Here is a 136935-nt window from a genome sequence, read left to right as displayed (position 1 = left end):
CGCGGAGTCTTCACCAAGTCAATAGCAAAGTCACGTTCCCAACTGACTGTCTTCTCAGCTTTCAGATAGGGAGGTGCCTCGGAGCTGTTGGTGCCTCCAATGAGCTTTAAAAGAAGTGTTCGAGCAGCCCATCATGTACGACTTCCATACGACATCAAACAATTGTTCTGCTTCTTCATCTTCGCGTTGCGGCTACACTTTTGCTCTACTACGTCTGACTATTGCTGGAAGACTGACACCAACACACGAAAGCATATGAGCTTCCATTCTTGTTGGTAATGATATTTTTTTGCATACTTATTACATCTGCAAAAGGAAGTTTAGGTTTATTACACTGTCCTTAACTTCGTTCTTGTACTCAATTCTCTCTTTCGGAGGTTCTGGAAGAGATTTTTAATGGATTGCCCATTGACACAGTCCAAAAAATTGTGGATCTTGGAGGAGTCGTCGAAGGCTCTGAACCAAGTAATTGCTTATGTTCGTGTTTCCTTCTTTCTTTTTATTTATCTTTTTCATTGCAAATTCATTTTCAACCCCGAAAAGAATAAGTTTTTAAAATCACGTGATTCACCCCTCTCTCACATGCATCGGTCCTACAAGATGAACTGAGTTGATAATCTCAAGCTACTAGCAGGGCTGGTTCGACTGAGCTTCCAGTGGTTTGAGCAGAGTGGGAAGCAGAGTGTCAAGTCCAAGTCTGATTAGCGACTTGTCTGAGTTGCCAAGTGTCAAGTTGGTTGAGTGTTGGGTGGGTCACCGAGTACTCAAGCGGACTGTCGAGTCATTGTGTCATCCGACTACCACGTCGGCTGAGTAGCAAAGTCATCTGACTACAAAGTCAGGCCGAGTAAAAGAGTTCTTAGACAACCAAGTCGGCCAAGTAGCAGAGTGTTGAGTCGGTCGAGTGCTCCAGAGGACAAGCCGAATGCTTTCAAGTAGACGCTGAGTGTTCCCAAGTGGATGCTGAGTCGGAACACAAGTTTCCCAAGCAAGTCGTCGAGTTGGAAGAGCAAAGTCGTCTAACTACCAAGTCTGGCCGAGTAAAAGAGTTCTTAGACTAACAAGTCAGTCGAGTAGCAGAGTGTTGAGTCTGTCGAGTGCTCCAGAGGGCAAGCTGAATGCTTTCAAGTAGACGTTCAGTGCTCCCGAATGGATGCTGAGTCGGAACACAAGTTTCCTGAGCAAGTCAAGAAAGAAAGATGTCGAACACTCGGGAAGTAATCCCAAGTCCAAATGAGTTTCTGAGTGCTCGGAAATAGAGACTTTGAGGCCTCAATCCGGACCTAGATATGCATCCCACAAGCACACACATGAGAAATAGTTTCTCACCATACAATTGATCACAACTACAATGCTTATGATACTATATAAACCAACCAAATTGTCTTATAACTTTCAACGTGGAACTAAAATTTTCATACATCGTGTCCTCTCCATCCATCTCTTCTTTCCCATTCACATTCTTTCCAACAGTTCGATGGGAGTAAAAGGTTCCTAAGTTGTTGGACACCCTATTAGTTTAGTATGTTACTCTATTAGTTTTGTTTTTTTATGGGTGTTTAAAATAATTTGATGGGACTTGATTACTACTTATACAATATGGGGAGACTTTGACTCTTGTAGATGTACAAGGGAGGCGGCGCCTAGATATTTTAGAAGGATACTTCAATAAAGGAATCATAGGGATTGGGTAAATTGGAAGGAGATGATGGCCCTAGACAATAGCCCACCCAGGAGTTCCGCTTGCTCATTAAAATCCCGTGAAGTGGCCCTAGACAACATTAATATATTTTTCCGGACATAAGACAACAGAACATTAAAGCAACATAACTATCACCCAACCAAACACTTTGGACTATTTTGGATGATTATGAAACTCATATAACTATATTGATCACCTGTAAAAATTGAGAACAGAAAAGTTATGTTTATCAAAACAGCAACGATTATAGAGTAATAAAGTGCACAATTTATAAATTTTTTATGTTATTACATTTTCCATAAGATCAATTTCAAAGATGTCCCTCTTTATTAAAGAGAGATGAACCCTCTTTTTCTTTGTTGAACTCGTAATAGTAACCTCAAAAAGCAGGCATCTCGTTAACTTTGCATCTATTCCCGTTCTACCTTAACCATATCATAACATGAAGCAAATCATACATTATAGATCATCGAAGACTTTGATGTTTGCTAAATTCTTTTTTATATATTCTTCTTCGCCATTTTAATATTCTTCTCCCACTTGGTGTTCTACTGTGTCAGAGTCACAAAGGTATAACGTGACGAAGTACCAAAGTCAAAAACATTGACCTACACAAAAACAGAAATTGTCTTCCCCATTCCGTCATCACTCTACTTGCCTGACCTGACCTCCATTAGGTCGAATAGGAAACATATTCTAACTATTTTTAATAATTGGAGTACCACGGACTGTATCTCCATACTTGGAGAAGGAAAAAGACAATTAAAGCAAAGCATAACTAGTAATGCACGTCATCACAGTTTAATTTAAACACATCTTTCGGTCGATCGAGTCAACATGGATCTCTGACCCCCAGCAGATAATATTGACCTCTGAGACAGATCAATCAGGCAACAATTAATTGAGTCAACCACGGAAAACATTTATTTAATAAGAGGTGCATCGCTACTTTTTTAATTAATTATTAAGTATCACAATCCAAGAGAGTCTCCAACTTTGATTTCATCACTGACATTTTTTTAGAGCTGGGATATGCCCTCCTGCATACATCCAGCTGGCAGAATTACCCAGGAACAAATTATAACTTAAGGAAGGTTTTTTTGTTTTAGATGGATGAGGTGACTTGCCTAACAATATCTGTGCAACATTATTAAGCTTTCTTTCTTATCCAATTAGAAAGTAGATGACAAAGGATATCCAATCAAGTTTTCAGAGAAGAGGTTAAAAAAAAAAGCAAGACTAGCTAGTACCTTCTTTACTTGCCCACCTCTTCATCTTCAACCTTAATTAAGATTATTAAGACTGTAATAGTAACTTAGTTTCTTTCCTAATAGCTCTAGCTCTGGGATAGCGGTTTAACAATTAAATTTAACAAAGATGGAAGTTATAAGCCTCTGTTTCACTGAAGCCAGATTCTGAATCTTAAGATCCAGACAATGATTTCTATGTTGACACTTTAGCTCTTATCTATATGGATATAAACGATCGCAACTCAATCATATTATATTGCTTGAAGTATTTCATTCTCCAAAGAGTAATCAAGAAGAAACATGATTCCTTGCTTTGTAAACGAGACTGACAGTGAGTACTATGTTTACATACATAATTGTTTGGCAAAAGCACACTATAATAACCAGCGTATTGAATTGAATATTGAGATCGACTATCATTTTATGGCACCGAGAATGAACCAGATCACCTCAAAAAGGTTCTCAGATTCTCTACTGAACAAATTACTCAAAATCCAGTTGACCTGACGTCTAAGTCCAAGACCACTACTATTCAAGTAGTCAACAACTGGCACTCATTTAAGCAGTTGGTCGGATCTGGTTTTAGCAATTAAATCTTTCATCTATGTTCCATCCATCTCTTCAACTTTAGTGGACCTGGCCTCTTGTTCTAATTTAACTTTTGGTCTGGTTTAGTTTGGAAAGATTGCCAGTATTGAGCTTCACTTTCCATCCATTCTGTTTTGGGGTTTAATTCTCCATCCTTTTCGACATTAACTGCAAGTTTTTCTTCTCTTTGTAAAACTACATATAAAAGCTAAATGAATTGTCTTAGTAGAGGCAGTACCTTGCATCTTCTTTTCTAAAAAATTACCTGTTTATTAGTAAACACTGGGAAAAAAAACACTAAAGAATGATTTCCCTAAAACAATTTTTAATGGAACCAAATCCTATTGAGATTGATAGCCCTAATTTGTCAAATAAATGAAGACCATTAATCTCCATTAATACATGCAAAAGGAATCTCTGCATATTCCGGACCAAGGATCCGGCAAGCATGTAGAAGAGTCCATCACGTATTAATTTCATAATCTAAATTAATCGGCAGGGAAATATTAAACATGGATAAATTGGCCGAATTAAAAAACTAAAACCTAGTGAGAGCTCGAGTGGGCCCCGCCTCACATCCATCCCTTTACGTCGCTTTCCCCACTTATCGCCGTTTGACCGTTGAAAGATGACGTCATTTCACGGGGGGTATCTTTCCTTCTCTCTCCACTCTGTTATAAATATGTCAGTAGCAGAGAAGTCGAAAATATCAAATTAAATTAAATCAAAAATATGGGAAGAAGGAGAGAGAAGGGTGGGAGGGTAGAGGGTCTGGAGGTGAACTTACCGAGCTTCTTCCGATGCCCGATATCGTTGGAGGTGATGCGGTCACCCGTCAGCTTGTCCACCGGCGTCACATACGACCGCTCCTCCATCCAGAGCTGGTTCGACTCCGGCCACCGGACCTGCCCCGCCACCCGCCTCCCCCTCCCCTCCCCCGTCCACCTCGTCCCCAACCTCACCCTCCGACGCCTCATCCGACTCTGGTCCTCCTCCTCTCCGCCCCTCCTTCCCACGACGACGCCCTCGTCGGATCACCCCGCACCCTCCGTCGATGATTTCCTTCTTCAGATCCGATCACTCTCCCCCTTCGACCCCCTCCCCTTCCTTCGCCACCTCTCCGCATTCTTTTCTTCCTCTCACGATTCCGACAAGAACCGCCTCGCCTCCTCCCCCTTTTTCGCCCCCGCCCTAGTCTCCTTCCTCGCCGACCGCGCCGCCGGGCCCGAAGTCTCGCTCTTGGTCATCAAGATCCTCGCCTTGGTCCTGGGAACGGGCCACGTCGGCGATCGCGGCAGGGAGTTCGCTATCGAGGCCCTCCTCGCCGACCTCGAGGGTGTCGTAGCCGCCCTAATAGAAAGCCTCCGGAACAACGAGACGGAAGTAGGATCTGGAATCGATGGCGCGAAGGTTCTCGATTCGATCCTCTCGTCCTCTTCCTGCGACGGGGATAAAAGGAGTTCGATCGTGGAGAACCCAGATTTCTTCCCCGATCTGGTCCGCCTCCTCGTGCCTCGCGACGACGAAGGCTGCGGCGGTGCGGTGAACCCGGAGGCCGCCGACGCCGGGCTGCGGTGCTTACTAGCGGCAGCCAAGGGAAGGCGCGCGCGGGCGCGGATGGCGCGGGCCGGGGCGGTGCCGGCGCTGACGAGGATTCTGGTCGCCGCCGAGGTGCCAGCCGCCACGGCAGAGCGGGCGCTGCTGGCGATGGAAGCGGCAGCGGGGAGCGGGGAGGGTCGTGCGGCGATCTGCGAAGAGGCGGAATCGTGCGTGGGGGCGGTGATGGAGCGGTTGATGAAAGTGGGGAGCGAGGGGAGGGAGGCGGCGGTGGCGGTGCTGTGGACGGCGTGCGTGGCGGAAGGGGACCGGCGGGCGAGGGAGGCGGTGGCGGGGGCGAAGGGAGGCGCGGCGAAGATATTGATGGTGATGCAAGGGGAGTGCTCGCCGGCGACGGCGAGAATGGCCGGCGAACTGCTGAGGATCTTTAAGGTGGACGCCAAGGGTTGCTGCGTGGGCTACGACACCAAGACCACTCACATAATGCCTTACTAATGACGCTCTAATTTAATCTTAAGCAAATGCTTTTGCAGATAATTAGCACATTAAAAAAAAATTATTTGTAAATCGCCCCCAAAAATTGTTATTTGTAGATGCGCATACATTAATCTAATTTTGGGATTATGGAAATGGCATAATTAAAAAGGTAAATTATTGCTAAAATGCCCAACATTTAATTGTTATTGCTATTACTATTACTTGCAACCAATCACAATACTTCACAATTCTCATCTTTGAAATAAAAAGCTAAGGAATTAAAATGAAAAAAATTATAAAATAATTTTCATATAATTGTATTTAAAGGGAAGAGAAAACCAACGAAGTAATTTTAAAATTTTACTTGTTAAATATTGAAAATTTAGCAATCCATTGAGGGACAGATTTAGAGAAAGAGACTATTTATGCCTCATTGCCTGGCATTACCTAATTTTAGTTGGAAAATTTTAAGTGACTAAAAAATTAAAGAGTCACCTTCTAGTGGTTAGTGGATGCTCTCATCATTACATTTAGGATTTAAATTTTTACATAGTCGAGAAATTTTTTTTTTTTTTATACGTCAGTCATTATTATAATGACTATTAATCATTCATAATTTATCTCATCCGTATTAATTTTAAAACAAATTGACAGGAGCAATGAGTATTAGATCGAATAATTCGCTAAAAGAGGGAGAAGGAGAGGAGGAGGTGAATAGCGATTTAAAAATCTATCATAGAAAATCGAGTACGCAACGGAAAGATAAAAACGAGAATAGAACAGTGCTAACCGCACCAACAATAAGGACGAACGTAGTCATCTGTTACCACCATCTTTTTTTAAAATCAAAATCATTTTTTTTAAAAAAAAATATTAACATAACATCTTACTATATTTTCCATTTTCAAAAGATCATTATTTCAATATTATTATAGTAAATTAAAAAAATAAAATTTGGGAATGACTTGATTTAAATATTTTTGATTAAGTTGACTCTATATATATATTAATATTAATAAAATTAAAATAAATTTATTATATAATATTATAGTTATGGTTGTAATTGTTATATAAATATTAAAATAAGAGTACTCTCGAAATAAAAATTACCTTGTAATGTTATTTTGATGTTTTTTTTTAAAAAGTACTTTTTAATGAAAATGACAATAAGAAGCACCTTTAAACTTAGTTGGGTTAATAATATGAATGGCTAACAAATGACTAATTAGTCTCGATCAGATATGGACATTCCCAACTAAAGTTGCTTTCTTCATGTTCATCTTTGTTGAGTACTCCTTTGGAATTCAGAGGAACTTGAAACTTTTAAAATACTTATGCCTCTTCACTTTTTTGATCACTTTGTCCTTTGTCTTTTCTCTCTTGTTCTGGCGATTACTTTTCTTTCTTCTGAGTTTTGGAATTTCCAACTTTACAGTGTATTCTGCCCACCTCCAAAGAAAATTGGAAAAAGATATTCAAAATTGGTTTATATGTTGAACTTTAAGTACTGATCTTAAAATTTCTCAATTATATATCCTGGAGATGGAGGGTCCTTGCTCTTGAATTGTCTAGTAAATAAATCTGGAAGCAGGGGGTGCGATCGCCCCCTTAAAATTTTGGGGGAAAAAATTAATACAGTAATTTTAAAAAACATTTAATTATAAATTCTAAACATTTCAGGATTTTTTTACAAAATGTTCAATTAAAACAAACTAGAGCCCAAATCTTTTTCTTCTCTCTTTCCGCAAACCTTTTTTTTTCTCTCTTGATATTTTTTTCTCTCTCCTATTGCCTGTACTTTTTTTCCCCTCTCCCCTCTTGTGTGTTTCTTCCTCCTCTTAATCTCCTCTCCTTTTTTCTCTCCCGTAGTCTTTTTCCTCTCATAATCCTCTTATTATTCTTTCCCTAATCTTAATTTTACCCTCAAAATCCTTCGTCACACATTGATATCGTTGTCATCCACGTTGCTATCGCCGATATCACCAGCACCGCTGTCATTTGCTGCCAGTGCTGTCGTCGTCGCTTTGCCGACGCTCCACAACAAACACGTTTTGATTGAGGTAAAATTTTCTTGCTTTATCTCTTTCGATTATGAATTTAAGTGTTGGAAAAATAAATAGTGTTAATTTTTCATATATTTATAATTTTTTTGCTAGTTAAGTATGCCAAATATTTATAGATATTGAGATCTTATGCATTTAATATTTGATTTGTTATATGATGGTGATCAATTTCATTAATTTTCGTCACTAATTAACGATCGAAATAAATTATGGTCAGTAATTTAGCGAAAAAAATTAAATTTCGTTATCAATTCCATCTCTATACTTATTTAATCTATTTAATTAGCTACAAAAACTTAATTCCCTCACTATTTTAGCAACAAAATAAGTTTTTGTCTCTATTTTAGTGGCTCGATTAAGTTTCCGTCACTAATTAACTTTCTAATTGAGGTTTTTATTCTCGATTTTTCTTCCCAGCGCCCTAAAATCTTCCTCTCTGATCGACCTTCTCTCCAATCTTTGGCACGCTCCTCTCCTCTCCTCTTTGATCTTCGGCATAAGCACGCATCTCGTCAGTATGCACGATCGTCTCTCGTTCCCTCTCCTCTCGTAGTGACCGCTTGACAGTGGCTTCACAGCGAGGTCTCGCTTTGATTATAACCTCGCAGTGAAGTCTTTCCTTGATTGTGGAATTGCAGTGAGGTGGCGAAGTTAGGCGTGACCTCAGTAGTATGCCGTGATCAACTTAAATTCACCCTCTCTGAATACAAATTCTAACTACGCCACTAAGCAGGAGCATCTTCTTTCTCAATAATTAATGTTTAAAAATTTTCATCTCACTAGAAAAAAAAATACTCCGTAATTCAATTATAATGTTCCAATTAAATGTAGATAAAAATCCAATTGTCCGGCCCATCTCGGCCCAATAACTATGTTAACTGAAACCCCAACGAAAGGCCGCAGCGATTAATGAATGAAAAGTCAATCTGACAATTCTAATTTGTATGGGTCATCAACAACTCCTCACGTGAACTGACCGCGGTCACCCTTCGCTCGCCGCGCTTTTTCGACCCATCTGCCATCTCCTTCGCTATAAAGCCATCACACCGTCCGTCTCTTTCAGCTATCGCGACGATCCTCTGTTATTCTGGGCTTTGCTTTCATGTCGGATAGAAAGAGACAAGACATTTGAACACCACCGTGATCGGGCCTATTGTGTTCGACGGGACGCAGCTGAATTGCTCGGGGACTCCGTCTGCGAGACCTTCCGGAGGGGGAGGAGCTAGCGAGGACATCGACGTCAAATTTCGGACCAAGATGAGGGTCAAATATTGGATCCTTAAGCTCCCGTACAACAATCCGCATATTGACTGCACGCTGAAGCTGCCGGCGCCGGGCACGCCAGCGCCTTCGAGAGCGCCAACTGTCATGTGTACATCTTCAGTATTCATGTGTAGATGACATAAAATGTATGATATATATCTATGATATTAGAGACAGAATTAGTAGTCCATCACTAATTTAATTTGAGATGGAATTAAAGTTCGTCTCAAAATAGAAATGAAATTATATTTCCATTTTAATTTAATTATTAATAATAAATAATAGAATTAATCAAGAATTAATAGTGATGAAAATAAATTATTATATCCGCCGCTATGGATAATTTATTTCCATCGATAATATTATTATTGAATTTAAATATTAACAATGATATAAATCAATCGATCACAATATAGCGACAAAATAAATAATCCGCCGCTAATATCTTAATTTAGGGCATCACACGGATCCAATATCCCAAAGCGCTCTCTCCTCCTGTGATTCTCGATCTCTCCAACGATCGTGCCCTCTAATCTCCATCATCTTCTCCGACTGTTCCCTCCCATCTCCAACATCCTCTCCTCCAGTGACTGCGCTGAAAGCCAACCGTCCATCCCTCTCGGCCTTCAGCGCGACTTCAGCCTCCTTCAAGTTCTGGCCAACACCCAGAACTTTTTATTCTTGATCTTCAATAGCCCGGAGTTTTCTAGTGTTGGCCGAATGGATTTTGGATTCAAAGGTGTTAGCCTATTTATTAAGCTGAGCTATTTGGGTAGCCTGCTCAGCATTTTTTCCTTTCTCCGCCTCCAGCTGCTCGACGCTCTTAGCCAGATTGGCTCTTAGTTGAGTCATCTCGGCGTTAATCTACTCCAGTTGCGCCTGAGAAGCAGATGATTGGCCGCTCAGCGCCCTCAGCTGCTTAACTTCTTGCTCTAAAAAAGTAAGCCTTTGGTACATGGCCAGACTCTCTATCCAATACTGCGAGGACCATGAAATTATAAGTCGATCGGAGATAAATTAAGAACATACAAAAAACTTACCCCCGTGGACATCTAGGCATGACTGTCCGCGAGAGCCCCCGGAGGAATGACCGTTGCACGATCTCGGGCGTCAACCCATATCTGTGTGAGCAACCCCTAAATAATTATCTGGTGCTCAGGGGCTCAGGATTCAGCGTCGTCTGACTCGCACCATTCCTCAATTGGAAGATAGATAACCGCCGTTATGTGGCACCGGCCGCTCGGGGTCGATTGGGCCGAGGTCACTCTGTCGGACGCCCGAGACGTTGACATCGGTAGGATACCAGACTTTTGAACCTTCGCCGATGGCGACATGAAAGCAACTAGAGGCGCGCAAATAGTTCCCTATGGCAGGCCGGATAAGGATGGTATTCAATCAGATGATGTAGAAGGAACGGTCACCGTGGTGGGAGCTGGGGTCAAGGTTTCAACCCACTCGGTGGAAGGAAGGCGTGAGCTAATTCTAGTGGAGGTCCGCACCACGGAGGAAGCGGATCGTGATGTAGCCTCCGCCCGGTGCCTCTTACGACTTATCAGTTGTTCCCTAGAAGAGGCCAAGTCCGATGCCCCCTCAACCGGAATCACCGACAACCAACCGCTCCACCGCTAGGCGTCTGGCTGGCTATCCCTTCACTCACTGGGACTGGCACTCCCTCGCTCTCTCCAAGCGGGTCTTCTTGTAAGCCGATCGGTTGCACACCGCGGCTCTCCAACTCAGCCATAGCCGTTTCATTAATCTCTGCGTCCGCAAGTTTAGCTTTGCCGGCCAGACATGCACGCAACATGACTTGGGTTGCACGAGAAAAGGAAAAATCGGTTAGATTAAAAAATTAGACCAAGAAAGAGCGTACCTAGGCTGGACGAAAGCCATGTGCGGATCGGGCTCAGGCCGAATACGTAGAGGACCCCCTCCAACAGCAGCTTGTGGATATCGTACTTCTGGCCAATCAAGCTGCTAGCCACCTGAAGATTGAAGAGATTTGATGGAAGGGAAGTGGAAGCTTACTAGGAAGATTGCTAAAGATTGTCAGAGAAGACGCAGAGCATAGTGATGTCGCGATGCTCACTGATGAAGACGACAAGTGAGGAAATCAGAGAAGCACACGAGATTATAAACCTCACGGTCGATCGACCTCAACCGTTCGATCTGGCGATACAAAAACCTAGAAGTGGATCCAACCATTCATTTTGAAACGACGCACATCTCGGGATAGGCAGATATCCGCCTGTCACATCGGGCATGTGGCGACAATAGTAGACACGTGTCATTCGGTTATCGGGAGCATTTAATGAGCTTAATTAAAAAAGGTATGATCATGTGCTCGACCATAATTATCAAAGATTTGCACGGTGTTCGATAAATTTGGATGACGTCGGCCTAGACGGTGCTTGCCCGAGGGGAAGAGAATTTTCCAAGTATTGCTGCTTCTATTCTTGATCGGCGTGAAAAACAAGCCATGGGCTAATCAGTTGACCGATTATAGTCCGAGCGGACATTTGGGCCGATCCGGCCTTAGAGTCACCTAAGACATAACTTGTTCAATCAGTCAGACTTGCAGCCTCCTTCGACTAGACTTGAAGGAGAGGCTTGTGATACGATGATAAGGATTCACCTGTCACGAGTCAGTTAGCACGGTGTCAATCAAAGGTCAAGGCAGTCAATGCCTGGGCTTACGGAAAGAATCTCAGCCAAATGTGGCCGACTGTTTATCCCGATCGACAAAGGAGTAGGCCGAGCGGATCACCCAGTTGGTCAGAAGAGCGGATCACTCGGCTGATTAGACGAATGGACATCATGGGTCGGTCGAACGAATAAACAAATCCATAGCCGGTTGTTTGGATCGGCAGGAAAGTGAGCCGCTTGAACTGCCCGTCCGACGCAATAATGACACTACACAGGAGGAGATGAGAAAATAAAAGAGAATACTGTTGGTGCAGTGAGCACCAGATGATCGAACCTGAGTTTTGATTATGGCAAAAGGTTCAAAGTTAAGCTGCGGTGTTATCTAACAAGGTTCATGGAGCTTACAGGAAAGTCCTAAGTGGTACTTAGGCAAAAGTCCTAGCTGCGGTTAGGCAGGTAGAAAACCCTAGAGGGTGGTAACCCTAGGTCATTGGGGGTGGTAACCCTATGCGGAAAGTCTTGGCAGGTCGAGAGCTTCAGGCAAAAGTCCTAGGGGGGTAACCCTAGGTGGAAAGTCCTGGTGTCGCGAACCAGGTGAGAGACTGGATCAGCCGGGAAGCGGAAGTCCAGCAGAAAGACCGGAAGCTTCGAACGCTGAGCAAAAGTCCAGTCGATCTGGAGGATCGGACTGACATCAAGTAAATCTCCTGAGTGGAGTAGGTGAGGACGCATTCCCCGTAGAGGGAACAGTAGGTGTCGGGTCGACTTAGGGTTTTCGGTTGAAAATCCGAAGTCAGACCCGGACAGTCCGACGACTGTCAAATATATCTATCTTATTGTTTCTGTGCTAACTTTGTCTTGCAGAGTTTGTGTTTGGGACTAACACAATTTGCAGGAACAAAGGAGCAACTTAGACCTCGGATGAACAGTGTCTGAGGCGCCTCCTTGGGGCTTGAAGTCGCCTCGGGTGCTAGCCGAAGCCAGCTGTCCAGAGACGCTGGAGGCGCCTCAGAGGTCACTGGAGGCGCCTTGGAGCAGCTTGGAGGCGCCTTCAGTGGAATAAGGTGCGATCAGATCAGAGCTGATCCATGCGTGCGACTCGGCGGCCTGGAGGCGCCTCGGACAGGCTTGGAGGCACCTCCAGCACTGTTTAAAAGGGGACTTCGAGCAGCAGCTTAGAGCAACAATTCACGAGCGATCCTTCTGCGTTCAACTGCTAACGAGGTCATCCCGAAGTGCTGTGACGACATACCGACGACCCGGAACTCCAGATTTCGATATTCTTACTGTCGATATTATTTTATTTCATAGTTCTAATTGTAATAATCTTGTAACAATCTTTTCGAGCTTATAGTTGTTGCCCACCGAAAGCGGTCAACGACCGCGGGCCTTGGAGTAGGAGTCGCCACAAGTTCCGAACCAAGTAAACGACCGTGTTCTTATGTGTTTGCTTTAGCTTTATTTCCTTTCCGCTGCGTGTTTCATACTCCGATAGTTTTACGAATCGAATGAAATAACCACGAGTGCTATTCACCCCCCTCTAGCGCTTTCGATCCAACAATTGGTATCAGAGCCTGGACTGCCAGAAGGTTTAACAGTCGACTGTGCACAAGAGCTATGATCTGATTGAACCATGTGGGTACAATATTGACCTCGAACAAAGAAAGGGGGGCTCCTATGTTCAGATCAAGATGACCAGACACCAGGCAGGAAGTCCTAGTTGTGACTAGGCAAGGAAGTCCTAGTAGGTCGGGTGGATCGAGAGGCAGGAAGACCTGGTGGGTCGAGGATCGGACGTGGGAAGCCTGTGGTCTTTTGTTTGAGGGGGGGGGGATTGTTGGGGTTGTAAGGTTGCAAACATAGTCCCACATTGAAAACACATGGAAAAGATCATGGGTTTATAAGAGAAAAGATATCTCCATTGGAATGAGGCCTTTTAGGGAGAGCCCAAGAGCAAAGCCATGAGGGCCTAGGCCCAAAGTGGACAATATCATACCATTGTGGAGATATCTAAATTCTTTTCGATCCTACAAATACTCCGTCTACCATCAGTAATGATGAGGAAGCCAAGACCAAGAAGAACACTTCATTTATCATTAATGCGGAAAAGTCAAGACAAATAAACCTTCCTCTGACAATTAATATCATTAAATAAGGGCAAATGAACAATCGCAAAGAAAGTTATAAAGGGGCGCGCCAGGTATAAGGAAAGGTAAGATTTATCTATTTTCTCAAATACTCATTCTCTCTTCCTGATTCTTGTTGTTGCAATATCCTTTTGGTCAAGATTGACCTGGTTGACTAAGGTTGAGTTGGCTCAAACTTGAGTCTTGATATTTGAGTTTCGATATTTTACAATACATGGAGATTGCAGAAGCAATCGTTCGTTTGGGAAGATTGTTGATACAATTCCCCTCTGGTCAAGGTTGACCAGTTAGATATGAAGAACAGTCAAGTAGGTCAAAGGGTTGGCTGGATACTTGACCGAAAAAGTCCTAATTGGAGGTTAGGTAGTTGGAAGCAGTTGGAAAATCCTGGTGAGTGAAGCCAGGTGAAAGACCTAGTGAGTAAAACTAGGCAGTTGGAAAATCCAAATGAGTGAAGCTAGGTGAAAGTCCTGGTGAGTGAAGCTAGACAGGTGAAAGTCTCGGTGAGTGAAGCCATGCAGTGAGAAAATCTTGGTGAGTGAAGCCAGGTGAAAATCCTAGTGAGTGAAGCTAGGTGAAAGTCCTGGTGAGTGAAGCCAGACAGATAAGAAGTCCTAGTGAGTGAAACTAGGCAGATGAAAAGACCTAGTGAGTGAAAACCAGGTACGTGGAAATTCAGGTGGGTCAAGGTTGACCGGACACCTGGTATTGAGATGTCCAAGTAGATCAAAGTATTGACTAGATACTTGGCACAAGAAAATTCAGACGGGTCAAGGGTGACCGGACATCTAGTGGAAGGAAGTCCAAGTGGGTCATAGAGGGCCGAACACTTGGCACGAGATAATAAATCCAAGTGGGTCAAGGAGGACCGCACTCGATGATCAGAAGTCTAACGAGAAGTTGGCAAAGAGAAAGTTCTGATAGGTCAAAAGTTGACTGAACACTTAGCGGTTGTAAGTTCAATAGGGAGTTGGCATGGAACTAGAAAGTTCGGGCATAGTAAACTTCCAAAGGTCATAACTTTTGACTCGAATATCGAAATGAGGTGATCTCCAATGCGAAACGAAGCTCGTTTCAAGCTCTATACATTTTTCTACTTGCCAATCGATTGGGGGGGGGGGTGCAATCGATCAGCTAATCGATTGGTTGATGCGATTTTATGCAGAACCCTTCTTGATCGATTGGGTAATCGATCAAAACTTCCCCAATCGATTGGTCAATCGATTAGGAGAGTTTTTGAGCGAACAATGAGCTTCTGAATCGATCAATTGATCGATTGAATCCTCTAATCGATCAGTCAATCGATTGGGAAGCTGGAAATCACGCGATAGAGGCTGAATCGATCAGACAATCGATTCAGACATTTTCCAGAGAGTACAGAGGTGCTCTGAATCGATCAGCCGATCGATTCAAAGTCTCCCCAATCGATTGAGAGTCATTCAATTGATTAGGATCCGACCGTTACACAAGTTATAGTTGTTGGCGAGTATTTTCTTCGGTGATTCCTCTCCAGCGACCACAGACGATCTCAACACCGATTCTCACGAGCTTCTCCACACTTCCACAGCCAGTTCTTGAAGGCACTTGGAGATTAGTGTAGTTACATTTCCAAGGTTCAAGACGCAACAACAAGCAACAAGTAAGTAAGAAGAAAGAGTTTTTCCATGTATCTTTATATTTTTTTCTTGTGTGTGTTGTATTTTTGTTGTGTGGATTTGTACGAGGCTTCTCAGCTTCCGGTTGCGATCGAGAATGAGTATTTGATTAGTGGAGAGTGAGTCATGTGTGGATCTTTGGATTAGTCACCTCTTCTTGAGGTAAATACCAAGTAAATCCTTGGTGTTAACGTTGTGAGTGTGTTTCTTGTTGTTTATTCCGCTGCACATCATCGAAGAAACACATCAACAAGCGCGATGAGCTATTCAACCCCCCCCCCCCTCTAGCATATTTCGACCCTAACAATTCTAACTTGAGTGTCAGAGGCCCAACGCTAGGGATCCCCTCCCTTGTTTGATTTTGTTTTACAAGATTGAGGTTTTCATCCTGTCAGTAGTCACCTCATCCCCGACTTTCCAGCTTCCTTCATTCAGACAGGATCACCTAATACTGTCATGTTTGATTTAAGTTCATGCAGCTTTATTTCAGTAGCTTCCAATTTTGAGCTTTATTAACATTACCATGGCCTTCCTGTTGGTGTAGCGGAGACTGATAAGAGGGAGGTGAATTGCCTACAAAATAAAATTCAACCCTTTCTCGATCTTTGACTTGATTAGATTAGCATGATTAAATTAAACAATGATAAAACTGAACAATTAAAGAAATAAAAGTAAGAGAACAGTCTATTTACTTCGTTACAATTTAGGTGATTGTTAATCCAAGATGTTGAAAAAAGCTCCACTAGAAAGCACTCCATTGCTGAAGGCGGATTAGCCTCTTATACACTTTTAAGCTTACAAAAGACTAAGAAAATGAATACAAGATTTGTAGTTTAGTTATACTGTAATTTATAGCTCTAGGAGTCTTTTTATAGCTCTTGGAAAAACCTACCCATTGTTCAAAGGCTCCTCCAAGTAGGTCCAAGGCACATTCGATAAGACAAATTTTATATGTCAAAGATAAAACTTTATCTTCGGTTAACGGATATTAAAGGCGCCTTCAACAGACTTGAAGGCGCCTTCCATGAGGCATTGAAGGCGCCTTCCACAAGGTAAATCGGCCTCTAACTGGTCTTCTTCGGTTATCCGGAGTTAAGCTCACCCAAATCCAAATTTGACCTTCTCGAGCAGGCTTCCTCCTTGGCTTCTCGTCCCTTGAAAGCACCACGCACATCCTTTTCGTCTATCAATGTACTCTTCCGCAGCTTCTAGTCCCTCGGATGTACTAAGCTCGTCGACTCGCTTCCTGTACCATCATTTTCATTCACTACGTCTTTCACTTGACTCCTTGTGCTCCTAAGTTCTTGCACACTTGACACAAGATATCAAATACAAAAAGGACATAGCTTAACTTGGTTGACTACATCAACATTACCACGAGATACTTACACTTCCCCCTTAGTCTAATCTGACGCTTTGAAACTTTAATGCTCCATGTAAGTGTAGACGTGACACCGTGTGCTATTTAAATAAAGTAAAATATTAAAAAAGAAAACCATGAGATCAATAGCATATAAGATTACAAATACACACAATGCTCCAAGTAGTATTTTGTTGCCAAAGAGAATCTATAAATGTAGATAGTACAATCCACGTAAAGATTTAACAACCACGAGTTATCTAGGAGCTACTCATACCTAAACTTCAGCTTCTTGTCTCATTTTCTCATAACTTTCTCTTTTTTGTTGAAATTAATTTGATAAGAAAATGTTGATACAATACAAAATATATATATCACAACCAAAATTCAATTTTGCATTATAAAACCACTGCACTAGTATTGATTTCTTTGTTCAAAGTGCCTTGAGCATACAGAATAAATCATTTGAGATAGGAGGCGTCTACTAATTACATTTTATAAATGCTTAATGTTTTGTTCAACATAATAGTACTAAATGATCAGAAAATCAAATCATGTGTTTGTAACAAATTTTAAATTTTTATTCAAACAAACCAAGAATCTTGAGAGTTGCTTTTAGAGCTTCTAGGCTCCCCATCTATCCAAAGTCTTCTAAGGTATTGTTTAAAAGTTCTCTATAAAGGTGATTCCTTTAGACAAGGAGTAACTAACTTGCAAATTAGATTCTTCCATAACAATAAAAAAAACTTATGTATCTAAGCAAATCTAAAGGAACAGAACACGAGCATACCATGAATCTACAGAAAGATAACAATTAAGGTCTGTAAAAAAAAGATCAATTAAGGTCTGAAAGATCAAAAGAAAAAAAATCTCAAAATATAAAACAGACCTTATTATGACAATATCTCATGCACTAACTACTAGAGAATCAATTAAGGTCTGAAAGATCAAAAGAAAAATTGTATAAAGTAACTTTACAAGGTACTGCTTTGCATATGCAGGAAAATAAAAAAGTAGAATGAACTACTAAAAAAGCAATAAATAAATAAATAAAATATGACATCCTTAACTCAAATCTTATGATGGTAACCAAAGGGCATCCACATTGAGTGAATAGAAAGTAAACATGCATTTAAACACAACAAAATGGGTTTATGTATCATAAATTGTTGGTTCCGGTAAATTCCGGAGTATGCAAACTGATCGTCGAGGCTAGTGTTCGACACTATCTCCGTAAACGATATTGCTCCGCTACGATGCTTAACGGATTGTTGCAATTCGTTCCCAAGATACAACGACGATAATCGTCTCGGAATCGTAGCACTCCGACTTCCGAGACCAGCGAACCTTCTCGTAGGCTTCTTGGACTCTTGAATGCACAAGATGAGTGAGTGAATACTTGAGGAAGAGAAGATTAAGTGAGTGATTTGATTCCAATCTGGAGGGTTCTATTTATACAGAAGGAAGAGGCTTTAGGGAGGGGTGTGACCTTTAGGTGGATTAATCTGGGCCGTCCGGACTGAAGAGTTATAACCCTTCACATAGCCCCTTTAATCTCATCCATCAGATCTAAGAGTTGTGACCCTCAGATCTATCAGCCATCGGATCTGGATCCATTGATCCGATGCTTCAGATCATGTCTCATCCCAAGCCGTCAGATCGTGACTCATTGTGATCCAACGCTCTAGATCGCATCACAAGCGATCCACCATACTTCTTTGATCAACGTTGATCAACGGCTGCCATCCGTTCGCCCAACCAACTGTCCAGTCATCTCCCTTTGCCCACGAGGATGCCACATAGGCACTGCCATGTCAGGTACTAGCCTGACACGTCACCCGAGTGCCATGTAGGCACTGCACGTCACCCGAGTGCCATGAGTGCAAAGTGCAAAGTGCGCCTACAAAGCGCCCAAAGCGCCCATTGCGCACGTGCGCACGTGGCGGGTGGCGGGCTCACAGGTGCGAGCACCTGCTCGCCCCTGAGCAGAGAGTACCTGGTACTTTTCTGAGTTAACTCCAATAACTCAACATCATTAATAAGTAAGGAATGCACATCGGAAATTTCCGATGTGGGACTATTCTCCCTTGCATTTCCTTAATGAATAACCAACGTTATTTTGGGCCGACTTTGAACATTAATTTCTCATTCACCCTTAATCGGTTTTGAGCAAATTAATAGTCTAAATCTATCTACGCGAAACGTAGATTTCAATTTTGAAGTCAATTACGACTTTCAACAATTGATGGCTTCCGATTTTTCCTCCTCACAATCGTATTGGTCCATTTAGGCCCCAATATCCAACAATCCCCCACATGAATGGAAATTAATGTAATGCGTGTATGCATGCTGACACTTTACAAGAGTCCAATCGATAAGTCACTGCATCGGGAGAGGTAGCTTGTGGCTTTGAACCTTCCGTAGTGGAATGCTATCGAGTATACTAGGCTGCGCAGTGAACGTGATGTCTTGAACTGCTCAGCTGTTTGTGTATACTAAGACAATAACACCCACACAGAGACCTATCTCACCTACTTTAGGTTCTCATGGTTGGTTCCGTTTTGGCCATGGACACCATCTTGGATTCATGAGTGTTTCATTGAAGCGGCCTGTCTTCACACTCACATAGGTGACACTTCTATCAAGAGTATTCTACCATACTCCACCTTATAAGGTATAGAAGTCACTAAAAGCATAAGTTTAACCTCACTACATGAGGTAGGACAGCACAAATTCATCCTAGGATTGGGATAGAGATAAACTATCTCTTGTGCTGAACCACAACTTCTGAAACTTTGTTGTCCCATTGAACCAAGATCTTGGGATCTCCAGTCAACAAGGTTGGGTTTTCCACTTCAGTCGTTTTCAGTTGTAGATTTTTTAATCTCATTCCTCTTGATGAGCAGTATACTTGATCTCGACTCAACCCTTTCGTAAGAGGATCTGCCAAATTATCTTTGGACTTAACATAGTCGATTGCAATCACTCCATTCGAGATCAACTGCCTAATGGTATTATGTCTACGACGTATATGTCTTGACTTCCCATTATACATACTACTCTGTGCCCTTCCAATCGCCGATTGACTATCACAGTGGATCAGTACGGCAGGTACAGGTTTTTCCCAGCTCGGAATATCTTCCAAGAAGTTCCGCAGCTGCTTTGTCTAGTGCTATAAACTCGGATTCCATAGTTGACCGAGCAATGCACGTCTGCTTAGTGGATTTCCAAGATACTGCTCCCCCACCGATCGTGAATACATATCCACTAGTGGATTTGGAGTCTTTTGTATCTGATATCCAATTAGCATCACAATATCCCTCCAACACAGCGGGATATTTTCCATAATGTAATCCATAGTTCATAGTATATTTCAAATATCTAAGAACTCGCATCAATGCCTTCCAATGGGCGTCGTTTGGATTCTTCGTGAAACGACTCAACTTGTTGACCGTACAGGCAATATCCGGACGTGTGCAGTTTGTAAGATACATCAAACTGCCTATTATCCGAGAGTATTCCAAGCTGCGATATGGTCTCACCATGGTTTTCGCTAAGTGTTGACTTAGATCCATAGGTGTTTTTACTGTAGAAAGATCGTACGCATTGAATCTTTTCAATACTGATTCTACATAATGGGATTGTGTTAGAACTATCCCTTCTGATGTCCCGAGAATTTTAATTCCCAATATAACATCTGCTTGACCCATATCTTTCATATCGAAATTTTTGGTCAACATTTTCTTTGTAGTCATGATTACATCATGATTACTGCCCATTATTAGCATGTCGTCTACGTACAGACAGACGATTATATAGCCTTTGGGTGTGTCTTTGACATAAATGCATTTGTCACATTCATTTATTCTGAATTCGTTTGACAGCATTACTTTGTCAAATTTTTCGTGCCATTGTTTAGGCGTTTGCTTAAGTCCGTATAACGACTTAACAAGTCGACACACCTTTTTCTCATTTCTTGGAGCTATGAACCCTTCGGGTTGCTCCATATAAATTTCTTCTTCCAACTCACCATTTAAGAACGCAGTCTTAACATCCATTTGATGTATTTCAAGGTCATACAGTGCTGCAATGGCTATTAGCACTCGTATGGACGTAATCCTTGTCACCGGTAAGTAGGTGTCGAAGTAATTAAGGCCTTCCTCTTGCTTGTACCCTTTGGCTACAAGTCTGGCCTTATACTTGTCAATTGATCCATCAGCTTTATACTTGCGTTTTAGTATCCACTTACAACCTAATGGTTTATTACCAGAAGGAAGGTCTACTAATTCCCAAGTATGATTATTCATGATAGACTCAATCTCACTATTGACAACTTCTTTCCACATTGGAGCATCGGGACTAGAGAGAGTCTCACTTAATGTTCTTGGTTCCATTTCTGACATGAAAGTCATGTAATCTGGCCCGAACGATTTCTCAACTCTAGTCCGTTTGCTACGACGTGGCTCTTTGTTTTGATCGTCAATAGTTCTTTTATAACAGCTAAGTTCGGTAACGACATTCTCGTTTGAACTTCCGTTGTTATCATTTTCAACATTTCCCTTCTTATTTGGGAATACGTTTTCAAAGAATATTGCATTCCGAGATTCTATGGTTGTTCCCACATGAATATCAGGAATGTCTGATTTGTGAACTAGGAAACGATATGCACTACTATTATGGGCATATCCGACAAAATACCGCATCGAACATTTTAGGTCCGATCTTTACTTGCTTTGGTTTAGGTACTTCGACCTTTGCCAAGCACCCTCACACTTTCAGGTATTTGTACGATGGCTCACGGCCTTTCCATAGTTCATAAGGAGTTTTATCACTTTTCTTATGAGGGATTTTGTTGAGAATGTGATTTGCCGATAATATTGCTTCCCCCCACAAGTTTTGAGGTAAGCCTGAATTTATCAACAAGGCATTCATCATCTCTTTTAGTGTCCGATTTTTACGTTCGGCAACACCGTTCGATTGAGGTGAGTAAGGTGCCGTTGTTTGATGAATAATGCCAGATTCTGAACAAAATTCATTAAACGGTGCACCATATTCTCCACCTCTATCGCTACGAATTATTTTAATTCGTTTGTCAAGTTGATTTTCAACTTCTGTTTTATAAGTTCTAAATGCCTCTAGGGCTTCGTCTTTACTTCTTAAAAGAAAGACATAACAGAACTTTTTGCAGTCATCGATAAAAGTAATAAAATACTTTTTACCTCCTCTAGTTTGCACAAATTTCAAGTCGCATAGATCACTATGTATTAACTCTAGAGGAGTCGTTGACCTTTCCACCGAATGAAAAGGTAGTTTCATCATTTTTGCTTCCACGCACACTTCTCATTTGTGTGTTCCGTCAACATTGACGTTTGGTAATAAATTTAATTTGACGAGACGTTTAAGAGTATTATTATGCACATGTCCGAGTCGATCATGCCACAAATTAAAACACTCAACAACATAGCTGGAAGCATTTATTTTATTACCATCAATATTTCGGAGTACAGGCATTACAACCATTTTGAATAGACCCTTTTCTAGGTACCCCTTTCCTACGAAGATATTATTCTTCGTAAGTACAAAGTTGTCTGACTGGAACACTAGCCTAAATCCGGCCTTAACTAGTGCCGCTCCAGAAACTAGGTTCTTACTGATGTCGGGAACATGGAGTACATCAATGAGTGTTAGCTCCTTTCCGGACGTCATCTTCAGAACAACTTTTCCGAGTCCGACAATTGGCGACGTCGTGGAATTACCCATATAGAGCTTCCTGCCATTTATCGGAGTATACTTGGAGAACATCGCCTTATCGGAACAGATATGACGAGTTGCTCCAGTATCAATGAACCACTGCTTCGGGTTGGTATCCACCAAGTTGGCTTCAAATACAACCGCAGTGAGATCCAAGTCCTCAAGAGAGGTTGCGACGTGGTTCGCAGCATCCTTTGGCCCCTTGGTTGGCTTCTTCGGGCGTCTGCAGTCCTTGGACAGGTGTCCTGCCTTTCCACAATTGTAGCAGGATCCCTTGAACTTCTTTGCTTGTGCCTTCTTCTTGAACTGTTTCGGCTTTTTAGCGTTCGGCTCGACCAGGTTGGACATATCGTCTATAGTCCGCTTGGTTCCTCTGCAGTCGGATAACTTTCGATTATCCTCCTCTATTCGTAGCCTCAGGATCAGGTCTTGCAGCCCTATCTCCTTTTGCTTGTGCTTTAGGTAATTCTTGAAATCCTTCCATGACGGAGGGAGCTTCTCAATTACCGCAGCAACTGCGAATGACTCGTTCAGCTTCATTCCTTCGGCGTCCAGATCATGCAGTATTAATTGCATATCTTGGACTTGAGATGAGACGCTCTTTGAGTCCACCATCTTGAAATCCAGAAACCGGCCGACGCTGAATTTCTTCAGTCCGGCATTTTCGGTCTTGTATTTCTTCTCAAGCGATTCCCACAAAGATTTCGCTGTCTCCAATGAACAATACACGTTACTCCGGCTTTTCTCCGTGCGGAATGGATGTCGGAACGGCGGTCGAAACGGCCGTCGGAACAGCGGTCGGAATGGCGGTTGGAACGTCGTTGGTAGCCATATCAGTTTGTACGGACTATCGTTTACGACTGTTGGTTCCGGTAAATTCCGGAGTATGCAAACTGATCGTCGAGGCTAGTGTTCGACACTATCTCCGTAAACGATATTGCTCCGCTACGGTGCTTAACGGATTGTTGCAATTCGTTCCCAAGATACAACGACGATAATCGTCTCGGAATCGTAGCACTCCGACTTCCGAGACTAGCGAACCTTCTCGTAGGCTTCTTGGACTCTTGAATGCACAAGATGAGTGAGTGAATACTTGAGGAAGAGAAGATTAAGTGAGTGATTTGATTCCAATCTGGAGAGTTCTATTTATACAGAAGGAAGAGGCTTTAGGGAGGGGTGTGACCTTTGGGTGGATTAATCTAGGCCGTCCGGACTGAAGAGTTATAACCCTTCACATAGCCCCTTTAATCTCATCCATCAGATCTAAGAGTTGTGACCCTCAGATCTATCAGCCATCGGATCTGGATCCATTGATCCGATGCTTCAGATCATGTCTCATCTCAAGCCGTCAGATCGTGACTCATTGTGATCCAACGCTCTAGATCGCATCACAAGCGATCCACCATACTTCTTTGATCAACGTTGATCAACGGTTGCCATCCGTTCGCCCAATCAACTGTCCAGTCATCTCCCTTTGCCCAACATGTTGGTTAACCGTATTCTGAAACACGGAAAAAAATCATTGGCTTATCAAATTTTCTATCGAGCCATGAAAAAGATTCAACAAAAGACAGAAACAAATCCACTATCTGTTTTACGTCAAGCAATATGTAGAGTAACTCCTGATATAGCAGTAAAAGCAAGACGTGTAGGCGGATCGACTCATCAAGTTCCTATTGAAATAGGATCTACACAAGGAAAAGCACTTGCCATTCGTTGGTTATTAGGGGCATCCCGAAAACGTCCGGGTCGAAATATGGCTTTCAAATTAAGTTCGCCTACAAAGCGCCCATTGCGCCCATTGCGCACATTGCGCCCATTGCGCACATTGCGCCCATTGCGCCCATTGCGCCCATTGCGCACGTGGCGGGTGGCGGGTGGCGGGTGGCGGGCTCACAGGTGCGAGCACCTGCTCGCCCCTGAGCAGAGAGTACCTGGTACTTTTCTGAGTTAACTCCAATAACTCAACATCATTAATAAGTAAGGAATGCACATCGGAAATTTCCGATGTGGGACTATTCTCCCTTGCATTTCCTTAATGAATAACCAACGTTATTTTGGGCCGACTTTGAACATTAATTTCTCATTCACCCTTAATCGGTTTTGAGCAAATTAATAGTCTAAATCTATCTACGCGAAACGTAGATTTCAATTTTGAAGTCAATTACGACTTTCAACAATTGATGGCTTCCGATTTTTCCTCCTCACAATCGTATTGGTCCATTTAGGCCCCAATATCCAACATAAATAACATGAAGTAAAATAGAGATAGATGGTATTTCTTTCTCCTTGGAAGTCATAGCCTCAATCTCCTCATTCTCCTCTTGAAATGTTCTACACTTTATACTGATGCCAAGCCCTATTCACCATCTCCCACCTAAAGCCTGAATCAAATTCTCCACCACCATAACCGGCACCTCCAGCACCACCACTATCACCGGCACCTCCAGCACCACCACTGGAAGATCTAGGTGACATTGCAAAATCAAACAACAACCTATAAACCTCTGAATTCTTGCTCCTAGTTGTCGTGTAAAAGATATCAGTTGCACCATACTCCCCTTCACCAAACACCGCCAAGGGGTCCCTCTCAAGCAACTCTCACACAAAGCTCATGTCCCCGGCGAAGGCCACGATGTAGAGGAGCCACCCTCCATACTCAGCCCAAATCAACAAGTTCTTGTTCTTTTCGTCGCGCACTCATGGAAGAGGTTTCGAGCTACGAAAGATCAATTTTTGGCAATTTGAGAGAACCCTAGCAATCTCCAAAGAGTAAAACTCTAATTTTGGAGATTTATGCCAAGAACAATAAAATAAAAATAGGAAACTTAATCACACATTACGTCAATGTCTTACTAGTGAAGAGAAAAAGTCTTAAGATTACAAGATATGTCACTGGAAATCCTTCATGTTTAATCACACATTAGGCTAAATAAACTTTTGCTGTCATATTTTGACGCTCCCAATTTTCGACGGAGTTTTTAGGCAGGATTAACACAGTGGTTATAATTTCATTAACAATGGTTGTAAACCGTTGTGAATCAATTTCTGACACGAGTTTTGTGGCGAGAAAATACAACGCTTATAATCCCATTGACAACAGTTTAAAATCGTTGTTGACGTGGATATGATTTAGGGTAGGGGAGGAATTAGTGGAAAAGGGAGGGGTAATTTGGTAAAAGCACAGGGTAGGGTTTAAAGTGGGTACACTGTAGCATGCGAGAGGGGGCTTCTTCGTGGCTGTTTTTCCGCCGCCAAGGGAGATTATCTTCTTCCTCTCTCCGGTGCTCCTCGCCGGCATCGATGTCGGCCACTGGCTCTGGTTTTTCGCCGCCAACAGAAAAGAGGAAGCTTATCCCTCTCTCTCGCCGCCATCCTCGCAGCGCCCGCCACAACGACGACACTCTCTGTTTCCTCCTCCTCGCAGCGCCGGCCACAGCGACGACAACCCACTCTTTCCTCCTTCTCCTCGCGACACACTGGCAGCCTCCCTCTCCTCCTCGTGGCGCCGGCACAGGGCAGACTCACCGCAGCTCCTCTGAGCAGCCTTCTTCACGCTGCCGCCATCACCTCCTTCTCCCCCGTCGCCGACACCAACAAAGGAGGTCTTCTCCGCCGCCTCCCGCACAGAAGGTTGTCTCCGTTGGTTTCGCTGCTCGCCAGAACACCCACGCCACACGCACGAGGACTCACGTGAGCACGATGACTTCTCCTCCTCCTCTCTTCCCGCGGCTAACACAGCAGCCGATCCTCTGTTCTCCTCTCGCCGCCGACTTTCCCCAATTGTAGCTTTTGCCAGCGACGCCGACATCGTCTCCCTCTTCTTACACGCGACAACACTGTATGCTCTCTGTTCCGGTGTCCATAGCCGTCGCCGGTAGCCTATGTTGGAACTCCAAGGTTGTTCTGGTGTGATCAACAAGTTAAGTTAGGTCCTGTTTGTTTCTAACCTAGTATCTAAGTGTGCAGGAGCTTAGGAGCACAAGTAGTCGAACGGAAGACGCAGCCAGCGAGAAGGATGGCACGCGGTGCGTCCGAGGGACGAGGCGCTGCAGAAGAGTACACCGGCGGACGAGAAGGAAGCGCGCGGTGGTTCCGAGGGACGAAAGCCGGAACGGAAGATTGCTCGGGAAGCAAGAGAAGCAACTAGCGAGAAGGACGACACGCGGTGCGTCCGAGGGACGAAGACTGCGGATGAGTACCCCGGCGGACGAGAAGGGAACACGCTGCGATTCCGAGGGACGAGAAGCCGGAGGGAAGCCCGCTCGAGAAGACCGGAAGTTGGGTTCGGGTGAGCTCTTTTTCGGTTGGCAGAGATCACCCAAGCAAGCAGATCTGGAGGAGAAGAACCGGACCGAGACGGGATTGAACCAGAGAAAAGGTTCCGGACGAAAAAGCCAACATCTGTTGACTTTGGGCTCCGGGGCGCCCGGAGCCCTCCGGGGGGCCCGGAGCCCTCCGGGGGGCCCGGAGCCCTCCGGGGGGCCCGGAGCCCTCCGGGGGGCCCGAAACCCTTCCGGGCGCCCGGACCAGACTTTTGACCATGATCGAGATTTGACTCGATTTGATCGTTAGGGGATAAAGTTTATCCCCCCAGGGCGCCCGAAACCCCTTCGAGGCGCCCCGACCAAGGCTATAAATATAGCCTTGGTCCAGAAGTTTTTCAAGGAACTCTGAATTGTAATTTCAACGCTTGTAAGCTTTAGTCTAGAGTTGAGCTTCTGTTTTCTGCTCTTCAACGTTGTACGACGCTTCTCCGCCTGAAGGAGTTTTTAGTGAGCTTATTCTTCCTTGGATTAACAACCACATCGGTTGTAACCAAGTAAATCCTTGTGCCTCGATTTTTCTTTATGCTTTTAATTTATCGGCTTACTTTATATATACAAGTGTTAGCTTAAAGAGTTCGAGGAAGGTTGTTGTTTGCATATTGTGTTTACAGGACTATCCAACAACTCTCTCCTAGCCGGCCCAACGGTCCTACAGCCTCCACGCGCCGCCAGCCCTTCGCGACAACATCCACGCATTGCAGTCACACAGCCGACACCTCCCGCGGCAACCGACAGCCGCTGTTGGCCGACCCACTGTCTCGACGGACCTTACAGCGTCAGCACCGCTGCCGGCAGCCTCGCGGCCGGATTCGATCATCTAGGGCCTTGGTCTTTAGGTCCAACGTCGATCCCGCTCTCGATCCGAGCCCTCCGAGCTCTCGCGGTCATTATGTTCCGACTCGACGTGTGGGATGTTTTTATGCTATGGTTATTGGGCCGCTATTATATCCCGGCCGGCAAGCCGCGGTTATGTTTCAGACTGTGCGTTGTGTCCAGCCTTTAGATTGTTGTTATTTCTCGGCCTGGGTGTCGGAATCATATCCTGGCCCGCTGCCGATATTTTATCCCGGCTTGCATGCCGATGTCGTATCCTGGTCTGCGTGCCGGTGCCTTATCCTAGTTTGCGTGCCGGTATTATATCCCGACCTGCAGCTCGTCTTCCGGGTCCATACCTCGTTCAGCTTCTCGTCGTCAGATCCAGCTCTCCATCCTGATCGGGCGTCGTCTACTCTTCCGGGTCCCGATAACTCGCACCGCGTCCCATCCGAGGGCGCCCCCCTGGGCCAGGGTACGTTCTTCATTCATATTCCATATGTATTTTCATTATTTTACGGCTTAGTCTGTTACTTATATGTTCGTTGGATCTGCCTCGAGTCTCGGGGTACCAGAGACCGGGGCGACCCGGTCGCTGGCTGCACGTAGCGTTGACCAGATAACTTTTGAAGACTTGGTCAACACAGAAGTCATCTCAGCATACCCCCCTCCGAGACGTCACGATTCGGTCAACATTCCGCCCACCTCGCCTGGCGATCCGTCTGACTCAGATTCCAGACGAGATCAGTTGTCTTATTACCACAACAACAATGGTTATTCATCATTGTTCCAAGAGTTGTGAATATATTTTCATTGACAATAATTCATTGCACTGTTATCCTAATAGTTGTAAAGAAAGAAAATCACTTAAAAAAACTGTTGTAAAATTCGTTGTTCTTTAAAAAATCGTTGCATTAAACGACAACGAATAGTATAAAACCGTTATCTTTTAAACAATCATATGTAAATATTAAACAATCAGAGGAGATTCCCATGCAGGGCCCAACTATCATAAAATATGAAACCGTCACATTAAAGACCTCCCACACGATGATTCCACGTCTATGTAAGTGTTAAGTGCACGGTGGAACGAAAACATTCCCTGGGATTCGAACCATGCCCACTACAGATAGTGGCGGATCCAGGAATTCAAATATGGAGGGACGATCATGATAAACAAGGGACGGTATCCCTTATCTCCATCGGTATAACCCCATAATACTATGGGTTCTACCGCCGGTATGGGGGGCGACCACCGATTACATATTTTAAAAAAAAGTTCCATACATTTATTATCTGTGCCAAGTCTTGGGGCAGCAGGACATATATCGAACTATTAATAAAATTGAGACATTATGTTAGGAATCATCTTACATTTTAAATTTACTTGATCAATCATCTATCTCAATATTAGTCGGGTCGTAAGTATAAACATTTGATCACAAGCCTAACCATCACATTAGTTAGATCCTGAGCAGTCAAAGATATCGAATTCAACAGGGAGCCGCCAGGAGCTGCACATCAGGTCCAGAATTTTGTCTAAATACGCGTGGAGTACTGATTTGTTTATCCTTCAGAACGATCATATGTTTTACAAATATCACAAATTGTAGCTGAGTCATCACAACAAAACAAAATATATCCAAAATTTTCAACTCCGTTGCGTCTTTAATTTGACCTTTAGCAACAAGCCAACACTTCTCAAAATCAGCCACGCAAATATTTTGCACACATACGTATACAAATCATCGGTTTGGGTTACCTCCATCAAATCGATCCCTGACTGCGAGACGAGTCCAATGACCAGGTGTCAACTGTAACCTTCTCCATCGACAAGTCAAGTCAAATCCTGGCACGAACTCACCGCGTTCCCTCCTCTCCCCGACGCGCTTCCTTCTCCCCTCCGGCAACAGAAGTCAAGAACCGCCGCGGCTCTCGTCGCCTATAAAAGAAACCCTGCGCCGTTCATCTCTTTCAGACATCGTAGCAGCATCGTAGCCACCTCCTCTGTTCTTCTCTGCTCTGCTTCTGCAATCCCCATGGCGGACGCGAAGCAACAAGTCCACCTCAACGGCGCCTACTACGGCCCTCCGGTGCCCCCCAGGAACCGCTCCTTCCGCAGCGTCGGCCGTTCCTCCGGCTGTTGCTGTGGGCCCTGCTGCCTCGTCTGCAACCTCTTCAAGTTCCTCCTCTCCCTCGTCATCGCCCTCGGCGTCGTCATCCTCGTCCTCTGGCTCGTGTTCCGCCCCAACCAGCCCAAGGCCCGCGTCGAAACTGCCTCCCTGACCCAATTCGACCTCGCCAACTCCACCACCCTCAGCTACAACCTCTCCTTCGACCTCACCGTCCGCAACCCCAACCGGCGGATGTCCTTCTACTACGACCGCCTGGAGGCGCGCGCGGAATACGACGGCGACCGGTTCGGCTTCACCAACCTGCCCACCTTCTACCAGGGCCACAAGAACACCACCGTGATCAGGACGATTCATTTCGGCGGCACGCAGCCGATGTTCGGGGACTCCGTCGACGAGACCTACCGGAGGGAAAGGAGCGAGGGATTCTACTACATCGACGTCAAGGTGCGCGCCAAGATGAGGGTCAAAGTTTGGATCTTTAAGCTCCGATACAACCGGCCGCACATCGACTGCACGCTGAAGCTGCCGGTGCCGGGCTCCGGCGGCGTCTTCGAGAGCACCGGCTGTGATGTGCACATCTTCTGATAGATTCCGGCCTCGTACACTCCTCCATCCACGCGCGTATAGATTATACAATATACAGGATCTATATTTGTTCATGTTGTGATCGATTGCTCTGTATTGTGCCATTTTTTCCACATATGATCTATTGTTTGATATATGTTTGTAGTTATTATGCTTAGATTATATGTCATAGATACTGATTACTCGTCGCTATGTTTATATATTTCTCACCTAATCATCTGAAAATATGGGTAGACTAAAATGTTATGTTTGACTTTTAATATGCAATGTCAGCTCGTGACGGCTCATTACTTGCATTATGGAGTTTTTTTTTTTTTAATTAGGATTGACTATTCAGCCAGATCACATTGAACAATCGAATGATTTTATTGGGCCGAATAAAAGTAAATGACTAGTGTTTCTCCTTGGTGGAGCCCAAGAAAGTGACCAAACTGAGGCGGCCCATTTTGGCCCATTATACAATGATACAATCATCAACGTTGAAGAAAGCGATCGAAGGTAGGGAAGGCAACGGGTCAAGTTCGGATCAGATTCTATATCCTCCGTATTCATACCTATCGGGTATAGGATATCCGATGAGTATACTCATACTCATTAACGACATGTTTGGAATGATATAGAATTCAATTCCTTTTAGAATTGGAATTGAATTTCATGCTTTGGAATGATTTTTTAGTTAAGAATTGATATGGAATTCAATTCCAATTCTATCAAACAAGGCAAAAGTAAATCATACATAAAGAGGTGTGATTTAGATAGAGAATTCAATTCTCCATATTATGTCCATTGTACTCTCATTCTCTCTTCTTTGTAAGAAAAGAAAAGAAAAAAAGAGAGAAGGATAAAATGGTAAAACATAAGAATTCCATAACTTAAGTTGTAATTCATTTCAAACATGAGAATTGAATTCAATTCCTTATGAAATTCAATTCATAATTGAATTCAATTCAATTCCATGACTTAAGTTATTTCCAAACAGGGTGTAAAGGACCGGATATATTTTATACGTGTAATTTTTCTTCTTTCTATCGAATTATTATCATTCAACAAAAACATATTAAAATTAACATCCTATTAAAAAATATATATAATTAAAAAAATAAATTAAACATCTATATAGTCTCCTATTGATATCAACAAAAAATAATAAGTTGATTTTAGAAAAAAGAAAATTTTATTTAATATATATATATATATATTAGTTAATCACGTATTCGGATTGGGTATTAGGTATTGATAATCCCTCCATACACTTCTTTATTCAGATCTAATATCGAATTTTTCATTGAATTCGGATGAAGTTATCATCCCTAATATAAGACTCCATTGCCGAAAGTTCGATTGCTTCCTCTCCCCTCAGTCTCTCTCTCATTCTCTCCCTCGCTCGCTAACTCCTCCTTTTAGCTTTACATCCATTTGTGTTCTCTTTTTGACCACCCTTTGCTTTTCCGTTGTTTTTTTTTCCTTTCCTCTCTGATGGAGCAACGGCAGCAAATTTAAAGCAGCAGCAGCAGCAGCAAGGCCCAAGTGTTCGATTTTCTTGGGCAAAGTATCAAGTAAAGAGAGGCTTCCCGTCTCCTCGGATCCCTCAACACTTCAATCACCTTTGAAATCATGAGATCGATCGATTGCTACCTCCTCCCTCTCCCTCTCTCTCTTACATCTCCATCCATTTATGATTTTATTCCATCGAACACAATCATGACCTCCATTTGCAGAAAGAAAGAAAAAAAGATGGAAAGAAAGATTCATTCTTTGGCTTCCCTTACTTCCATGCATATCTGCGTTGAACAGACTTAGGAGAAGAAAGGCATGTATTCAGCGAGGAGGTTAATGGCTTCCCCTTTTATACATCTCAAAGCGCTTCTGCTGCTCCTGCAAAAGATTTTGAGGCGTGGAAACTTTGTCTCTTAATCCATATGATCATCCCCTTTTGCAGAGGCCAATGCCGCCTCTTCATCTCTACCTTTTTTCTGATAAGTACGTACGTAGAATTGAGTATCTTATTCATATATGTGCTTCCAATGCCAAATTCTTCACAATCAAGTGCAACAAGTATGACATAGTTCATGCACATCATATTTATCAGCTTTTTCAGTCAAGTTTTTCTCATCCGAGTCACTTTTGAAACAAGACATTAATGGGTCGAAGGTGATCAATCAAGCCAATGTGGATGATAAAAAGATGACCCCAAAAACCCTTACAAAAACCTGATCAGATAAAGAAGTTGGTATTTGGTGTGTGCCTGCGAACAAAGCAGCCATTGGAGACAACAGTCAAAAGTTTGATAAGGAAAAGGTGAGAAGAGGAGGCTAGTTATTTAAAACACCACCCACTTTGTAATTTGTATATTATATGCTTGTTGTCTATTTACTCTCCCTGTTCTTTCTGTTGCTACTGCTCTTTTTTGCACAATCCGAGGGAGAGAATCCACTAAAACATTGTCTTATTTCAGCTTTTGAGACCCTCCACTGGATTCTCCCAAAGCCCCTCTCATTTTAAGGCACCCGTCCTGACATAAGATCTAAATTTTCATTTCTGAACTCATATATTCACTGTAAACCAAAGATTATTCACACAGGACAGAGCACAAACATTAATCCTAAGATTCCAAAACATTATGTTCGAGGCCTTAAGGAAATATGCAATCCTTAGTTGCGATAATCTTCTCACCTTCACTAGTTTCCACAGACGAGAATGTCGAGTCGTGTACCCCAAAGTTGATAAAAATGATTCCTCCTCATCATTATGCACGAAAATAGCTCCTTTTAATAATTGTTAGTGAAGATGTTGTGCTGCTTTTGCCTTTCAAATTTAACTCATCCTTTGAAAAGCTTTGCCACTATATTGCTTGCTTGTTTCCTTCCCTGCTTTACATATCTATATCACCAGGTTCCCTATTGATGAATTTGTGTTGTTTTTTCACATTAAGATCATGATTGTTGAAGACATGATGAAAATTATTGAAGAGCATGATTGTTACCAGATAAAGAAAAGCGATTTGAGCAGCCTTCGAGTGATAATGATTTAAGCATACATGATCCTTTTAGCTGTTCATTCTTTTAGCAACAGAAGATTCTTTAACTTAAAGAAAATATCTTGTTATATGGAGCTTAATGAACAAGCACAAGAAAATATCAGAATTCAGTTGACAGAATTGTAAGATCATGAAGAATGAATATTTGAATTCTAACTGTGTGGATAACAAGCAGCAAATACACATGCCTCACTTCTAAGCATTCCTAATCAACCCAGCTGCACCATTCAAACTTAACAAAATCAATTGTGTTGAGGCAGTTTAAAAATTATTGTTCTATCAACAAGCTCGGAAAGCTCCACAGCATCCACATCACCAGGGGCAGAAAGGTTCAGATCCAGAACAAAAGGATGGGTATCCTTAGCATCCTTCTCGTCATCAAAATTCAATCTTGGCTTAGCTCTAGGACTAGAGCATGCACTAGAACTGGTGTGCTCAAAGCTTTCACAAGTCAAGATGATGATAGCATCACTCACACCAATCTCCTCTCCACTGGACCTCTTAATCCTTCCACTTCCTATTGCATTCATAATACCTTCTTGCATTTGGTAGTCCACTTGCTCAATCTCTTCCATCAAGATGACACTATGAGGATTATCTCTAATTGCTTCAGCAAACCGTTCAAGGTAGCCATGGCTTGCTTCTGAACTAATCGGAATGAAGTCGGTGTAAGAACCAAAGACTAATCTAGCTAGCTCCATGGCAATCTTCACTTTGCCTTCGAAATCACTACCTTGGAAGAGCAGCCATGTCTCTTGCTTTGCCTCCGCCGGTTCTGATTGCTCCTTCCTTCTCCGCATGCCGGACCTGCATTGAAGAATGGTGCTTGCTATGTCAGAGATGATGTGCTTCTGCCACGGGACTTGCTCCTCCAATGCAATACATAGCGTCTTAAGATTCTCAGCACTCAGCTCCTTGAATTTTGGGGCGTGTTCAAGTTCCATGGAGTCACTAGAGGAGCTCCTATTAACACAGAGTTTCTCATTATTGATGGCTGGCATTAGATCCTGATTATGGTCCTTGTGACTAGCTCGATTCATCCAGAAATTGAACTCATGACAGGAATCTTTTTCCTTTCCTTGGATGGAAGAAGACGGAGAACTCCAAGAGAAATTGAGTGTTTTCTTTGGTTGGTTTGAGTTGCTTGAGGTGCCCCACTTGCATAGATCAGCAAGCTTAGGAGTATCCTGAGAAATTGAAAGGTAATTGATCATAAATTGATATGAACTGTTTGAGTTAAAATATGAAAGGAAGATACATATGAGGCATACATACTGATGATATGCCTCCTTTTTCAAGATTTTGAAGCCATGAAGGCAAGCCGTGTCCACCATTAGCACTAGTTCTTTGAGGCCCTTTTAGCATGCTGCACCAATCAGAAGAGCCGAAGCTCTTGTTCCTCTCTCGAGCTTCTAGTTGCCAGGATGGTTCCACACCAAGCCCCTGTCCTCGAACATGCCTGTCAGCTCCAATGCTTGAAAGATAAGTAGCTATCAATCAGGTATTTCCACATGCCAAATAGAAGAAATCTTTTTGAAGGTTACATTACATCAATCATCCAATCAAAGGTCAAAATCCACTTCAAAATGGAGTTTGTGAAAATGTAGCTTGTACCTGTCAACGCTGAGGCTCAAGTCCAAGCCTCCACCGGGAACAAACAACGGCTCAACATCAAGAACTCCTAAAGAACCAAGCCAGGAGATGGAACTCTTGTAAGTGTGGGATGTTGCTATTCCCACAACCCAAATCTTGCCACCATCTACGCCATGAGAGAGCAATCTTCCAAGCTCCATGACTGCGTGCGCCTTGAAGGAACGCAAGCTCCCTTCTTTGTGATCACACCCAGTGAGATCTCCCAAGTAGATTAGGCTGCTACTTCCCTTCACGAGGTTACTCAGTTCCTTAGTCTTCTCTTCCACCTCCAGTCTGGAAGAGCGCTCGAAATAAGAGAGTGAGAGGCTTGTGAGCTGGAGGCTCCGGAGAGTTTGAGGGACGTCGCCGCTCACGGCCCTCTCCATGATCCTTCTCATGACGGCTTCGCAGGTGGCTAAATTTTCCGCGACTAGCACGAAACCGCTCTGTTTATTGGCTCTCGCCAGCGAATCCATGACGCCGTCGACGTCGTCCTCTCGCGCTCGAGCAGAGTACTCTAGACACCTTGTTTTCTTGCGTAACGGCGAGAGAGAGTAGGAGTCTTCGGCGGCGGGAGACACAGATTGCTCAACATTGCACTTGACTTGGGTGCTGGAGAACCCGGCCTCCCGCATGACTCTGCTCACACTGGGGTCGTCCAAGATGGAGACGACCAGCTGGTGGAGCTCGACCTTGACGACGAGCAGCGGCTGCTGTTGGGCTTCCACGGAGCCGCGGCGCTGGTGAGCCTGGGCGCGCTTGAAGGCGGCGACCAGGGCATTGGAGAGGCCCGGGGGCCGTTGGAGGTGGTGGTGGTGGTGGTGGTGGCTGTAGGCGCCGAGGAGAGAACAGGAGGAAGAGGAGGAAGGGGAAGCAGCGGCTGCGGCGGTGGGGAGGCGGTTGAGGGAGACGTTGAAGCAGAGCTCGAGGGCCTTGCAGCGAAGTGGGTGGGAATGGGAGCGGAGGCAGGCAGCGCGGAGGAGGCCGCCGGCCCCGGAAGAGGAGAGCATGACACTGGCGACGTGGAGCGGGGTGACCTGCGCGTGGCCACGCTGCTGCGCCAACCCGACGGCTTGTCCCACCACGCTCGCCGCCTCCGGGCTCAGAGATTGTTGCACCGTGCTGCCTCCTCTCATTCTTCTACGTCAAATTAATTCTTCTCCTCCTCCTTCTCGAAATCTTAATCAAAGAAGAATCATAGGTATTATACATACACGAAGGATTAATGGCGGGTAGATTTTGGAGGGAATGAATAAGAACGCCGAGGCAGAGGAGGAAGTGAGGACTCTGTAGAGGTGCTTTAAGCTGCAGTTGAGCTGCGAACATCTGGATATCTGAGTGAGGGAGCCCTGCCTTGGCCGCTTTTGTTCCTTTTTAAAAAAAAAAAAATTGAAAAGAAAAAAAAAACAATCTTTTTGGAGATTTGAGAAATCAGATTTCTTTTTTGGTTAGAGGAACGTGAGAATTGATGATGCGAAGTAGCAGGGACGGTGCTTTACTTGCGAAGGAGGGAAAATGGAAGGCAAAGCGTCGATCCTGCGGCGGAAAGTGGAGCAAATGTAGTAAACAAGCAGCGTCAAGGACACACCTGCTTGCCTTCGATGCATCTTTCCACTCCCGCTCGCTAAACTGTAACAGTAGTGTAAGGATTGTTGGACAAGTGCAATTGGGGAACAGCAAGGTTCCTCCATGAATTCACAGAGGAGATTTTCTAATATATGATATAGCTCTCTTTCAATGAACTAGTACACAAAATACAATAGTTCCTCCTAAGAAGAAGCGAGATTCAGAAGTAAATCCAGGAACGCTTCAACTATGATCGCCTGGTGACTCTTTGCATTCATCTTCAAGTACCAGCACAGCATCTCTTCTAACCACTGCACCTTCGTTTCTCCATTTGCCAGTACCACCTCTTCCATAGACAGCCTAAAATCTGAGAACGGGTCGTCGGAATCCAATTCCACGGCGATGTTTCCCTTAAACTGAAGCTTCTCAGTTTTCACTGCCTCCTCATCCACCAGTGACCTCGTCCTGCCCGGCTCAAAGAATAACCTGTCGGATCTTATTCCGCGGGCGACTGCCAGGACGGCAGCAGCCTCCGCTGCTGACGACGTCTCTGCTTCCGATGAGCCTGGGAAGCATGGATCGCTCGAATCCAACTGAAGTGAATTAGAAGTTAGAGATGAGACTGGGTTGCGGTCTCTTTTCTTGTAGAAGAGAGAAGCAATGAAGGTTACTTTTCCGGCCATTTGGTTTCTTTGCTAGGATAAGGATTATCACTTGCTAATGATCCAGCCGACTCTTGCTGAGGCTTTAACAATGGCTGGCAGATTAGGTTGGAGGAAGGTGGGAGTGAAACAGAGGAATTGTAGACAAAAAATGGTTGATCAGTCGATTTGAACAGTGCATGTACGTGGAAGGGAGTAGTGGTTGTGATTAAGAAAGGTTTAGTTGTTGTTTAGGTAGAAGATCATTCAACATTGCTTACTGATCACTTAGCTGTCATGTCTCAGGAAGTTCAAGTAACCCTATTTCCTTATGGCATTGCCAACACCTCAATCATGGACGGTGAAACAGGAAAGTATAGGTTATCACCTAAAATTAAGGGTTTAGAGGACAACCATGAAGTAATTAAGGGTTATCACCTAAGTGAATTATCATGTCTGTGTCTAAGGATACAGTCAACTAATTACAGTTTAAAGAATTATGTTTATCTTCCAACTAATATTGGGAATCTTGTCTTTTTGTTAGGCAACCCTTCAAGGAAATTTCAACCAAAGACATTCTTAAATGAAGCGTGAGCTGAGAGTAGAAGAAAGAATTGAAAGCATTATTTCCTCTTCTTGCTGGCCCATAAACACCTTTATGCAGATGCTGTTATATTAGTTCTAGACTTCTATCTGATTATCTAATGAATCTGAACGAACTGTTATCCGTATGTGCTGAATATTAAGATTCAAATTGCAGATAAATAAAAAAAAGCCAGCAAAAGCTTTATCTTTTCGATAAAACTAGTCCTCTGGTGGAATCTGTGGCATAATATGATAAATCTAACTTGAGCCATTAACGGCCTCTGTCACTTCATCTATATAAACCAAAATAGTTTGCCAGAGTTTCTATAATAAGCAATGGTTCTAATTCTAAAAGGATGGGCATAAATCCTATCTTTGTACACTGCACCAATGCTCCTTGTTACGTATGGTACAGTCGAGATCAGAACAAACTATTCAGCAATTGGATCTTCAGTTAAAGGTGCCTGAATCATATAAACGATGCCAGTTGACTTAAGTTACATGCAAGTATCACCTATGAGTTTACATATCCTCAGTCTTCATGTTGTTTGCGGCTGTATTATGTTGGAAAGTCTAATCAATTATGATGATATGATGCATAGAAAATGAAAAGTTAAGGAGATGTGATAGTCAGAAGTTAAAGAAATGTGACAGTCAATCGTCAGAAGGACGTGATAGTCAATAGTTAGGGAAAGAATAAATGGGATCGTCTGACGTCATCAGCTGCATGATTTCTAGTCGAGTACTCATAGATCAGGATCCCAGATCTGAGACATGATGAATAATCGGGTAATACCTGACTTGCTCCGACTGATTAGGGTTTCTCAGCTTGGTCTACATATCTAAGTCTGGTGCTCTCAGTAGGCCAATTCTCGGTCAGTTCTTTAGCAATCCCAATAGAAAGATGGGCTCTCGCCATAGCTCGTTCTTCTCATCAAGATCCGAACTCAGTGCTATACCTGAAAAATCATCCCAAATTGCCCCTAGTCAAACCCAGATAAGGCAGAAGGCACTAGGCGAAAACAAGGTCAGTGAATCATAATCGTCTGTCAGAGAATAACTACTGTATGTCAAGGAATATTCTAATGGTCTGCGATCATTTACGAATGAAACATTCTTTCAGTCCATGGAAGGGTGTCACGCATCCTCCATCACCCGACGGGTCTTAACATCCGACATTCTTTGACAATCGGTCAGGCTTCAGAGGTACGCACAGTCATATAAAATGGGAGGTCTTCTCCCTTGAGCAGGTACGCTCTCTCGCACATTCGTACTTGCATTCTACAGTTCTTTTCCTTCGTACACTATTTTTCTCGGAAAAAATACCCGACTTAAGCATCGAAGGACTTACGCCGGAGACTTTTTTTCCTGGTGTCTAATCTCTATCGTTCTAGATACTTATCTAAATGTACGCAGAACTCAAATACAGTAGACTTAATTATCACCGTCTATCAACATCACATGAACATCCATTCTCTTAGGTACCTATGATAAAAATATCCTAATCACCTTTCCGTAAATATCATTATATCAATAATATTTCAGCCGACCTTCGTGACTCAAATTCTAAACAGGATGAAACTACTACAGATAGTATATAATAATTCTTGGTCCTCAGTATTTTGTCTTCTTATCTGCCATTAATTATGGTATAAAAACTAAGTCAACATCCGCACTAGCTCATTTCACGGGTGCATGTTTGTATATTGACCGAGTCCACAAGTGATATGTCCTTTTCAATTTTCATCACCAACTTCACAATTCAAGCAAGAGAAACTCGACAAAACATGGACTATGAAGCTGACTTTTTTTCCTCATGTGCCATTCTAACTATCAGATGCATTGTTCGTCAGATTTCAGTATCCAAAATCCCCCGGAGATCTCAAGGTGCTAATTTGGCATTTACTGTTGTGTGGTAAATCAAACAACTGAAGGAAAGTCTTGCAAAGGATCAATTCAGTAAGTTACTAATCAAATTAAGAACCAATCAACATTCTACCATAACAAATTATGAATACGAATTGTATAATTTACTCCAATTCCTACGTCAGCAAACTTCCAGACCGTAGAGAACTCCGGCGTGCCTCTCGCCGTCGTCCTCCACGAAGAAGATCTCCTTCATCCGGCGGAAGGCCAGCCACGTTAGCAAGCTGTCGGAACCTGCCTGGTGGCACCGTCCCACAACCCGGCCGACTTGGAGTGTGGCGGCGACTCGATCCAACCCGCCATACAAACTGTCGCAGTATCTGATCATGTGTTTCATGTCAAATACCCTCTCCCCGAAGAAAATCCTGACGAGAACCATGAATTCCGGCAGATTCTTCGGAAGGTCGCGACAAGTAAGGATCTTTATCAAGTAGCCGAAGTCGTATGCGCTGTGGAACGTGACCCACGACACGGCGGAGTCGTTGCACACCAGCCCGGACGACATGAGCAGCTCGGCGAAGCGGCGGGAGTCGATCCCACGCGCCCGGTTCTTCTCGAAGTCGATCCCATTGGCCTTGAGCAGTTCGACGGACTCCGGCGCGTGGCGGTCGCGGCAGGGGTCGAAGTCGCGGAAGTTAAATTCCCAGAGGTAGCGAACGCCGTCCTCGCCGCCGAGGTCCGGAAGATTCCCGGCGGCGTCGGAGAGGGTGAGCCCCACCTGAATCAGGCGGAGGGCGTCGACGTTCGCCTTGAGGGCGTCGTAACGCTCGGCGGCGGTGAGGGCGGCCGGGTGCTTCCGGGAGCGGTGGATCACGCCGGGGAACTCGGTGTCCATGGCCGCGAAGGGGTAGCGCTCGACGGCCTCCCTGATGAGGTCGAACTCGTCGTCGAGGTTGTCGGCCCAGACGGACCGGATCGAGATTTGGGCCGACTCGCCGCCGGCCGACGATTTGTGCGCTTCCCACGACGGCATATTGCTTCGATCTAAGAATTCGTCTGTCGATTTGGTTCTGGTTTCAGTGAATGTGGTCAATAAAATGGTCAATTAATAGTGTGAGAGAGAGAGAGGCGATGAGGAAACAAGAACAGTGGATGCTTCGAAGAAGAAGCGGAAAAGACGACGTAGCCGACCCACGGCATCCATAAAGAAAACCGACGGGAAGAGATGGGATCCAGGTCGCATAGTAGCCGTCGGATCGCGGGACCCACTCCGCGATCCACACGGTATTTGGAAAGAGATGATTGTGATTCGTGTGTGGCTAGTAACAGCGGAGAGGCAGCGAGGCGCTGCCATGAACGTGGAAAACGTGTTGGGATATTTACACGTCCTCGTGCGCTGTTTCTTTTGCTTTATTAGTGCCGTAAACAACATTATCTCTTGATTTTATGTTTAATAAACATTTTAATTGGATTCCTTCTCGTTTTTTTAAAATCCCTCTTGCCAGATACCACCGCCGGAGCACTCTCCCCCGCTGCCTACGTCGTCGTCTCAGCACGTTGGAACATCCACCAAGTCCCCTGCTTCGCCCGTCTCCTCTGTTGTCGATTCCTTGGATGATGTTCCTCTTCACCTCACAAGAAAGCGAAAGGTCGTTACGGTCCTCCGCTGCGGTTCGGCACGCCAATGGTGGTCCTGGAATCGACGGCTGGGAGGAGACGAATCCGGACGTCGGCGAGGAGTCCAGATCCTCTGCGCCCGCCTCCCGTGCGCCCTCTGTGCCCGTCGCTACGCGACAAAAAACCCACGCGCTAAGCACGTGCGTTTCTCCGCTCCAGTAATAAAACCCAGCTCCAACGCACACATATCGCTTCCTGCTGATCGGTCTGTTGACCGATCAGCAAGAATACTGATCGATCTGTTGACCGATCAGCAAGAATACTGATCGGTCAGCAGACCGATCAGCAGGAATGCTGATCGGTCTTGCTGACCGATCAGCATTCCAGCAAGAAGATACTAATGTTTGTTTTATTAACTTTTTTTAATTTTTTTTTCTTTTTTTTTTTAAAAAAATAAAATAATAAATAAAAACGTTTCTAATACATATAATAATTATACAAGTCCAATATACTTCGATCCATATTAATCCTAATAAAAAATAGTAAATACTAATGTTATATTTTTGTAATATTAGGATAATTAGTATGCATTAACGATCAGCCCGCCGAAAAAGCCCGCCGAAAAAGCCCGCTTCTCCTCTCCGCTTCTTCTCCAGCCGACGACGGAGCTCTCTTCGCTTCTCCAGCCGAAGACGGAGCTCCCTACGACCGCAGGACCTCGCGAACCCTAGCTCTCCGCCAATTCCCTCTATGCCCTCTACGCCCTCTGCGCCCGCTGCCCCATGTGCCCTCTTCGCCCGGAGGTAACAAAGATTGCATCATAACGAATTATGAATTTTAGTTGGCCTTGATATTTGGGTGGCTACATTGATGTTTCAATAACTTCCTTATCATTTCTAATTTTGTAAATGTCACAGAAAAATCCTGTGCTCAACCATGTTACTAAAATCCTAGATATTGGTTTTGTATCTAAGGACATGCTTGATCCTTATGTTGGAGTAGGAAACCTCATTATTTCTCTGTTTATCTTACTTGCTCATGCAAACTGGAATCTAAAATTTTAAGTTGAACTAATGGTAAATTACTGCTTCAAATCTTGAATTTTTTTGCTAATTGGCCGCAGCCCCGCGCTCTGTGAATGAAACCTGTTGTGATTACTGAAAGCACAGCACTTTATAGTATATGGTCCATTGTTCTGGATCAGCTTGAAGTGCTTGCACATTTTCAGGATTTTTCTGTGACATTTTTTCACATGTTAAGTTTCCTAGAAAGTTGTTCATTGCTATTTGTTAATAATAAAACTGATATTACTTAATACTGATTGTAGAACAGATCAGAAGTATCCTCTGAAAGGTGTTCTTGTTAAGTCATGGAGGGCGAATCTACGAGTTGTCGTAGGTTGAATTTTGATGAGTCAATTGAAGAGTATTCTGAAGCAAACCAAGGCTGTGGTGATTATGAAGTTAATATAGAAGAAAGGGCTGATGAAGGTAATAAGATTCATAGTGCGTTATATTGAACTTTATATACTTCATTTTTTTACATAATTTGATTATCTATGTGCATTGTTAATTGATTTGTTTGCATTAATTGATTAATTTTAAAGGCAATGAAGATGATACAGAGATTTTCCCCCCATTAAGCACAGATGAATTGGTGCCAAAAATTGGTATGAAATTTCAAACAGAAGAGGAAGCGTATGACTTTTATTTGAAATATGCTAAACAAGTTGGATTTGGCATACGAAGGACAAGAACCCATAATGATAATTCGGGCAGATTAATTGACAGGACATTTTGTTGTAGTGCACAAGGAAAAAGGGGAAAGGACAAACGAGATATTTATGTGAAGCAAAGTCGTGCTGAGACAAGATTTGGTTGTGATGCTAAACTGAGGATTAGTTGTCGAAATAATGACAAGTTTTGTGTGGTGAACTTCATTAAAGAGCATAATCATTATCTTTCAAGCCCAAACAAAACACATCTCTACAGATGTCATAGGAACATATCTTCTTCTGCAGCGATACAAATTGAGATGGCAAGTGAGGTGGGAATCCCCCCAAAAGCATCTCATGATCTTATGATGAGACAAGCAGGTGGGAGGGAGAATTTAGGGTTTATTCCTGAAGACTATAAGAACTACTTGCGATCTAAAAGAACAAGAAATATGAGAGTGGGGGATACAGGAGGTGTTCTAGAATATTTGCAGAAAATGCAATGTGATGATCCAAATTTTTTTAATGCTATTCAAGTTGATGAAGATGATTTGATCACAAACATTTTTTGGTCTGATGCTAAGATGAGAGCTGATTATCGTAATTTTGGAGATGTTGTTTGTTTTGACACAACCTATAGGAAGAACAATGAAGGTCGTCCAATTGCATTGTTCGTGGGTGTTAATCATCATAAGCAATCCATAATTTTTGGTGCAGCTTTATTATATGATGAAACTACTTTGTCATTTGAATGGTTGTTTGATACCTTCACTAAAGCTATGTCTGAGAAAAAATCAACAACTATTCTTACAGATCAAGATGCTGCAATGACAAAGGCTTTAGCTTCCAAATGGCCTGAAACACATCATCGTTTATGCATTTGGCACATTTATCAAAATGCCGCAATACATTTGAGTGGAGTTTTTTCTCAATTCAAAGAGTTTGCTAAAGATTTTGCCTCTTGTATATATGATTTTGATGAAGAGGAAGACTTTCTTTCTACTTGGAACTTGATGTTGACTAAGTATGCACTTGAAGATAATGATTGGTTGAGACGTTTGTTTAGCATAAAGGAAAAATGGGCGTTAGTATATGGAAGGCAAATATTTTGTGCGGATATGACTACAACCCAAAGAAGTGAGAGCATGAATAGCATTTTGAAAAGGTATGTCACTTATCAGCATAAGTTTTTAGAGTTTTTCAATCACTTCGAAAGATTGCTTCAGGATCGTCGATATGAAGAGTTAAAAGCATATTTTAGATCCAATTCAAGTGTTCCATGTTTATTGTATCCGGTTGAAATATTAAAACATGCTAGTAATACTTATACTCCTGAGGCATTCAAGTGTTTTGAAAAAGAATGGTATAAATCTCATGATTCTATTGTAGAAATTTGTGAGATTGTTGGATCACATGCAACATACAAAGTTACTTCGCACAAAAAGAAGCACCATCATATAGTTACACTCTATTCATCTTCTGAAAAAATTCAGTGCAATTGTAGCTGTAGAAAATATGAATTTGCTGGGATTTTATGTTCTCATATTTTGAGAATATTTTCTATGAAAAATATTATGAAGATCCCAAATGAGTATATTTTGAAAAGATGGACAAGAAATGCAAAAGGTGGATACTTTGAAGGTAATGATACAATTGTGAACAAAGATAGTTTGGATCCAAAAATTCTTCACAATATGTGATATAGAGATTTGTGTGGGTTATCTGTTCAATTGGTTACCAAAGCAGCAGAAAGGGATGACACCCACATGGTTGTTAAAAATGCTATGTTGAGCTTATGTAAGATGGTTGATGAAAAATTACAAGTTAATGAATCAATTGTGCATCAATCAAATCTTAGCCAAGAAGCTAGTCAGTTGGTTCAATCTCTAGATGACACAACAAGAAATTTGAATGAAACAGAGTATCAAATTGGAGAAGGAAACGATCTTACAGTCAAAGGAATTAAACCTAAGAAGAAAACAGTTTCAAGCAAGAGGTTGAAAAGAGGCATAGAACAAATTTCTAGAAAAAAGAAAGGGGCAAGCAAAACTAACCAAACTCCAACAATTGTTCAGGTTTCATTCTTACTAATATTAGATTTTTTTTGTTTGATGTTACATTTAAAAAGCATATAGAATTAAATAATTTTATTTTTTTAATAGGGTATAGAAGATCCCAATATAGAAGATTAATTTCCACCACTTTTGCCAATACAACTATCTCAGGTTTACTTATTTTTTAACATTCCAAAATTAAATATTTATTAATAAATTCAGGCAACTATCTCAGGCTAACTTTGTTAGTGATTATTATCAGGTGACTTCCTCAACTTCAAAATTTCAGACTGCTATCTCAGCTTTGGACAACAGATTAAACGAAGAACAAGTAAGATGAATACCACCTGCTATCATATTTTATTATGATAGTTTGACATTTACATTATGTGTTTATTACAATACATCATGAGTATTATTGTCTTGCCTAATCTGCTTATTATTGCTTTGCATACTCTCTACTTCTCACATAGTTATATTCCCCCCCTCCCCTTTTGCAGCGAAGATATCCACCTACTGGATACCACTCGCTGGATACCACCTGTTGGATACCGCCTGCCAGATTTTTTCCTCCAGGACATCCACCTACTGGATATCCACCGTCAGGATATCCCGCATCTGGATATCCACCTTTCGGATATCCTCCAGTTGGTTATCCACCTTCGGGATATCCCCCAGTTGGTTATCCACCTTCTGGATATCCACTCTTTGAGTATCCTGGTACATCAGCTCCACACCACGGTGAGTCTCATTTTTTATTACCAATATTCACATATCAAGTTTATAGGTGACATGATGTTTACATGTGGGCATATTCTGAATACAGGCGGACAGCACGGGCATCGAAAGGAAAAACATGGTACCTCTTGAACAAATAGGAAAAACATGGTACCTCTTCTTCTGTAGGTACCTCTCGATCTTTTGTTACAGTGTAAGATTGTTTATGTAGCAGGAATTTGGTACACCTCAAATTAACTGTCTTAGTTAGAAATGCTACATGTATTATGTAGGTATATGCTAAACTGCACAGATTGTTTCCTTCCATATATAAACAAATTTCTCAATTCAATTGGATTTTTTTTGTTGAAAATATTAGTTCTTATTATACAATTCCTTTTGGTGATGTTTAGTAATGGCTAGTTCCTTGATTCAAGTCGTACAGTTTTGTGTTTTGAGTTTCATTAATATTATTGACGATCCTTTACAATGAACACAAAGTACTTGTCATTCGTGTTAAAAATCTATTTGATGTAAGTATATTGTCTGTTCAATATTATTTCTATCTTGTGTAGGAAAGTTCAGCTTGGGTTACTTCACATTTTGGGCAATCATTGTCGTCGCCTGGGGTTCTATTGCCTCCGCCTTAATCATAGTCTTGCCAATACTGGAAAGCTGGAGGACAATTACATGTGTCTTGAGTGGCATGTTCACCAACGATGCTTTGATTGAAAAGGTTGATGAAATGAATATCCGGATGCGTGCCATCATGTTGGCAATGCCAGAAATCGAGAGACACTACTTGCTGGAAAAGGGCACGGCCAAGAAACTTGATTCCTTTGAAGAGGCAACCCCCGGTGTCACAGGTGGTGGTTGCTGAACTGTGGCTGCTTGCTATGAGGAACTTCGCGACTTTGTATCATCTATTATGTGCTGTGTAAACTACTTACTAAAGGTGCATAATTTGTTGTACACTATGCTCTTGCTTTTCTCCTTCAGCTTTGTTCAGTTTCCAAGATTTTAATGGCAAAAATATTACTGTGTTTGACATAAGATTTATTTTGAAAATGGTGTAACACTTTCAGTGATTCGAATTGACCCCTATCTTCAATCAATTCTACCACAGGCCCATGTTTCCTAAATTTTGTGGAATGATGCCCATGAATCTTATATTGAGCATAAGAAAATTGTTAACTTGAACTATTATGTTTTGTTAAAACTATCCACAAAACATTATGGCATCTGTTCAACAGGCTCACACTTTAGTTCCTCATCACGTCACCCATCATATTGAAAGTTTAGTTCAGAAACATATTGTGAACTCAAAGCCAGGTGGTTATCTGGTGACCATCTGATCGGTCACCAGACCGATCAGTAACCGATCAGTAACCACCGAGAATTACTGATCGGTCTACAGACCGATCAGTAACCGATCAGTAACCACCGAGAAGTTACTGATTGGTCTGTGGACCGATCCACAGCAGGCAACGGAGGCAACGGAAGGATAGGGGGATCGGTCTGTGGACCGATCCACAGAAGGCTAATCGGTCCACAGACCGATCAGTAGACTGATCGTTAATGCCTGCTAATTATCCTAATATTACAAAAATATAACATTCCTAATATTACAAAAATATAACATTAGTATTTACTATTTTTTATTAGGATTAATATAGATCGAAGTATATTGGACTTGTATAATTATTATATGTATTAGAAACGTTTTTATTTATGATTTTATTTTTAAAAAAAAAAGAAAAAAAATTAAAAAAAGTTAATAAAACAAACATTAGTATCTTCCTGCTGGAATGCTGATCGGTCAGCAAGACCGATCAGCATTCTTGCTGATCGGTCAACAGACCGATCAGCAGGAAGCGATATGTGTGTGTTGGAGCTGGGTTTTATTACTGGAGCGGAGAAACGCACGTGCTTAGCGCGTGGGTTTTTTGTCGCGTAGCGACGGGCGCAGAGGGCGCACGAGAGGCGGGCACAGAGGATCTGGACTCGTCGACGAGAGGCCAAGTGGGGCACGAGTCTGACGTGGTTGTTGCAAGGTGGCATGCTCCATAAGATGACACGGGGGCACAGGGTTGATGGAGGATGACGTGTGTCAGCGATTCTGGGATTAGGGGCCCGCATAATTTTGGCGAATGCGACGAGTAGGTTAAATGAAGCAAAGTCAATGAGAGTTGACTCGAGAGTTTGAATGCGAAGATGGGCAGCCAATTATTTGTCACATCAGAGTGCTAGATTTGATGGAAATCTGTTGGATGATTGGGTAAAAATTAGAATAATACTGATGTGTAGGGCAGAAAATCACTTTACCTTCGAAAATAAAGATCTGATTCGAGATTAAAAAATGAAAATCATTTGAATTGGTAGTCCAATTAGGACGGTCAAAGGGCAGCCCGGATCTTTTGGACCGTTTTTTAAGATTCAAGAGATGATCTCTTGATGTGAATTGATAGGGATAAATGGTCCTCATCTATTTTATGAATGTGGATCATTCATTTCACCAATCCATACTAAAAGATCATCCCCTGAACCATAAAAAATGGTCCAGAGAATCTACCTTAGTCAACGGGAGGAAGGGAAGGGACGAAAGAAGTGGAAGGAAATGCAAATGTAAATTGCCTTATTGGCCAGGCATAGTAAGAATTTAAAATTAAGTGGGGATGGATAGTTGACTGATATAATAAATTAACTAAATTTAAAATATAAATAAAATAAATATGTAAATATTTTTTTTTAAATATGAAATTTAAGTATTTAATATTTAATAATAAAAAAAATACTATTGTATTAACGAAGGGAAAACCTCTTTTTGGTGGTCCGCGGTTTGGAAACAACGAAGGGAAGAGTGTTTGTTATCTTGGTAGATCGTCGCCCACACAACACCCAAGAAAAGAAAAGGAATATAGCAGAAGATCAAGAGGTCTTTAGCTATAAAGGAAAGGTACAACTAGTTTTTTGATTTCGCTATGTAATTAGTTTAGTCTTCTTTATATCGATTTTGGATACCAACACAAGAGGTCAGCGATCTTATACTTCTATCAAGGTGTGCTTTGATCCGTCAAGAACTTGCTTGATTGATGAAACACATGTCTGATAGAACATGCGGATTGCTAGGAAAAGTTCTGTACTTGTACAATTTTTTAATAGGAAAATTGAAATAGAACGGAATTTCAGCGCCTTCAAAATCAACAACCTTTTGTTATATCAAGGACATTTCACTCTAAGGAGAAAAATAAATCATCCATTGACAAAGTTCAAAAAACTTCAAAGAGGGTAAAGACTTTAGTTGTGCAAAACGTCAATTCTGACTTCAAGTTACTCAGTAATCAGGTTGAGGGATTTATGCAAACTGTTAGCTCACAGTTTGATATAATGTCATCTTGGGTTCAAGGTAAATCCTCAAAAATGCCACAAGTTCTTGAGATGTTGGATAAGTATGGGTTCGTTGGTAGGAACAAGTACAAGGCAACTCAAGCAATTTGTGAAGATTCTGTGAAGGTTGAGTTATTGTTCAGTTTAAATCTCTCTTAAGTTGAAGAGTTTGTGCTCAATTGCTTGTAATAGTATGCTTGTGATGATGTTGGATTTGATGAATACATTTTTGCTTCTCCCACTTTTATTTTGATTATCTTGGTAGATATTTTAATTATGCAAAATTATTGAAATAATTGTTTAATATGTGATGATGGTTTATTTTGAAGATAATTATTGTGTTCTATTTGTAGGACCGTTGGGTCGGCTAGAAGGGGGTTGTTGGATAGTCCTGTAAAATAAAAAACAAAACAACCCTTCTCGAACTCTTTAAGCTAACACTTGCATAAATAAAGCAGAGCAAATAAATAAAGCATTAAAAAGACGAGACACAAAAGGTTTACTTGGTTACAACCGATGTGGTTGTTAATCCAAGGAAGATTAAGCTCACTTAAAAACTCCTTCTGGCGGAGAAGCCTCGTACAGCGTTGAAATGCAGAAAACAGAAGCTCAACTCTAGACTAAAGCTTACAAGCGTTGGAATTACAATTCAGAGTTCGTTGAAAAGCTTCTGGACCAAGGCTATATTTATAGCCTTGGTCGGGGCGCCCTGGGGGGATAAATTTTATCCCCCAACGATCTCGTTCCTGGTCAAAAGTCTGGTCCGGGCGCCCCGGAGCCCAAAGTCAACAGATGTTGACTTTTTCGTCCGGGACCTCTTCTCTGGTTCAGTCCCGCCTCGGTCCGGTTCTTCTCCTCCGGATCCGCTCGCTTGGGTGATCTTTGCCATCCGGAAAAGGGCTCACCCGAACCCAACTTCCGGTCTTCTCGAGCAGTCTTCCGCTCCGACTTCTCGTCCCTCGGTATCGCTGCGTGTTTCCTTCTTGTCCACCAGCGTACTTATCCGTAGTCTTCGTCCCTCGGTCGCACCCCGTGCCGACCTTCTCGCTAGCTGCGTCTCTTGCTCCCCGAGCAATCTTCCGCTCCGGCTTTCGTCCCTCGGAACCACCGCACGCTTCCTTCTCGTCCACCAGGGTACTCTTCCGCAGCACCTTATCCCTCGGACGCACCGCGTGCCGTCCTTCTCGCTAGCTGCGTCTTCCGCTCGAGTACCTGTGCTCCTAAGCTCCTGCACACTTAGACACAAGGTTAAAACAACACAGGACCTAACTTAACTTGTTAATCACACCAAAACAACCTTGGGGTTCCAACACTATTATATCTTTTGTACGTTGAGAAAATACTCGCCATATTGTGTTTATTTTATTTTTGTATTTTACTTATAAGGGTAAAATGAAAATTTTAGCTGATTTCCATTTCATAATTTAAGGCAAACAAAGCAACATAATGGGAATAATACCAATTCCAGTATCTATACCAAGCACCATCAATTCAGCAATCATTCCCATTATCATAAACCCCTTGATCCTATCCGGAAACTGAGTCAGATGGACCGTCGAGTGAGGTGGATAGAATATTGATCGAATCACTATGGCCCGAAGGGGGTATGCTGAGATGACTTCTATGTTGACCAAGTCGTCAGAAGTCCTTCGGTGAACGTTACCTACAGCCAACAACCGGGTCGCTTCGGTCTCTGGTACCCTGATGCTTGAGGCAGATCTAACGAATACATAAGGGACAAACTAATAGTAAAATGATGAAATGAATATAGAGTGGGTACGATAACGTACTCTGGCCTAGAGGGTGCCCTCTGGTGGATCGGTAAACTGGTCGGGACGCTACTCGAATTATCGTGACTCGAAAGAGTAGATGACTCTGAGCAAGATGAAGAGCTAGATCTGATGGCACCTAGTCGAGCACGACCTGGATCCAGAAGATGACATGCAGGCCAGGATCTCGCCGTGCCACGTAGGCCAGGATATGACATCGGCACGTAGGTCGGAACATGATATTGACACGCAGGTCGGGATACAATAAGACCGGAACATAGCCTCGGCTCGAAGGTCGGAAACACAGTATTAGCTCAAAGGCTAAAGACAGACTAGATCAGAAGGGTCGACTTGGAATAGACGGGGCTGAATGGGGGATCTGATCAACAGGACAGGGAGGAACACAATAAGGTGCACATTAACTAGGACTCAGAGGACCGATTGACGGCGAAAGCACAACAATACAGATCGAGAGTCGGATCAATGAATCGAAAGGCGAGAGTGTTGAATAGTTGAATCCGACGACGGGGGTGCCGGTAGCAATGCACAGGCTGCCAGCGTGCCGAGAGAAGAGAGATGACGCGTGGATTGCCGGCTTGCCCGTGAGGAGACAACAACAGTGCCGGAGGCCACATGGAAGCTACGACGTTGTGCGGCGAGATGTGGCTACAACACTATGGGTTGTTGATTGTATGGGGGTCTATCGGAGGCAGCGCATGGGCTGCTAGATCCATGATGGGAGGCAGCGCTTGGCCGTTAAAGGAGAGGTGACAGGCGTGGGAGGCCGCTAGCATTAGAGATCGACGAGAGGGGAGGCGGCTGCGTGATTAAGGCTGTGTTGAGTCCGTCCGATGGCAACGACAGTGTGAGGAGAAGAAGGGGAGTGGTGGTCGGCGCCCTCGCGAAGGTGGCGTCGACATGCCTGGCAGAGGCGGTGGCTGGAGGCGTCTGGCGTTAGAGAGAAGGAGAGAGGAGAGGAGAGGAGCGGTGGCTCGTTGGCAATGAGGGAGGAGACGATGATGGCGGCGACGTGTGTGTGTGAGAGATGTGTCCCCTCCCTGACTTATTGTGGCGACGGACAGAAGAAAACAAAGCCTCCCCTTGCCCCTGTGCCTCCTCTCCCCTCTTAAGCCCTAAACAATGTCATGACAAAATTACCCCTCCTCCCCCTCCTAATTCCTCCTCTGCCCTTAAGACATATCTACATCACCCCTTAATCAAAATCAATTATCATTCTCATTGCCGAGTGTATACCAAGCGCCCCTTGAGTGTTGTTAAACTCATCAATCCACGACAGAATGGATAGGTCAGTCATTACAATGGATTGAGAAATTTCTAACCCAGTATAAGATTGGTTGCGGATTAGATGGGATCACGATTCTATTAAAAAATAATTAAAAAATAATAAAAAAATATAGAAAAGATTGAAAATTTTAAATTTGAGTTGTGGAATAGGCGGATCAAGCCTACTAAATTTTTTTTATCTTAGTAATCCAATCTGTGTAAATTGTTTAATGATTTATTTAATTTGTTTGTTTGATTTTACACGACCGAAAGAAAAGTTTAATTTTAGAAAAGATAGTCATTTTTATAAATTCCAGTATATTATATGTAATAAGATTTTTCTTTCTTACTTACAGCTTGTAAAAAATTATTATCATAACAATTAGGTATTGTACCGACGTAGACCAGTAAACTCTTTGCTCATTAATACATATATATTTTTTAAAATAATAATTTATAATTTGATGACCATAATTTTCTCTTAGGCAATATATTAAATTTACAAGAATTTCATATATTACTTTCAAATGATCTAACTTAATTTAGATGGTATTTGACTGAGTTTATAATCTCTATAAAATAGGTAAAAAAATTTACAAACAACTTATAAGTTGTCAAAATAAACTATTTAACGACTTATAAGTTGTTTTTTAAAAAAATCTTATTTTAATAATTTTCTTCTCTAAAATATTCTTATATATTTTTCCTAACAACTCTCTCTATGTTCTTTTTATTGTAATGACCTGGCCAATTTGGCAGCCCTCGGGTCATCGACCGTCAATCGTCGGTCTTGCCGTTACTCAATAGGACTTTCCACCCTTGGCCAGTGGATTTTTGCCTTCCCCAGGATTCGAACTCTAGACCTCCAGACTTAAGTACTAGAGTTTATGAATCCTGGTAGCCAAGTCGACCGTCGACCATGCCATTACTCACTAGGACTTTCCACTCCTGGCCAGTGGATTTTTGCCTCCCCCAGGATTTGAACTCTAGACCTCCAGGCTTAAGTACTAGAGTTTATGAATTCTGGTAGCCAAGTGACCGCCACTTCTTTTCCTAACGCACTTTGTCATTTTCTCTTTCCAGCGCATGAAGTCTTTGGCACTCCCTCCCATTTCTTCTCTTTCCGGTGCACAAATTCTCCAACTTAGTTAAATTTTTTTTTTTTCCTATCTAATTTTTTTTCTATATTCTTATTTTCCAACCGTAGTTGTAAAAATACTAAACCTTACTTCTTGACATAGCGATGAATCATATTTTTATCGAGTTTCAGTATTGTATTATACCTTTAATAAAAATTATACGTATAAGTTGATTCATAATTATTAACAGGTGGCTTATATCTAAATAAAAGTTAATACGAGGAACATCATAAAAGAAAAATCTATTATGATTTTTTTGTAACAAAATTCTGTTACGATTTTTTATAACGAAATTCTGTTATATTTTTTTATAACATAATTCTGTTACCAACGGCGGATGCAGGGGGCGTGAGGGGGTGTGGAAGCACCCCTTGCTTTTGACAAAAAAATAAATTAGCATACAGATTAAGAAAATCAAGAAAAGACGATCTTGGCGTGGAAAAAGACGATCTTGGAACAATGGCGCAGAGAGATCAGCCCAGAACCAAAAATGAAAAGGAAGAGGCTAATACCTCTCACAAAAGAGAGACGCCGAATGACAAAGACTAATGAATTTAAAAATAAAAAGGAAGTATTTGGCAAAATAATAGGGAGGATAAAACTGAGAGGCATGTCTCCTTGAAAAGGTGCGTAAAACATGAGTAACTTTGTCAGATAACTTTATTAGATTTCAATTAATGGAAGCATAAATTTTAAACACAAATTAAAGAAGAAATGACCTATTGTTGTATTATTAAATTCTAATCTTGCTAGTGGCAAATACAACAGAATTGTGCAACCACAGTCAACATTGTCAAAACAGATAGCGAGTCAGCATTACCGAAACAGAACAATAGGGTAAAAATGGAGAAGCAATTGAACTAACAAAAAAACCAGATCAAACAAAAACAAACTCGTGTCTATACAAGTAACTCCATTTTTTTAGTTTCTTCTTTGAGCACCCCTCTAAATATTTGTCTAGATCCGCTATTGTCTTACGATTTTTCGTAATAGAATTTTGTTACAATTTTATCGGGTCTGGGGTTTAGGTACTATTTATAGGGATCATTATAAACCTATTGTATTATTATAATCATTGAATGTGATTTTCTTTTGTAGAGAGAATTCAAATAATGCTTCGGTTATTTTTGTGGAGTAGGCATGTCGCCGAACCACGATAATTCTTCTTCTTCCTCATGTTTGCTCTTTCTTGTGCATCTTTGTCTCCTTACTCCACGCGATCTCCTTCTCTCGTCCTCTTCTTCCACATTAGAGGTTGAGAGGTGTTGCCCCCCTTTTTGCACAATAATTGGTATCAAAGTGAGGTTTTACGGATTTCTTCAATATGTCAAGGATGACTTCTGCAAAGTTTGATATGGTGATGTTTGACGGAACTAGAAAATTCAGATTATGGAGGTCAAAGACTTGTTGGTGCAACAAGGAAACTACTTTATTAGGAAATCACAGGTTCATTGCTAGGTTTTCATCAAAGGAAGAAAATAAATGATGAAGTTTCTCAGGAAAAATGACTTGTTGTAAATAGCAATCAAGAGCATGGTAGGAGGAAAACTCAGTATAGATCGGATAGTGACAATAACGCTCATTCTAAGTCGAGAAAAAAGAAGGTGATCACGTGCTACAAGTGTAGGGGCAAAGGTCATATAAAGAGAGATTGTCAAAGATAAAGAAACATATTATAGAAAATAAAGATAGTTCGGCAAAGTGTGCAAACATAGTAAAAGAAGAAAATTCAAAACTGGTGATGGAAGATATGTTATCAATTTTGTTAAGTCTAGAGCAACTAATAGATACATGAATCTTAGACTTTCCATATTCATATCACATGACTCCAAATAAGGAGAGGTTGATACTTATAGGACAATGGATTATGGTTCAGTGTTGATTGGAAATAGTGCATCGTGTAGAGTTATCAACATAGGGAACGTCAGAATCAAGATGTTGATGGTGTGATCAGAACTCTATGTGATGTCAAATATATACAAGAGATAAGGAAGAATTTGATTTCACTAGACAAACTAGATGATATTGGTTGTAGTTACAAATCAGTAAGTGGGGTGATAAAAGTCAGCAAGGGAACATTGATCGTAATGAAAGGACATAAGTTAGAAGAAAACATCTATAAGTTTATAGGGACTACAGTTGTAAGTGGAGTCGATTCGATGGAGTCTGAATTAGACAGTACTGTGTTATGGCATATGCGGCTAGGGCATATGGGTAAACGTGAGATACTAGAATTTTACAAGAGAGATTTATTGAAGGGTATTAAGACGTGCAAGCTTGAATTTTGTAAATTCTGTGTTATTGGGAAACAAAGCAAAGTGCAATGTAACACGACAACAAACAAGATGGAGGGGATTCTGGACTATATACATACGAATCTATGGGACCAGCCAGTGTAGCATCACATAAAAAACACTTATATTTTTTTTGTTTTATTGATGATTACTCATAAAATATCTGGGTATACATTATACGTCACAAGTTAGAAACTTTTGTAAAGTTTAAACTGTGGAAACTGAAGTGGAGAACCAGATCAGAAGGAAGTTTAAATGTCTTAAGTCAGACAACGGGACTAAGTAGACATATTCAAAGTTTTAAGAATTTTATGAGCATCATGAGATTATGAGACATTTCTCGATTCGTAGGACACCGCAGCAGAATGATGTGGTGGAAAAGTTGAATAGTATAATAATTGAAAAGGCAAGATATCTCAGGTTGAATGCAGGGCTAGCAAAAAATTTCTGAACAGAAGCGATAAACATGACATGTTATTTCATTAATAGATCACCAAGAGCGGCTCTAAAAGGTAAAGTATCTGAGCAAGTATAGATAAGGAATCCAATAGATTACTCTCATCTTTGAGTTTTTGGAAGTTTAACCTATATGCACATATCTAGTGAGGAAAGATCAAATCTGGATGTAAAGTCAAAGTAATACATTTTTCTAGGGTATCAGAAATGATTTAAAGACTTCAATCTTTGATATCCTAAGACAAACAAGGTGGTGATCAATAGAGATATGGTGTTTGACGAGAATGTCATGATACAACGTACTTAGGAAGAAAGAAAGAAAGAAAGAAAACATCATAGAGCAATAAGGACAAAGATGTTGTGTAGGTGGAGCTAGAAACTCATGACTTTGATAATTCTAGCTCAGAGTACATGGAGCATCGTACTATAGCTGGTGGCAGAACAAGACGAGTCGTAAAGTCACCCTCTAAATATAGATTTGAAGACTTAGTATATTATGTGCTTATCACTAGTAGCGGAGACTCTAAATCTTTCCAGGAGGTGGTACACAACTCTGAGAAGGACAAGTGGATAGGTGCTATGAAGGAGGAGACGAGTCGTTGTATAAGAACTAAACGTGGGATCTAGTAGAACTTCCTAAAGGAAAGTGAGCTATAGAGTGCAAGTGGGTTGTTGCGAACAAGATAAAAGATGTCAATAAATTGAAGAGGCTGTTGAGCAAGGAATTTGACATGCAAGATTTGGGTGAAGCCAAGAAAATTCTTGGGATGAAGATTCATAGTGATAGAGCTACAGAAAGATTATGGTTGTCTCAAAATAGCTATGTGGAGACGGTGTTGGATATATTTAACATGAAGAATGCAAAGTCAGTTAGCATACCCCTGGCACATCATTTCAAGTTATCCAGTACATAGTACCCCAAGATGAATGAGGAAATCCAAAAGATGTCAAAAGTTCCATATGCCAGTGCAATTAATTGTCTGATGTATGTCATGGTTTCACAAGACTAGATTTGACACAAGCAATTAGTATAGTGAGTAAGTTTCTCTCAAATTCTGATCTACCACATTAGGATTCAGTAAAGTGAATTTTTAGATACATGAGAAATATAACTAATTATGACATCATATTCAATAGATAACCAGAAGATCCATCAGTTGTTGGATACATAGATGCAAACTATGTAAGAGATTTAGATGATAGGAGGTCTATACAGGATACGTATTTAGTGTGGCAGGAGGATCTGTCTGTTGGAAGTCTATGATACAATCTATTGTTGCATTGTCTACTACGGAGTCGGAGTATATGACAACAACTAAAGCAGCGAAGGAAGCTGTACGACTTTCAAGATTGGTCAGAGAACTAAGCATTTAGTAAGGTGAAGTTAAGTTGTTATGTGATAGTCAAAATGCTATTTATTTGGCGAAGAATCAAGTATATCATGTGAGAACCAAACATATTGATGTGAAGTTTCACAAGATCAGAGAGATGATTGCTTTCGAGAAAATTCAACTTGAGAAGATTCACACTGCAGACAATGCTACAGACATGTTGACAAAGCCATTGACCTTAAGAGAAGTTCAAGCATTGCTTAAACTTGATTCATATCTCTAGATGTTAGAGGAAGTAAGCTCAGACCTAGAGATCCAGGTGGAGTTTTGCTTAGATACTCGTATTCTTCGAAGAGGTGAATATTTACCAAGGTGGAGATTGTTGACAGATGGATCATATCTGAATGAAAGTCAATGCGAGAGATGATATGGAAAAAAATCTATTAAGATTTTTTTATGATAGAATTCTATTATGATTTTTTATAACAAAATTCTATTATAGTTTTTTCATAATACAATTCTGTTACAGTTTTTCATAATAGAATTCTATTATGGTCTTACCAAATCTGGAATTTAGGCACTATTTATAGGGATAATTATAAACCTATTGTATTATGAGAATAATTGAATGTGATTCTCTTGTATAGAGATAATTCTAATAAAGGTTCGGTCATTTTTGTGGAGTAGGTGCACCGTCGAACCACGGTAACTCTTCTTCTTCTTCTTCTTCATGTTTGCTCTTTCTTATGCATCTTTATCTCGTTACTCTTTGCAATATCTTTCTCTCTTTCTCTTCTTTCGCATTAGAGGTTGAGAGGTGTGAGTGCAGATCCTCTAGTTCGCAATCCTTGGTCCCCTCCTGGTCCCTTCCACAATTTGGACGTCGGATTGTGGTTGGAATTCGACCAAAATTGACTGTGATCTCCCCTGGATTCACCTTCTCATCCAGGTTATAGTTTGGGTCAAGGCAAACAGCTGGAGGCTGCCGATGGTGGGCGGCCTACCGCGCCCCTTGCTCATCCCCATATAGTCTGCCCACCGCCTGCGGCTTTCGATCGCATCCCTCAATCCAAACTATAACCTGGGTGGGAAGGTGAACCCAAGGGAGATCGTAGTCAATTTTGGTTGAATTCCAACCGTGATCTGACTTGTAAATTGTAGAAGGGTCAAGTGGAGACCAAAGATTACGGATCAGAGGATCTGCTCTCGAGAGGTGTTCTCCCCCTCTTTGTGTAACAATAATATTGTATTGAAGTCATACATGTATGTTAAATATAAAATCAGTTTCTTATTTATTTTTTTAGTTTGTAATATAGTTTGAAAATGAAAAATCAAGATAATAGAAAACAAAGGAGTCATGTCAAATCTAACTTTGAGTAAGAATACAAGTACAAAATTCAAATAAAACCAATCAACAAAGTGAAGAAGTTTAAATGCAAGGTGGAATACATTTTTATCTAAAATTTGTTGATTTGTGTAAAGAGAAATTTTACTGGGCAATTGAATAAATATTCACTTTGATATGAATGAATGGAAAAACTTAGTGAGAACGTTTAACAATACATCTGGAAAAAATTATATGTACAAGAAGCTTCGAAATCATTAGGATTTCATGAAGAAGGATTGACTATTATTCAAGAAGCTGATGCACATGGAAATCAAAGTTGATTGGAATCCTATAAATAATTCACTTAATGCCTCAATGAATGGTGGGAGAGAAAACTTAGGGTAATTTTTCTAATTTTATTTGTATAAAATTGTTTATTCATTCATTAAAATTAGATTGATAATAATATACTTTATTATTGCGAGAAAATTAAGAGTGCCAATTTTAGCAATAAAGATTTATCACTCGTTTGTATCGATATGATAAATTATTTTTTGATGTTGCTATCTTGGGAGAAAGGGCAAGGCCACCATGCCAACAAATTGTGCATTGTGTTAATGACAATGAAGAGGTTATGAAGAAAAATGATGATTTTCTTGATTTTGAGGGGCATGTTGGAATCCATGATAGAGAATATAACAAGGATAGGGGAATAAAGAATGACATAAGCTTTGAAATCAAAGAAATAAGTAATATGGGTAATGACATTATGTTTCCATCTTTGTCTTCACTCAAGAAAAAATTTACTAGAGAAGATGGTAAATAAAAGAAAAAAAATTTATGGAGCAGCCTCACTAAAGGAAGATATTCACTTTCTTTTAGTATCTAGAAAATAAGAGCACTGCAACCTACACACCTTCGACAGAGAAAGATATTGAATCTGCAATGGTGTTCTTGGAATAGAACATAAAACCGAGCTTTGGTGTTATGCTTGTAGCTTGTTGAGCAAAAAGAAATGCGGGTGATTTTTCTTAATCAACCTGATAATGATTGTTGTTTGGTGTGGCTAAAGTATAACCATGACATGTGTAAGAAAGATTAATGTCTTTGATAGTGGTTTGCACTCGTGATCTGAGGAATTCAGTAGTTGAAGTTGATGATTTATTTTTCAATTTTATGATTTTATTAGTAGTTTTGCTACGTCTTTAATATTATTTTATTTATTGTTTATTATTGTTTGACTGGCAAACATTATACAATATTTTATCGAAACCAATCAATGTTTTTGTTTTGGTATCTCATACATATTTTTTTCCATGACTTCTATAGTTTAATGGAGCATTGGGATGTTTGACACTATGCTTTAAATGATTCAAATACATTTTATGAGGAGGAACCAATTGAAGATGAAGGTGGATTCCAAGACTCTCTAGAATGGTTGATTGTATGTAAAATAGTAACACTTAGCATTTTAACATATTTTGAGACTTATATTCATAAAGTTTCATGTCGTATGTTTGAGAAAACATGTAATAAATTCATAGAAGAAGTTTTAAATAGGCATAGAATAAGGTGTTATTAAACTTTTCATCTAACAAAGCCTATATTCTTGGATTTATATCCCAAAAGTATGATTTTATCTCTACTAGGGGAATGTCTATCTATGAGGAAGTAGGAATTGTTTTTGATGATTTGTGCTCATGATACAGATAATAGGGTATTGTAAGAGATATTAATTATTCAGATGAAACTATTTAAAGACATTTTCATAGAGTTCTAAAAGTTGTTGGGAAGCTAGCTAAAGATATAATTAAATCTCATCCTGAGTATAATGAAGGAAAGTATACCACATGCATCAACATCAACAACACAAGCCATTTTTGATGCATGCTATATTATTTTGAAGATCATAAATACCACATGTTCATGTATTAAACTTATTTAATGTTTATAATCTACTAAATTGTTTGTTTTTAAATGATTAATAGGATTACATCGGGATAATTAATGGCACACATGTTAAGGTATAATTATCACAAGGAAAAACAATCCCATGCATTGAATGCAAAGGTTTTCCCACCTAAAATATTCTAGCAGTAGTAGACTTTAATATAGATTTTCTCACATGCCTCAACATCAACAATACAAGCCATTTTTAATGTATGTTATATTATTTTAAAGATCATAAACACCACATATTTATGTATTAAACTTATTTAATGTTTGTAATCTACTAAATTATTTATTTTTAAATAATTAATAAGATTGTATCGGGACAATTAATGGCACACATGTTAAGGCACAATTATCACAAGGAAAAACAATCTCATGTATTGGACGCAAAGGTTTTTTCACATAAAATATTTTAGTAGTTGTAGACTTTAATATATATTTTACATTTGTCTGGGCTAGATGGGAAGGAGTTGCACATGATAATAGAATATTTGGAGAAGCTATTTGTAGGTCAGAGTTTAATTTTCCTCACCCAAAAGGAAAAATATATTACTTGGTTGATATTGGATATTTACATATGCTAGGATTTATGAGTCCTTATAAAATTAAAAATATAAGGTATCATCTTAAAGACTTTCGCCAAACTAGGACCTTGTAATTATGTGCACCAAGAAATTCGAAAGAAAAATTCAACTTCTACCACTTCTTGTAGGAATTGTGTTGAACGAATATTTAGAGTTTAAAAAGTAAGAAGAAATATTTTGGCTGACATGTCATATTATCATATTGATACATAAAGAGAAATTATGTTAGTAATAATGACATTCACAACTATAAAAGAAAGAAAAATATTTTAGATGAAACATTCTGAATAGCTTAGATTTTTTAAATGAATAATTTCATTTTGTTATTTTTTCATTAATACTAAAATATATTTCATTATTGGTTGTTTTATCACTTCCCTTCTACTTTATTTTGTTCTAACTTTTCTATCGGTATCTTAGGATTGTTTTTTTAAATGTCAAATATATTATTAATCAATTTTTAACTATAATTTTTATTTGAAATATTAATGATGAGTTGTGATACTCATCTAGAATTTTCATCTAGAAAATTCATCTAGATAGACACATAAATGATGGGACCCACCATTTGGTGGGCCCATCATTTATGTGTCTATCTAGATGAAATTCTTAAATTTTTAAAATTTTCTAAATTAAAATATCAAATAGTTTTATTATTATATAAGTTTAACATTTATTATAAAATTATAATTTCGTATGTTTATATATATAAATATATATATAATTTAGTATTATACCCCTTTTGTAATTTTGTTAATAAAAAATCAGTTCGGATCCTCTGTCCCGAAGGTGCCTCTGTCCCGGTGTCCCGAACAGAAAACGACAAAAAAAACGTGCCGAACACGTGTCGTTGCTCCTTCTCTCTCTGTCCCGTGTAAACACTCGCCGAAGCTCTCAGAAACGAACGCAACTCCAAAGCTTTGCCCTAACCCAAACTCCAGCCAACCCCGCTGCTTCCGCCGGCGCCGTCGACACCCGTGCTTTGCTCTCCCAAAACCCGCGACGCCCCATAAGATTACTGTGCTTTGCCCTAAAATCTTTCCTCCCCAGCAACTCCAACCTCTTTCTTTACTGTGCTTTGCCCTAAAACCTTTCCTCCCCAAACCTTCGGCGACTCCAGTAACCCGCGACGCCCCTTACATCTCCGCCATCTCGACGACTCCAACAGCCATCTCGGCGACTCCAACAGCCCACGACACCCCTTACATCTGCGCCATCTCGGCGACTCCAGCAACCATCTCGGCGACTCCAGTAGCTCCGGCTTCCCCTCCCTTCGTTGACTCCAGCAGGTTTGTATCTCCCTTCGTTGACAATTTTTAACCTTTTACAACCTTTTATTAGCTATCTCTACCTCTTCACAGATCATAATTCTACATGATTCAATTCCAATAATAGTTAGTCTAATCAAATCCTTGCCTTTTGTTAATTTCTTTAGCATCAAAATGATCATGGCTCTTGCACGAGTTAATCCGAGCAAAACAATTTCTTATGCTTCTGCAACAATATTAATCTATAGAAGATACCGCCTAAAACACTTAATATTAGAGGAATGCAATAGCATTTAAAGATAAAGGAGTGCAGTAGCAACTCTGTGCCTTAATTGCAGGCACAGAGTAAGATGCAGATGAAGCTGGTGATTATACTTATACATTATGACAACCAATTTTCTACCTACATTATCCACAATCCTACTTTACATAAGCAGCATAATATAGAAGTTGATTGTCATTCCATTTCAGATGCTAACACATCCTACAAGATTAGCACCTAGCAAATCTCCAAGGTGTTGATTGACACATTCATAGGTGAATCGCAATAAGGACTAAAATCACATAGGCTACCTTGACAAAATTCTCTATATACTATTGTAATGTATGGTTGGTACAAATAGATCTTATTGTAATCATAAGAAATCTTGCAGTAACATGTTTGATAACGAAACATTAAAAAAAAATAATTTACCAGAATAGTTTTTCCCTCTTTACCAAAAATTTACCTTGACAAAATCACATGTTGGGAGACAGTTTGGTGTCAATTATCATTTTGTTCGCTTTACTAAAAATGTATGATTGTTGCTATTTTCAGGGAAGTTTATCAAATTTTTCATAAAAATGTGTGATTTTTTATTACATATCTAAATTGTTATTGTTTAATTTAATTTTATCAAATCTAACTTTTTTGAATATTAGGTTGCTATTGAATGGCATCATCAACCATACCAAATTTGAAAATGTACGATGCAGGGACTGTGGACTAAATGCATTGGTGCTAGTCTCTAGATCAATCAAGAACCCAGGAAGATTATATTATGGATGTAAGCAGCATGGATGGTTAAAGTCGGTGAGATCTGATGCTGGACTAAATGAAGACACCAGTGATATACATTTTAGGATGTTGTCAAGAGCGGAGTCAAGGATAGGAAGGGAACACATTACTTATTTTGGACAAAATATGGGAAATTGGAATGTACCGCATATGGTCTGGATATTAGTAATAGTAAACTTAACTCTTTTGGCTGTATACTTGTTTTGTTTATTAGTTGGTCTTATTAAGTAGTGCAAGTGATGTAATGTATAATTATGAATGATGTTATATTTTGTTTGCAACTCTGTAGTCCTTCCATTTGATGTTATATTTTGTGCAATTCTCGGTTTGTCTACTTTTTGTGTGCTCGCTTCCCTCTTTGGAAGTTGTATTTATCTCTTTAACTTTAAGCCATGAAATTTTCAGGTTTAAAATTTATGTCTTCATATGAGTGAACTGGAGTAAAGGTGATACTTTGGCTTGATTATCATATTGAAATCAAACTCACTGATTTAAGCCATTGATTTATCGATAAACTAACTCGCAACATCTGGATCTCATTAATTGAGAAATTTTCCAACAATATTATTCATGAAAAAAATGATTGAGTTTATGAAATTCTAGTACAAGTATGATAAAAGGCATTAATGTTTTAGTATTGCATAGATGCATCACTTTGTTCTCTGAGATGCACTAGTTTAACACCTTAGTTCACAACAATAGAGAGCCTCTACTCTTTTAGCTCAGGGTCAAAATTTCCGAGATCCATAAAAACAAAGCAATATATCAGATGCCCGATCTTGTATAGCAACACAACTATATATATCACCACAAACCATAATAATGCAAATTGGGTTCATAACATTTCCAAGCTCTAACGGAGCATAATGGCATCGCAAGCAAAGTTGTTAAAAGTATAAAGCAAGTACTACCTGTTGATACAGTCTGACCTGGCTGTTGTTTTGATGTTGACACTGATTTAAGTTTGTATCAGATATTAATTAAACTCAGAATGACTACTGATCGAGGTTGATCAGTTGGGAGGGAAAGTCCTGGTGAGTGAAGCCAGGCAAGGGAAATCCAGATGGATCAAGGTTGACCAGACATCTGGTGAAAAGTCCAAGCAGGGAGCTTGGCACGAGAAAAGTCCAAGTATGGAGACTTGGCAAGGAGTGGTCAGAGAGGGCTCGGTAGCTCGTTCTCTGGACCGGACGAAGTCGAAGAGGGCTCGGTAGCTCGTTCTCCGGACTAGGTCGGAGAGGGCTCGGTAGCTCGTTCTCTGGACCGGACGAAGTCGGAGAGGGCTCGGTAGCTCGTTCTCCGGACTAGGTCAGAGAGGGCTCGGTAGCTCGTTCTCCGGACTAGGTCAGAGAGGGCTCGGTAGCTCGTTCTCTGGACCGGACGAAGTCAGAGAGGGCTCGGTAGCTCGTTCTCAGGACCAATCCTAGTATCACATAGGCGTTGGATCGGTCAACAGACCGATCCAGTGAGATTTTGATTTCCTGATCGGTGCACAGACCGATCTGGTGAAACTATGTTTGCTGATCGGTCTGGTGACCGATCAGGAAACACTCAGTAGCACACTGAGTGTAATCTGATCGGTCTGTAGACCGATACTGAGTGTAATCTGATCGGTCTGTAGACCGATCAGGAGATGATGTCGCGAGAAGGAAAAAGGCAGGGGATCGGTCTGTGGACCGATCCATATGAACCCTGATCGGTCTGTAGGACCGATCAGGCCATATCCTGATCGGTCTTGAGACCGATCAGGTGACGATCTTAGGAGTGCGAGGAACCGCACTCATTAAGCCCTGATCGGTCTGCAGACCGATCAGGCCATACCCTGATCGATCTCTGCGACCGATCAGACATCAATTCAAAGGTGTGGATCGGTCCGCTGACCGATCCACCACACTGTCTGCACACACTATAGTTACAAAAATTGACAGAGAAAGATGTCATTAAAATATACATGATAATCAAGTAATATCAGTGAGAGATCAAAATTACATGATCAAAATATACATGGCCACATAAGCTATTTGTTCACAATTCGATTGATTACCATTACATGATCAGAATACAACACAGAAGCTATTTGTTCACAAAAATATGGTAACCACAAAAGTTCCACAAAATATGCAGCACAAAATATTTGTTTGCATTCCATTGTAACTTGATGCCGACGATGCCTATATTGACATCAATCACTCTTTGTGGTGTTCTTTAGTTAATGTGCATTCCATTGTAGTAACGTCCACACCATTGAAGCACCTGGAGAGAAAAAGTCATGTAAGTCTACTAAAAATGGAAGATTCTACTAAAAATGGAAGATGCTGCTAAAAATGGAAGATGCTAGCTTGGGTTATGCATCAAGGAGATGATGTGGTTCCTATCCCAGGTACACAATTGTTCGGAAATCATGATACAATGAAAAGTTATCTGAAGTTTATATCATATAATGAGATGAAGATCAATTATTAGTAAAACACAAGCTTAATAAAACCAAGTGTCACGGTTAATTCATGTTGAAGTTTATATTTCTGGATAATTCATGTCAAAACACATTATGTTACACACAATCATTATGCTTTCCTACTTATTCACCTCCATGCTTGTATCAACCTTGAAAGACTTGGTGACAGTACAGAATCTCAGTTTGAACATACATTTAGCATACTGATACAACAAATTTAATCTTTTGAAAAATGGTTAAAAAAACAACAAAGGTGTAAACATGGTTGATTTCTTACCATCCTTCCCGATTACTTGCCTGAAAATAATCATTATCAGAGTGAACTTGAGACAGTTGTGTTGATAAAAGTGGTGGAAATTGAGTTTCGGCCATACTCAAACCTTCAACACAGCTATAATTTGTAGGCTAAAACAATAAAATATAGTTTTAGATAGTGATAACATAATTATTTTAGTTAACATAATAAAGTAATCCTTAACTTGATTGATCATCCGTTGACATTCTACACTTGGCATGCTCGATATACTTTCATAATGCTCTTCTACATCCTGTTATACAAAAAAAATAGAATGATTTCATTCTATATACTTTCTCAAATATAACGACAAAAAATAAACAACACTTTAGTAAGAATGAGAATGAAACCTTAACAACTGTTGAAGTTTGGTTGGTTCTTCTTGCTGCTTTCCTTTTCTTTGAAATCTTATCTAAGCCACCTTTCAACCTCTTACCTGAAACTGTTTTCTTCTTTGTTTTAATTCCTTTGACTCCAAGAGAATTTCCTTCACCAATTTCGAACTCTTTTTCAATTGAGTCTTGAGCAGTTGGTTCATTAACTTGTAACCTCTCATCCACCATCTTAAACATACTCAACAAACCATCTTTAACAACCTTGTAAGTGTCTTCCCTCTCCGCTGCCTTGGTTACCAATTGAACATACAACCCACTTAATTCTTTATATCGCAAATTGGTGCAAGCTTTTGGATCCAAACTACTTTTGTTTGCAATTAAATCAATAACTCCAATGTATCCATCTTTTGCTTTTCGTGTCCACCTTTTCAATATATACTCACTTGGGATCTTCATGATATTTTTCATTGCAAATATTTTCAAAATATGAGAACAAAGAATTCCAGCAAAATCATATTTTCTACAGCTACACTCAATTTTTTGACCCGATGAATCAAGTGTAACTATATGATGGTAACTCTTTTTGTAAGAAGTAACTTTATATTTTGTATGTGACCCAACATCTTCACAAATTTCTACACTAGAATCATGAGATTTGTACCACTCTTGTTCAAAAAACTTGTATACCTCAGGAGTATAAATACAACTTGCATGCTTTAAAATTTGAATTGGAAACAATAAACATGGAACACTTGTATTTGATTTAAAATCAGCTTTTAACTCCTCATATCGACGATCATCAAGCAGTCTTTGGAAGTGATTGAAAAAGTCTAAAAACTTGTGTTGATAAGTGACATATCTTTTCACAATACTATTCATGCTCTCACTTCTTTGGGTTGTAGTCATATCCGCACAAAACGTTTGTCGCCCATAAACTAAAGCCCATTTTTCCTTTATGCGAAATAGACGTTTCAACCAATCATTGTCTTCAAGTGAATACTTAGTCAACATTATGTTCCAAGCTGAAATAAAATCTTCCTCTTCATCAAAATCATAAATACATGAGGCAAAATCTTTAGTAAACTCTTTGAACTGAGAAAAAACTCTACTCAAATGTATTGCAGCATTTTGATAAATGTGCCAAATACACAAACGATGATGTGTTTTAGGCCATCTGGAAGCTAAAGCCTTTGCCATTGCTGCATCTTGATCTGTAAGAATAGTTATTGGTTTTTTCTCATACATAGCCTTGGTAAATGTATCAAACAACCATTCGAACGTCAAAGATGTTTCATCATATAATAAAGCTGCACCAAAAATTATGGATTGCTTATGATGATTAACACCTACGAACAATGCAATTGGCCGACCTTCATTATTCTTCCTGTAGGTTGTGTCAAAGCAAACAACATCTCCAAAATTTCCATAATCAGCTCTCATCTTAGCATCACACCAAAAAATGTTAGTTATCAAATCATCTTCATCAACTTGAATAGCATAAAAAAAATTGGGATCATCAAACTGCATTTTCTGCAAAAACTCCAATACACCTCCTGTATCACCAACTCTCATAATTCTTGTTCTTTTGGATCGCAAGTAGTTTTTGTAATCTTCAGGAATAAAACCTAAATTCTCTCTCTCACCTACTTGTCTCACCATAAGATCATGAGATGCTTTTGGAGGGATTCCCACATCACTCGCCATCTCAATCTGTATCGCCGCAGAAGAAGATATATTCCTATGACATCTGTAGAGATGAGTTTTATTTGGACTTGAAAGATAATGATTATGCTCTTTAACAAATTGCTCCACAGTCAAGTTGCCATTATTTCGACAACTAATTTTCATTTTAGCCTCACAACCAAATCTTGTTTCAGGACGACTTGATTTCACATCAACATCTCGTTTGTCTTTTCCCCTTTTACCTTGTGCACTACAACAAAAAATTCTGTCAACTAATTTACCCGATTTATCATTGTGGCTTTTGCTCCTTCTTACGCCAAATCCAACTTGTTTAGCATATTTCAAATAAAATTCATAAGCTTCCTCTTCTGTCTTAAATTCCATACCTATTTTTGGTATCAATTCTTCTGTGATAGATTGGTCAGAACTCATCAATAACATGGTAGAGTCCATATCCTCATTAATAACATCAAACTCATCATCCTGACCGTCTTTGTTTACATCAAAACTCAACCTACGACAACTTGTAGATTCAACTAATGACAAGTCCATGATAATTACAAATAGGCCTGAAAAAAACAACCAAGAAATGTATATTCATAATATAAGTAACAGCAGAACTAATATAGTACCATGTTTAATCAATTTAACGAGCTCTAAACCTCTAAAGCGCTTAGGTAGCATTTAAAGATAAAGGAATGCAGTAGCAACGCAAGAGCAGCATATTAAAATTTTCCACAAATATATAGATCAAAATGGAATGCACAAGTATGATAAACCATACCACAAATATATATATCAAAATTTGAGGACTGCAGGTTCCAATTTCTTATTTTTTATTATCACCCAAATCAAACTACAGAAACAGAGATATTTGCTGGAGAAGGGGAGGAAGAATGGTAAAGGGGAGGAAGAAAAATATACCAAGTTGGATGAAGATGAAGCTGCCGGCGACCGTCAAGTTCGGGAGGAGAAGCTGGATGAAGTTGCCGGCTACCGTCAAGTATACCAAGCTGGATGAAAATGAAGCTGTCGGCGACTGTCAAGTATACCAAGAAGGATGAAGATGAAGCTGCCGTCGAGTTCGGGAGATCAAGCTGGAGTTGCTGGACCCTCAAAGGGAGGGGAAGCCGGAGCTGCTAGAGTGCCCGAGATGACTGCTGGAGTCGCCGAGATGGCTGCTGGAGTAAACGACGCCGCTGCTGGAGTCGACGATGCCAAAGGTTTGGGGAGGAAAGATTTTAGGGCAAAGCACAGTAATCTTATGGGGTGTCGCGGGTTTTGGGAGAGCAAAGCACGGAGAAGGTGTCGACGGCGCCGGCGGCAAAGCTTTGGAGTTGCGTTCGTTTCTGAGAGCTTCGGCGAGTGTTTACACGGGACAGAGAGAGAAGGAGCAACGGCACGTGTTCGGCACGTTTTTTTTGTCGTTTTCTGTTCGGGACACCGGGACATAGGCACCTTCGGAACAGAGGATCCGAACTGATAAAAAATCTTAAAATATGTTCATCCAAACTTATTTTTAAAATAAGACCAAGGAATAATTATATAAAAAATGTTGACAGCTGTGGGATTTGAACCCACGCCCTTTCGGACCAGAGCCTAAATCTGGCGCCTTAGACCACTCGGCCAAACTGTCGCTGTTGTCTAATTTGTTTACAAATTTTAATTATAGACTTTCAAAGGAATAATCGAGAAGGCCGCGGAGAAAGAACATTGCCTGGATCTCATTCTCCGACTCGATAACACGCCCATCTTTGTGAGCCCTAGCTGTAGTTTCTCCTGGCGCTCAGCTCAGCCAACGCCGGTGGTCGCTGGCCGAGGCTATTCTGCACTTAGGTATTTCTTCCTCTTCAATTCCTTCGCTTTCCCCTTGCTTGTTCATTATATTCTCCTCAATCCATTTTTTTCTCGTTTCACTCTCATCATTCGGTTTAGTCCTCTCTTTTTTGTCCTCCGAGGTTTAATATATCTTGTTTTTAATTATCTCTATCGTTCGTAAAGAGATTAGTAGATGAATTTATATCCCAATATCTAAATTTTGATATGTCGCGTGATTTTAAGTTCCTGGATCCAATACCTCTGTAATTTTCCACGGCACAGTGCAGTTCCTACGAGACTGGGCGAGCGATGTTGAGGCACGTGGTGCGACAAATGGTGCCGTTGTTTCGCAGCCGGCTGCAAATTCGACGCTCTCAATTTCGGCCGCTGAGTTCTGCCGGAGATGTGCCTTCTCCTGATGCCATCCACATGACGGAGAATTGTGTGCGGGTAAGCTTTATGTCCTCTTATCGATATACTTATTATGCTGTTCTTGTAATTGTCTCTACCGTTATTTTTAATCTCTTCGATTAGCTGAAACTTTAAAGAATTTACTAACAGATAGTCATGGATGTAAAGTTTGTCTGCTTAGTGAAGATTATGTATTTGGCTATTTGCACAATAACTCTGATGACAAAGTGGCTGCTTTTTAATTAAAATTACGACCTTAATGTATGAGACTAATTCTTCACAACTTTTCAATTTTCTATGTTCTTCTTGTTGATAGTATACCTCTTTTCACAGATTCAGGGAACTTAATGCAATAAAAATGCTCTCTCCTAGAGAAATATATATATATTTTTTTTCATAAAAGGAATAATCTCAAGGGTCAACTTTAACAACTTATTTCTTCACATTAATACAACATTAACTTATGATCCGAGGTAATTTTTTTGGCATAGACAGTGACACAACCAATCATATTGTATGGGTTAAGACTTAAGAGTTTTGATCAGTTAAGAAATCATGCTTATAAAAACTAATGTAGCTGAGATATGCAAATGAATGTGTGGGCTGTGAGAAAAGATAACAATGCTATTATCTGTAATGACCTTATGTTCAGATCAATTGGGAGCTAAAATCAAAATAACCGCCCCTCAGTAGTAGGGATCTAGTTTTGTAATAAAAAGAATCATCTTAAGGCACAATGGTTGTCAAGCTAAGCATGCAGGTCATGTTTTTATTTCAAATACTCAGCAAGTGAGTGTTGAAGTGTTTGCATGGTAAATAAAACAAAGCAGATGGCATTTGTTGGATTAATTTGGATTGCACATACATATTTGTGGAGTTACATACTCCAAATTATTATTGCATTTTTGTCATTTCTACTTTATATGATGGTTTTTTTTCAGAGATTGAAGGAGTTGCAAACTACAGAGTCGTCCAATGAGGGCAAGATGCTGCGGTTAGCAGTGGAAACTGGTGGATGCTCTGGCTTCCAATATGTGTTTTGTCTAGATGATAAGAAAGATTCAGATGACAGGTTGGTCATGTTATTTATTTTGGAAATAGTTAAATTATATAAACTGTGCATTTAATAGATTTGTTAGTTTCTATCTTGTATAATTTCTTGAATGTGGTTTAGGGTATTTGAGAAGGATGGTGTTAAATTGGTGGTGGACAATGTCTCTTATGACTTTGTCAAAGGAGCAAGTGTTGATTATGCTGAGGAATTGATCCGCTCGGCATTTCAGGTAAACACCTATTATTGGAAATACATTGTGTCAAATGATATCCTCTTCATCTGTACAAGCATATCTGACAGTAGCTAATAAGACCTAATGCTTATCATCTTGGTTTTCTGTTTCATCAATGTTTCTTACAATTCCCCTTGCTGAGAGAACAGGTCTATTGGCTTTGTTAAGGCTCAATTCATATATTATTTTTCTTAAAAAGAGTTTATCTATTGTTAAAGATATGTGAATCACAGCCAACATAATTGTCCTGCCTCTTAAAATAAGATGATTGAAGAGGAATTAAATGAAGATCAAGTTTAGAAAAAATAAAATAAGAATTAAAGATATTGCTTTAGAAATTTCATTCCGGATATTATTTTTGAATTTATAAGAACAATGCAGTGAGTTTGCAATTAAAAATCATATATAGGAATCATCCATATGATGAAGTGTTTACCTTCAGCTATATTTTGGTCCCGTTGATTATAATAGAGGCTTTGTCGGTACAATAAAAGCTGTTTGTTTGGTTTAACTTCTGCAACAACTGATTGATTGCTATGGTTAATGTATGTTGTCAACCAACAACTACTTTTAGGTATACCAATTTGCTCTCTGCCCTTTCCCAAGAACTTGGAGGGAACAAGGGAACCTTCTGGTGTTTGCTTATGCAGTAATAAGAAGCAAGAAACATGGTAAAAAATTTGATATAGATGTCTGTAAATGCTAACCCATGCCATGAATTTACATCACTATCTTGGCATGATCCCTTACAATCATCCAGAAGAATACTAAATTTTCATTCAATCAATTGTTTGGTAACAAATCCTATCATTCTACCGTCACTCAGAATTTATTGGCATATATATTTGTTTCCTTTTTTGGCAACCGTTTGACAATCATATTTATATGTTTTCTGAGGACATTACTTTACTATCTGAGTATACTTTAAACTTGAAGATTGATCTTTCTCTAGATTTTCCATAATACATTGTGTTATTAATAGTTGATGGAATAACAACTGATTGAGCTAAACCTGCAGGTGGTAACAAATCCAAGTGCAGTTGGTGGCTGCAGCTGTAAAAGCTCCTTTATGGTCAAATAGCTGGAAGTTTTCTCACAGTTCAACTGTAGTGAGCATACCGACCATATTCTTGTTTATGCACATTTTTATCTTTGCCTCTTCCAATTTTTGTATCTGAGCAGCCAACAAAAACGTTAGTTTAATTTTGTCAATATTAAATTTGCTGACAACAGACATCTGTTGTGGTCACAATAGTTGTTGATTTGCTCCCTATGTATATCGAAAAAAATTTACAATATGGTCTTTTCCAACACAACGAACATGTGCAAAACAACACTAAATAAACCGTGCATAGATTGTTTCTTTATCTAATCTTGTGCAGATAATGATACAATGCTTTCAAATTTTGGTTCTTAGTTTGAGTCTTGGTGGTTGATGGAAGCATGCAATTGATGATATTTGATGCTCAAGTATTCCAGGTCCTATTTTTTATTCATATATAAATTTGATCAGCAGTTTACATTTTCACCCTTTAATTGGAGAATCACATTACGTGACTAGGCGGTTGGGTAAGCACAATAGACACAGGCCATGTGGATCAGTTAGGTCAAACTAGCCAGATGAGTTGGGCGAACCTGGTCGACCACACAAATTGGATCAAGGTTAATTAGGATTTAGGTTTTAGGTTATTTCTTAACCTTCAGACCCAATCCCCTCTGCTTGCATATTAATTGCATAGTGAAGGACTATAGTCAAAGTGATGTTTCCTCCTTTATATTAAATCGAATGAAAAAACATTTATTGAGCAATTATTCCTAGACAATATATATAGTTCAGTCAATTTATCCTTTATCTACATCATCAGGATCTCATTTTTCTTCCCTTTCTTTTGATTTTCAACACCTCTGTTTGACCGGAAACATGCATTATTTTGGTGTTTAGCTTATAAAGTCAGTCAAAAGTCGAATAATTTAAGCCGAAACTTACATGCTCTCCATTGCACTCGTGCTCTTTAAGCGTATATTTATATGTATTATTTTCTATGTTTCTTTATCAATTTTTTATAGGCAATTCAGTATAGGGGCTCGCACACTTGCAAATATTTCATTTAAAAACTTTTATTATCCCTTGGATTGTCTTCGTTGTACTTTAGACAATTAGGGTAGGTGCCATCAAGAACAATATTTTAATTGCCTTATGCCACATCATGTTACTTCTTGCAAATTATTTTATGTCATGCCTTACATAGGCAAAATTAAATTCTGTTTTTCAAAGGTTTCTGGTTAATTAATTATCTACCATAATTCCATAACATATATAATACTCAACGAATTATGATTTGTGGCATTGTGTTTCTAAGAGTTAGTTGAGTCACTAAGATTCTAGTTTACATGTTTGAACACTAGTTTATGGTACAAATTAGTTATTTAGATTTGAGTAGTACTAAAAAATGTCAGTACCTGACGTATGGTCATCTTTATATGAAATTACCATCAACATACATACAATAACAATGACATGAGGAAAGTAAAGAGTAAGTTGGGTTTAAATTCTGATAGAAGAATAAGTATTTACTATGAGGAAAATGCTATAATTGGGCACTTAGAAATCTTTGAACAGTGGAGTCAAAAACAAATTAACCTTATTCAGGACTAGCTTAGCACGAGTGTTAGCCCAATCAGTGACCCACTGACAATGTGAAGCCTTCCTGTATGTTGCTATTGCCATTCTATTCCTTCATGGTTCAGTAATTACTAATTAGCTGATAGGGACACCTCCACTATCTACACCCATCAGCACCATGACCAAAGACTTTGAAGCACGCATCACACCTATGCATTGATTAATTCCTACATTAACCCATGCATTCATGCAGGCCTTGACAAAACTAGGCCAACTCCTCCATTTGCATCCCCTCTTCCTGGTTCTCACTGTGCCTTTGGGGATCGAACATTTCTTCTTCCTCCTCCTCCTCCTCCTCCTCCACATGGGTCTGAGGGAGTCGCTGCCCATGGAGTACACCTCCCTTGGCTTCTTCCTCCAACCTCCTCTCCATCAATGGCTCCACCAACCACCACCACAACCCTCCTCTTCCTTCACACAGGTGCAACCCCATGAAGCAGAGTGCTTGCCTCTACTGAGCCAGCTCGAGGAGCCCGCAGAGAAGAAGACTACCATGAAAGAAGAGAGTACTAATTACTGCTATGACGAAGATGTGGCCTTGAATATCGGCTTGCCTGGTACTGCTGCTGCGGCTGTGGAGGAGGAGGAGGAGGTGGAAGAGAGCAGCATGATCTGTGATCAGAAAGAAGAACGGATAGCCATGAAGGAGGCAGCATCAGGCCTTCATGGATTAATTAGCAGCAGCAGGTATTGGATCCCTACTCCAGCTCAAATTCTCATTGGCCCTGAGCAGTTCGCTTGCTCTGTCTGCAACAAGTCCTTCAATAGGTATAACAATTTGCAGGTATATACTAAACGTAATTTTATGTCGATCAATTGTATGGATATACGTGGTAGCTTGGTTTTGATTCTTGCAATTGATCGGATTGATTAGATGCACATGTGGGGGCACGGGCCGGAGTACAGGAAGGGGAGGGAGTTGCTGAAGGGAGGGTCGGCGGCGGTGGCGGAGGCAGGGGTGGTGCTGATGAAGTTGCCGTGCTACTGCTGTGCAGTCGGGTGCAAGAACAGCGTGGGGCACCCGCGGGCGCGGCCGCTGAAGGACTTCCGGACGCTGCAGACGCACTACAAGCGCAAGCACGTGGCGGCGCGCTGCTTCGGCTGTCGCAAGTGCGGGAAGGCCTTTGCGGTGCGCGGCGACTGGCGCACCCACGAGAAGAACTGCGGCCGCCTCTGGAGCTGCTCCTGCGGCTCCTGGTTCCGCCACAAGCGGTCCCTCAACGACCACGTCCGCTCCTTCGGCGCCGGCCATGACGCCGCCGCCGCCGCCACCACCTTCGCCACTGCTAATTCTGTCGCTGCGACGACCGCAAGAAGCGGTGATGATCGTGAAGACTAATTCACGCTCAGTAATTAATCAGTTAAATCTCTCGATGGAGAGACCATCGAATCGTATAGGATTAATCTAAGGCATGGGTGTCGATCTAGTGCTCAAGAACAAAAAATTCTCGACAGAAGGGAGTTGTTTGTTGCGGAGCACGCGATCTAGTAGGTTGAATGATGTTATTGAACGACATTAATGATGGTATCAGTATGGTTCGTGGATGACAAAGATGGTCGTGCAGTTGACTGACTGATTGATTGATAAATGTCCTTGAGGATTCATTAGGAATTAATCCACCATGCATGAACCTTTAGTTTTGAAAATATAACGAAGAAAACGTGTACGATATGCACATGCGACCTGTTTTAAGAATTTTAATAAATTGCCGACGTCCTCGCAGCTTTAGTAGTAGAAGGTGGAATTTATTATTCCAGTGGTTTTATAAGGTTGATCTTGTGATTATTTATAAAGAGATAAATTAAATAAAAAAGTTTTTTTTTAGTTTTATGAAGTCTGTATCAGGCAATTCAATCTTGTTCTGAAGTGTCTCATAGTCCATTCATTTTTTTTTTTTGTTATGGAGCTCATAGTTCATCCATATGGTAAAAAATAATTTGTTCATCCTAGCCCCTGCCAACTCATAGTTTATTTATAAACCATGTGAAAGAATATTAACTCAGTCTATTGATAGTGATAAAAAATGAATATGTTTAATGTCTCTGTTAATTCGTCCTAAGATCAATACGGAAGAGGTAAATTACAGACGATTACTAACCTTTGGAATAGTGATTAACATATAAAGGAGGTATTTACCTCAATTTTATCAAGATTCGAATCCCAGACATTATGATAGTAATACCTCATATGTTAATCATTAGATCGTCCTGAAGGGACTAACTCATAGTTTATTCATGGTGGCAAAAGGCGAATATGTTCGCCTCCAGTACCCTCACCACCCGTTCCAGGGTCGACACGGAGGAAGTAAATCACGGACGGCTACTAGCCTTTGGAATAGTGACTAGCACATAAGGGAGACATCTACCTCGACTTTTGTCGAAATTCGAACCTCATATCTTATGATGACAACATTTCATGCGCTAACCACTAGACCCATTCGAGGGGATAACTCATAGTCTATTCATAAACTACGTGAAATAAGTTAAATTAATAATTAACTAGTGACTAACTTAAGGGAAAATTTGCATGCTGTCTCTATTGGTAAATAAATCTTTGCATGCAGTTCCCATCCACAAAAATCTTTATTTCCACTCCTTAGTCAAACATATTTACCTAATTGTCCATGATACTTTTAGGTATAAAAAGTCCAAAAATCAGTATAATTCCTCTTAAATTCAGTACATTAAATTAGAATCTAGTATATTTTTTATCAAATTGAGTACGATTCTTTTTTCACCTTAATTGGATGGAAATATACTAGATTTTCTTTAAATGGTACTCAATTGGATGAAAAATATACTAGATTTTCATCCCTAGTCAAACATATTTATCTAATTACCCATGATACTTTTAGATATAAAAAGTCTAAAAATTAATATAATTCCTTTTAAATTCAGTACATTGAATTAGAATCTAGTATATTTTCTATCAAATTATGTACGATCCTTTTTTTTATCTCAATTGGATGAAAAATATACTAGATTTTCTTTAAATGATACTCAATTGGATGAAAATATACTAGATTTTTTTAAATAGTAAATAATGCTGAATTTATAAGGAATTATATTAAGCAGGAAAAAAGTCGTGCTTAATTTAATAGAAAATATACTCAATTCTAGTTTAATGTGTTGAACTTAATAATAATAGGAATTATACTCATTTTTAGACTATTTGTACTAAAAAAAATATGAGGGTTAATTTTGATAGAAAATATACTCGATTCTAGTATAAAGTACTGGATTCTAGTGTAAAGTGTTGAATTTAACCGGAAATATACTCGTATTTAGACTTTTTATACCTAAAAAATTTGAGGGACAATTTAGATAACAATATTTGTACGAGGGAGTTGAAACAAATAATACTTTATATACAAGGAGTAGAAATAAAATTTTTTATAATTGAGAATTACATATAAAATTATGATTATGATTAAAAAAATTTCTCTACATTACCACTAACTTAACTTAACTTTGTGATGTGATAGAGGAGCAAAAAATAATTCTAGCAATTAATGTAATTGGCTGCAACGGCGAAAATGAATCCTTTTTGTGTGTCAGTGTGCGCGCGCCAAAGTCCACCACTGGAGGTAATCTTTTTTCTAAAGTCAAACTTTATATACTTGTTCTTGATTTTTCGAGCAGCAGATCGCGTGTGGACGGTAGTGGGGTTTGTTAGGGTTCGTTGTATGTGCCCGGCAGGAATTCATTAACAGGCATCCGAATTCTTTAATTTCCTTTTTTTTTTTCTTCTGTTTTCTTTGGTTGGAAATTGGAATTAAGGATTTGAATTTTTCATGCGAAGAAGGAAGAAAATTAAGAAAAACTAAACAATGAAAAGAAAGGAAGGAAAGGAAGGGGTGGAATTGAGGGGACCGCCATGCACATAATTGTCGTCTGTCGAGGTGCGTGATATCAACGAAGACCCGGCCATTTCCTTTTCTCACTAATAGGGCATAGGGCTGGCATATCCATGCCCATGACGTATTTAAAGCCCAAGCCAAGGAGGTCGGATCATTTGATCCGTATTTTATAGATCATTAATTTTCGTCAATACATGTAAAGAGATCATCCTCTAATTCGTAAAAATGGATCAGAGCTTATGGGTGGGAAGCATGCAGGAGTGATGATCTGCCCATGCCGTGTATTTATGAGCCCCAGGCTTCACTTTCCTCCGACTAACTAACAGCTAGCTTCAGGTTGCAGTGCATTCGTAAACTATGAAATTAAACTATGTAGAGCTTTAATTTAATCTCTCATGCTATCATTACTAATTTTATTTATTTTATTGTCTCTTCATCTCTTATTCTCTTGTGCTTCGACCATGATCATCTTCAAGGTAAGGAAAACCTTGAATTAATTCTCAAATCTCAACCAATATGATCATGAGCTATACATCCAATTCATCAGTTACGAAAGACATTCTTTGAATGCTCGGCCATAAGAGTGTTTGTTATATTCCCTCGATCACAGATGGAGAAAATGATCTTTATCGAATATTAATTGTTTATACTCGAACAGATAATGCCTAATTTTGTATGACCTATATAGGCTGAAAGCTATTGCATTAACTACCAATCATTTTCCTTAATTTCAACATCAAATTCCATAAAATTTTAAGGTGGCAACAACGTTTGATCAGTCGTTGGTTCATGCATATGGACAAATGTCAAACGGACAAAGGCATCTTCTATTATTGATCTTTTTTTTTCTAGATATATATATATACACACATATAATAAACTTAATTAGAATTAATATTTTTATATTTTAGATCTATATATTATTTACTTTTTAAACGTGTACAGGCAAACGTTAATTAGGCTATCAAGTTGGGCAGAGACAGTATTGTGTTCCAAAAGAAGAGCATCACACTTGTTCTGTCATACAGAGCTAAGGAATGTCGTGAGACAACACAGAAAGACTCTTGTCTGTATCTGAACCATAACCAGAGGCCACATACAGTGAATCGAATCAAACTTTTAATAACAAACTAAGACTTCATTGAAACATATGCAAAACATCTAAACAGTTTATGATCCTCATTTTCAAGGGGAAAAACTGATTGCTGATCTCTTTCCATTTCAAAGAACTTTTTCAGAAGACTCAAGTGTATACAATCATGTACTTTAGCAGGTCATGGCTAATGTCAGCACTGCAAGACAAACACAGGCGTGATTGCTGTTTTGATAATGCCAAAACTTTAGAGATCAAACATGATTAAATAACTGGGTCTAAACTGCATGCTGATATGTGCACAAATGAGGCTACATTGCCAAGCAAAATGTGCCAAAAATTGGAACTAATTACATTGATTTATTTTTGAGATTTCTAGCTGTTAAATTCACTAGTGTTAAAACATGTTTTAGCTATTACCTGGTCACAAATTCACTGACATCCTTAAGGTTCCTCAAATCTGGTATCGCGTGCTTCTGAACAAACTTCCGAATTCTCCGAGAGACACCAACAGGTTGTAGGCGGATGGAATAATGTCGAAAGTAAGCTTTGTTTCAGCATTGTAATTTAATAAAACAATCCTCCTACATGTAGACAGTTTTACCTACAGAGAAGTAGATAATATGAAGAAATTTGATAGATTTTGATCATTCACCTGGCTCAACTTCCAGTTAAGATAAGGACTCAGGAATGAGTTGAAACAGCCATTTCTTCAGGCAAGAATGAAGAATGATGACTCGATGTGACTTTTGTTTCAGTACTTACAGTACTTATATCTATGGCAGGAAAAATGTTCTGGAACATTATTGTTGTGAGCTTCAGGTGATGATCTCCACCCCCAAAGCCAGAAAGCACCATCTGCAATAAAGACACTTGCTCAGAACCAAAGAAGATGGATTGAAATAAAGGAATATAAAAACAAAAAAAAAAGTAATGTAGTTAAAGATATGATGTCAAAAATAACAGGATAAAACAATGTGCTATGTAGAAACAACAATGTGAACTTACCAAGGGTGAGTTATCACATAATTCCTTAGGATAACTTGGCTGAGATTGTGATCGAGCAATGTCAGCAGCCAAAGAGTATTCTTGAACTTCAAAAGTAAGTGTTGGACCTTGAGGTGTTCTTGCAACACGCAAATGGGGAATACTCTTTGGATATGATAACATTAGGAAATGGGTTACACCCATAGGCCCAGCAACATTTAGGAAGTCTTTCAGCTTATTCTGCTTTTTCTCCTGTAATTCAAGCAAACAAACTGATCAACATAGTAGATCCATTGACTATGAAATAAAAAGAATGTCAAATAAACAAACAAAAATGGAGTTCATAAAGAGGCCTTTACATGTGTTAGAGTGAGAAAGAAGATGATTCCATCTTATAATCCTTCAAGTGACTGTCAGAATTAACCAAAAGTGATGTAGAAATATGTTTGGACATGACACAACTCTTGTTGTTGAAGTCAAATTTATAAGTCTCTTTAATTTCCTTAGAAGTCAGAACTATAATACCATGATGAGCTTTATCTAACGCTGTATGGACATATCTTTAAGACATGGATCAGAAAATTTGATTATCCAACGATACAAGCAGGTCAAATGAAATTTAAGACAATTCAATAGATCAATTTTGCAACAATGAAATACAACAAACTAATTCCAACTAAGTACTTAGTACTTTATATATGCATTATTAGTTTGGTTCCAATGAGATGATCACGTTACCTGACTTAGTTAATCATTTTTTTATTGATTATTTGAATCTGGCCAAGTATAATGGCAGGACAGAGTCCTGAATGCAGACAAAAGAAAGTCATCTCCTATTCGAGACATTTGGTGTTATTTCCTCATTGTTACAATCGCTCGCATTTACTCATTAACAATTCAACCTCTTTTAATCATGGACCATTTTACTTTTTTCTTAATCACTGTTGTAAAGGCAAATGCTGTATGAATCACAGGCGAGTATAAATTTCAGAATCCAAATAAATCATATCAAACAAAACTCCAATAAACAGAATCAAGTTATAGAATAACCTTTAATTTTAGAGATGTGCGAGGGAGCATAAGCTTTCGAAGATCCAGTTCCAATTGCCTGACTAGGCCTGGCAGCCTTCCTCTTGAAAAGACAAAGCTCTTGGGAAGTTTTTTGACCAGTAATCTGATCTACAGAAGGTTGATTCTTTACAACAGGTGGCTTTACAAGTCCCCGCCTTTTCTTCTGCATTCAAAAGAAAACAAAACAAAATCAATATGAAACAAGAAAGAAAAAAATTTAAAAAAAAAAAGGATAACAGAAAGGATGGAAGCTCACATGATTGAATCGAGCCATTATTCTTGCTGCCTGAGTTTCTACAAAAGAGACAGAGTGTTTTGATAAGGATTTGATTGCTAGGTTCAGCTATATTTACATGTTATTCTACGATAAAATTGAACAATATATCATAATATCATACTTAAATAATCTAAAACGATTCCTTATTTTTTAAATACTACTCTAAAGTCTTGTCAAACTCAATTTAACATTCTAATGCAATTTTCTTAGCTATTACTCTAAGCATATTGCAAAATCCAAACTTGATTAACAAACAAAGATCAAGATAAAAAGCAAAAACAATTGAACAATGGACATGACAAGGATGGTTCGTCAGAACGGACTTGGATCGGCCAGACGGCAAAAGAATTGAACGGAACGGCGTAGGGTTAATCTGAGATAATTCCTCTCATACTTGTTCTATCACCATCTAAGGTAGATTATCAAATTCAAATCCAACCACATTTTATGCTACAATTGATAACCCCAATAATAATAAAAAAAACAAATTGAACCTATTAGATAACTAACTACACTTTTGATAAATAAAATGTGTTAAGTTTAAAATTTACTTTCAATAGATTTGCTACAATATACCAATATATGGAATGTGCCATCTGGATGGATAACCTCATCATCTTGGCTAAGAAGTCATCTTGTTGTTGAATGTTTTGAGGGTTTCTTGGTGATCTTCCCCTTGCAAGTTAAACCCCCCTTTAGTTTGCAACCTAAAAGGAAACCATAAGTCCACTTAGACAAAGCAAGCAAAGAAAAATAGCCCTAGCTATACATTCATTTCAAAGAATTAACTAAACTTGAAGAAGTTCAAGGCTTGCTTCGGAAATGGGAACTGAATTTTTCTTCTTCTATTTTTCAGTTTATTATTTTTTGGAAAACAAAAATTAGTATGAAAATATGGTTGGCATAGTTGTGACTATTTTTAGTTTTTCCATAATTTTTTTTTCAAAATTCTCTAATTTTTGGAAAGTGTTTATAATTTTTTCCCTTTTTTTTTTATAAAATACTAATGGAAAAGTAGTGTGTATATAAAATGAGATCTATTCTTTAGTTATTAATTTTCATCATTATACTTTATAATTTTATGTTCATGTCTAAAATTCCATGATAAAATTAATTTTTTTAATCTAATTAACATAATTTGTTATGTTGATAATCAAGATGAATCGGTTTAGAGTTATTCTAATTTGTTATATTTTATAGATATATTTTCATAATAATAAATTAGTTAAGATTCTCTATCACAAAGATCAATTTTACTATTAAAATGTTTTATATCAAACATTTTTTTAATCTTTTTTTGTTAGGTTATACCAAACAGATTTTCTTTTGGTTGAAAATGAAAAATTTTCATTCAATTGGATCTAGGAACTACACGAAGCAAGGGGAAGCTGAGACATTTCATCTCATAATTCCATCTGGGGGAACTCTAATAGCAATTGAAAATAAGAAATCGACTGGTAGCAGTGATTCAAATAAGTGTAAGTTGCTTGTCATTCAAAAATGATTTTATAAGTATAGCTAGCTAAATCTAACCTATAATATGCAAAGATGAAACGGATCTTAAATCTAATTTTGCGACGTTAAAAACAAGTGACAACAGATCAGAACAAGTTATTTTCACTAGTCTTATCAGATAAAATTAAACCCAATAACTCGTCCAATTTATGCAAAATTGGCACCAAAAAAAAAAAGTTTATTAATTTATTGTTCTGAAAATTTGCGTTGTGCAATTTTCGCCCGCCTGCAGAATAGTTGAGCATCAAGAAATACCTAAACTATTTATCTTAGCTAAAGACAAATGAAAACAAATATCATAAATTAAATTTAAATGCTTTTCAAATATTCAGGGAATTTAACAGAGAATTATTTAAAAATCATAGAAAAAAAATAATTAGATACTATTTGAACAAGTGTTATTTACTCGAAAAGTAGAACAACAAATCACAACTTCTTCAATCAAATTTACATTTCTTTTGAGGATAATCAAATCATTTTAAAAAATTCAAAAAAAAAAGGCAAGTAAAAAAATATCAGCCAAAATGTACATTGTTCAAAATCGTCAACTTTGTGAGTCAGCGTCTCAACGACACAGTTCAAGTATCAAGAGATCAACTACACCAGTTTCACTAGTTTTTGGAAGAAATCAAAAAAGGTGTTGTCCATGGAAGAAATCAAAATAAAAAAAATCTTATCCTCTGATCTTTCCCCCACTTTCATATTACATGCTAGCCTGTTGCTTGAGTTTTTGTTAAGAACATATTAAAAAGGAAGATTAATGGACGATCACAAAATCCAAGACAAATACTATGTGGCTTATTTGGAATATAACGCGGAATGGCACAATAGTAAAGAAAGAATTTTAAAGCGAATGTCTGTTTTAAGTCCACTTAACTTGCACGAACACGAGAACTAAATGTTATAATTTACAAGAGCGACCAACATTTGTTTTCAATGAGCACTTCACCAACAACTGATATTAACCAGGAGCGCATGGACACTTCTGAAGCACAAAAAAAAATTATTTGGCCTATTTCCCATCATCCTCATCCTCATCATCACCTTCAAGTCCAGCTTCATCGCCTAATCCTTCAAGGAGTGAGTCCACATCCTCACCCAACTCTGTCAGTCTAGTGCTGAGCTTTTCCACCTTACTTTGCTCTTGTCCCAGGCAAATAAGTAGATCATTCAGTTCAGCTTCACTCTCCTTCTCGGCTGCTTCTCTTGCTTCTGCTTTGATTGTTTCAATATCAGGATGCTGGACCCTTCCACCTTTCCTCAACTCCTCTGCCTCGGATTCGAGACGGAAGTTCACCTGCTCCAAGCTGTTGTAAGCATCTGACAAACTTTTCAGGTCAGACTCCAGCTTTGCAGCAAGATTTCTGTAGTTGTTGGCTTCATCCTCGATCTTTGCTTTCTCAGCTGTAAGAATCTGAGCACATCGTCTTGCCTCCTGAAGCTCTCGGCGATGAGATTCATTCAGAACCCTCTCTCTGCCACTGCTGGGTTCTTGGGAAATGGTTGATATGGTCGCACCGCCAGTCCTCACCAATTCCTCAGCTAAAGTAGCATTGCGACATAACAGGTCCTTCACGTCATTTCCAGCAAATATCAGTTATTTCATCAAACAAAGAAACCATAAATTCAAAAATTCAAAAAGGCAATAAAAGAGAAATCAGGGAAGTGGATAAATTTTTTTGATCCTTGATAAAAAAAAAATCCCTTTACTATAGGAAAATCATATCAAAATTTCAACACGAACCTGCATCTCATTGCATTGTGAAGCAACAAATATTTTCAATCTCTTGATGTAATCTCTATCAGTCTCTTTATCACTTTGCTCCAGTTCAGCTGGCAGTACTGCAACCTTGTTTTTCGTATTGCTATATATCCCTAAAATGCTCTCCCTAATTTCTGCTTCAAGCTTATCCACATATCTAATGAACGTTGAATCAAACATTTCCAGTAGGACAGGGTGCTCATGCTTATGATTTGTACCAACATTTTCAACATCTTCAGCTTCTGCCATACTAGCTGCACTAGATCTTCCAAGCGACTGGCTGTGTTGACCTTCTGTGGAAAGATGTGAAAGGAATTTTTGTAGCTCATCAAACTTCAAAAAGAAGTTACTTAACCCGACCTTTTGGCTCAAAGCATCAGCCACAGAAAAGGCATCTCTTTTGGTCTCGTTATTTCTATTGTATAGAACACATTCTCCAAGAATAATAGCAGCCAAACCCTGAACAGCAATACCTGCTTGTGGGTTTGATACTAGACTTAGCAAATAGGTAAGATGTCCTGGTGATTCTAATAGGCAGTTCACAGCATTTGGGCAGTCAGCTAGCCAGGTGACCAGTAATTGGAGAATAAGAGGTTGAATGTATAAATCTCCCTCAGATTTGTGGTTTTGCTTCTCATCAATGCTTCCTGATGAGGCTGCAATAGCCGAATACTTCATGACACGGTGCATAAGAGGCTCTGGGGAACTTAATGATGGTACTGGTGCTTCAAGCTCAACCTTGAGAACCTGAAATGTTTTAGGGATACCTCAGCTTTCCAATTCGATTAGCAGATGAACACTTGTATATGTAATATGCTATTGACGCTACAACCATCCATATTATCAACAAAAACATACAGTTTCACAAGAATTGTGGGTACAAAGGTTCCGTTGGAAACTAAAGAATCAGTGCAGTCAGAAAATGTACATACCAGTTCCTTGCATTTGAGATTGTTCTTCAGTATATGAGAAAGAACACATGCAGCCCTGGCACACTTCTGCAGTTGACAATTGAACATTTACTCTTGAATATCATATTCAAGTCAACGAAGGGAAAATGGAATTAAACATGAGTAAGTCCTATTATAAAAGTTACTGCAATCATGCAATAAGTCTTTTTCAAGTCAGTGCATGATATAGACTTGACTGCGAGTATACTTCCCAGCAGTTAACAGATAATGTAATAAAAACTTTCAAGATAGTGCATGTAACCTTGTGAGTACCATTCAGATTAATCATACTACAGGAAGAAAGTTGCTATAACAAATGTCTTTCATGGATTCCATAGAGATCATCAAATGAATAGTCTCTAGGATGGCAAAAAATATGAAACCACAGAAACGCTTCATGTTCATTTAACGCAAGTAATCAACTAGAACCTATGAAATACATAATAAGACAAAAGAAAGGAAATAAAAATAGGAATCATAAGAAGTATAACAGAGACCTAGTATTTAGACCAATTCATAAACTATGAATGGGACAAAAAAACATAAATTATGAAAAAGTGGCTGATAAACTTTGAGACAGAAAATATGATTGTTACAAAATCTTATGGGTTAATTTGAAAAACCATTGAGAACCAGAAACTGGCCGACTTACTTCTAAACATTAAAGACATGGAAAACAGCTATCTAGAATTACCAGTTATAATGGCAACCATCTTTCCAACTTACATAACTATCACATGAGTTGACCAAGCGTTATGCAATAAACACTGCCGACTACTAAACTAAGATAAGATAGGAAAAATATAACAAGCTATCAATCACTGGTGAAGAGAGTGAAAAGATGAAGCAGAACCAGCAAGCAGCTACTGACATGTTCCAAGTCTTTGCTAATGATGAAAAAGAAGAGGAAACATGAAAAGAGATACCTACATTGTCAGACATCTTGCAGGTATGTTTTGACATATATTAGAGAATCCATCCTGAAGACAAGATTACTTAAAAAGGAGAGAAGCCATAAACTGACCTCAAGATCTCCATTAGCCCCATTTGAGAGTAGAGCTTGCAAAAGCATACTGCCTCAAAAGAACATGTCAAACAAACAAACAAAAATATGAGAAACAGAGAATTACATTCCAGATAAAGATTCTTGCTTAATAGAATAATATCCAAACAAGGAGAGCATAATAATGCTATAGAACAAAACAAACACTAGTCCATGAAAAGTTCATATTGCAGCAAACCTTCCAAAAGGCATGCTACCACCAGAATCAATAATTGGATTGGAATTTGGTTGTGTTATCGTGGAAGCCAACATTTCTTGACCATCAGAATTACCCTTTTCATTTTCACAAAAGAAACAGAAGAAACTATTAGGATAAACAGATGCAAAGCAATATACAATAGAAGTACTATTTTATATGATAAATAAACTTTCTGCTGAGTGGGCACATTCAGAACAATCATTAATAATTCAAACAGCCATGCTGTGGACTAAGCAACGAGATGATTGGTTGTGATCAAAATATTATTAGCTCATGGAATGTTCCTTTTTCTGACAAATGAAATTGTCCTAATAAGAAAAGTCCAAATTTTCATTATAAAAACACATAATGTTACCTAAATTGCATCTCTTACTTTTTGTAGCTAAAGTAGTCTAACAAACATAAGTTGTCATAATGAGTCAATGACTGCAGTCAAGCTCATTGGCAACAACTTCTATTTTTACCTCTATTTTAGCAATGATTTTCATCACTCTTACAAATCAATTAGAGTTAAATGGATTAAAATCTAACTTAGCGCACTCAAAAGATAATCCTTCTGCCGGTTATGTAGTCACAGGAAAATTAATATTTTGACTGTGTCATCTCCTTTCTGATCATGTCGTCATCACAGGAAGGATTAAGCTACCTTTTTCTTTTGAAGGTATACCTTTATATCAATAAAAGCATGACATTAATCTTTTATAAGAAAATGGTCTACTTAGATGCAGACGATACTCTGATTGTCTGATATCTTATACAATGAGGCATAAAAAATTGTCATTTTCAATGGATTTTATACGAGGTAGTTTTCCTAATGTTACATTTTCAAACCAAAACTAGTGGAACTTAGCAGTGGCTTTAACAAAAGGTCTTCAAACAATGATCACAATCTCAACTATTACACAATCAGGTACCCACTACCAAGCTCTCTTTACCTCTAAACAGAATGTGATTCAATATTTATTGTGGGACATACTAGAACTTTATCCTATGTATGTACTAAATTGGCATCAACTTAGATGTATACTCTGAGAGAATTTAGAATAGATAACTTAGTCTCACATGGCCAATGTAACCATCAGTTATTATATTGGTATTATATGCAGATGTAGTGTCTTCTTTTCTCGACCCATCATACTTCAGGACTAGAATGGAATGAGTAAATGAATTAAAGTTGAAGGTGTATGATAGAAGGAAATTAAAGAAATTTATAGATAATATAATTAAAAATATTTGGAATATCATTATAGAGATGGTCCGCCAAAAATTCTCTTTTCAATTTTCATGGAATGATAGAACTCTATTCTATTACTCTCAATTTCCACATTGTTATACTATGCCATTAATATGTTACACCTCAACAATAGCAAGTGATCAATCAACCAACATAATTTATAGATGCATGATCATCATATACTTCAAATGATGAGAACAGATAACAGACCAAAAATCTTGAAATCATTCATAAAAATTTGACTTGATGAGAGGAGACTCTGAACGGTTATGGTAGAAGTTATTGGAAGCTCAGAAGTCAAGAAATAACCTCACAGAAGCATTTGAGGACATAATCAGCTGCTATGAATTCCTGAATAGCAGAGGCACGTAAAATGACACGAAATGTGGCACTCAAGGCAGGCTCGAGATGAGGTTCTTCTCCAACTAACTTACTTCCAAGGATGAGGAGATTGTGAGGATTTTTAATAACCAAATTCCCTATGCATCGCAATGCCTGAAAGTAAAGTTCACACAATCATAAAAGATAAAACATGTATGGAAAAAGTAATATAATTTTAAGCTAAACTGAAAAGATTAAAAATTGCAATAAAACAAGAAGTTTCACAGTTGAAAGAAAGATTATACAAATCTGCAGAAACATGACTCAGGAAAAAGGATGAGTTAAACTATTAACAGGTGCACTCTGAAACAAGCTGAGCTTAGGTTACTATAATAACAGTGTGCACATGGATCCATCTTGATATGCAAGCGAAAGATATTAAAAAATGCTGTCTATAACTAGGGTAACTTACTGAAGAACGCAAAGCAACTGGAGCCCATTGACTTTCAATCCCCAAGAGTAAAAGATAGTCCAAAATTTTCTTCTGAGCTCATTTGCAAAACGGAAATTTTGTATTTCAGATAAAGGGGGATAAAATAAGCTTCAAAGTAATGAGAAGTTATACCTGAGCTAATGCAGTTTGATTTGCAAGCCTACTAGAATCTTTATCTGGTTCACTAGTTGAACCTCCAACCAGAAGCAGTCGAACGGTTTCCATTACACTAAGCAGATTTATTGTCTAACATCACAGAAGTTTCAGAAATTGTGAATGCTCTGTTGCTTCATTGCTAAAATACCATCATGTATCTCTAGGTGCTAAAGTACATAGATTCATACCTTCTGCTGAGTAAAATTGTAAGCACTGCCTCTACGAAGTTTCAATATCGATACTAGAGGATCAAATCCAATAGTCTCCTTCAGCAACATCTGAATCACGTGTTTCATAAATCAAATCTAATTCCAAAGTATAACTTAAAATCTTGATGGTATTAATTATTTGCTAGAGGATCAAATTAAATAATACCTGATTGGATGCATTATTACGAATGAGATTATTCAGCAATTCAAGAGAGTCCTGTTTAACAACAAAGATATAATTCACATGCAATGAACACTTTCAGGCAATCAATCCTAGAGGCACTATTGACTAACAGAAAACCAAGAGGTTACAAATTCCTTTAGCAGCTAACAGAAGAGTCGATAAGAACATGATAATAATGTGAGGAAACTGCAAAAACTTAGTTAAAAACTATTATCACTTTAATACAAAAGGCATTAACAAATTTCATGAAAAAAGTGGAAGACCGTTATGTAACCTTAAGGAATATTTTCATTGTAACTTTATGTTGATTTGCTCTTACCTGTGGTCTTAACCTTATGAAATAGAAATCTCACCAGCTACAAAGTTTTCATGAAAATATACATCCGGAAAGGTTTAAAACTACATTTATCATCTAGATTGTCCATCAATCTTTTATATGTGTTCCTATTCCAAGAAAATAGACTTGCTTGATTTAATACTTGATTGTGGAGTGCAATTTTTTACTCTGAACATTTGATGGAATATTATAAACTGGTCTGCCCTCATGACCTTCTACACCATATAAAAAATCTCAATGGATGACAACTTATCCCTTAAGTTGTTAGAAAACAAGAAAAAAAAAACAATTAGAAGTATTTCTTGTTTAACAATTACAACTCATTTCAAAGTGTACAACTAATTAATTCACATTGACTATATCTTCTAAATACTAAGAAATCTTGGTATTTACTTGAAAATTAATTGCAATGTTATGAAAGAACGTACTTTTTTACTTATGACCTCTTTATCATTATATCATTACAGGAAGTCATCCCGTGTCCACAAATTGAGGAGAAGACCTTGTTAATGTTATACGAGCATAAGAAGTTCATGGTGGTGTGTTTTGCAGTGGAATCAAGTAGGTATAAGTATATAAGAAACTTGACTACTATTTGTTGCACTAAGACACTGCCAGAAGTAGGAAAATGATATTCAAATTGATCAAAAGGTTACATTTATCAAAAACCAGAATGAAGATGCAAATAAACAACAACAATAGAAGAAACAAGATTCACCTGCACAACCACACCTCCTTCAGAATCCCCTTCTTCTTTAATAATACTAAATATCTTTTCAAATGCACCTTCAAACACTACAATTTTTTGAATCTCCTGAAGATCAATAGCAATTAGTTAAAGAAAAATTGCTAACGGTACATTACTTCAAATTACCATCATAGGGTAGACCCACCTCTGCTTGACGTGTCAAATAAGTGAGCAGAAGTAAGGCTTCATTCCTAATGACCTAACATAAGAACTAAACCATCAGCTCAAACCAGAAGTTATTGGCTAATATGGATTCATACAAAATAAAATAAATAAAAAAGAAAACATATTTGAGCAAGAATCTAAATAAGCAACCATAATATCAAGGTTATCAAAGTACCACACAGAATACGACCCAAGGAAGTGCATATCCAGAAGGCTTAACAATTAGAAAATAATATGAAAATCTAAAATGAGGAGAAAGCTAGGTGTGAGCTCAAGTGAAGTGTTTGTCAAATTGAACCAGTAAAAGAAAGAGCGAAGGAACTGACATTAACTACATATTTAAATTATACAGAAATAGATGCAATAATGCTAAGGAGGACAAATTAAGAACAAATATCAGTATCATTCATGCAAATGTGGAAAAGATACTAAATGTCTTACAAGGACTGCACTTCATAAAATGTATATACAATGACGTCACATACTTAGATAGCATAAATCCTACGAAATGCCATCATATAACTAGATATGCATCACTTGAAAGTTTAGCAAAAATACAAGTTCAAGACAGAATTACTCAGCAACAATGTATTTAAACATAGGAAGAATTTAGAAATTTCTGTTCTTTATGAAAATTCAGAAATCTATAGCTATTAACAGATTCATTTCCATAATCAGATATAAAATCATACAATAAACTAAGGCTACTGTATAGGTATTCAACCAAGACAAAACTATTTACTGAAATAAATCCTATCCGATGAAGCCTACCACTAAAATGGTATATCTTTTGTTAAAGAGATAAGCTCACACTAAATAGCTGCATTTCTCCATAAGAGTTTCTTTAACATTAGGTAATTTAGGAACAACAACAGCAGTCATCCAATAATTGATATAAAACTAAATGAACAGTTCAGGTTCTAACCTCACGATCCATAAGCATATCCATTAACCTAGTTATGCCACGAGGAATGGAAATAATTTCTTCTTGTATTCTGCATATTAGATAAAAGTTCCATAGGGACAAACAAGAAAAAAAAGATGGTGAACAAACCACAATTACTTTCTTGCATGAGTACCTATTGGGAGAATGTGTGAGAAGGGCAGTTATAATCTGAAGGGTGTAATATCTGACATAGAAGTCATCCTCCGTCTGCACAGAACCAAAATGTAAGTAAAAGGTGGAGACAGGAGAGGCAAGAAGAAGAGGCATCACTTAGTTACCAATAAACTTAGAAGAAGAGAAATATTCTCTGATTCTCTGGAAAGAAGATCTGAATTCACTAAAGCTGGTTGAACCACGTTTTTCTGCCCTTGTGCAGTTTCTATGGGAGTTAAGGCACTCAGAATAGTCTCTAGTGCACCTCGTATCAACTCAACATCATCACGTTCTTCCTTTAGAACATTAAGAAGAACAGGAAATCCTGTTTAAAGGAAGGACAAACAAATAAGGATGAACTGGAACCAGAAGGTTATATACTATAGACTTAAAAGTAGTAGTACCCATAGCCCCAAATGACATCTGAGCTGTACTGCTTTCTGCAACAAGAGACTGGAGATTAAGCATAGCTGATCGCCTGTCATCTCCTAGTACACCATTGCTTATACGGTCGAGATACTTTTCAATATAGCTGTCAATATAAAAAGTGATCAATGTAATTATAAAATCTATTCTAAAACAACATGTGGAAACATAAAGGTTGAATCTTCAATGTCATAGAGAAGGTGCTCTTTCAGGAGTGTAGGCCATCGAAACAACCTTTGTTCATCTGAGACCATGATATTTATTGTTTATATTACCAAACCATCCCATACTGGTATCGTTGAGATTTAGAAAAGAGCTACACACAAAATGCTCCACTTTCATTACGAATATGAGAGAGAACCAGAAAACAGAAACAAGATGCAGGATGATTTAATTCAACTATAGCATCAAGATAAAAATAAAATAAAAGAAAACTAATCAGAAAAAAAAAAGAATTCTGAACTAGCAATTGTTCCTCCATTTAATAAGATAAATAAAAGGGCAGCCCGGTACACAAAGCTCCTGCCAATATGGGTCCCGCTATTTTTGCAACTCGAATCCGTGACCTCCAAGTCACATGAAAGCAACTTTACCATTGCACCCAGGCTCCTCTTCATTCCATTTAATAAAATCCAAATGAGAGATTATTATATAAAGGGAGTTCCCAATTTCCAGATATCAAATCTCCCAGACAGCATGTTGTGGAAATAACAGAGAATCATAATAAATCCAGAACAACAGGTAATTGTATATTAAATATCTATATGGCATCCAAGTAAATGAACAAACTTAGATATTGATCATGAAGAAGATTCATGTTTGGCAGGCCTATGTAAATAAATAATAGAATTCAATTTGATCACTTGGGTGCACAAATAGCCAGCCACAAGATACACTATTTAAACTCAGAGATCAATCTCACATATCTTAGTGAATAATAGCTTGATTTAGTAATGCAGAAGATAATATCTTCAAGCATTTTCAACTTTTCAAGTATTTGCTAAGAAGACAACCTGTTGTTCCTGCTGTTTTTCATGAAGGAAATGATAAGTTGTATTTTAGTATTGTGTTGAGCATTTTGAAATTACTGTAGATAAATCACCACAAGTGTGATATTTTCAACTTACATTCTTTCTTGAACTACTTCCTGCTTATCTCCAAAATTGTCAAATTGTGAATAGTGCCCTAAGTGACAAGTTTGCATAAACAGGAGCATTCAGAATTCAGGTTCTAATGGCACTCTCAAATGCTAACAAGCAGGGATGACCAGGATATTTTCTTCCAAAGAAAACTTGCTTTTATATCAGAACTCAGAAATAAATTCAACATTTCAATCACATGAACTACGTATATCAAGCATGTAACACACTCTGTTTCTTAAAATCAAATCACAATGTATTCACTATAACAGAATATATACAAACACATCATTATTCAACTATGACAAAAATACATGTCAACCATTAAATAGATTAACAGTAGTATTACTTAAGTAGAAGTCCATAATACCTATCTTCGTTTGAAGTAGAGTTCTCATTACCGAAAACAAGTCCACCAACACCCTGCATGCAAATTGTTGTCAAACGAAAGCCATCTACCCAAAAGAGCAATGGATACTCACTGACTAACTATAAGAAGCCATATTAGAGCAATGTTGAGACAAAAAGAAATTTCAAGTCAGAAATTTGTCTTATTGTCAAACAAAAGATAAAACAAGTTGTTTAAGGTTTAAGACATCTGCACATAGACCTTATTCGCCCTATATAGGTCTGGGCACTGAAGATTGCAAAATTTCGGGGAGATACCTGGGCGACAGCATTGAGATTAAGGCGGCCAATCTTGAAATCCATCCTGAAATGATTCGGAAAGTATAACCAAGCTCCTTCCTAGCTGCAGATTTGAACAAAATAAAAACAAAAATAAAAAATAGAGAAGGGGGCAGCGAAGCTTTAAAATGGTTTGGAAACAGCTCCCATGAGACAGAACGAAGCCCTAATCTCGATGAATGAATACCTCCAGCAAAAAAGCGAGGAGAGAAACCCTAGAACAGATCAGACCGACTGAATGATCTCGAGGGGCTTAAGGAGACTAAGGGCCAATACCCACAAAATTGGTAATCGCGATAAGATTAGCAATCACGAATCTCGTGGAGAAGAACCGATAGCCGACAACGAGAATACAACGAATCCTCTGTTGCGAGACTAACGATTAGGTCTCCGCTCCGATGGCAACGGCTGAGGTGACCGGACAGAACGAGGGATTGTCCGGTTTGGACGGGAAGGCAATTCTCAGGTGCGGCTTTGGGAGGACTGCGAAGGTGGGCGGGGCGAAGCAGTTACGTGAGACCGTGAGTCGAGAGTTGGAGGAGGCGTTCGGAGGTTGCCGGGGCTGATCGCGCGATGATGAAGTAGAGATTGGGGATCAACCGATCGAGAGAGGGAAATGAGGAGCAGACCAAATTAACTCTTGTTGCTTACCTTTCTTTTCTTTTTTTTAGAATAAATAAAAGTTTGGTCGTATCAAAAAACCCTATGAATTGGCTCCTACAAACTGATTGGCTGATGCTTCTTTGCGGATATCCTGTCTCCTGGTTGTTTTCATCGATATTTCGTAGCATACTTGATAATTTTTATGTTCATAATGTCGAAGTATAATAGAGGTCAATTTGATAATATATGAAAATCTTTAAAAATGTAACTATATAAGGTGAAAACGATAATTACTGCCATAATATTTGTATAGATGTTTACTTCGATATATATTGGAGTCGATTCCTAAGGAAAATAAAATACTCTCTTCTAATCTCTCTTGTAAAAAAGATGAAATATCCACCTATATAGAATTACAAATGATTTATACACTCGTATTAATGAAATGCTTATCCTTTGTGAGTTCAGATTTTCTATCTCAAAATACTTATGTCTCCATATTTACTTATGACGAGTTAAATTATATTTCAAGAATGTCTTAAGCATCATGAAAATAGAACACACATCTTAAAGATATCATAACTGTCCGATCGATAAAAAGATATAGAGATAAAGTTATTTTGGGACAGAAGACCAGAACTAATTCTTTGTAGTACTATTATAGAAAGGAATCTAATCATGCAGAATTAGCGAATTACATTTTATCACATTGATGGCAGATTTTATTTTTCAATAAAAAGGGTATTGAATGAAATATCCAATATTTGTATAGATGTTTACTTCGATATATATTGGAGTCGATTCATAAGGAAAATAAAATACCTTTTCTCTGTCTAATCTCTCTCGTAAAAAAGATGAAATATCCACTTATATAGAATTACAAATGATTCATACACTCGTATTAGTAAAATGCTTATCCTTTGTGAGTTCAGATTTTCCATCTCAAAATATTTATGTTTTCGTATTTCTTTGTTGATCGGACGAATTAAATTACATCTTAAGAATATCTTACACATCATGAAAATATTGTACACATCTTAAAAAATATCATAACCGTCCGATTGATAAAAAAACATAAGGATAAAATTATTTTGGAACAGAAAATTCGAATTAATACTATTATAGAAAGAAATCCAATCGTACAGGATGAGCGAATCATATTGGTCATAGATTTTACTTTTTCATAAAAAGGATATTGAATGGCTGAGCTAGGTCCAAAAAAGTTTAAAATAAAAAGAAAATTTCAAAAACAAATTATTTTCATAAAAAATAATAAGAAACCATCTCACTAACTAAAGTATATTGACATTGTCCAGATTCCACGGGAACAAGTAGACAAATATCCGCTTTATAATTAGAGATCTTTTATTATCATGACGATGATTCGACAGATTTATTAGAATTAGATATAAATGAAATACTCGGTTGTAAATTAATCGCATGTTTTACCTTCTTTTATGTAATCTAGAAACAAATTATAAAACATAAGATCTTGAATTTTGAACATATTTTTCCTCATATTTTGATAATTTATTTTAATGATTAATAATTATTTATGATTTACTTCCTCTATATCAATCTAGAGACAGATTGACGAGGGTACTGGGATAAATGAATTACCTTTTGTCATATGAAAAAAAATTATAAAGAATATCTGAGGTGAATGTAGCCTTAAATAATAGAAAAGTAGAAATTTTAATTTTAATGAATTAACAGATAAATTTTCTTTAATGAATAATTGATATAAAAAAATTGGACTGATGAACCGTCTATCACAAGTATTTTTTTTGATTTTCCCACATAGTTAATGAGAAATTTTGATGGAGCCATACCGATCACCTCAAAATTAATTGCCGTAAATTGAATATCAGGTGTCAATAAAAAAAATATGATAGGAAATGTAAAAGCGTCAAACTCAGCACACAACTCAAACGAACCGCCATGAAGATATCAAGTTCAGATAAAGATATAGACAACAATACTGGTAGTTAGCAGGAATTAGGCGAGGTCATCTTCCTCTTCTTCCTTCAATTTGATGGTGTTCTTCACTCGCAGCAGAAGAGTGGTTTTCCACGCATCCTGGTGCCAGTTTAGAGTGGATCATCAACGAGATCGCTTGAAGTTTAACCAGGTTTACCCATACAAATTCGTACAATCTTTTTCTTTCAGAAAAAAATATTGGCGTTGGTTAGGAAATATCTATCGATTTTTTATGTTCTTGCTACTCCATCAAATGCTAGATCACTTTTTAATAGAAAACACATACCAGCATAGTCATGCTGTCGTATTCTTGAACTGCATCTGTAAATTTGACAACATCTTCCTCATCCAATGCTTCCGCTAAATCCTGCATAAATATAGCTGTTAGCAAATCCAATTGGACTCTTAAATGCTGATCTGGATGATATTCTTGCTCCAGTTCAATAGGTTAAGAAACTTAAGTATATTTTAGTCAATAAGTAATTCAATAAATTTTGAAGAATTAAAAAAGTTGGCCAAATAAGTTAGTTTGTTCCATAGACAATTTGCCTTCCAATATCATCTAACGAACAATATTCACTTCCAAGTAGATGGTCCTTTTTAGTATTTGTCACGGTGATCCATCTTAGGAACGTTAGTATTTATTGCATAAAAGTGCCAAAAATCCATAACTGTGTTTCATTCCATACAGAATAGTCTATGAATTTAATTATCCTTTATAGTATTAAAGTTTAAAAAGTTCTGTAAATACTAGATAACGAGCTATTATAAGAAAAATTATGTGAGTTTTTCTAGCAAACAATAGTTGTGAGAACTTGATAAACTACAACAACAATCAAACATTATCCCACTAGGTGGGGTCGAGTATATGGATCCTTTTACGTCATTAAACTCTATCTCCTACTATATTATCATCTATACTTAAATAAATTTTATCTTATTTTATTATTACTATTTTTTGATCTTCTTCTTCCTTATTTGATATACGTGTTTGTCATAATTTTACATCATTTAATTGAAACATTTATTAGTTGTCTACAGGGGCGTAGCTACTTTGGGAGGTGCGATCGCCACCCTCTTATATTTGGAGGGGAAAAAAATTAATATGGTTAAAAATTTTAAAAAAAATATATATTTATAAATAAAAATTATTTAGACTTTTATGAAAAACTCCAATTAAAACCTAGCACCAATTTTTAATTTTTCTCTCTCTCTTGTTTGTTCAAACTTTTTTGTTTCTCTGTCTCTGTCGTTTTTTCTCTTCGCAGAAGTTTTTTCTTTTTCCTTTTTCACTGTTTTTGTTCCCTATCGACAAAATTCTTCCTGTCGAACCTTATTTTTTCCTCTTTTATTTTCTTCTTCCTCCACTATTACCCTTTCCTTTTTCCTCTATCCCATGTTCTTCTTCCTCCCCTAATTCTCATCTTATTTTTCCCTAATCTTAATTTTACCCTCAAAATCCTTCGTCGCACATTGTCGTTGCCATCCATGTCGTTGTCAGCTTGTCACCACACGTCGATCGCCACTTCTCATATTTAGAGGGAAAAAAATTAATATGGTTAAAAATAAAAAAAAATGTTTATTTATAAATCGAAAACTATTTAGACTTTTATGAAAAACTCCAATTAAAACTTAGCACCGATTTTTAATTTTTCTCTCTCTCTAGTTTGTTCAAACTTTTTTGTTTCTCTTTGTCTCTGTCGTTTTTTCTCTTCGCCGAAGTTTTTTCTTTTTCCTTTTTCACTATTTTTGTTCCCTATCGACAAAATTCTTCCTGCCGAACCTTATTTTTTCCTCTTTTATTTTCTTCTTCCTCCACTATTACCCTTTCCTTTTTCCTCTATCCCATGTTCTTCTTCCTCTCCTAATTCTCATCTTATTTTTCCATAATCTTAATTTTGCCCGTAAAATCCTCCGTTGCACATTGTCGTTGCCATCCACGTCGTTGTCAGCCCGTCACCGCACGTCGCTGCCAACGCGGCACCGCCGTTATCGTTTGCTGCCAACGTTGCCATCATCGCTTCGCCTCTATCGCTGCTATCGTTTACTGACAACGCTACCGACGCTCCACAACAAATGTCTTTTGATTGAGGTAAATTTTTCTTACTTGATTTCTTTCGATTACGGATTTAATTATTGAAAAAATATATAGTGTTAATTTTGCATATATATTCATGTTTTTGATTTCTTTCTATCAAATTCGTTTATTATTTGTTTTTCGAATATAAATTGTTGAAAACAAATAGTTATTAATTAGATGATTATGTTTCTAAAATATTATGTTGATGATAAATTAGGTGAAATAACAATGTTGAGGTATTTTAAGAAAATACGAGATGAACCTACTTCAAACAAGTCATCTCCCCCTCCACCACCTCCTCCTCCTCCGCCTCCACCAGCTCCTCTTGATGCTGACTCAAATGAGTATCCTAGTGATCCTGGGCTAAGAAAGCACATTCTTGAGTATAATGTTAATGAAAGGGAGATTGTTCGACGTTACTATTTACAAAAAGGTCCTTTTCAGCCTAAGAATCATGAATTTCCTTGGCGTTTTTGTCCAAAAGAGAAATGAAGATTTCGATCTATATGGTTTAGTCTTCATCCTAATTGGCTAGAATACAGCATTGCAAAAGATACGACTTTCTGTCTTTATTGCTATTTATTCAAAGAGGATCATGGTGGTCAAAATGGTGGTGATTCTTTTGTTACTGAGGGATTTAAAAATTAGAGAAAAAAAAAAATTTAATGAACATGTTGGAAATCAGAGCAACATTCACAACATGTGTATGATGACGACTTATGATTAATGAATCAAAAAAAATATATTGAAACTTGTTTGGTCAATCAGTCTAGTCAAGTTGCTATCGATTATCGTGTTCGTTTGACAACATCAATTGATTGCATAAGATTTCTTATGTGTCAAGGATTAGCATTTTGTGGTCATGATGAATCAACAAACTCACTCAATCATGGTAATTTTCTTGAAATGTTAAGATTTCTTGTTGACCATAATGAGGATATCAATAGAGTTGCACTAGACAATGCTCCCTCAAATCTCAAATTGACATCGCCTGATATTCAGAAAGATATTATCAGATCCATTGCTTATTTAACCACTAATTCTATTCTTGGATATCTCGACGATAAATTATTTACTATATTGGTTGATGAGACTCATGATATATCTGTTAAAGAACAAATAGTAGTTGCTTTACGGTTTGTAGATGAAAGGGAAAATATTGTTGAACGCTTTCTAGGCATTGTACATGTAAGCGACACTACTGCCTTATCACTTAAAACTGTCATTGATTCTTTGTTGTGCCAACATGGATTATCTATATCTAATTTGCGGGGGCAAGGATACGATGGAGCTAGCAATATGAGAGGAGAATTCAATGGCTTAAAAAGCTTAATTATGATAGAGAACCCATCTGCTTATTATGTTCATTGTTTTGTTCATCAACTGCAACTTACACATGTAACTGTTGCTGAAAATCGCATAAGAATTTCTACTTTTTTTTTTGATGTGGTTGCACAATTAAACAATATTGTTAGAGCGTCATGCAAGCGAAGAGATATACTTCGTGAGAAACAATTTGAAAAAGTTATTAAAGAAATTTGCAATGGTGATATTTTCACTGGACAAGGTATGAATCAAGAGATGACATTAAAAAAAGCTAGGAGCACACGTTGGGGTTCACACTATAATACATTGTTAAGTTTGATATGCTTGTATCCTTCAGTTATTGATGTCCTTTTATTTGTTGAAGAGGGAAAAGATCACAAGCAAAGGGCGCAAGTAAATAATCTGTTGGGATTGATTGGAAAATATGAATTTATATTTCAGATGCACTCAATGAAGAATATCTTGGGAGTCACGAATGATTTATCGCAAGCTTTATAAAGAAAAGATCAAGACATTGTAAATGTCATGATTCTTGTAACATCAAGCAAACATCAACTACAAACTATGAGAGATGATGGTTGATATTTGTTACTGAATGAAGTTTTTTTATTTTGTGTTAAATATGAGGTAGTCACCCCGCACATGGAAGACTTGTTCGTCTTTCATGGGAGATCACGACGAAATATTGAAGGAAGGACAAATCTTCACTATTATCGTGTTGAAACGTTTTATGAAGTGATAGATTTGCAACTTCAGGAGTTGAACAGTCGCTTTAACGAGGTGAACACGGAATTGTTGTTGTGTATGAGTTGTCTTGATCCATCAAATTCATTCTCTGCTTATGATAAGAGAAAATTACTTCAGTTTGCTCAGTTTTATCCATCCGATTTTTCCCCGATGGAGTTAATGCATCTTGAGCCCCAACTTGATAACTTTATTTTTGATATGCGGAGTAGCAATCAATTCTCTGAGGTTGTGGGGATTAGCCAACTTGTTAAAAGGATAGTTCAATTGAAAAAACATCGTATGTATCCTTTAGTATATTTACTTTTGAAGTTAGCATTGCTATTACTTGTTGCAACTGCAACTGCAGAGAGAGTGTTTTCAGTAATGAAAATAATCAAAACCTCACTTCGAAATCAGTTGGGAGATGATATGGTAAATGATTGTTTGATACCATATATTGAGCGAGATGTGTTTGATACCATTGATAATGAAACTATTATTCAGCATTTTCAAAATATGAAATCTCAAAGAGTGATATTGTAAAAACATATGAAGTTCATATATAACTTTTATTATACATTTTCTGTGTTGTATTATTTTTTTAATTAATTGAATTCACCCCCCCCCCCCCTAATTAAAAATCCTGACTACGCCATTATTATCTAAGTACATGTCCGTACCATCTTAAACGTGTCTCTTGAAATTTTTCCTCAGTAGATACAACTCCGATTTTCTATCTAATGCTCTCATTTCTTATTATGTCCATCCTCATATGTCCACACATTCACCTTAACATTCTTATTTCTGCAACTCTATCTTATGCTCATGTGCTCGAGTAATATCCCAACATTTAGGTCCATATAACATAACAGGTCTAACTAAGATTTTGTAGAACTTTCCTTTAAGTTATAGAGGTATAAAACACTCGACGCTCTCCTCCATTTCAACTATCCTGCTTGTATTTTATGTAAGACATTTTTCTCAATCCTTTTATCATTTTATAAAAATAATCCTAAATATTTAAAGCCCTCAGTTCCGAGCAAATCGTCATCTCCTATCTTAACAATTATCTCATTACGTCTAATATTACATTAAATTTAAATTTCATATATTCTGTCTTTATTCTACTAAGTCTAAAATATTTCCCTTCTAGTGTTTCTCGTCAAGATTCTAGTTTAACATTTGAAAAATGATATGCTCAAAGAAAAAAACTCAAAGAAAAGCTCAAGGATAGACACATAAAGTGATGGGGTCTACAAAAAGTGAAATGGTGGGCCATGACTTTATGTGTCTATCCTTGAGCTTTTCCTTGAGTTTTTTTCCTTGAGCATATCATTGCTCTTAACATTTACTCCTTCATGTGTTTTATCTACTAAAACAATATCATCTGCAAACAACATGCACTATGATACTGTGTCTTGAATGTGTGCAGTAAGTTTGTCCATAATTAGTGTAAAAAGATAGGGACTTAGAGCTGATCCTTGATGTAACCATATCTTTATTTGAAATGCTTTACCCTATTGTTACATCTTCATACATATTGATGTGCGTAGATTATATATACTTTTATGCATGTCTTGACACACATCTACTTGTATTTTATTAGTATAATCTACATTTATTGCACCCTATTTCATTATAATGTCGTACTTCTATTATATTATGTTCGGAGATCTGCTTTTTATATATTTTGATTGATATGATGCATATTGGAGCGAGCGAAAATGAAGTAAAAACGCGCATGGGAGCAACTCCAGAAGAAAACAAGCTCAGGTTGTGTGACCCGCACGGTCGTGTTCCCACCAGAGGTAAATCAAGCCACGACCGTGTGAGGCCAACAGTGAAAAAGAAGGTCACGACCGTGTGAGCCACATGGCCGTGTGACTCAACCCGAGAGGAAGTCGGGTAAGGCCGTGTGAATCCACACGGCCGTGTGACCAGAGTCGAGGCCAAGAAGAAGCTGGTCATGTGGATCCACACGGCCATGCCACGCCTAAATAGAGTTGTGCTGAATTATGGGCAGATTGTAGACCGATCGTAAAACGTCCATAATTTTGTGCTCATTTAGAGTTTGGGTTATTCTTTATACTGAAACATAATTAACTTCAAGATCTACAACTTTGCTTCAGATCCAACAGAGAGATATCAAGAATTAGCCAAACCAAATGTGTTGGAAAGGTTTTCATTGTTTCCCTTTTAATTCCTCAAATTTATTTTCTTTTGGTAATTTCCAATTTTTGCTTGTAGTTAGTTTTATTGTTTGTTTAACTGCTTTGTAGCAAGCCCTTTGATTGTTGGAACAGAAACAACTTGTAACGTGCAATTTCCGCTCCAAATGTTCTGTCTTTTCTGGATTTTTAAAATACTAAAGTCTGAATAATCGTAACTAATTTCTATTCCTAGATGGGATGTGTAAGTTTAACAAAACAAGCTATAATTAGAGATTTGAACTATCTAAAGAGATTTTAACGTTGATCTGCAGTTTTGTGAACTACAATTTGGATGGTTTTGACATGATCCACTTTGAATAGGTTAACCAGAAACTGGTTGTGCCTGGATTATTTTTTTTTCATGTTCTATTGTCACATGGATTGTTGAGGTAATCCAATTTCTATCTATGATTTACATTAAAATTGTAAAAGTTGTGAAATGGGTTATAATTGTGTCAGTTTCATTATGTTTGACATATACTTTTGCACGCTTACTCATGTTTCTTGTGTATTTCAGGTTCCTCGATAATAAAGATGATATTGCAAAAGTGAGAAAGTGTTTTGCAGGGTTGTGGAGTTTGGATGATGCAGAAACTGTTAGGTCTGCTGTCGAAAAACCTGATCTATTTGTTCTCAAACCACAGCGAGAAGGAGGAGGTCCCTCTTTATCCACGGGGCCGGATCTTCTGGTCCGTAATTTATGGACCAGGGGATGGCTCACTATACGAGGATCATTGATTTGGATGGAGTTCACCTTTAAATTGGTAGGGTCCATCCAAATAAAGGGTCTACAATAGTGGATCATATTCTGATCCGCAAATTACGGACCATCTATCCTCCTTTATTCATATTTTTACTCTTATTATTTCTTTCACTTGAAGGAGAGTCTTGACGCAATAATAAAATTATTGTCGTGTGACCTCGAGGTCACAGGTTTGAATATCAGAAATAACCTTTTACAAAGCAGGGTAAAATTATGTACAATACATCCTTCCTCGGGACCGTATTGACGAAACTTCGTACATAGGACTGTCTTGTTTTTATTATTTTCTTCGCTTGGGAGATTTTATATGTCCTATCTGCTTATAGGAAACAACATTTATGGTGACAGTGTAAGGGAAACATTAGTTAGGGTGCAAAAGGAAGGGATGGAGAAACTTGCTGCATACATTCTGATGCAGAGAATCTTCCCAACAGCTGTTCCTTCTTTTCTCGTCCGAGAAGGTATTTGGCATCAGGATAAAGCAATTTCTGAACTTGGTACAGCGCTTACTGAAGGTTATTGGAATACTAAGCAGTTGGTTATCACCTTTTTCCTATTCACCCGAAATTGTATGATCAATCGTTTTTCATCTTATCACATTTTATTCAAGGTGCAATTTGTCAAAGATTAACGATGGTCCATTTTTTCATCCCGAGTCATGTTCACTAAAATAAATAGGGAATAAAAAACTTTTAAATTTTTTATCCTCATTTTTTCATTTCCGTCGCACTGTTTGTTGGCAAACAAGCAAATTAGCTATATTAAATGCCTTCACAAATAACTTACCTTGTAATACTTGATTAACAACAAAACCTTGGCTCTTTGTTAATAAATGGGCTTCATTTCCATCCATAAAGATGAACCAAAGTTTATTACATGCAGAGGGGTAAAAGTTCAGACTTGATCAGCCATCACATTTAGACAACTGTTTATTAATGTTAAGTTTTACATGAGAAAATTCTCTACGCGAAGGCCAAATGCGATATATTAGACAGTCGCAGATTAAGGACATCACAACTCATCCTTTGCATGAAAGCACTCTTCATCCCAGAAGAATGGGAATTTCAACCTGGCTGCTGTATGGGGCATGTCCCAATCGTCGTACATATACCTATGTATGATGCAAATTAATTTATACAAAATATGCACAAGCCAAAAGAATACTAGAGATACTGCATCTACCATAACTTACAAATCAATATGCTTAAACATAATACTGCATAACATACACAAATGAAGTATTTTTTTTCACTCGTTAAAATATGCACAAACTACTTCAGAATATTGAGCGTTTTGGATGTAGGCATATCAGTATTGCTTGAAGTTTAGATGCAAACTTGACCGGAACTTAAATAATTATGATATGACGATAAATGATACAAGGATCAGACATACAGGAGTGGATGACAAGACTCAGGATTTATAAATATCCGAATTAGTAAAGCTAACAAAGATAAAGATGAATAGGACTATGATTAATGATGGGTATTCCAAGATAACGTAGACAAAAAGTAGACTTAGTTTTCCATGTGTAATCATAATGCATGAGAATGTACTGTTTTTTGCATAAACAGAAGAGGTTAGCAATCCTATCCAACTTCGAAAGAACCCAGATTAAGGAAAGATAGCATATAGGAAAATCATAATATATTTCAATTTTGAGAAATATAACTAGCAATAACTTGTAACTATTAAATGGAATGTAGAATAGTTGAAATATAGGGTTGAAATCTAACACTTTGATTGGCGGACGAGATATAACAACAAGAAACTGCAAGTCCTCATTCTCATCAGTATTCCAAACCTGCACAAGATATGAACTCCAATTCATCAAGAGAAAAATTAAAGTAGTTACTACACCATTCTCAAGATATAATTAAGTTTTATAGATCATATAAAGTTAATGTATTCTTCTATGTTATGACTCTTCTACAAATCAAGTTGCCCATAAAAAAGTGTCAGCTTAAAAGTTTATATGAATACAATCTACAGCATCGCTCCTCTGTCAGTATAGCATAAATGATTTTGCACCTAAATGAAGCTTTCAGCTTGGTGTCAGTATCCCATAAATGATTTTGTTCCTAACAAAAATTGTCAGCTCATACAGCTAGTGCCATATTTGTGTGCTTGGAAAGCACAATGATCTTTATCTTTTACCACAATGATCTTTATCTTTTACCATCATTGGAAGGAACCACTCACTCATATGAAGTATGTAAGTATATATAGGCATTCTTTGCCATGCACAGTGGTAGTCCCCCCCATTAGGACCTATCTCAAAGTGGTTTTATTTACACAATAAAATGTTGGATCCCCAAGATTGTTTTTGGTATGATCAACTAAGTTAGATTAGGTCCTGGTTTGGTTTAATCTTTGTGTCTAAATGTGCAGGAACTTAAGAGCACAGGAAGTCGAGTAGAAGGCACGACTAGCGAGAAGGACGACACGGGAGAGAGACGACGGGCTCAGTGCGTCTGAGGGACGAGGTGCCGCGGAAAAGTATATAGTGGACAAGAAGAACGTACGCGGCGTTCAAGGGACGAGAAGCCGGAGCGAAAGCCTGCTCGAGGAGAAGGCCGGAAATTAAATTCGAGTGAGCCCTATTTCGGTTGGCCGTAATCACCCAAGCGAACGGAGCAACGAAAGATCCAAAGGAAAGCTGGAGCTATTTATACGTTGCAGGTAGAGGACGTCCTCCATGATGTAGAGGGCACCATATAGAGGGCGCCCTCCATAGCATTGAGGGCACCCTCCATAGCATTGAGGGCACCCTCCATAGCATTGAGGGTGCCCTCCACAACCTTGAGGGCACCCCCGTCCTAGCCAAAGTTGATCGTTCGCAGTGGATAAAATTATATCTGTGCTGCCTCGTTGGAGGTGCCCTCCATACACTTGGGAGACGCGTTCGCAGCGGAAGTTTTATCCGTGTTCGCAGCGGATCGTTCCTAGCAATAGTCTGAGTGTTCAAAGATGGTAAGAGGCTTCTCTGCCTACACGAAGGAGTTTTTCTAGTGCTGTCATTGTCTTGAATTAACAACCACCCCGATTGTAACCAAGTAAAATTCCGAGTCTCTTCTTTCAGTTTTTGTATTGTTTATTTTTATTATACAATTGCTGCTAACCCGAGTCCAGAGAACGAGAACGGTCTTGATTTATTCTTTCAGGCTATTCAACCCCCCTTCTAGCCGGCCTACTCGGACCTTCATAAAATTCAGACAAAAAAGCTCCTTTTGTGTGATATGGTCACACCATAGCTACTGCTAAAAACTTGCTGAAGCATGCTTGTTTCTGTGGCATATTTACATTGTTAATGGAGTAATCATCATAATCATCATCAAGCCACATTTATTCCAACATTTTGGTAATGGCTAATATTAATGGAGCAGAAAGTTATAATTTAATGGAGTAATAATTAACACAATTTCTTTCAAACTATAAATTGTTCTGATCCTAAACTAATGGTTGCTTGATCTATCTTCTTCTTGTGCTACGGCTTTGTGGAAACCACACAGTAAATTACCATTTACATATCTTGTTCACCATTTTGATCCTCTATTTACCACAGTTTTGCTAAGATTCATGTACTTTTTTTCTTGCTTTGTTTACACAGAAATGATACTAAAGAACTACGAATGCAGAACAAATATGAAATTTTAGTGGCATGGAATTGTTTTTCTACCTCTCAATCTCTAATGCACCCTCTAGATATGAGCAAACCTATCTTACAACGTTCTATATCCCAGGTCATGAGGTAGGTAGTCCTTAAGTTTGAGTTGCCTAGGTGCATCAATTGAGTTCACACAACACAAGATAGTGGCCCTCAATTTGATTATACAAACATGTCAATGGTTTGCCTCAAGACTCAGTTTATGGTATCTGCACATAGGTATCCATGCTTCTCATTAAAGCCTTCAGATAATTGATTTGTTCTTTGGAGAAGTTTTACCAATACTATCATAATAGTAAAGATACAAGGTTGGCAGAGTATCGAGGTAGATGTCATCAAAACAGACTTCTTTGATTAAAACCTTGAAACCAAAGATGAAAACTTGAAATCAAAGAAGGAATCAGAATTATTTGGTGTAATATTAACTATCAATCAAGTATCAAAGAAATAAAATCGTTCTTTGTCGGAGATATTATAATATGAATGACCACAGCAACAACAATAAGATATGTGAAACTATGATGTAATGTGGTAAGACCACAGCAACAGCAATTGGATATATGAAACTAAGATGTAATGTAGTAAACAAATTGAGAGTAGTACCTGGTGAGGATCATCCACAGGGATAGAAAATGTGCTATTTGGATAAATTGGGAACTTGGCAGGAGTCCCTGGGTACTTGAGTGAACTTGACCCCAGTAAAACAGTACCCTTCCCTTTTAGGATCACAAAGGTTTCTTCACAAGCGTGGCGATGAATTGGCGTGCTAGTGCCTGCCGGCACTGTTTGTAGCCAAACTTCAATCTAACAAAAAGCTAGACATTCAGAGTAGCCCTCTTATATGAAAACACTCATGAAAGAGCAATATATTTAAAGGCATGCCACCTAATGGCTGACTACTGATTGATTCCCTAATTCTTAAATCATTCCAAGAGCCAACTCATTGTTCCAAAATAGTATCTTCACTAGTAAAATGAGTTACAAATACACTACATGAAAGATGCATAATCATTCATTAACTATGGCATATAGTAAGTAGAGGTGTACTTTATCTAAAAGCCAAAAATTTGAGAGATGCAAGTATAAAGGAGAGTTGAGCTAAAGTTTTTGGGCCAAACAATTTTCAGATGCACTTAATATTCCAATGTTATGGTAGTCCACCTGGAAATTTACTTATCACTTTCTTTTCATGATGTCAAACAGCATAAAATTTATTAAAGGACCCAAATCCATTTAGATTAGCAAGAAGGAAAGCCTCTCTTTTTGCCAATATGATGCATGATTAATCTCCTGGATCTCAGTTAAATGAGTGGTTTGGATAAATACTGGGGGAAAAAAAATATGCTACTTCACTTAAATAAAAGAAATTGATTGCAAAAGAAACTCAGCTTAAATTGCTTCAGTGAAATTTTAAGAACTCCAATAAAAACATTTTATATCTTCAATTACTTACCTCTTTCATTCCATGTGCAAGAGCACCTGCAACGGTGATGTGTGACAAACCTCCTCTCCCAAAGTTACTTTGAGGCAGATTACTTATATTCCTCACAAAGGGAGTATCTAAATAAAGGAAAGAAACCATATCAATCAGCTTATGGTAACACTAACTTACATCTCTTTATGATGTAGGGAAACAAGGAGGGACATTAAGGAAATTATTACCAGGCGTTCTTAGTTGAATATTACCAAGTTTTTTCTACCTATACTCCTTCAAGAATGTAATTTAATTTATGAAAAGCTCAAAAATTATGGTAATAAAGTGCATACAAAGTGACAACAGAGGATGGTATTGGTGATGCTTGATCTTTAAATAAGCCGTCTCAAAGATAGAGGATTACCATGTCAAGTGGGAACATCATATCCCAAACTACTTGAAACTACATTTGCTATCATCGAGGGACCTTTACAAACTCTATCATGGATTATGTGCAAGGTCTGAAATACGTGTTGTCATGCCATAATCAAATTGAGTCATTTTATGCCAATATAAAATTTTGATAATGATCTTAAACTAGTCAATTTTCCCCCAAAAAAAACGATTTTATAAAATGCAAATCAATTAAGCTTTTTAAAAGTTAGTTTCTATGGCATAAAGGTTGTTGAACTCACTGATACACATGGCGATGCATATCACCAGGTTGTGTCTAATTTTGCAGCCAAATAAACAGAACAATTCACTTGATAATGAAAGAAATCAAACAGGTCAGTTTTTTTCTTATTTTTTCAGTTATTTTTTCTTTAGTATTCAAGTCTTCAAGTTATCAAAAAGTTAATACCCAGCAAGTAGCTTATATTATTTAGATCTAGCAAGCCATACAAATAATTCGTGCATCTTAATAAGAGGGATTCCGAAGCGGACACAGTGGAGCAAACCACAAGAACTGCTCCCAGGAGAATATGCTTCTACAGGCCCTAGGTTGCAGACTAAATACAACGAAGAAAAATTCATGAGTATGATCGGACATTGTACCTTACCTACCTACGGATTAGACATGATGCATAAAATTTTACAGACTGCAGACTTAACTTACTGAGCTCAATTACAACTACATATAACCTACCAAATTACACACAGTGGATGCGTCAGGAGGAACCGAACTATTCCATTCTACCGCGAGGAAGGGGAGCAGAACAGGAGAAAGAGATCGACTGACCTTTGTTAAAGCACTGGGCGAAAGCGGCGTCGACCGCTACTACCGCGAGGAAGAGAAAACAAAGCCTGCCGCCCTCGACGATCCCGCCCATCTTCCTCTCCTCCTACCTCCCACGCTTCCCTCTATCAAAAACGGGTGCGATTCGAGTGTCTCTCAGCGGGCAAAAGCGAGGTCTGCAAAAGGGTGCCGTTCCGCCTCTTTATCTTCGGGCATCGTATCGCGTAGTTATCACATAACAAATAAATCCACACCAGCTTTGCAATTGCACCTATATAATCTTAGTAAGTAGCTACTTTTATGTATATATATATATATATTAATTATCACATAACAAATAAAGTCACATTAGCTTCAATTGCACCCCCTCTCTCTCTCTCTCTCTCTCTCTCTCTCTCTCTATATATATATATATATATATATATATATATTTATAATCTTAGTAATTACTTAAATCCACACTAGCTTTGCAATTGCACCTATATAATCTTAGCAAGTAGTTATATTAATTAATTATCACATAGCAAATAAAGCCACATTAACTTCAATTGCACCTCTATATATATATATAATCTTAGTAATTACTTATCACATAGCAAATAAAGCCACACTAGCTTTGCAATTGAACCTATATAATCTTAGCAAGTAGCTATATTAATTAGTTATCACATAGCAAATAAAGTCACATTAGCTTTAATTGCACCTCTCTCTCTCTCTATATATATATAATCTTAGTAATTACTTATCACATAGCAAATAAAGCCACACTAGCTTTACAATTGCACCTATATAATCTTAGCAAGTAGCTAAATTAATTAGTTATCACATAGCAAATAAAGGCACGCTAGTTTTGCAATTGCACCTATACAAACTTAGTAATCATATATTGATCTGGTGGTAAGATGAGACCCGCCTGATAGGAAGTCAAAGTAGGTCAACATCTAGGGTAGGCAGCCGATCGGGTAAGATACCTTCCCGAGCTGCAAGAAGAATACCCGATCCGACATCTCGGCCTGGTACCGAGTTTCCGACGTTCATAAAGTAGGACGAAGGCTGAGCGGACATCCTGCTCGGCTAACCAGGAACACAACATCAACTTGGCAGTTAAGGCTCCCTCGCCTGACAGAGTGGAGTCGGACATCAAATCATCGGTCGAGCGGACATCTGAGCCGGTCCGACCTTGGTGCCACCTAGAGGGCGTTAGCCGAGCGGTTCCTTTGCTCGGCCAGGGAAAGATTCCTACGCTCGGGCCGATAAAGGACAAAGGGGGCAATTGGCGATATCTTCCTAGGAACTAGTGCCGCCGACAAGAGACATGATCGGCGGTATGGTCAGACAGGGAATCGTACGGTGGAAACTTTCACTGTCACGTCAGAGATATGCTCGTGCTATTAAGGTATGTCGCCAGACATGCTTTTCTGACACATCCATTCCAAGTATGCTTTGAGGAGCGTGCACGCCTCGGGGAGCGTGTGTGCGCCTCTGGAGAGCCTTATATAAGGACCTCCTCGACTTCGACGGAGGTATGCTCACTTCTTAACTGTAGCTACAGTTCTCGTTTCCTATTTGCTTTACTTCTTCCCGCCGGATATCTTACTTGAGCGTCGGAGGGCCATCGCCGGGGAACCCCTCCCCGGTTCGGCGTTGTGTTTGCAGGTACACGTCCGCAGGAGATCCACATCTTCAGTCTTCAGCTAGCCAACAGGAGCACCACATCCCCAGCATCCATCGACTCAGCTCTCGAATAGGATCAAATTGGCACCGTCTTTGGGAACACACCTGAATCCGAGCCAAGGAGATGGAAGAAGCTGGACACCAGCACACTGTGATGCTCTCTCAAGAGGAACTCGACGCGCTCATACAGGCGCGAGCGGCCAAGATAATAGAGCAACAGAAGGCGCTAGCCGATCGGATGGCGCAACAAGCAACCTCAGCATATAGGGGTCGAGCGGCTCAAGAAGACCGGCCGGAATAGCTTTCCATATGGGGACAAAATAAGGGTCCGACCGACACGCAGGTGGAGGTGCCACCCGCCCCAATTCCATTCCATCGGGCCTTGTTCCAGACGCCATCTGAAATCGCGCAAGCTAATCGGGACTGGTCTTCATCGGACAAAGCTCCCGCTCGGGACGCAAGAAAAGGTAAAGCGCCCCAAGCCAACTCATCTCCCGAGCGGATCAACCGCCAATTCTCCGAGGAAATTCTACGGGATCCTCTACCAAGGCACTACACACACTTGGCGATTGGCGAATACAATGGGTCGACTGATCCAGATGACCACCTTGGCAAGTTTGACAACCCTGCAACCCTTCATCAATACACGGATGGAGTTAAGTGCCGAGTCTTCCTCACTACGTTGTCCGGCTCACACAACGTTGGTTTCGAAGATTGTCGGACGGGTCGATTCAAAGCTTCAAGGACTTCAGGACGACCTTCCTCCACCACTTTGCGAGCAGCAGGCGCTATCAGAAGACCAGCGTCAGTCTGTTCTCTATGAAGCAAGGGTCGAGAGAGACTCTACGGGCCTACATTCAACACTTTAACCAGACGGTCATGGACATCCCCACAGTCTCATTCGAAACTATGATGCATGCCTTTACCCAAGGACTCATCGACGGGGACTTCTTCCGCTCGCTCATCAGGAAGCCGCCCCGCGATTACGACCATATGCTAAAGAAGGATAGCGAGTATATCAACGTGGAGGAAGCTTAGGCGGCCCGAAGGAAAGAAGTGTCATCAGAACCGACTGTGCACGCTGAATGAAGGCCACCAACCAGCCACCAACCTCCAAGAGGGCCCCGATCGATGTGGCATGACCACATCAGGAAGCAAGGCCACACGCCGTCCAACACGTGGCAGCCGAACGACCAAGGCTTAAGGAAAAGATATGGACTCCTATGTTCTATGCCTTTCATCAATCCGCGACCCACAACACCCGAGACTGCCGCGGAGTCCCTGCAGTCGCCCAGCCGACTCCCAGGAGTTGTCATCGTCGATCACCTTACCCCAAACTGCGATATAGACGGTCAAGTACCGGACGCCGAGAGAAGATCAGGCGGTCACCCGAGCGGCGACATCATCATCAAGCAAGGAGTGACGACCGCGCCCTAACCTCACACAGGCAAGTCGGGCACTCCGCTCAGGAGGAGGAAAATCGAAGCAACGCCGCTCGGGGTGAAATCAACATTATAGCCGGTGGACCGACTAGCGGAGATTCCAACCGAGCCCAGAAGTCGTATGCTAGACGACTGAAGATCCATGTTGTAGGCTGCATCCAAGATAGGGCGAACGAGTCCGAAATCAGCTTTGGTCTCAAGGATCTTGATGGGATCGAAGTGCCGCACGACGACACCATCATCATCCATACGGTAATTGTCAACTACACTATTCATCACATATTTATTGACACAGGGAGCTCGGTCAACATCATCTTCAGGAAGGCCTTCGACCAGCTCCAGATCGACGGGGCCGAATTGCTACCGATGACAACCCCTTTGTACGAGTTCACTGGCAACGAGGTCCAGCCGATCGGTCAGACAAAGTTGGTCATATCACTCGGAGAGTGTTGGTTGCTACTCGGAATAACGTACTGGTTCCCTGTACAAAAATTTTGTACAAGTCCCGAACCTTTCTTAACAACCTATTGTGTTATTTAGAAATTAAACTTGGAATTGCAAACAGAACTTAACATTATTGATTCCAATTTTAACTTATCTGTTCTTAGAGGTTTAGACTTGGATCGCAAACGATGCTTAACATCATTAATCCAAATCCACCCATGTTACAAAGTTTATTAAATATTTATTTTAAAGATCGACTTCCAGGTTAAACATGACGAGGCGCTAGGCTTTCTTGGTTATGGGATCATCCACCACTTCCTGGACAAAGCCTTTCAAAGAAATTCAATATTTAATCGCCTTATAGTAACCTTAGGTTTAACCACTAAGAACTATCGAGTCACAAGATCGAAAAATTAAAGAAACACAAAATAGAAATATAAAATCGATTGTCTAGAATCAATAGCCTCTTATGTTTGGTATTTCAAAATCCATACAAAGAAAAATTAGTATGATGTGCAATAAAACAACTAGTTATACCTTTCTTTGTAAGGTAAAGACCTCTTGATCCTCTGTTGTATTCCTCACCTCCTCTTGATCTTCTGTTGTATTCCTCACCTCTTCTTCTCCAAGACTCTTGAACCACCAAGGGATGCCAAAATAGGAAATTTTCTCTCTTCTTCTTCCTCTCCAAGTAACCGGCCACCAAGATAGAGTCTTCTCCAATTCTTTCAAGTTTCGACCACCACGAAGAGATGAGTGCCGACCTTAGAAAGAAGAAAGAAAAAGAAGAAAGGATGGTGTGCCGCCGGCCTAAGGAAGAGAAAAGAGAGAGGGAGGAAGGGGTCGGCCACACCAAGGAAAAGAGAGAAGAGAATAGGGTTGTGTTATCTCATGAGACACCCTCTCCCTCTCTTTTATAATCCTTGATCTTGACAAAATAGGAAAGTTTAATTAAAACTTCCTTTTAATCTTCTTATGACCAACCACATCATGGTATTCAAAAAAGGAAAAAAATTTACAACAAAAATTAAAGCTTCCTTTTAAACCATGATGTTTACAAAAAGGAAAGTTTTAAATATAATTAAAACTTCCTTATTTGTTGCCTCCCTTTAAAAGAGGAAATTTTAATAACAATTAAAATCTTTCTTTTAAATTTTCTATTGTACATGGCAATAAAGGAAAGTTATAAAATTAATCTCTCTCTTTTAAAACATATAGACAACTACAAAAAAGGAAAGATTAATTAAAACTTCTCATTTTAAATTATGATTACAAAAAAATAAAGTTTTATCAAAAATTAAAATATCTCTTTTAAACACTATAGATAACTACAAATAAGAAAAGATTTTAACAAAATTAAAATGTCTCTTTAATCTTTTGTAGATCGTTATAAAAGGAAAGATTTGAAAATTTTAAAACTCTCTTTTAAAACCATGAGGATGTCTATAAAAGGAAAATTTTAAAATAAACTTTCTCTTTTAAATCCCTTTCATGAATGGCTACAAAAGGAAAGATTTTAACAAAAAATAAAATCTCCCTTTAATCCTATGTGGCTGGCCCCATGCTTGGACACCAAGCATGGTTTGGCCAGCCACTTCTTGGGCTCCATGCCTATGCTTGGCCGGCCCCTTGCTCCAAGCAAGGTTGTGTGCGACCCATTACTTGGATAAGAAGTGGACTTAGTAGATACAAGGTTTTATAGAAGCTACAATAGGGACCGAGAGGAGAAATTAATTTTGGTCTCCCGATGAGCTTGAGCATCCTGTGTTCGCCCCGAACACCCAACTCAAGTTCATCAATAATGATCCTGTCCGAATGCTGAACCAACGGATGCTGGGTACGTGGCGCTCCCCTGCTGCTGATGTGAGTCTCCGACTAACTTCCCGATGCTCCGGCGATCCTGCAACAAAACCGAGCCGGGGGGGGGTGTCCCGGCGACGGCCCTCCGACGCTCAAGTTAGGCGAAGGAATAAGAAAGTGGCTTAGAAAATGTAGATTTTTCATACCTCCGGTTGAAGAAGTGGAGGCCTTATATAGACCTCTCGAAGGAGCCTGGGCACACCAATCGAAGCGATCACCTGCTTTCGACCATGCCTAGGTGTGGGCATGTCAGAAGGGCATCCATAAGACCATACTGCTACTGTATCAACCTTTCCGTGACGTGATGGTGGGGCCTTTAATAGTGCCCTCTGGCGTCAGGTCTAATCATCATGCCTCTGCTGACATACCATATCCTGAGCCGAGCGAATAGGCCGCTCGACTAACCACTGTTCCCTCGCCACGATTCCGGCCGAGCAGACACCTCCGCTCGGCCACTCGACTCCGGTTCTTCTGCTTTGGCGTCGGAGACCCAACCCTTTGGCTGGGTAATCTCTGGTTCCGCTCGGAGGGGACCCCATCTGTGGGTCCCCCATTTTTACCGCCGGATCAAATAATAACTCATACCACTAAAGAGTTATTATTGAACTACCACATCAATCCCAAATTACATTATGGGCTCCTTCTTATTATGAGTGCATTACAATAAAATTGATACAAGGTTATGTGCGACCCATTACTTGGATAAGAAGTGGATTTAGTGGATACAAGGTTTTATAGAGGCTACAACACGGACCGAGAGGAGAAATTGATTTTGGTCTCCCGATGAGCTTGAGCATCCTGTGTTCGCCCCGAACACCCAACTCAAGTTCATCAATAATAACTCATACCACTAAAGAGTTATTATTGAACTACCGCACCAATCCCAAATTATATTTTGGGCTCCTTCTTATTATGAGTGCATTAATCTCCCTGTGTTTAAGATATAGAATGTTCACTAATTAAATGAGTTACTGACAACTCACTTAATTAATATCTAGCTCCAAGAGTAGTACCACTCAATTTTATTATCATGCTGGACTAGGTCCACCTGTAGGGTTTACATGACAATATATCCTTATGAGCTCCTCAAGGGGACATCATCAACCTAGATTACTAAAACACAGTTTCATTCTATAATCAACAACACACCATATAAATGAGTGTCCTTTATCAATCATTTATCCACTCCACTACTTTAAAATAAGTGTCCCTTGGAAAGACTTTATAATTGTCTTCCAGATTACTCCTTCTTTCGTATCTTTGGTTGTACATGTTATCTTTGGCTACAACCTTACTCTAAGCACAAGTTAAACCATCACTCTTTACAATGTGTTTTTCTTGGTTATAGTAATTTGCATCATGGGTACCGTTACCTCCATATTTCGACCGATCAGATATATATCTCTCGATATGTTACTTTTGATGAATCTCTATTTCCGTTTGCAGTTGGTACCTCAGATCCAACTTTAGATAATCAAGGCAACTATCTAATATCACCAAGCAATATACTAGAAGCCCCACATATTGATTCATCAGGGCATATTGAAAGTACAAGGGGGGGATGATATTTTAGGTCCTGCTCCATCTCCATAAGTTTCTGTAGACTCGACGGCTAGTGGTGATCTACTCTTTAGTTCTGATTCTCATTCATCTTATCACTCATCTCCGAGTAGCTCTGATGATGATATTCCTCGACGAATGCTTCATCTAAGCGATATTTATGCAAGATGTCAACTAATTTCCACTCGTTATCCTCTTCCATGTGCTATTATTGCTTCTTCAAATTTTGTTGAACCTTCTAGTTTTACACAGGCAGTCAAAGATCCAAATTGGCGTGTTGCGATGACTACAGAATTTGATGCTCTTCTTCATAATGCAACCTAGAGCTTAGTCCATCGTACCCCATCTATGAATATTGTGGGCTCTAAATGAGTTTATCGAATTAAGTATCGTGTAGATGGTTCTATTGAACGTTACAAAGTTCTTCTTGTTGCTAAAGGCTTTAATCAACAATCAGGTATTAACTTCAATGATACTTTTAGTCCAGTCGTCAAAATTACAACTATCAAATTGTTACTATCTATAGCTATAAGCTCCAATTGGTCAATACACCAATTAGATGTTTCCAATGCTTTCCTTCATGGACACCTTGAAGAAACAGTTTATATGGAGCAACCTCCTGGATGCATCCTTCTGCAACTTTCAACACATGTGTGTTAACTTCAGAAGTCTATATATGGTCTTCGACAAGCACCTCGTGCATGGTTTCATCGTCTATCTACATGACTTCATAGTCAGGGATTTTCTGGGTCAAAAACAGACTCTTCCCTATTCTACAAATGTAATAAGAAATTTTCAATATTTGTTCTGATTTATGTAGATGATATATTAGTAACGGATAGTGATCAAAACGACATTACTACTTTACTACATCTTCTCCGTCAAGAGTTTCCTATTCGGGATCTTGGCAATGTTCATTTTTTCCTTGGCAAAGAGTTTCTCTCACATTCTGAAGGTTGTCTTCTCTCTCAGAGCAAATACATTACTGGGCTCCTACAACGAGCTAAAATGGATGGTGCGCGTCCTATCTCCACACCAATCATTGAGGGTGGTTTCACTGCACCTTCATCCTCTTCTTTGATGTCTGACCCCAGAGCTACCGTAGTATTGTTGGTGCCCTACAATATGTCACAATTACATGACCTGATATTTGCTTTCGCTGTGAATCGTGCCTGTCAATTTATGCATGCTCCTACTGAACATCATTAGGAAGGTGTTAAGCGAATTTTTCGATATCTCAAAGGCACTATTCTACATGATCTTCTTTTATATCGTCAGTCTTCACGAGAGTTGATTGCCTACAGTGATGCAAATTGGGCTGGATCTCCTGAGGATAGACGCTCTACTAGTGGATATGCTATATTTCTTGAGCGAAATCTTGTTTCCTGGATTTCAAAGAAGCAACCTACAGTCTCCCGCTCGAGTACTGAAGCTGAATATAAAGTTATCGTTAACGCAACGTCAGAAATTATTTGTCTACAATCTCTCTTTCATAATTACACTTTTCCCCAATTGTTACGCCTAAAATATGATATGATAATATTGGAGCAACTTATCTTGCGGTAAATCTTATTTTTCATGCTCGTACCAAGCATGTAGAGATTGATTTTTATTTTGTTCGCGAGCGTGTGACCCCTCGACAACTTTTGGTTTCTTATATCTCTATAGAAAATCAAATTGCTGATATATTTACTAAGTCATTATCTAGACAACGTTTCATCAAGTTAGCACTCAAACTCAACGTTCAGGCACTCTCGTTGAGTTTGTCGGAGGGGGGGGGGGGATAATAATAAAATGGAAATAATCTCTAATTGATTTCAATCAATAGAGATTTATTATATTTGACACACAACCAAGATCGACATGAATTAAATAAGAAAAATAATATTTTCAAATCTATTATATTACTATGTTTATAATTATTATGATTATATACCTTATTTAATCTTTCCATTATTGTGTTAAACAATTTATATAAATAAGGCTATTAACTTTAGTAATAAAATTATCAAATATTTTTATATTATTTATTTTCTCGACCTATTGAATTTTTTCAAATGGGTTAGAAATACATTTTTTTTACCATTTCCATCGTATTTATCTAATATTACATATATGCCCTTATTATCGAATAAACAACTTTTTAAAACTTAATTGAGGATAAATGTTCAATTTATGAGATTTTGAGGGGGGCCCTTTATGGTGCTTTGACTTGGGATCTTGGTCGAGATCGAGCAGAAAGGTAGGCCGCAGGCGCTTCTTCTTCTTCTTCCTAGCCCACCGCAAATTGGACTTCGCGTCTCATCTACTTGCCTCGTCAGTGGAAAGGCGACGACCGCGCCACCGCCTGGTTCTGAGAGGCGGATCCTTTGGGCATCGGAAGGCCGGTTGGGGTGGTCGCCTCGTCATTTCCTGTAAAGAATTGGAAGCAAGCATGTCATTTGGCTCCAGTCTTTAATGCGTGTGGCAAAAAAGGCGAATATGCTCGCCCTCATCGTCCTCGCCAACCCATCCCAGGACCAACACGGAGGAGGTAAATCACGGACAACTACTAGCCTTTGGAATAGTGACTAGCACATAAAGGAGACATTTTCCTCGGTTTTGCCGAGATTCGAACCCCATACTTCATGGTGACAACACCTCATATGCTAGCCACTAGACCCATCCGAAGAGGCGACTCCGGTCTTTAATGAGCTCATTGATAGTGTCAGCTTGGATGAAATTTTTTTGCAAGATTCTTTAATCAGGTTTCTCTAATTGTTTATCGTACTCAGGAGCCAGGCTTTTATTGTAGTGGCAGAGATTTAAACTCATTCACAGCAATGTTATTTTTGGTTTCTAGTATCTCACTCCTATTATTTACATAATGTAACACCAGTAAACTAAGGGTGCAAAAAAAAAAAAGGTCTGTTATGATGATTAATTAAACTACGAAAGTATGAGAAGCAAATAAAGACTAAACAAACAAGGTTCTGTGAGGAAATTAGTTGAAAGCAGAAAAATTGAGAACCAACTAAGTTAAATAAAAATAATTTTTCAAATGAGGAGTGATTTGATCTGGATAATGCGAGTTTGTTCTGTTGCCAGTGTTTGTTATGCAGGTGCTGATGATGTCTCCCTTGAAGAGGATAAACTTCCGTGTCCTAAATCTAAGAAATAGGACTAAAATGTAAATCTGTAGATTAATCAAGATTGGACTAACCTTAATTAATTTGGCTTTGATAGGTTTGTGCCATGCCATGTGATTTGTGATGTTCAGTAAAGGGCGCAGAAGTAAGTGAGGCAGCAGCTAGGATCAAGGTCAAATCATATCTACATATTCTTGACTTCCACATGCATGAAGATGGAAACATCAATGTTGGCGGTAGACATGGATCGATGGTTTCTTGAGTGGGAAACACCACCTGAAAGGGAGGTAGTGAGACTTGGGGAGATTGCTAGGAAGTCAGTGTGGGTTGGATTGAAATGGGTTGAGGTTGATTTGGCATGTGGGGTTTTATTGAGAGGTGGCGTTTGATTGATGTAATGATGCTGGGGAGGCAACAAGCATGGAGGAGGGGGAGCTAGCAAAGTGGTTGTAGTGGGAGATCGACATTGTGGAATAGACTTGACCACGGTTCGGAACCGACGGTTCGACGGTTCGGAACCGACGGTTCGACGGTTCGGAATCGACGGTTCGACGGTTCGGAACCGACGGTTCGACGGTTCCAGGCAGGTCGACCCTTAACTTTAACCGCCCAAGACGGTTACGGTTCACGGTTCAGAACCACTGGTTCACGGTTCGGTTCACGGTTCGTCACGGTTCAAGATTAATATGTTAAAAAAAATTAAAAATTAAAAATTAAACATTAAACATTAAAAATTAGAAATTATAATTTATTAAAAAAAGGGTTTGCACTTATTTAAGTTGCTTACGTATCCCTTTAGGGGAATCAAAGCCCACGTAGTTCTTTTACATTTTTATCCTTTTACATTTTCATTCACTTCCATTTCCTGTTCTTGTCGTATTTGTTTCTTCAGTATCAAAATCTTCAACTTCGTCATCTGAAAGTTGCATTCCTTGGATTCTTTTCTCTGCTCTGGTCCAATCGTCCAGTAATGCTTGGGCTTCCAATGAGTCGGGAGACAAAGTTGATCGTCGTTCATCTAATATGTTGCCGCCGGCACTGAACGTCTGCTCCACAGCAACAGTTGACACTGGACAAGCTAAAATTTCTTTTGCGATCACGGAGAGAACGGGAAAGCTTTGAGCCTTCTGTGACCACCACTTTAAGATATCGAAGTTTTCGCTATCTGCTTCATTAAAATCAAAAGAAGTCGTAAAATAATTCTCAAGTTCCTGTGTGGAACTTGAGGATCCCGTGGACATTTTGTCCGTTCTTTTAATAAGAGTTGTGCTTTTGTAAGTTTTAAATTACTACTAGTAGTTTGTTGAATTTCAGAAATATTAATTTATGTTACATATTTTGCATAATATTGATTATAAATATCATATAAATAAATTCTAACATTATATATAATATTAGTTGGATCAGGGGAAGAAGAATCTTTAATTGGAATTAAAGCATCATAATATAAAATTAACATTTCTTGTAAAACTTCTAATTTAAATCTAGGATCTAAAGCAAATGCAATTAAATAAATTTCAGGAATTAAATAAAAATATTTTTCCCATTTAGTTTTCATAGCTAAGATGCAAGGAGATAAAGATTCATTATTAATATGTTCATTTAAAACTAATACTATATTAGAAAAATTTTCTAAAACTAATTGAGCAGTAGGATAATAAACACCGGAAAGTTATTCGGTTGCATCATTAAATACTTTTAAAATTTCACAAATACTACTACAAATATTTCATTGTTGTGAAAATAAATATATATTAGTATTAGTGTTTTGTGCAAAAAATGAACATAATAATTCTTTATATTGAAATGAATCTTGTAATAATTGGTATGTTGAATTCCAACGTGTTGATACATCACGTGGAAATTTTTTAGGTCTCATTCCATTAATTTTACAAAACCTACCCCATTGTTTCATTATAGATGGATGAGACCATAAATAAGAAATTGCAATTCTAATTGGTTTAATATAACTTTCTAAAATTTTTAAACCATCTTGAACACATAAATTTAAAACATGGCATACACAACGAATATGAAAAAATAAACCTCCAATAATAGGTTGACAAACAAATTTTAGATCATCTATACAAGCGGTATTAGAACTAGCATTATCTAATGATATTGAAAATATTTTATGAGTTGAACCATATTCTTCTAAAATTAAACATAATAATTGTGCGATATTATGAGCATTATGTGATTCATCAAAAACTCTATAAGCTAATAATCTTTTTTGGAGGTTCCAAGAGTTATCGATCCAATGGCAAGTCACACTCATATACGAATGTGTTTGCCAATGATCACTCCAAATATCGGAACATAAAGAAACTTTATTATCTAATTTACTAAATTCATCAATTAAATTCTTTTTTCCTTGTTTTACTAATTTTTTAATTGTACGAGTAAGTGTAGTCTTAGGAACACGTTTAGCACATGGATTAAGAGATTCTTTACAAAAATCTTCAAATGTGTATTTAGATCCAAAACTAAAAGAAAGATGTTCTACGGAAACAAATTTAGCTAATGATTCTCTTAATTTATTATCCGAATATAAAAATAAACCGGAATCGGTACTACCGCTAGTTGAAGAAAATCTTGATAATTGTGTTTGAGAACGGTCGAGTCCATATTCCGTCGGGTGCTTCGTTTCTACATGTCGTTTCAACGACCCATAGCCGCCGCCGGCTTGGAATTTGTAGGAAGCATTGCAGTGCTTACATTTTGCACGCATTTCTCCCGACGGAAGAGTGACCTTCTCAAAATGTTTAGTAAAAATAGAAGACTTTAGAGGAGGAAGTTCCCGAACCTTAGAAGTAATTGCATTGGTACTTCCTTGTGTGTCGGGTGTCGGATTCGGAATGCTTGATCTCATCATCGGTGGATTGAATGTTGGGGTCCTCCTCCCGCGGATTCATTATTTGCTTTCCCTTCCGAGCTCGAGATGATGCACCTCCGCGGCCTCCTTCCATTGTAATTGAAAATTGAAAACGAAAGCGTGTAGAGATTAGAGAATACGAAAATGAGATTAAGAGTAGAGAAGATGTGTGTGAAAAATGATGAAATAAGCTCTCTATTTATAGAGTTTTGATAGTAACGGACACTAAATCATAGCCATTGATAAAAAAACGGTCAAATGATCCTAACCGTTGAAAAAAAATACCTAAAAAACCCTCCCAACGACTACGGTTCCAACGGCTATGAACCGCCGGTTAACCGGCGGTTCAAGCCGTTAAAAAATTTATCGGTTGAACGACGGTTCAACCCGCCGGTTCGCCGGTTTTTACACCCAATGAACCGGAACCGGCCCGGCAACTTGCCGGGCCGGTTCCGGTTCGACCCGACGAACCGGGTCAACGGGCAACCGCCCCGTTGACCCGGTTACGGGCCCGGGCCGGGTCCGGGCCAGACCCGGCCCCGGGTCTGGTCTATTGTGGAAGAGTAGAGATTGGGGAATATGGGCTCGTGATCTCTCTTGGATTTTGTTGGCAAATTAGAGAAAAAAATGATGATCAAGAGTCAAACAAAGGAGAGAAGAGGCCACATAAAAATGTGACGCATTGTTCTCGAAGAGAAAGAGGAGTCAAATTGTCATGTGAACTTGACTTCTGACCGTCACATGGATTTGACTTCTGATCATCCCGAGGGCTTGACTTCCAATCACGTCCGTTATCCGACCCCACTATCATGTACCGTATCAATAATAAAATTTTAAGGTAATGACATAATCAAATAATAATTTTTTTAGAAAACAAATTCTAATAACTTGTTGAAAACCTTAATGACGTCCCTTGCCTTAATTGACAGAATTGTTTGAATTTATCATTGTTTTCCTCAATAAAATGAGGACAATATATATATTTCTGCAGTTTGCGCCTAGCTTCTATTTTCTGTCTTGTACATGCATGCGATAACTTTTCAATGTACTGCAATAAATATATTTTGCACATCTTTTTTTTTAATGTTATTATATTTGGTAATGACCAAATGATGGTATCACCAAAAATTGAATTATTTTATGAACAATTCTAAACTATAAACAATATTTTGTCTTCCATCCTTATTGGCTTTTAAACACCTAGACTGTGTTTTTGAACCAACTGTGAGTTGCATTTTAAATATTATCTTAATGATGCAGAACAAAGAAGGTGGACCCCTTTATATATACTCAAAGATGCTGGAAATGAATAAAACAGAAGTCATTCTCTGTATTAAACAGTCTAAACTGTTAATTTTCCTTTTTCAGCATCTAAGATTTGGCTAATAAACTTTTTAACAGATAATTTATACTTTTTGGTTCATTAGTTCTCGTGTTGTATTAACTCTGAGCTACAACATGCCAGGATATTCACCTGGGTCAGCACCGGTCAGATTATATGCTGGATGCTGAAACTAATCTACTACTACAAATAGAGTTCAACACCATTTCATCTTCATTTCCTGGTCTTAGTTGCCTTGTCAGTGAGCTTTACAAGTTAAATATCACTTACAACTTGTTCTTTTTTTGTTCTGCAGTTTTTTCTCTTGCATCTCTCAGATTGTATATCCATATCACTAAGTTGGACCAACTTGGATCTTGAATTTTTTTGATAAAAGCAAGGAGTAATTTTTCCTATTAAAATTGCAAAAAGAAACATCAACTTGTTATTAAGTGCTTGGACTGAGAATTTTATTTGTAATTTTGTTCCCTGAATCACTTTGCAGAAACTTGCTTAACTCTTATGGGAAGGAACTAGGAATGGATTCAGAAAGAGTTCCTAGAAACATGGGTGTAAGCGGATTTGCGGAGGCATTAGCCAAAGCATGGAATGAATACAATAATATCAGGTTGGATTCAAGAGATGTATTGGTTCTTACCTATAATCATGGATGAAAGTTCCCTAGTTCACCTTTTATATTTCAATTCAGTGCTGTAGTTACGGTGGTTGTCCAAAATGAGGAGCGCAACATGTATGATCAGCACTGGCTCGCTGCTGTTCTAAAAGAGAAATATCCTTGTAGTATCACAATATATTCTCTTTCTTTTTTTTTGGTGTAATTTTTCATGTTAATGAAGGATATGATAAATCATTTATGTCTACTGTCAGGTACTCTCTTCATTTCACGTCTCTGCCTAACATTATGATTTGTGATTTCTTATTCGAGTTGTTTGTCAGAGGTTATAGTGATTGCATTAATATAATATTGCTAGGCATCTTTATCTGAAAAGGGAATAAAAAACTTTTAAATTTTTTATCCTCACTTTTTCATTTCCGTCGCACTGTTTGTTGGCAAACAAGCAAATTAGCTATATTAAATGCCTTCACAAATAACTTACCTTGTAATACTTGATTAACAACAAAACCTTGGCTCTTTGTTAATAAATGGGCTTCATTTCCATCCATAAAGATGAACCAAAGTTTATTACATGCAGAGGGGTAAAAGTTCAGACTTGATCAGCCATCACATTTAGACAACTGTTTATTAATGTTAAGTTTTACAAATTCTAGTTCACATGAGAAAATTCTCTACGCGAAGGCCAAATGCGATATATTGCTCGGTCGCAGATTAAGGACATCACAACTCATCCTTTGCATGAAAGCACTCTTCATCCCAGAAGAATGGGAATTTCAACTTGGCTGCTGTATGGGGCATGTCCCAATCGTCGTACATAAACCTATGTATGATGCAAATTAATTTATACAAAATATGCACAAGCCAAAAGAATACTAGAGATACTGCATCTACCATAACTTACAAATCAATATGCTTAAACATAATACTGCATAACATACACAAATGAAGTATTTTTTTTCACTCATTAAAATATGCACAAACTCCTTGAGAATATTGAGCGTTTTGGATGTAGGCAAATCAGTATTGCTTGAAGTTTAGATTCAAACTTGACCGGAACTTAAATAATTATGATATGACGATAAATGATACAAGGATCAGGCATACCGGAGTGGATGTCAAGACTCAGGATTTATAAATATCCGAATTAGTAAAGCTAACAAAGATAAAGATGAACAGGACTATGATTAATGATGGATATTCCAAGATAAGGTAGACAAAAAGTAGACTTAGTTTTCCATGTGTAATCATAATGCATGAGAATGTACTGTTTTTACATAAACAGAAGAGGTTAGCAATCCTATCCAACTTCGAAAGAACCCAGATTAAGGAAAGATAGCATATAGGAAAATCACAATATATTTCAATTTTGAGAAATATAACTAGCAATAACTTGTAACTATTAAATGGAATGTAGAATAGTTGAAATATAGGGTTGAAATCTAACACTTTGATTGGCGGACGAGATATAGCAACAAGAAACTGCAAGTCCTCATTCTCATCAGTATTCCAAACCTGCACAAGATATGAACTCCAATTCATCTAGAGAAAAATTAAAGTAGTTACTACACCATTCTCAAGATATAATTAAGTTTTATAGATCATATAAAGTTAATGTATTCTTCTATGTTATGACTCTTCTACAAATCAAGTTGCCCATAAAAAAGTGTCAGCTTAAAAGTTTATATGAATACAATCTACAGCATCGCTCCTCTGTCAGTATAGCATAAATGATTTTGCGCCTAAATGAAGCTTTCAGCTTGGTGTCAGTATCCCATAAATGATTTTGTTCCTAACAAAAATTGTCAGCTCATACAGCTAGTGCCATATTTGTGTGCTTGGAAAGCACACTGATCTTTATCTTTTACCACAATGATCTTTATCTTTTACCATCATTGGAACGAACTGCTCACTCATATGAAGTATGTAAGTATATATAGGCATTCTTTGCCATGCACAGTGGTAGTCCCCCCATTAGGACCTATCTCAAAGTGGTTTTATTTACACAATAAAATGTTGGATCCCCAAGATTGTTTTTGGTGTGATCAACTAAGTTAGATTAGGTCCTGGTTTGGTTTAATCCATGTGTCTAAGTGTGCAGGAACTTAAGAGCACAGGAAGTCAAGTAGAAGACACGGCTAGCGAGAAGGACGGCACGGAAGAGAGACGACGGGCTCGGTGCGTCTGAGGGACGAGGTGCCGCGGAAGAGTAATCAGTGGACAAGAAGAACGTACGCGGCGTTCGAGGGACGAGAAGCCGGAGCGAAAGTCTGCTCAAGGAGAAGGCCGGAAATTAAATTTGAGTGAGCCCTATTTCGGTTGGCCGCAATCACCCAAGCGAACGGAGCAACGAAAGATCGAAAGGAAAGCTGGAGCTATTTATACGTTGCAGGTAGAGGACGTCCTCCATGATGTAGAGGGCGCCCTCCATAGCATTGAGGGCGCCCTCCACAGCCTTGAGGGCGCCCTCCACAGCCTTGAGGGCACTCTCATCCTAGCCAAAGTTGATCGTTCGCAGCGGATAAAGTTTTATCCGTGTTGCCTCGCTGGAGGTGCCCTCCATACACTTGGAAGACGCGTTCGCAGCGGATAAAGTTTTACCTGTGTTCACAGCGGATCGTTCCTAGCAATAGTCTGAGTGTTCAAAGATGGTAAGAGGCTTCTCCGCCTACACGAAGGAGTTTTTCTAGTGTTGTCATTGTCTTGAATTAACAACCACCCCGGTTGTAACCAAGTAAAATTCCGAGTCTCTTCTTTCAGTTTTTGTATTGTTTATTTTTGTTATACAATTGCTACTAACCCAAGTCCAGAGAATGATCTTGATTTATTCTTTCAGGCTATTCAACCCCCCTTTTAGCCGGCCTACTCGGACCTTCATAAAATTCAGACAAAAAAGCTCCTTTTGTGTGATATGGTCACACCATAGCTACTGCTAAAAACTTGCTGAAGCATGCTTGTTTCTGTGGCATATTTACATTGTTAATGGAGTAATCATCGTCATCATCAAGCCACATTTATTCCAACATTTTGGTAATGGCTAATATTAATGGAGCAGAAAGTTATAATTTAATGGAGTAATAATTAACACAATTTCTTTCAAACTATAAATTGTTCTGATCCTAAACTAATGGTTGCTTGAACTATCTTCTTCTTGTGCTACGGCTTTGTGGAAACCACACAGTAAATTACCATTTACATATCTTGTTCACCATTTTGATCCTCTATTTACCACAGTTTTGCTAAGATTCATGTACTTTTTTTCTTGCTTTGTTTACACAGAAATGATACTAAAGAACTACGAATGCAGAACAAATAAGAAATTTTAGTGGCATGGAATTGTTTTTCTACCTCTCAATCTCTAATGCACCCTCTAGATATGAGCAAACCTATCTTACAATGTTCTATATCCCAGGTCATGAGGTAGGTAGTCCTTAAGTTTGAGTTGCCTAGGTGCATCAATTGAGTTCACACAACACAAGATAGTGGCCCTCAATTTGATTATACAAACATGTCAATGGTTTGCCTCAAGACTCAGTTTATGGTATCTGCACATAGGTATCCATGCTTCTCATTAAAGCCTTCAGATAATTGATTTGTTCTTTGGAGAAGTTTTACCAATACTATCATAATAGTAAAGATACAAGGTTGGCAGAGTATCGAGGTAGATGTCATCAAAACAGACTTCTTTGATTAAAACCTTGAAACCAAAGATGAAAACTTGAAATCAAAGAAGGAATCAGAATTATTTGGTGTAATATTAACTATCAATCAAGTATCAAAGAAATAAAATCGTTCTTTGTCGGAGATATTATAATATGAATGACCACAGCAACAACAATAAGATATGTGAAACTATGATGTAATGTGGTAAGACCACAGCAACAGCAATTGGATATATGAAACTAAGATGTAATGTAGTAAACAAATTGAGAGTAGTACCTGGTGAGGATCATCCACAGGGATAGAAAATGTGCTATTTGGATAAATTGGGAACTTGGCAGGAGTCCCTGGGTACTTGAGTGAACTTGACCCCAGTAAAACAGTACCCTTCCCTTTTAGGATCACAAAGGTTTCTTCACAAGCGTGGCGATGAATTGGCGTGCTAGTGCCTGCCGGCACTGTTTGTAGCCAAACTTCAATCTAACAAAAAGCTAGACATTCAGAGTAGCCCTCTTATATGAAAACACTCATGAAAGAGCAATATATTTAAAGGCATGCCACCTAATGGCTGACTACTGATTGATTCCCTAATTCTTAAATCATTCCAAAAGCCAACTCATTGTTCCAAAATAGTATCTTCACTAGTAACATGAGTTACAAACACACTACATGAAAGATGCATAATCATTCATTAACTATGGCATATAGTAAGTAGAGGTGTACTTTATCTAAAAGCCAAAAATTTGAGAGATGCAAGTATAAAGGAGAGTTGAGCTAAAGTTTTTGGGCCAAACAATTTTCAGATGCACTTAATATTCCAATGTTATGGTAGTCCACCTGGAAATTTACTTATCACTTTCTTTTCATGATGTCAAACAGCATAAAATTTATTATAGGACCCAAATCCATTTAGATTAGCAAGAAGGAAAGCCTCTCTTTTTGCCAATATGATGCATGATTAATCTCCTGGATCTCAGTTAAATGAGTGGTTTGGATAAATACTGGGGGAAAAAAAAATATGCTACTTCACTTAAATAAAAGAAATTGATTGCAAAAGAAACTCAGCTTAAATTGCTTCAGTGAAAGTTTAAGAACTCCAATAAAAACATTTTATATCTTCAATTACTTACCTCTTTCATTCCATGTGCAAGAGCACCTGCAACGGTGATGTGTGACAAACCTCCTCTCCCAAAGTTACTTTGAGGCATATTACTTATATTCCTCACAAAGGGAGTATCTAGATAAAGGAAAGAAACCATATCAATCAGCTTATGGTAACACTAACTTACATCTCTTTATGATGTAGGGAAACAAGGAGGGACATTAAGGAAATTATTACCAGGCGTTCTTAGTTGAATATTACCAAGTTTTTTCTACCTATACTCCTTCATGAATGTAATTTAATTTATGAAAAGCTCAAAAATTATGGTAATAAAGTGCATACAAAGTGACAACAGAGGATGGTATTGGTGATGCTTGATCTTTAAATAAGCCGTCTCAAAGATAGAGGATTACCATGTCAAGTGGGAACATCATATCCCAAACTACTTGAAACTACATTTGCTATCATCGAGGGACCTTTACAAACTCTATCATGGATTATGTGCAGGGTCTGAAATACGTGTTGTCATGTCATAATCAAATTGAGTCATTTTATGCCAATATAAAATTTTGATAATGATCTTAAACTAGTCAATTTTTCCCCCCAAAAAATGATTTTATAAAATGCAAATCAATTAAGCTTTTTAAAAGTTAGTTTCTATGGCATAAAGGTTGTTGAACTCACTGATAAACATGGCGATGCATATCACCAGGTTGTGTCTAATTTTGCAGCCAAATAAACAGAACAATTCACTTGATAATGAAATCAAACAGGTCAGTTTTTTTCTTATTTTTTTCAGTTATTTTTTCTTTAGTATTCAAGTCTTCAAGTTATCAAAAAGTTAATACCCAGCAAGTAGCTTATATTATTTAGATCTAGCAAGCCATACAAATAATTCGTGCATCTTAATAAGAGGGATTCCGAAGCGGACACAGTGGAGCAAACCACAAGAACTGCTCCCAGGAGAATATGCTTCTACAGGCCCTAGGTTGCAGACTAAATACAACGAACAAAAATTCATGAGTATGATCAGACATTGTACCTTGCCTACCTACGGATTAGACATGATGCATAAAATTTTACAGATTGCAGACTTAACTTACTGAGCTCAATTACAACTACATATAACCTACCAAATTACACACAGTGGATGCGTCAGGAGGAACCGAACTATTCCATTCTACCGCGAGGAAGGGGAGCAGAACAGGAGAAAGAGATCGACTGACCTTTGTTAAAGCACTGGGCGAAAGCGGCGTCGACCGCGACTACCGCGAGGAAGAGAAAACAAAGCCTGCCGCCCTCGACGATCCCGCCCATCTTCCTCTCCTCCTACCTCCCACGCTTCCCTCTATCGAAAGCGGGTGCGATTCGAGTGTCTCTCAGCAGGCAAAAGCGAGGTCCGCAAAAGGGTGCCGTTCCGCCTCTTTATCTTCGGGCATCGCATCGCATCGCATTAGTTATCACATAACAAATAAAGTCACACTAGCTTTGCAATTGTACCTATATAATCTTAGTAAGTAGCTATATGAAATATATATATTAATTAGTTATCACATAGCAAATAAAGTCACACTAGCTTCAATTGTACCTCTATATATATATAAATAAAGCTACACTAGCTTCAATTGCACCTCTAAAATTTAAATTTTTTATTTTTTATTTTTTAAATTTATATTTTTTTAAATTTTTTTTTATTTTTTCAAATTATTTATTTTTAAAATTTTAAAAAATTTAAAAAATTTAAATTTTTTTTACATTTTTTCTTCTTTTTTCATGTTTTTTTCTTATCGGAGGATATTTTTGGTAAAAAAATTCGTTAACCCCGGAATCAAGAAAAACCTTAGTTTTCTGAGTTTTTCCAATTCAGGGTTGCATGACCCTTTTACTGACGTGTCGGGCATAGAACATTACCTGAAAATCATCGAATACATAAACCAAACAATATTTTTATTGATAACTTTGGATGGATAACCAAGGTTATCAAGAATAACCCTGAACCAAATACACCCTATTAGTTATCACATAACAAATATAATCACACTAGCTTTGCAATTGCACCTATATAATCTTGATAAGTAACTATATATATATATATATATATATATATATATATTAATTAGTTATCACCTAGCAAATAAAGTCACGCTAACTTCAAATGCACCTATATATATATATATATATATATAATTACACTAACTTTGCAATTGCACCTATATATATATATTAATTAGTTATCACATAGCAAATAAAGTCACACTAGCTTCAATTGCACCTCTATATATGTATATAATCTTAGTAATTAGTTATCACATAGCAAATAAAGTCACACTAGCTTTGCAATTGCACCTATACAATCTTAGCAAGTAGCTATATATATATATATATATATATATATAAAATCTTAGTAATTAGTTATCACATAGCAAATAAAGTCACGCTAGTTTTGCAATTGCACCAATACAAACTTAGTAATTATATATTGATTCGGTGGTAAGACGAGATCCGCCCGATAGAAAGTCAAAGTAAGTCAACATCCAGGGTAGGCAGTCGATCGGGCAAGATACCTTCCCGAGCGACAGGAAAAATACTTGACCCAACATCTCGGCCTGGTGCCGAGTTTTCGACATTCATAAAGTAGGAAGAGACGAAGGTCGAGCGGGCATCCTGCTCGGCTAACCAAGAACACAGCATCAACTCGGCAGTTAAGGCTCCCTCGCCTGACAAGGTAGAGTCGGACATCAAATCATCGGCCGAGCGGACATCCGAGTCGGTCCGACCTTGGTGTCACCTGGAGGGCGTTAGCCGAGCGGTTCCTTCGCTTGGTCAGGGAAAGGCGCTTGCCGAGCAGTTCCTACGCTCGGCCCGATAAAGGACAAAGGGGGCAGTTGGCGATATCTTCCTAGAAACTAGTGTTGCCGACAAGAGGCATGGTCGGCGGCATAGTCAGACAGGGAATCGTACTGTGGAAACTTCCACTGTCACGTCAGAGTTATGCTCGTGTTACTAAGGTATGACACCAGACATGCTTTTCTGACACATCCATTCCAGGTATGCTTTGAGGAGCGTGTGCGCGCCTCTAGGGAGCCTTGTATAAGGACCCCCGACTTCGATGGAAGTATGCTCACTTCTTTATGTAGGACCGTTAGATTCGATAGAGGGGGGGTGAATATCGATTCGAAAAAGACGAGTATAAACGCAGCAGAAAAATATGATAGACACAGATGTTTTTACTTCGTTCGGAGCCTGTGACGACTCCTACTCGAAGGCCCGTGGTCCTTGACCACTTTCGTTGGGCAATCACTAACAAGTCGAAGTATAATTACAGAATAAGTACAGGAAATGCTAGTGACAATAAAGCAATACCGACAAAGAAAATTAAATAAAAACCGGAGGAGCACTTTTGTCGGAGCGTTGTTGACGTCGCACTTGAACGTCGAGCAGCAAGACCAGCAGTAGAAGAGTTCTCAATAAAAATTGATTGTTCTGAAGCTCCTGTCTGGGGCTTCTTTTATATGCTGTTCCAAGCGCCTGGATCCCTTCCGGGCGCCTGGAATGTGACGTAGCTGCACAAACCATGATGCTCCACGTGGCGACGACTCGGCTGGATAGAATTCGCCTTCCGGGCGCCCGGACCTCCGGGCGCCCGGACCACCTTGTTTCAGAAAACTCCCTTTTCCTGCAAAACAAAGTTAGTCCGAGGCAAATATGTATCCTGTAAAATAGATTGTTAGCACAGTTAAGGTTTAACAGATGGATAAAAATGAGTATGACTTAGATTCCGTCTTTTCGAGATCGGAATCTAGTCACGATCTCGACTTAGACATCCGAAATGGATCTAAGCCGGATCGACGCCTAATGTCCCCTTCCCGGGAACGCGTCCTCACAGTCACTCCCCTCCAGTGACTTACCTCAGTTACCTGCCAAACGTCCGGTCAGCCCGTCGACCCGTCTGGACTTCTCGCCAAGCGTCCGGTCAGCCCGTCGACCCGCTTGGACTTCTCGCCAGCTATCCGGTCAGCCCGTCGACCTAGCTAGACTTCTCGCCAAGCGTCCGGTCAGCCCGTCGACCCGCTTGGACTTCTTGCCAGACATCCGGTCAGCCCGTCGACCTGTCTGGACTTCTCCTGCATACTCGATCAAAGTGTCAGACAACAACAAGACTAACTTAACCTATTTGTCATTCATCAAAACCTGGGTTAAATCGTTAGTGCTAACCGCACCAACAATCTCCCCATTTTTGATGGAATGACAACCTGGTTAAGTTAGTGAAAATATATACAAGAAACAACATGCATTTATGTGGTTTTGAAGTTAGTTTGTATTTTCAAGTTGGTTTAGCTAACTTAACCACCTAACCCTCCTCCCCCTTTGGCATTCATCAAAAATAAGCAAAGGTAAACAATTATAGTGTTGAGTTACTGCAAAAAGTAATCAGATTTTGCAATATACTTTGATTTATTTTTTAACACCAAGAAAATAGCCAAATTGACTTGGGGGAGACAAGTTAAATTTTGAAAAGTATAAAGTTAATCAAGTTTCATAAGTGTGTAAAGATTTTCAAATCAGGTTTTCAAATTTACTTTGCATGTTTAAATAACATTTACTTTTCAACAAGGTAAATTTTTAACTTCAATTTTTCAAAATAAAAAAATTTAGCAAGTAAGAATGATTTTTAAAATTTTTTTTTTGCCAAAATAAAGTTTTAAGGCTAATTTGATAAAAGCTAAGTTTGGAAAGTTGAATTTTCAAGCATATGTTACAAAACTGAATAAGTTTAACTTTGCAATATTCAACTTTTAAAATCAGGTTTAAAAATTAGGTGGGATTTAAACTTAGTTAAATTTAACTTTTTGAAAACTGATGTTTTAAAAATAAGTTAGTTTTAACATAGATGTAAAAAAACTTTTTCAAACACACATTAATTTCTCCCCCTGAACTTGACACTTATCTTTAACCAGTTGTCTAACCAATTAGGTACTAACTAACTATCAGAAGATAGTAGCTTTCACTTGGTTAGTCAGATTAAGTTAATTATAACCAGTCAGTGTTTGACTTGACTGATGAACTTTAATCTGATTAATATCTGAATTGTATTTAACGTCCAGACTTATGCTGATGCACTGAAATAAGCATCTTAAGTCCAGACAGTTGGCCTATGCATCTCACCCCTTTCTATGTTTGTCAAACACAAGCAAGGTAAACCTAAGGTGTTGGTGAGATGCTCAAAAACTAGTCCTATGGGTACATGCTTTCTAAGGATTCAAAACTAGTCTAAGGCCAAAACTTGTTTTTGAAAATCTAAAAATGGAAAGTTTTGAAAACAAATAAGTTTGACTTATAATTTGAAAGAGTGATTTTTGAAAACAATTTTGAAATTGAAAATTCCTAGCCTATCAAGATAGAACATTTTCAATGTAAGTCTGAAATACCACTAGATAGATCCAAAATAATTTACAGGTAGTGTAGCTACAGAAAGATCTACTGAGAAGATGAAGGGGGTGGTCCAGACCCCAAGGATCGGAGAAGCGCCATCAGCTCAGTGTGTCGGGTATCCCCGGCAGCTCGTAACTCGGCTACCTCTCGCCGAATGTCCTGATGAAAGTCAGAGTTCTCCTGCTGGAGACTCGCCATAGCTCTCTCTAGTCCGGTCATACAGTCGGCTAGAGAGCGATGAGCGTGACGTGGTGCTCGAGCTGGGGGCGGTGGTGGAGCCGGAGCGGCTTCCTCTGGGAATAGTGCGAGCATGAACTCGTCCACCTGTGCGTCTGGATCGGGCTGGTGCTGTGCCCCCCTCCGCCAAGACATAGTCCCGTCATCTCTATCTATCTGGATACCGGCTAGGGAAAAGTTCCGAGCGGCTATAACATCGAACTCGGTCATATGGGCAACGTCTCCTCTAGTGACATCAATGTGCAACGAGGGCATATAGGCTGTCAGAATGTGACCAAATGGCATATGGACTCGACTATCAGTCACGAATCCAGCTGAGTAGATAATGGTGGAGAAGATATGTAGGCTGATGTCAATGTCTAACCTATGAATTAGGGCATAAAGTAAGAACGAATGGAATGGGCGCATCACAGCGATGTCCCGAGTAGTCAGTGGTAAAATGCAAAGGACTACAATCCTATAAAGAGCGTAGTCCTGGATCCGAAGTTCTACTGACCTAAACTGTGTCACAGTGGGATCTCTCTCTCCCCCGAAAAAATACGAATAAATCGTATCGAGAGTAATATGTGAGTAGGGATCTTCGAATGGTAGATCCCTCGGAGGATAGCACAAAAAGGAGCAAGTAGATGGACGCAACTCTAAAAACTCTCGGATAGTCGTAGGGGAAAATACAATATCAGTGCCTGCTGCCCTAGTGGTATAGGTGAAATCGTCTACTTTTACTAGGTTATTGCAAAATTCGGCACACAGACTTATGTTTATTGGACTGGTACATTCGACAAGGTTCCTTAAGTTATAGTGGCCTATAACCTCTAAAGCGGAGGGACATGACCTTAAAAAGAAAGATCTATCTATGCAGGTAGTCCTAATTGCCTTATAAATGGTTGACTCAAACTTAATCCTAAGTTCATCTGTGGGAAACCTAGGGTCTGTACTAGCATTGGAGGGTCCAGCACCAGTATTTGTTCGTTTCCTACTGTATATAAAAGAATATTCTAAGAAAAGATTGAGAAGACAAATTCT

At 38.9% G+C, this 136935-nt stretch overlaps 12 protein-coding genes, 1 non-coding gene and 1 pseudogene across 14 annotated transcripts; 5 read left to right on the top strand and 9 right to left on the bottom strand.

Moving 5' to 3' along the window:
• The first annotated feature begins 4228 nt into the window (after positions 1-4228).
• On the top strand, positions 4229-5727 carry LOC122053290 (U-box domain-containing protein 28-like). The gene has a single exon (XM_042615284.1). The coding sequence runs from the start codon at positions 4273-4275 to the stop codon at positions 5590-5592; it is 1320 nt and encodes a 439-aa protein (XP_042471218.1). The 5' UTR covers positions 4229-4272; the 3' UTR covers positions 5593-5727.
• Positions 5728-29549: 23822 nt separating this feature from the next.
• Positions 29550-30509, top strand: LOC122053289 (NDR1/HIN1-like protein 3). The gene has a single exon (XM_042615283.1). The coding sequence runs from the start codon at positions 29637-29639 to the stop codon at positions 30315-30317; it is 681 nt and encodes a 226-aa protein (XP_042471217.1). The 5' UTR covers positions 29550-29636; the 3' UTR covers positions 30318-30509.
• Positions 30510-33493: 2984 nt separating this feature from the next.
• LOC122053287 (protein SMAX1-LIKE 3-like) lies at positions 33494-36381 on the bottom strand. The gene is made up of 3 exons (XM_042615281.1): positions 34969-36381; positions 34630-34828; positions 33494-34541 (listed from the first exon to the last, which is right to left on the bottom strand). The coding sequence occupies exons 1-3, from the start codon at positions 36120-36122 to the stop codon at positions 33597-33599; spliced, it is 2298 nt and encodes a 765-aa protein (XP_042471215.1). The 5' UTR covers positions 36123-36381; the 3' UTR covers positions 33494-33596.
• A 374-nt stretch (positions 36382-36755) lies between these two features.
• LOC122050878 (transcription repressor OFP13-like) lies at positions 36756-37235 on the bottom strand. The gene has a single exon (XM_042611745.1). It carries the CDS (start codon positions 37233-37235, stop codon positions 36756-36758), a length of 480 nt encoding a protein of 159 aa, XP_042467679.1.
• A 2484-nt stretch (positions 37236-39719) lies between these two features.
• On the bottom strand, positions 39720-40746 carry LOC122053288 (probable CCR4-associated factor 1 homolog 11). Its single transcript, XM_042615282.1, has one exon. It carries the CDS (start codon positions 40675-40677, stop codon positions 39826-39828), a length of 852 nt encoding a protein of 283 aa, XP_042471216.1. The 5' UTR covers positions 40678-40746; the 3' UTR covers positions 39720-39825.
• A 344-nt stretch (positions 40747-41090) lies between these two features.
• Positions 41091-44223, top strand: LOC122050877 (protein FAR1-RELATED SEQUENCE 5-like). Its single transcript, XM_042611744.1, has 3 exons — positions 41091-41461; positions 41837-44140; positions 44202-44223. The coding sequence occupies exons 2-3, from the start codon at positions 42933-42935 to the stop codon at positions 44221-44223; spliced, it is 1230 nt and encodes a 409-aa protein (XP_042467678.1). The 5' UTR covers positions 41091-41461; positions 41837-42932.
• A 21558-nt stretch (positions 44224-65781) lies between these two features.
• Positions 65782-68384, bottom strand: LOC122050876 (protein FAR1-RELATED SEQUENCE 5-like). The gene is made up of 4 exons (XM_042611743.1): positions 66696-68384; positions 66557-66598; positions 66328-66455; positions 65782-65848 (listed from the first exon to the last, which is right to left on the bottom strand). The coding sequence occupies exons 1-4, from the start codon at positions 68382-68384 to the stop codon at positions 65782-65784; spliced, it is 1926 nt and encodes a 641-aa protein (XP_042467677.1).
• Positions 68385-69429: 1045 nt separating this feature from the next.
• On the top strand, positions 69430-73666 carry LOC122050873. The gene is made up of 6 exons (XM_042611742.1): positions 69430-69762; positions 70036-70199; positions 70469-70631; positions 71534-71664; positions 71767-71875; positions 72897-73666. Exons 1-6 carry the CDS (start codon positions 69430-69432, stop codon positions 72957-72959), a joined length of 963 nt encoding a protein of 320 aa, XP_042467676.1. The 3' UTR covers positions 72960-73666.
• Positions 69920-69999, bottom strand: TRNAL-UAG. The gene has a single exon. It is a non-coding gene; the product is annotated as a tRNA-Leu (tRNA).
• Positions 72910-76284, top strand: LOC122053286 (zinc finger protein WIP3-like). Its single transcript, XM_042615280.1, has 4 exons — positions 72910-72987; positions 73296-73357; positions 74755-75345; positions 75436-76284. The coding sequence occupies exons 2-4, from the start codon at positions 73322-73324 to the stop codon at positions 75898-75900; spliced, it is 1092 nt and encodes a 363-aa protein (XP_042471214.1). The 5' UTR covers positions 72910-72987; positions 73296-73321; the 3' UTR covers positions 75901-76284.
• Positions 76285-79876: 3592 nt separating this feature from the next.
• LOC122054227 lies at positions 79877-81846 on the bottom strand (annotated as a pseudogene).
• A 2349-nt stretch (positions 81847-84195) lies between these two features.
• Positions 84196-95202, bottom strand: LOC122053285 (golgin candidate 6). 2 transcript variants are annotated; one of them, XM_042615278.1, is made up of 19 exons: positions 94724-95202; positions 94516-94600; positions 94220-94272; positions 92689-92816; positions 92410-92609; positions 92265-92338; positions 92111-92180; positions 91166-91219; positions 90991-91086; positions 89918-89968; positions 89731-89820; positions 89519-89632; positions 89366-89437; positions 88882-89067; positions 87318-87412; positions 87101-87149; positions 86059-86124; positions 85109-85873; positions 84196-84934 (listed from the first exon to the last, which is right to left on the bottom strand). In XM_042615278.1, the coding sequence occupies exons 2-19, from the start codon at positions 94558-94560 to the stop codon at positions 84377-84379; spliced, it is 2766 nt and encodes a 921-aa protein (XP_042471212.1). In that variant the 5' UTR covers positions 94561-94600; positions 94724-95202; the 3' UTR covers positions 84196-84376. The 2 variants fall into 2 exon arrangements, with proteins under 2 accessions (XP_042471212.1, XP_042471213.1); XM_042615279.1 differs by lacking the exon at positions 94724-95202 and having other exon boundaries at positions 92410-92580; positions 94516-94599.
• A 9822-nt stretch (positions 95203-105024) lies between these two features.
• LOC122053284 (auxin-binding protein 1-like) lies at positions 105025-110787 on the bottom strand. The gene is made up of 5 exons (XM_042615276.1): positions 110546-110787; positions 109345-109451; positions 108495-108695; positions 105961-106028; positions 105025-105335 (listed from the first exon to the last, which is right to left on the bottom strand). The coding sequence occupies exons 1-5, from the start codon at positions 110634-110636 to the stop codon at positions 105236-105238; spliced, it is 567 nt and encodes a 188-aa protein (XP_042471210.1). The 5' UTR covers positions 110637-110787; the 3' UTR covers positions 105025-105235.
• A 15191-nt stretch (positions 110788-125978) lies between these two features.
• On the bottom strand, positions 125979-131712 carry LOC122053283 (auxin-binding protein 1-like). Its single transcript, XM_042615275.1, has 5 exons — positions 131469-131712; positions 130271-130377; positions 129420-129620; positions 126928-126995; positions 125979-126303 (listed from the first exon to the last, which is right to left on the bottom strand). The coding sequence occupies exons 1-5, from the start codon at positions 131557-131559 to the stop codon at positions 126204-126206; spliced, it is 567 nt and encodes a 188-aa protein (XP_042471209.1). The 5' UTR covers positions 131560-131712; the 3' UTR covers positions 125979-126203.
• Positions 131713-136935: the final 5223 nt, after the last annotated feature.

The sequence above is a fragment of the Zingiber officinale genome, chromosome 3A (assembly GCF_018446385.1).
Source record: "Zingiber officinale cultivar Zhangliang chromosome 3A, Zo_v1.1, whole genome shotgun sequence".
Taxonomy (NCBI): Eukaryota; Viridiplantae; Streptophyta; class Magnoliopsida; order Zingiberales; family Zingiberaceae; genus Zingiber; species Zingiber officinale.
The sequence above is the reverse complement of the archived record's forward strand: the minus strand, read 5'-3'. Positions and strand labels throughout refer to the sequence as shown.

Bases quoted from the DNA above. Each gene is read 5' to 3' on its own strand.
- LOC122053285 (XM_042615278.1), bottom strand. From the start codon at position 94,560: ATGGATTTCAAGATTGGCCGCCTTAATCTCAATGCTGTCGCCCAG. The intron at 87,150-87,317 runs GTTTGCTGCAAT...CTTTTGAGGCAG, and splicing joins GGTAGCATGCCTTTTGGAAG to TATGCTTTTGCAAGCTCTAC. The intron at 85,874-86,058 runs GTATGTACATTT...AAAACATTTCAG, and splicing joins ATCTCAAATGCAAGGAACTG to GTTCTCAAGGTTGAGCTTGA.
- LOC122050878 (XM_042611745.1), bottom strand. From the start codon at position 37,235: ATGGCCGGAAAAGTAACCTTCATTGCTTCTCTCTTCTACAAGAAAAGA.
- LOC122053287 (XM_042615281.1), bottom strand. From the start codon at position 36,122: ATGAGAGGAGGCAGCACGGTGCAACAATCTCTGAGCCCGGAGGCGGCG. The intron at 34,829-34,968 runs GTACAAGCTACA...TTATCTTTCAAG, and splicing joins TTGAGCCTCAGCGTTGACAG to CATTGGAGCTGACAGGCATG. The intron at 34,542-34,629 runs GTATGTATGCCT...TCAATTTCTCAG, and splicing joins AAAAAGGAGGCATATCATCA to GATACTCCTAAGCTTGCTGA.
- LOC122053283 (XM_042615275.1), bottom strand. From the start codon at position 131,559: ATGGGCGGGATCGTCGAGGGCGGCAGGCTTTGTTTTCTCTTCCTCGCG. The intron at 130,378-131,468 runs GTCAGTCGATCT...TCCTTTATCTAG, and splicing joins CGCCCAGTGCTTTAACAAAG to ATACTCCCTTTGTGAGGAAT. The intron at 126,996-129,419 runs GTACTACTCTCA...TATCTTGTGCAG, and splicing joins CTGTGGATGATCCTCACCAG to GTTTGGAATACTGATGAGAA.
- LOC122053288 (XM_042615282.1), bottom strand. From the start codon at position 40,677: ATGCCGTCGTGGGAAGCGCACAAATCGTCGGCCGGCGGCGAGTCGGCC.
- LOC122050877 (XM_042611744.1), top strand. From the start codon at position 42,933: ATGAAATTTCAAACAGAAGAGGAAGCGTATGACTTTTATTTGAAATAT. The intron at 44,141-44,201 runs GTATGTCACTTA...AGATTGCTTCAG, and splicing joins ATGAATAGCATTTTGAAAAG to GATCGTCGATATGAAGAGTT.
- LOC122053284 (XM_042615276.1), bottom strand. From the start codon at position 110,636: ATGGGCGGGATCGTCGAGGGCGGCAGGCTTTGTTTTCTCTTCCTCGCG. The intron at 109,452-110,545 runs GTCAGTCGATCT...TCCTTTATTTAG, and splicing joins CGCCCAGTGCTTTAACAAAG to ATACTCCCTTTGTGAGGAAT. The intron at 105,336-105,960 runs GTTAGATTTCAA...CATCATACATAG, and splicing joins TCTCGTCCGCCAATCAAAGT to GTATATGTACGACGATTGGG.
- LOC122050873 (XM_042611742.1), top strand. From the start codon at position 69,430: ATGAAGCTGCCGTCGAGTTCGGGAGATCAAGCTGGAGTTGCTGGACCC. The intron at 69,763-70,035 runs GCACGTGTTCGG...TTTTAATTATAG, and splicing joins CAGAGAGAGAAGGAGCAACG to ACTTTCAAAGGAATAATCGA. The intron at 71,876-72,896 runs GTAAACACCTAT...CTAAACCTGCAG, and splicing joins TGATCCGCTCGGCATTTCAG to GTGGTAACAAATCCAAGTGC.
- LOC122050876 (XM_042611743.1), bottom strand. From the start codon at position 68,384: ATGGCGAGTGATGTGGGAATCCCTCCAAAAGCATCTCATGATCTTATG. The intron at 66,599-66,695 runs GTTTCATTCTCA...TTTGTATAACAG, and splicing joins AAACTTCAACAGTTGTTAAG to GATGTAGAAGAGCATTATGA. The intron at 66,456-66,556 runs GTAGAATGTCAA...TTATTGTTTTAG, and splicing joins GTATATCGAGCATGCCAAGT to CCTACAAATTATAGCTGTGT.
- LOC122053290 (XM_042615284.1), top strand. From the start codon at position 4,273: ATGGGAAGAAGGAGAGAGAAGGGTGGGAGGGTAGAGGGTCTGGAGGTG.
- LOC122053286 (XM_042615280.1), top strand. From the start codon at position 73,322: ATGCAATTGATGATATTTGATGCTCAAGTATTCCAG. The intron at 73,358-74,754 runs GTCCTATTTTTT...GCATTCATGCAG, and splicing joins TTGATGCTCAAGTATTCCAG to GCCTTGACAAAACTAGGCCA. The intron at 75,346-75,435 runs GTATATACTAAA...CGGATTGATTAG, and splicing joins ATAGGTATAACAATTTGCAG to ATGCACATGTGGGGGCACGG.
- LOC122053289 (XM_042615283.1), top strand. From the start codon at position 29,637: ATGGCGGACGCGAAGCAACAAGTCCACCTCAACGGCGCCTACTACGGC.